Raw genomic sequence first — 123,022 nt, 5'->3', positions numbered from 1 at the left:
CGGACTCCCTGCGGGAAGCCTGCTTCTCCCTCTGCCTATGTCTCTCTCTGCCTCTCTCTCTCTCTCTGTGTGTCTCTCATGAATAAATAAATAAAATCTTAAAAAAAATTAAAATGGGTGAAATACATTCTTAACATGGATTAATTTAAAAAAAGTGTGTAGTGAAAGAAATGACACAAAATAATTTAGCCAAGTCAATTCAACTGATGTGAATTATAAAAACAGGCAAAATTAAATAATGTATGATTAAGGGGTATACATAAAGTGGCAGATTACAAACAATGGTCACAGAATCGCCCTGAAGCTGTAAACATACCCCTTTGCAAGCCCTGTTAGAGTTTGAGGGGCATTTGGACCATGTATATTTTTTTGAGGCTCCTAATATATTAAACAGATGAAAAAAATCCAAAATAGGGTAGCCAAAAACATGGTAATGTTTATTTTTATTTTCTACACATTACCATTTTCAACACAAAAGTATTATGATACTTTACCTTATGTTGGTATCAATATGAGATTTATAAAAAATGCCCACTCTCACTTATTTTAGTGCATTGTAGGCTGTGTGATCCAGTGCTGGGACAGTTTTGACTGGCGAGACGGTCTTCTTTCAATCCTGGAAGTGATCTCTGAAACCAGGCATCACCGTATTTGAATTTAACCTCCAAAGTCTCTGCATGGGAAGCCATAAGCCGAATGGCCCTCTTCCTGCAATTGGCCCCATGTCTGGATTATTTCACCAAAGTTTGATGTTATACCATGATAGCAGATAGGTTCTTATTTTATATTAGCTTCAGTAAGTAAGAGTCAACCAACCAAATTCCTCCCAAAATGGAATAATTTTCCCCTGGCAAATTCCAGTTTCTGTCCTTAGAATCACATTTAAGAACTTACTGACAGGGCAGCCCGGGTGGCTCAGCGGTTTAGTGCCGCCTTCAGCCCAGAGCGTGATCCTGGAGACCCGGGATCGAGTCCCACATCGGGCTCCCTGCATGGAGCCTGCTTCTCCCTCTGCCTGTGTCTCTGCCTGCTTCTCTCTCTCTCTCTCTCTCTCTCTCTCTCTATCTGTGTGTGTGTGTCTCTCATGAATAAATAAATAAAATCTTTAAAAAAAAAGAACTTACTGACAATTTAAAAATAACATCTCAGCTCCTGCTTCTAGCCGTCAGTGGTTCATAAGTGTAGAGGCCCATCTCAAAATACCTACCTACAAATGCAAACCTGATTGTTTCGCTTCTCTGAAAAATTCTTGGCACTTAGTTTGGTCAAGTCCAATACATAGCTCTCTAAGATCTAAACCCTTCCTACCTTTGCAGAGTCCCCTTCCCACCCACCCTGTGCCTCCAATTCTACTTCAGTAACACAAGCCATTGATACTCCTCCACTCTGTTCCTCTGCATGGGTATCATTCCTTCCAGGAAGACATCTCTGTATTCCCAAACTTTCCAAGTGCCCAGCTCTCTTGGTTTGCCTGAGATTGAGAAGTTTTCTGGGATGTGAGACTTTGAATGTTCAAATCAGGACAGTTGCAGGCAAACCAGGACCGTTGGTCACACTGTTCATCTCCCTTGTGCATGTCCCTCTGTGGTATACATACATACCTCTGGGCCTGAGTCCTTTGTTGAGTGAATGAGTGTGGATGTGTGGAGTAGGAGATAAGAAGACTCTCAGGGTTCTGACTTGGGTGACTGGGCCATGATAGTGCCCTTTGCAGAGGGGGCCACTGGGACAGAGCGGAGAGGGTTTGGGGAGGGGTTGTTGCAAAGGAATGCATGACATGTTCATTTGTAGACATGCCAAGTCTGTGGTGTCTGCACTATCAGATGTACATGGAGAAGACCTCTATGAAGAGGATTGTTGAATGCTCTAATCTGGAAAGAATTAGATTGGCGGTGAATAATGAACTCATAGGAAAGGTGTCCTCCACCTTGTTGGTTCTCACATTATCCCTATATATAAATTGTATGTATAATATAAATTGTATGTATAAATTATATAAAAATTACCAGCATAACTCTAGTTCACTTGGTCTTTTTGAAACTCTAGTCAAGCCTCTGTACAAATAGACCCCAGGTGACAGGGAGGAGCCCCACCTTGCATGGACCTCATTTCTGCCCTAAGGTTTTTCCTTTCTATTCTCTGAACTACTCTACTGCATTACCATACAACTGGACATTTCATTTGTTGCCATAAATTAAAAATGTAATCATTATTGTGCTTAAGTGCAGTTTGTGAATGATCCAAAGTCTGGCCTAGACTTACCAACTAAATGGCAATAACCAATTAGCACTGAACCTTTTGAACTTTATTTTAAGGGAAGAAGTGATTAGTGGTTCAGTTTTATAATGTCCTTTCATTTGAACAGCCCAAACTTAGTATTTTTGAAAATGAATAAGCAAGTGGCAATTACACACTGTGTGTGTTGTTTTTCATGGTGCTTATTTATTTATTTCACTTAAGTATTTATTTATTTATTTATTTATTTATTTATTTATTTATTTCAAATAAGTATTTATTTCATGGTGCTTATTTTTAAAAACAAAGAACTGTAGGCTCTCATGTCTGGAAGAAACTTTGAAAATTATGTAGGTCATGTTTCTCATTTTACAAACAAAAAGGCTGTGGGGGTGTTCAGAGATTATTTGTTGGGGCATCTGTTGCCTATAGCAACAATGCAAATATAGGAAGTTGTTCAACTTAATCAACATAATGTTTGCTCTCTATATTGATTTTCAGTAAATTTGCCTGACCCAGGAAAGCTGATTGCAAACAGTACCCTGATAAGTAAATAGAACTCTCACTAGTAGAATTACTGCTTAAAAGGCCAACAATATAAATTATATGCCCTATATGTTTCAGTTTCCACCCTGGGGCTAAAGACCTGCTCTTTTAATATCTTCCTTCATTTGTTCCTATTAGCACAAAGTAGAAGTAGATGCTCTATGATGTGGCAATGATCACTGGCACCAGAATATCACTCAAACAAGGCACAGTGTACATGGATGGATACATCAGACCAGATGAAGAGATGTATTATTAATTAGTATTTTGGAACACAAACAGCATATGTGTTCACATTTCAGCTTGGTGGGGTATGTCATCACTTTTTAATGTGCACACATTTAAGTTTTAAAAACTATAGAAAGCAGATTATTGATTAAAAGAGAAGCTCTAGACGCTTATATTGAAAATTTGTTGTGGGGAATAGGATAGAGCTGGAAATGAGGGAGAGAGAAAGAAATAAAAAGAGAGGTAAAGAAAGAGAACAAGAAAGGAAGATTGAAAGAGAATAAGCTTTTTCAACATCTAATTTTGAAAGGAGGAGTTGTAAACAGGTTTTAGGAAAATGTCTATAAAGATCAACATTTTGTGAACTAGGCAATTGGTAAAGCATGAAGACTGGCTTTTAAAAATAGAAAAATAAATTGGGGTGCCTGGGTGGCTCAGTAGGTTAAGCGTCTGTCCAGGGTCCTGGGATCCAGCTCCACGTCTGGCTCCCTGCTCACTGGGGAGTCTGCTTATCTCTCTGCCTCTCCTTCTGCTTGTGCTCCCTCTTTGTCTTTCTCACATGCTCTTTCTCTCTCAAATAAAATCTTTCTTAAAAAATAGAAAAATAAATCAATCAAATAATTTATTCATTGTTGAATAAATGAATGGTATATTCAGTCTCTGGTTATGTTTATTGAATATAATAAATATGATATTTGGCTAGAGGTCAGGTTTTTAATCTCTAATTCAGATCCTTTCTGCCCACCTCATCCCCACTGGACCACACAGACATAGGGTCTTAGCATTGTCAAAATGGAAGTATCACACAGCAAAATTGGCCCTAGAAACAATGATCAGTTAGTCAGACACTGCTCTCAAAGAATGCCTCTAGCAGAGGAAATACTGACATGGATTTTAATTTTAACTTTAAATTTTTAAAGATATATTTATTAATTTTTAGAAAGAGAGGGGTGAGGAGGGGCAGAGAGAGAGGGAGAGAGAATCCTCAAGCAGACTCCCCACTGAGCATGGAGTCAAGATGCAGGGTTCAATCCCAGGACCCTGAGATCATGACCTGAGTGGAAATCCAGAGTCGGAGCCACCAAGGTACTCCTTAATTTTAATTTTACTGTGGGTGGATAATAAAGATGAACTGGTGTGGGATGTGAAAGTAGAACCCTGAGACCCAAGGGGCCCTGAAGATAAATGAGTTAAGTCAGCCTTCAGGCTCTGGGGTCCAGGTTATGTGTAATTATCGAGTTGGTGTGATATGCTATATGCTAAGATAATAAACTCTTAGCTAATCTTGCTTGGGTGTCAGAGGGTCAAGAGGAAACAACACCATTGTGAGGAGCCCCATTTAACCTGATTTAGACAAGTGAAGGGAGAGAACCACCATCGTTGCAACAAGAGTCACTAGCGACAGTAACTAGTGCACATAGTTAAAGGTTTTTTACAGTTTTGCGTTTTGTTCCTGTGTTGTGTTCCTAGCTTTGTAATCAGGGGGTTTATACCTTTCTGGGGACTTACTAAGTGTCAGTGCAGACCTGGTTTATTCATATTTTTTTCAAGAGCAAGTTGCTATTATTCAGCTCTCACACGCTGCTAATATTTTTAATGCCTCGTGTTCCACAAAGGCCTCCTTGTTTGGTGTTTTCTACTTTTTAAGCAACTAAAAGCCAGGAAAAGCTTGGAGCAATCTCTTATGTGTTTGACACATATGTTGAGGGATACTTAATAATTGCCGCCCAGAGCAAAATATAACAGGATTTTATGGCCAAGTCTTATGTTGATAGAGTGGACAGGCTGGTAGCTACACACACTTTTTCAAAATAAATGCATCTCTGTGAAATGAGCTGTCAGGAGGACTACAGGTTTTGGAAGCCTGGAGTAATTAAGGAGCAATATATTGGTTCTGAGAAACTGACATTAATGTTGACACATGAGGTTTCTGGACAATTTGATCTGTAGCAATAATTCATTGTGTTCTCTACTGCAGGACTCATTTTGTTCCTAAGTCATTTGAGGCTTTATTAAAGATTTACCTGGTGGCTTTTTAAAAGCACGGTATTCACTGTGGTGAGTGTTCAGTCACTAGCTATGTTTATTGAACATAATAAGTATGACATTCAGCCAGAGGTCAGGTTTTAATCTCTAATTCATCCTCTGCCCTAGCATCTCAGATTCACACCAATGTAGGGCCTTAGCATTGTCAAAATGGAAATACCCAGACGGCAAAATTGGCCCTGGAAGCAGTGATCAATTAGTCATAGATTAAAATGGGAACCAATTATTCTGGCCTGCCATGCTCTCATGATAGAGCCACTATCCTTAATCTGCTTTGTCACAATAATTACAGTCATTTTGCCTTCATCGTTTTGCAATTTTAGTATTGCAGAAATTTTATCCCACATTCTTTTTTTTTTTTAATTTTTATTTTTTATTTATGATAGTCACACACACAGAGAGAGAGAGAGAGAGGCAGAGACACAGGCAGAGGGAGAAGCAGGCTCCATGCGCCAGGAGCCCGACGTGGGACTTGATCCCGGGTCTCCAGGATCACGCCCTGGGCCAAAGGCAGGCGCCAAACCGCTGCGCCACCCAGGGATCCCTTATCCCACATTCTTAACGTGGATACTTGGATGAAATCTTTTGGTAGAACTATAAGAAATCTTTAGGGACTTTGTCCTTTCTACAGTTCTGTCAAAATAGATTCAGCAGGTAGTTTGCATATTATTTCATAGCTTTGGAATTTTAAAATTGTACTAAGAGGGGGGCCTGGCTGGCTCAGTTGGTTAAGCGCCCATCTCTTGGTTTCAGTTCAGGTCATGATCTCAGGCTCATGAGACTGACCTCTGTGTCAGGCTCCACGCTCACCCTGGAGTCTGCTTGAGACTCTTTCTTCCTTTTCTTTTCCCTCCGCATGTGCTCTCTCTATCTCCCTCAGATAAATAAATAAATAAATCGTTAAAATTATACTAAGGTATTTATATACACAGGCAATAATCCCCAAGGTAAAATTATCATCATAAAATCTGCTTTTTGGGGTGAGCTAGCTCTTTTGATGAAGAAAGAATAAAGTCATTTAAAAAAATGACTGCAAATCTGAAACTGACTAAAAAATTTTAAATCTTTTTTTCAAAGATCATCCCAGAACTTATGCCTTCATCATATAACAATTAATTGTAACTGATTGAGTTATTATTGCATTTTTTCCTTATAAGCCTACTTTCTCAATGTTGCTCTTCTATACCCCATATTAAAACTTGGAATACAGCATATATGTACACACACATATCGTACACAATTCATAAATGTGTATACACATGTGCTCACAACGTTCTGCGCTAAAGGAGATGTCAGATTTACATATTCCCTGATTTGGGGGAATAAAAGGCTGATGCCAACTTTCTATTTTCTTATTTATTGAGAAACATATACATTTTAAAAAAAAGACTCAGTAAAAGAATTAAAGAATATCTTTGTGGGGGATCCCTGGGTGGTGCAGCGGTTTGGCGCCTGCCTTTGGCCCAGGGCGCGATCCTGGAGACCCGGGATCGAATCCCACGTCGGGCTCCCGGTGCATGGAGCCTGCTTCTCCCTCTGCCTATGTCTCTGCCTCTCTCTCTCTCTCTCTGTGACTATCATAAATAAATTAAAAAAAAAAAAAAAGAATATCTTTGTCTTGGTGTAGATATTGAAAAGCACTATTCAAAACCATCCAACATCACTTTTGCCTTTTTAATACTTTCTGATCCAGAACCTGCTACTAGTATTAATAGATAAGAAGGGTTGGAAGCACAAGACTTTGGGGCTCTGTATTTGAATCCTCTCTGCCATTTATTTGCTGTGTGAATATGGCTAAGGTTCTTAACATCTCTGAGCCTCACTTTCCTCTTATGTAAAGTGGAGAATGGTTAATGATGCCTAGCATGGCATTACTATGAAGCTTGAATGAAGTGATGTATTTGAAATGCTTAGCACAATACCTGATGTGTAGCAAGCACTCAGTGAGTTTTAGCTACTAGTAGAGGTGCAATAATTGTGAACTTGGTATTAGAGACAAGGAAAGGGCCAGTAACATTTACTATTCAGTGTGCACTAGGCTAGTAGCGTTGTGTCATTGATACTGACTGAGCCCTTGTGGCTAGTACTAGGTAAACTGAAGGACAACCTTCTGGATGAAAATGTAATTGAGAAAGCATGTGAAAACTTTGAAATATGCACAGTGACTCAGAACTATTATAAGTAGAAGGAGCTGTGAATGATTTATGTAGAATATCAACACATCAGATATTCTTGTGGTGAGCACTGAGGATAAAAAGATGCAAAAGACAAGGTCCTGTCTTCAAGTCTGCTCCACTCTGGTGTGTGTGTGTGTGTGTGTGTGTGTGTGTGTGCATGTGTTGGGTGGAGGGAACCAGAGAAGCAAACTTAGTGTGATGAAAAGTTGGGGAATAAACTCAGCTATCAGGTTGTTCCCTCCTTGGATGATGTCCAGGGCAATCCCCACCCCAGGGAATTTATAATCAAATGGAGAGGATGGATAAGGGAAGCTCTGGTGGTGCTCCTAGAACAGTGCTGTTCAACAGCAATGACATATCCCAGTTAAAATTTTCTAGAGCCACATTTAAAAAGGTAAAAATAAAGGTGATATTAATTTTAATAATGTATTTTGTTTAAGCCAATATACCCAAAACATATAATCTATAAAATTGTTATTGAGATACTTCACTTTTTTTGTACTTTTTAAAAAAATATTTTGTTTATTTGAGAGACAGCACAAGCAGGAGGGGAGGGGCAGAGGGAGAGGGAGAAGCAGACTCCTTGCTGAGTGGGGAACCTGATGTGGGGCTTGATCCCAGGATCCAGGGATCATGACCGGAGCCAAAGGCAGATGCAAATCAACTGAGCCACTCAGGCACCCCCTTTTTGAACTGTCTTTGAGATGTAGCATCCACTTAAACTCATAGCACATCTCCATTTGCACAAGCCCTCAGTAGGCTGCCTTACAGTAAAGATGTCCCCTGGGTTCTAAACTTATATCCTGAATCAGAATCTACATGTTAAGAGCCTTGGTGAGTCACTGATGCTTGAGATGTGCTGCCTCATAACTTGAAAAGCTGATTACTTGAGATCACCCACACCCATGCTCTAATCATATTCCTGCTGTACATTTTCCTTATCATGGATTAGGTAAGCCATCTTATCATGACCAGACCAAAGGTAGGGTTCATTTTAGCCCTTGTTGGAATCAGTGGCATCTCATTAGGTTTTATAAATCAGAAGATTGAGATATTTTAGTGAAAAATGATGGGTAGGGCCAAAGATGTGATGGGGCCAATGTTTTTTTTTTAATTTAATAAAGTTTACTTTTTTTTTTCCCCTGAGGATACTTCTTTTTTTAAAATGTAAGTTCAATTAGCCAACATAAAGTGCATACTTAGTTTCAGATGTGGTGTCCAATGATTTATCAGTTTCATAAAACACTCAGTGCTCATTATATCAAGTGCCCTTCTTAATGCCCATCACCCAAAACCTAATCCCCCCACCTCCCTTCCTTCAACACTCAGCTTGTTTCCTAGAGTTAAGAGTGTCTCATGGTTTTTCTCCCTCCCTGATTTCTTCCTATTCAGTTTTCCCTCTCTTCCCCCATTATCCTCTACACTATTTATTATATCCCACATGAGTGAAACCATATGATAATTGTCTTTCTCTGATTGACTTATTTCACTCAGCATAATACCCTCCAGTTCCATCCACAGCGATGTAAATGGTAAGTATTCATCCTTTCTAATGGCTGTGTAATATTCCATTGTACATTTATATCACATTTTCTTTATCCATTTATCTGTCAATGGACATCTGGTCTCTTTCTATAGTTTGGCTATTGTGGACATTGCTACTATGAACATTGGGGTACAGGGGCCCCTTCAGATCACTACATTTGTATCTTTGGGGTAAATAACTCGTAGTGCAATTGCTGGGTCATAGGGTAGCTCTATTTTTAACTTCTTGAGGAACCTCCATACTGTTTTCTGGAGTGACTGCACCAGCTTGTGTTCTCACCAACAGTGTACAAGGGTTCCTTTTCTCTGCATCTTCACCAACATTTATTGTTTTCTGAGTTGTTAATATTAGCCATTCTGACCGATGTGAGGCAGTATCTCATTGTGGTTTTAATTTGTATTTCCCTGATGCTAAGTGATTTGGAACATTTTTTTCATTTGTCTGTTGGCCATTTGTATGTCTTTTTTGGAGAAATGTCTTTTCATCTCATCTGCCCATTTCTTGACTGTCTTGTTTTTTTGAGTGTTGAGTTTGATAAGCTCTTTATAGATTTTGGATACCAGCTCTTTATCTGATATGTCATTTGCAAATATCTTTTTCCATTCTGTAGGTTGCCTTTTAGTGTTGTTGACTGTTTCCTCCACTATGCAGAAGCTTTTAATCTTGATAAGTCCCAATAGTTCACTTTTTGCTTTTGTTTCCCTGGCCTTTGAAGATCTGTCTAGTAAGAGTTGCTGTGGCTGAGGTCAAACAGGTTGCTGCCTGTTTTCTCCTCTAGGATTTTGTTTTTGTTTTTTTTTTTTAATTTTTTATTTATTTATGATAGGCACACAGTGAGAGAGAGAGAGAGGCAGAGACACAGGCAGAGGGAGAAGCAGGCTCCATGCACCAGGAGTCCGACGTGGGATTCGATCCCAGGTCTCCAGGATCGCGCCCTGGGCCAAAGGCAGGCACTAAACCGCTGCGCCACCCAGGGATCCCTCCTCTAGGATTTTGATACATTCCTATCTCGTGTTTAGATCTTTCATTCATTTTGAGTTTATTTTTGTGTATGGTGTAAGAAAATGGTCCAGTTTCATTCTTCTGCATGTGGGTGTCCAATTTTCCTAGCACCATTTATTGAAGAGACTGTCTTTTTTTTTCCATGGGATAGTCTTTCCTGCTTTGTCAAAAGTGAGTTGACCATAGAGTTGAGGATCCATTTATGGGTTTTCTATTCTGTTTCATTGATCTGTGTGTCCCATTACAGCTTTGTAATATAGCTTGAAATCTGGCATTGTGATGCTCCCAGATTTGGTTTTCTTTTTCAATATTCCTCTGGCTATTCAGGGTCTTCTCTGGTTCTATACAAATTTTAGGATTGATTGTTCCAGCGTTCTGAAAAATGTTGATGGTATTTTGATAGGGATTGCATCAAATGTGTATATTGCTTTGGGTAGCATAGACATTTGAACAATATTTGTTCTTCCAATCCATGAGCATGGAATGTTTTTCCATTTCTTGTGTCTTTTTCAATTTATTTCATAAGTGTTCTAAAGTTTTCAGAGTACAGACCCTTTACCTCTTTGGTTAGGTTTATTCATAGGTATCTTATGTTTTTTTGTACAATTGTAAATGGGATTAATTCCTTAATTTCTTTTTCTTCTGCTTCATTGTCAGTGTATAGAAATGCAACTGATTTCTGGGCATTGATTTTATATCCTGTGACATTGCTGAATTGCTGTGTCAGTCCTAGCAATTTTTTGGTGGAGTCTTTGGGTTTTCCACATAAAGTATCATGCCATCTGCCAAGAGTGGAAGTTTGACTTCTTCTTTGTCAAATTGAGCCTTTTATTTATTTTTGTTGTCTGATTGCTGAGTCTAGAACTTCTAATACTATACTGGACAACAGTGGTGAGAGTGGACATCCCTGTCCTGTTCCTGACCCTAGGGAAAAGGCTTTCAGTTCTTCCCAGTTGAGGATAATATTCGCTGTGGGTCTTTCATATCCAGCTCCCAGGTGAGTCCAATGTTGCAGATCCATGGACCAAACTCTGAGTTTAAGGCATTACAAATTGTACCAAGTAGATTAGTATTAAAAACTGAATGACTTTCTTAGGTCTCAAAACTTTGAGTTGGCTCAAAGCATTTGATTTTGGGCCTGAGTACTAAAACTACCAATGTACTTTTACATTTTATTTATTATTATACTTTATTACTAAAATTCTGACAAAATAGAAGTAAGTCAACATTTTAACTTTCACCCATATACAACTTTCAACACAGATGGACCCAGCTGACTCACCAGCATCACCCAGATGGGCCTGAGCACTGTTCAAACAGTGAGGATGAATAATAGTAAACTTGGTGGAGATGGTTGGGAGGGTAGGGCTATTTATACATGTTGATTTAGGAACTTGCTCTTTGTCCCATGGTGAATGGTATTTTGTTACATAGTCACAGCATTTAGCCTTCATTGACATCTAGTTTTAAAACACCATCATGTCATGCATTATTGATCCCAGTTCCCCTCAAGGCCTGGGTTATCTCTTTTTTTTATTTCTTGGGCTATAAAGAGATTGTGGTGATGGGGAAGTGAAAGAGAGCATCAGCTCCTCCCAAACCCTATTAGAGAGCTGTGTTACTCTCTAACAGCTGCAGCTGTTCTTATGTCCCCTAAGAACATACTTAGGGGAGCACAGAACAAGGTACATAATTTATATGGCCCAGTGTAAAATGAAAATTCGGGACCTTTTTTTCAAAATTATTAAGAATTTCCACACTGCAACAGCAAAGCATTAAAACAAGAGCCAGAGAGGAGCACCTGGGTGGGTCTGTCAGTTAAGCATCTGCTTTCAGCTCAGGTCATGATCTCAGGGTCCTGGGATGGAGCTCCACTTCAGCCTCCATGCTCAGCAGGGAATCTGATTCTTCCTCTTCCACTGATCATCCCCACCCTGCCATCATGTGCACTCTTGTGTGTGCGCTCTCTCTCTGTTTAAATTAAATTAAATTATTAAATTAAAAAGTTTAAAAAGTGCCAGATCCTTCTAAGGTCATATGCTCATGAAGCCAACTCTGTGCAGAAAGACTCTGACATAATTAAAAACCCATGAATTAGGATACTAACCAGACCCTCTCACTCCCTTTCCTCCTCTTTCCCCCTCTCAAAACATATGTCCAAAAAGAATAGCTATGATGACAATGGTAGTGTCATCATTGATAAAAATGTGACCCTGTCTTGGGAAAAACTGAGAGCGCTTCCCCTAAGGTCAGGAACAAGACAGGGGTGCCTACTCTCACTACTATTGTCCAGCATAGTACTAGAAGTCCTAGCTTTAGCTATCAGAAAACAAAAAGAAATAACAGGGATCCAAATTGGCATGTAACAGTCAAACTTTCACTCTTCATGGACAAAATGATACTCCCAACCGTTTCCACCAAGTTTACTATTATTCATCCTCACTGTTTGATCAGTGCTCAGGTCCATCTGGGCGATCTGGCTCTTAAATCCTTCAGGTGATTCTGATGCCTGGCAAAGTTTGAGAACCACTGCTAGAAAGTAATGGTAGTAGTGATGTAGGAAGACCTTTCAAATGGTTGGACATCTTAGTTTTGAATGCTTTGTTTTGTCAAGGACATCCCAATGTTAAATCAGATGTTTCATAAGGCAACACAACAGTTCTAACTTTGAAAGAAACCTTGATACTCTGAGACTTATTTAACTGTTAGTTGAAATTTGTTTTTATTTTTGAGGGAGATTTGAACAAGGAAATTGGATAGAAAGAAATGAAATGATCGAAAACATAAAGTGAATGAAATGTTCTGGAGTTAATGAACCCAGAGGAGTGAGGAGTGGAAGGAAAAGCATTTGATTTCCACTTTATTTCTATAAATAGCTAGACAGCCTTGTCTTTCAGGCTCACCTAGGACAGGAAAGATTTCTTTCACTCTTGCCCCAAAGTCATAAGCAGGGCCATTTGTTCTTCATTCAGAACTTCTTGAGAATCTATTACGATAGGTCTGGTATTGTGACAGACAGTGGGGTCTGGAGATGACCAAGGACCTCCATGATGCCAAAGAAGCTGCAGCCTTGTTGGAGAAAGTGATTAATACATCAGCAATTATAAATCACTTTAAGTGTTAATGAAGACTGTGGGGATGCTAAGTAGGGATTCCCAAATGAAACTGGATCGAAGCTTACCTGGAGGTGATCACTTGCCAGTGCAGCCTTCAACCAACCATACAACCAGGAGAAGGGATGTGGGGGATGGCCAGTGCATTCTGAAAATGTAATAATGAATGACTTGCGGATAAGTCACATATAAATCTGAGCATTCTACATTCTACGTACATTCTACGTGTACATCTTCAGTGCCTACTATGTGCAACATTGCTCTAGGCCTCAGGGATACTTCAGTAAGCAAAACACACAAAAATTTCTATTATGGAGCTTTATACTAGGTAGAATTGTATCTGAATAGATTGTATTACATCAATCAATTGTATTGATACATTCAATTGTATCTTGTATGTAGAGGAATACAGACAAAGACAATATAAGTTAATGTGATTTATTAGAAAGGTGGATAAATGGGAACTTGGGGTGTGGGCTGGTATAAGAATCCTGTATTGTCATTTTCCACAACAGGAATCTAGATTTTTAATGTCTTAAATTCAATTGTTAAGAAATAGCAGCATAGGGACGCTTGAGTGGTTCAGTTGATTAAGCGGCTGCCTTGGGCTCAGGTCATGATCTCAGGGTCTTGGGATGGAGCCCTGCGTCGCATTGGGCTCCCTGCTCAGAAGGAAGTCTGCTTCTCCCTCTCCTTCTGCTCTCCCCCCTGCTCATGCTCACTCCATCTCTCTCTCTAATAAATAAAATCATAAAAAATAGCAGTATAAATATGTTCTTTAGAAATATACAGGTTAATACCAAAAGAGATAGTTAAAAGATTTTGAAAAGGAAGATTCAGGAGTGAGGAAGACAGAGACTGCTATTGTTTAGTATAGGCCTTGTAGAAATTTAATGTTTCATTCATTCATTCATTCATTCACAAATACTTACAAAAACATTATAAGTGTGTGCCATCCCCTGTTGTGAGCATTTTGTGGTATTTAGAATCAGAGGCAGGGACCAGAAGGAAGAGAACCTGTCAGAGGATGACTGGTGCTATGGGTTCAAATGTAGGGGCCTGGGGTTGTTCTGGAGAGAGTGTGCTTGTGTATGGAGTAATTAAGACTGGCCTCACTGTGAATGACATTTGAATGAAAATGAGAAGTTTGGTGAGAGGGAAGAACTGTGTAGAAATCTGGAGCAGGGAACTTCCAGTGTGGGTAGAACAGTGGCCCCTCACAACCCAAGCTGATGCTAAGAGGTGGAAAGGTCGAGACCAATGGGAACAGAGACCAGAGGTTAATGTCTATGGTGTGCAAGGAAGGCATTGTCCTTCAAGGACTCTGGCTTTTATTCTGTGTAATACAGGCAGCCAGTGAACTTTGCCTGTGGAGTAATACCCTATTGTCTTTAAAAAGAGACTTATAGACCTCACTCTATAAATATTGATTTTAAATGAACAGAATTGACCATATGCCACTTTTTCTTTACAATCATTTGAGAGGGGAAAGTATTATCAGTGGTAACACACACACACAGATTTGAATGCAAAGAAATGAAAATAAAGCTACAGAACAAACTAGTGATGATTCAGAGCAAGACCCCTAATACCTCCCAAATGGGGCCAGAATCTTAGCATTCTGATAACACAGGCAGAGTCTGAGTAACTGGAGTTGCCTTTCATTCATGCACCCACCCCATCCATCCATCCTTTCTTCCATCCATCTGATCATTAGGAATTCTGAGAGCCTCGTGTCATCCAGGCACAAATGTGAGTAAGCATGTTCTCGCCTAGCTTAGGGCTTGCAGGTGGATGCATATGGAAGCACCTGGAGAAAGTGGCACATAGACGGTATCTGGCCCAGACAGTGGAATATTGTGCAGCAGGCACCATCGGGCAGAGATGGTATTTTCATCACAACAGATTGTTATGTGGTACTGAAGCAGCAGCTTTCACATTGCTTCGAAATATGCCTTCCAAGCCTATTCACAGCCTTTGCCTTTATTCCATGATCACCAAGCAATTTTCTGATATCTAATTTCGTTTGCAGGCACATTGATCATGAGACAAGGTGCACAGGATAGTGGTAAAACATCAACAGCACTCTCATTGTAAATGAACAGAGCTTCTCCTGTTAATGGAGTTTATGTGATTCCATTCCCTGAGCTCCTTATCAACCTTGAATGGACTGATAAAATTTCTGAACCTTGAAGTTTGAGGAATGGATCTTTGCCAACAAACGTGCTTTGAATGGCTAAGTGTCTAAAGTGCAGGGGCTCTGGAATGCTCCTCCAGAAATATCCCGTCTGTCTTCCCCACTGTGAGTACAAATGTACAAGTGGATACCTGCAGCTGCAAATGTGATGCTGACAGTCACATAAGGACACAGCACAATAATAACCAGTGCTATATCCCACAAAATGGCCTATCTGAAGAAAAGGCTAAAATATCCCAAACTTCAACATAGAGCTATGCAGAGATCATAGGTGAGGTCTAGATGCAATCTCTAATAGTATGTACATAGCTGATAGTCAATAAATGAATGAATGAATTAGTATAAGGGGTCCAATTTATCTGTTTTAAAGAGGAAGACAATTCTTTATATTTTTCTTTAAGAACCTTTCCTATTTTTATGGTGTCCACCACCAATTAACATGCATTTTACTATGTTCCTTATTCAACGAAGGAATTTTAATTGCATGTTTCTGTAGGTAAGTGAACATAAAACAATCAATCATTATGTTAGCTTTGTTGTGAGAAAGAACGCAGGACCTGGAGTCAAGAGACAGGATTTTACTCTGTGTTGCTGTGACCACGTTTCTTTACTTTTCAGGAAATAGTATTACTGAGGATAATATGAATAATTTGGGCTCCAAAGTCTTAAATTCCAAGTTGCAACTTTTTTCCCCCTCAAATATTGATATATTTGTTTGAGAGAGAGAGAGAGAGAGAGCAAGCGAGCATGCATGAGTGGTGAGGGAGGCGGTGAGGGTGGGGGAGGGCAGGGAGAGAAGCAGACTCCTTGATGAGCCGCGAGCCCCCACATAGGCTCACTCTCAACACTTTGAGATCAGGACCGGAACAAAAATCCAGAGCCAGTTGCTTAACCAACTGAACCACCCAGGGGGCCCTCCTCCTTGCAACTTTAAAAGAAGTATTTATTTACCTCTTGCTCCCTCTGCTGGATGATTTGCTTTGTGCTTTGCTCTTATAATGAGTATATTGTGTAGCTGAGATTTTTTTTCTTTTATTTAAAAAAACAGTACAGACTACAAAATAGGAGAATTAAAACTGGGTGATGGGCACTGAGGTGGGCACTTGACGGGATGAGCACTGGGTGTTATTCTATATGTTGGCATATTGAACACCAATAAAAAATAAATTTATAAAAAAAATAAAGGGGAAAGGAGAAAAAAATGAGTGGGAAATATCAGAAAGGGAGACAGAGCATGAAAGACTCCTAACTCTGGGAGACGAACTAAGGGTGGTGGAAGGGGAGGTGGGCAGGGGGTGGGGGTGACTGGGTGACAGGCACTGAGGTGGGCACTTGACGAGATGAGCACTGGGTGTTATTCTATATGTTGGCAAATTGAACACCAATAAAAAATAAATTTATAAAAAAATAAAAAATAAAAATTCCCAAGCTTATATTGAACTATACTTAGACCTTAGAAATCCTTTAACTCGGTGGTTCCTGTCATTAAGCTGCACACTGGCATCTCCACAGAGCTTGACGTCATAGGCTAAGGATATAATTCAGGATTTTACTGTGTTCAGTGTTTTTGTTTTGTTTTGTTTTGTTTTGTCCTGGAGGCTGGCATTTAACTACAGTGTTTTCAAATTTGAGAAACCAGAAGCTATGATTCTAGGGACCATTGCCTTAAATCATCAGGGACATTTTAAGGAATGTATGAAAATATTGAACTAGCTAGCTCAGGGTATGGGTTTCATATTTCTCCTGACTTGATCCTTTGAATAAGTCTATTAGGAAGTTGCCTTCAAGATCCTACCAAGTTCTTTAAAGATTATTGTGTGACTGAGTTGCTGTGCTACCCATCTCCTTTCACTGTTATTTTACTTCAGATAACTCAGATTGCTTCTTATAACTCTTATGGTTTTTGTAGGTAACAGAGCCCTGAAAAATGGGCCCACAGGCATGATTGCCTAGGCTGTGGTTAAGAAATCCAGATCCACATTGATTCTGTTGTGAAACTCAGATATATTGAGTCCATGTTCTAATTTGCTTAATATTCAGACCTTTTATTTTATTTACTTTTATTTTTAATATATTTTTTAAAGATTTTATTTATTTATTCATGATAGACATAGAGAGAGAGGCAGAGACACAGGCAGAGGGAGAAGCAGGCTCCATGCAGTGATTCCGATGTGGGACTCGATCCTGGGACTGCAGGATCGCACCCTGGGCCAAAGGCAGGCGCCAAACCGCTGAGCCACCCAGGGATCCCCTATTCAGACCTTTTAAATGTTGCTTCCCAGATTCTCTTTTTTTCCCAAATCAGAGGTCCCTGCCCTATTCACAGTTGGTCTTTGGCACTGTCTGCATCTGTCCTGGCCCAAGTCCTCATCTGCTCTGGGTCTGCCTGGCACAGTCTCCACTGCAGTCCCACGGTCATGGCCAGGGAGGTTTTTTTTACCTACTGGCCAACGTTCCTGTTCTTGTAGAGCCTCAGAGAGTGAGGCAATGCTGAGATCAGGATTTTTTTTTTTTAAATATCTTTTACAGATTTTGTTTATTTATTTATTTGACAGAGAACACACAAGAAGGGGGAACAGCAAAATGAGAGGCAGAGGGAGAAGCAGGTTCCCCGCTGAGTAGGGAGCCCTACGTGGAGCTGGATCCCAGGACTCTGCTGTGTGAATATTGATCCTTGTCCAACCTGAGAGCCCTGCTCAGAAAAAAGAATATGTTCAGGCCTACGTTGCCTCTATGGTCAGCAGGGGGCGCACTTGCACTGCTCTGAAAAAGGCTACCGCACCCTTTCCGAGGCTCCTGGGGGGAAGGGCGGGAGAACCCAAGCTTGTGAGTCACCATTCTCACCCTTCCCACTCTGTGCAAATTGGCATTTTGCAAAGAACAGCATTGTTCATTGGTGAGCAACAGTTGACCAGTCAACCTGAAAAACATTTGGGAAACTACAACTTTAAAAGTAAAAAACGAAAGACTTCTTTGATATTATTTTTGCCGCAAGCGTGAATTACCTGGGGGAAAGAGCAGATGCTTTTCAGTCTCTTAAGTTATTACACCAGCCCTAAATTATTCAGGTATTCTTTAAGTTAGTCGTGTTCAGGTTTAGGAGTGTGCAAAGGGTCAGAAGCGATCTCAACTGTCAGGAAGGTTGCCTCCTTTTCCTGGCAGACATATGTTGTTAGAGTTGGGCCTGTTTCTGCTGTAATTTCAACTCATTTTCTCCTGGCCTAATGTCTACAGATGAGGCTGGCAGATTTTCTTCTGTAAAGGCCAGATGGTAAATATTTTAAGCTTCGTGGGCCAGAGAAAAACTCAGTTGTAACCACTCAGCTCTGCTGCTGTCCCCCAAAGCAGCCTTATACAATATGTAAACAAGTGGGTGTGGCTGTGTACTAATGAGACTTTATTTATAACTTGGCCAACCTATAGGCATCTATAGATACTTTAAAACGAGTTCATATCTTTCATATATCTGTTATTTTACATTCTTCTAAGTGCAAACTCTTCTAATGAACAAGAGAATAATTAGGATTTTTTTTAAAAAAACGTTTTATTTAAATTCCAGTTCATTAACATACACTGTAATATCAGTTTCAGGAACAAGAGAATAATCAAATCCGAATGCCTGCTGTCTGGTTCTACTCCTGTTTAGAATTGATGCCTGGTCCCCCTTACAACATTCGTGAACAGTGTTCATTGCCCTCTACTTGGAAAGCTTAGATTTGTTTTTCCTGTAAGCAAGGCAGTGCCCCAAAGAGCAGAGAAGGTGATAAAAGTCCACAGAATTTTGTAAGAAGATAATACAATAATTTAGAAACCAGCAATGCTGGATTCATGAACTCTTAATCTTTTCATCTGTCACACCATTTAATCCATATTTTAAAAAGAAAGATGCCACAGTATAAAATAACAGGAACCAACTGGCCTGAAAGATCCCAGGAAAATCTGGTTTAAGGTTTTTCTAGGAGTTGAGCCAAGAACATTTTTCTTTCTGCCTTTTGATCCGTTGAAAGATACACAAGCTACTGGGATGCTTTGAGGACACCGATGCCAATATGGAAATAAACTCTGACAAGTTGTTTTGCGGAGGGAGCCAGCACTCAGAGAAGGGATCATTGTAAGGTTAGGAACTGGAGCTTTTGGGTCTACTGCCTTATCTCAAACCCATCCTTGTACTCTTTCTGTGAATGGATTCTGTCTCTCTCGAGTTTGAGGTAGAGAGGTAACAGGATTGCTGCCTGGGATCTCAGTCCTCTTCACCTCTGCTTAAGCTCCCCCTGCCCCTCCTGGCTTCAGATAGTGGAGGCTACCTACCTGTCTCCCTCCCTGTAAAGAAACCTTCATCAGGAGCCACTACAGAGGGGAAGCTGGAGGGCATGAAGAGCTGAGAAGCTTTTATATCAAGATGACTTTATGTAAATACATAAATGTCAGAGGTTACTTCAAGGCACTGACACAAAGCTGGAGGCAGGAAATGAGTATCTGAGAAGCCTCCAAGCTTCCCCCTCTCGTGGGATCCACACCAGCACAGGAGCACTTTCTAGGTATCTTTTGGATCCTTTAAGTGGTAGAGCCACTTAGAAAGTTTTATTTCTAGAGGATTATGGGAATGGGCTCTGAATTCCCCCCCTTACATGCTTCTGGTGGGTGAGGTGGGGGAGGGCCCAATTCCAAACACTACCAGGGAGAAACTGGCACAGCATATTTGTGTATCAAAGGCTTGAACTGGGATCCCTGGGTGGCGCAGCGGTTTGGCGCCTGCCTTTGGCCCAGGGCGCGATCCTGGAGACCCGGGATCGAATCCCACATCGGGCTCCCTGCATGGGGCCTGCTTCTCCCTCTGCCTGTGTCTCTGCCTCTCTGTCTCTCTCTCTCTGTGTGACTATCATGAATAAATAAATAAAATCTTTAAAAAAAAAAAAACAAAGGCTTGAACTCAGCTCCTGACCCTACCCTCCATCATTCCCCCACTTCAGGTCTTCTGTGGGTTCCTCCCAACCCACCTGCCCATTGTCTGGGCCCCATATGGGTGTCTGACATGCCCAGAGGTGCAGGCTCCCAGTTTCCTTCTGCCAGTTGCTGGAAGACATTGCAGGCACCTTTCTGGAGGCTGTGGTTTTAACCCTTTGTGGGCTGTAAAAATAGTTAGCAGGCCTGTGGTTGTCCCTGGAGGACTTATTTCTGCTTCCTATGTTGGAGGAGAGAACAGACTCTGGACATCTACTATTTGAAGACAGCCTCAGTATGGTCTGAACAGAATCTAGTCCCAGTCACTCTGAGCTCTGGCTGGCCCAGGAACAGTGTGGCTGGGGTGGAAGAGGGAAGACTTGAGTGCTGTCATCTCTCCCTTGCCTATTGGCCCTAGGTGCATTCATACTAGAGGTGGGGGCAAAGGAGGAAGACAGATGATGATGCCTTGTCTCCTGTGCAGAGGCTTCTTCCAGAATTTCTAACCACCTAACATTGTAGAGGGAAGAAGAGAGTGGCAGAGTGTGAAATGGAATTACCCATGTCTACATACCATGGCTCAGCGCCTTGTCCATGCAGTAATGATTAAAAGTGCTACCTCCTCCCCCAGAGCTGCCAGCCCATAGGTATGTAACCCCTCCCAACTCAGCATTGTAGCAAGTGTAGTTTGTAAACTTTTAGGTGATCATTATCCTTGTGTGTATGCTAGCCTATTCTTTGAATAACTGAAAGAGAAATACATTTAGATTTTCCATGGCTTCCCCAAACAGTTGAATTAATGAGTTTTCTTGGAATGCCCTTTTTTGGTCTGCCAGCTGATTATTATTTTCAGAGGACACTAATGACAACCCAGGCGTGATGTCTACAAAGCCCTACATTAAGGCAGCTTGCATTGCAAACCTGCCATTCAGGTAATGACTGCTGCCCTCTGGAAAAACAAGCTGGGCCTCATGAAGGAAGGCCATGTGGATACTTGAGAAGGGTGTGAGGCCCAGTCATAGGTGTTGACTTGTTGGAAATGGGCAGAAGGGTCATGGATGATTTTAAGAAGTTTTTGTTGAGTGCGGAAGAAAATTTCAAGAGGACAGAAAGAGCTTTACTGGAGAGACATTCTTTCTTTTTGTTTCTCAACTCAATTTCCTTATCATAACAGCAGCAAACGTGTAATTATTATGACTACTTACTATGATTATGGGTGACAGGAATTACAGTTGGGCAAAGGGACGGTTTTGTATATTTTAATTTCCTTCTCAGAAGTTCTGACTTCATGAACTTCCTTATTTTGTCTTCCTAATAGTGCCTGGTTTCATAGTAGACATATGTTAGAAGCTTAATAAATACTTCCTGACTGGTTCTTAGTTCCAGCTCATACATGAATTTCTTGAAAACAAAGAATGATAAAAATTTTTATTTTTTTAATAATAAATTTATTTTTTATTGGTGTTCAATTTGCCAACATACAGAATAACACCGAGTGCTCATCCTGTCAAGTGCCCCCCTCATTGCCCGTCACCCATTCACCCCCACCCCCGCACTCTCCTCCCCTTCCACCACCCCTAGTTCGTTTCCCAGAGTTAGGAGTCTTTATGTTCTGTCTCCCTTTCTGATATTTCCTACCCATTTCTTCTCTCTTCCCTTCTATTCCCTTTCACTATTATTTATATTCCCCAAATGAATGAGAACATATAATGTTTGTCCTTCTCCGATTTGGCTCATTTCACTCAGCATAATACCCTCCAGTTCCATCCATGTTGAAGCAAATGGTGGGTATTTGTTATTTCTAATGGCTGAGTAATATTCCACTGTATACATAAACCACATCTTCTTTATCCAAAGAATGATAAAATTAATAACAATAATGAAAGCATCCAGTTCAAACTGGTTTAGGCTTTTTTAAAAAAGATTTTATTTATTTATTCATGAGAGACACAGAGAGAGAGGCACAGATACAGACAGAGGGAGAAACAGCCTCCCTGAAGAGAGCCTGATGTGGGTCTAAATCCCAGGACCCCGGGATCACGACCTGAGCTGAAGGCAGATGCTCAACTGCTGAGCCACCCAGGCATCCCAGAATCTGCAATTTTAATTATATATATATATATATATATATATATATATATATATATAAGCATATTAAAATTTCAGAAGCACTGATATACATATAAGACTTGGGATTAGATGTTGACCCCAAATAACTGCTTCCCAGAATGTTGGAAATGATAAATAGAAAATTTCACAATATGCTTTTGTGATGACACTCTAGATAAAATATTTCCAATTAATGACTCTCGAACATATTTTGTGTAACTATGGCTCATCCATCATTACCATCTTCTCTTAGTCCTTTTTCTTGCTTAGTCTCTGACTGTATGGGAGAGATAACTTTAGGTAGAAGTGAGTGTAAGATCTAACTGGACAGACTAAGAGGTGGGGTCCTCTAAGTTTTGGAACTTGATAAGCCCTTTCTTGGTATTGACCTCTATGTACAGAGGATTGAATGCTTTGATGTTTGGGTAATGGGAGAGTAGCTTTTAGTCATAAAAGTCTATCCCTCTCTAGTGTGTATTTCTGACTCTTTTGTATTCTAGTATAATGTACATTCAGATTTCATGGTACATTCTGGACTCTTACCTTATATAAAAAACATCAGTGGGGATCTCTGGGTGGCCCAGCAGTTTGGCACCTGCCTTAAGCCCAGGGCATGATCTTGGAGACCTGGGATCAAGTCCCACATCGGGCTTTCTGCATGGAGCCTGCTTCTCCCTCTGCCTGTGTCTCTGCCTCTCTCTCTCTGTCCAAGTAAAATCTTAAAAAAAAAAAAAATCTGCAAGAGTTCATCAAAACATGTTGCCTGCATTAAAGTTTTATATAACTCTTTAGCAACCATTTTTTGACTTTGCGTGATACAATAAAAAGATCAAGTACACTGGGTACAAATTCTGGTTCTACCATTTTTAGCTATATGACCATTAGTTCATTTAGCCCCAATTTCCTCAGCCTAGAATGAGGCTAATACTACCTTGCTGGGTTGTGACAAGTGTTAAATGAAATTGTGAATGCAAAGGTCACAATTTTTATTATTGTTAAAATAAGAATAGTTGTTAAAATTTCTTCTAATACATGTGTGTACATATGTCACACTCATGAGTTTACATTGTGTATGCATACCTAAAAATTAGTATAAATTGACATATAGTCTTTATTCAATGACTCATAATTTTATTAGATGGTTTCTAATTTAAATTTTAAATAGAAGTTTTGGTGCATAGGACAGTCCATGTACCAGTATAACAAACACATACACAAACACATATACTCAGAGTTCTTCAGTAAAACTCCTAAGTCTGTTTATATTAGATCATGAAGTATGTCAGAAGCACTGTCATCTTTTCCTTTTTGCATGATCTCACTGCAAATATATTTTAGAAATTCTAATCCTCTTCAGAAGGAAGGTGACATATAGATGTTGTGATAGAATAAATGAGATGGGGATGAGTCACCCACATGGGAATGATCTCAGTCATGTAGTAAGGCAGAGAAACCGATGTTGTTATGGTACACAAATAACCAACAGAACACTTCAGAGGGTATATATAAACACCCAAAATCCTGAAAGTATTTATTGATATGAGAGTATAGCATAGTAAAGCATATCTAGAACAAATGGACAATATATAAGGGTCTTAATGACTTAAAAACTTAAACATTATAACTAAGAGCTACCTGATAATTATGATCATTTTAACCCATAAAAGGCCTTATAGTTTCTAGGTGAAGGAGAACTTCACTTACCTATATTGAAAACAGATCAGCAGTGAAGTTTTTTATCTGTGTGATACTGTTAGCATATTTATAGAGAAGCTGTTAATGTCCCTGGAATCAGGAACTTAAAGACAAAAGGAACCAAAAGTCAAAAGGAATCAAAACTCAATGAGAAGAAGAAGGAGAATTTACCTGGGCATCCCAGCATGCTCGAGTGAAGAGCAGGGGATGTTTCTCCATTCTGGGTTGGAGTTATAGTGCTTGGTCCTCATTTGTGAAGAGGCAGGGAGGAGAGCTCTAAACAAACATACATGGCTTTACTCCCTGCTGTCTCTGAAGAGTGAGGATCTTGACTTTTCTCTTGGATACTTTGGTGCTTCATCTATGGTTATTGGACCAGGACTTCCACAGAGATCCATTTCACTGTTAAAATGACTGAAATCCTGGTTGAAAGGTTTGGTGGGAGACTTTTCTTTTTAATAGGCTTAAACCAGCTATTGTCACTGAGCAAATAATAGACTCTTATTTTAAATACTCTATTTTGTTATCCATGGTTATATGAAAAACTATTCCCAAACTTACTAGCTTAAAACAACCACTATTTTATTTGTTCATAGTTTTGTGGATCAGAATTTCAGATTCAGAATGTCGGGGATGGCTTATCTCTGCTCCATGATGCCTGGGGCCTCAGCCTGTTTGGCTTAAATGGCTGGGAACTGGCTGCAATGGCTAGAACAGAGTCATGTGTCTGGAACTTCAGTTATGGCTGTTGGCTGGATTCCTCAGTTTTCCATGTGGCCTCTCTGTTAGGCTAGCTTAGACTTCCTCACAGCAGGGTAGGCTCAGAGTAAATGAACTTCTCATATGGCAGCTGGCTTCCTAGAGGGAACATTCTAAGAAGATATAAGCCCCAGTGTGTAAGCATTTATTAAGCTTCTGCTGGTGTCTTGCTTGCTGATGTTTTGTTGGCAAAATCAAGTCATTTGGTCAAGCTCAGAGTCTATGTGGGAAAGACTACAGAAAGGCTTGAGACCTGGTGGTGTGGGTTCACTGGGGCTACCAGTATCTACTACAGAAAGAAAATTTTGCTATTAATTAGTATCCATTTTCTATTGTGAAAGGATAGATAAGTGTATATTCAACTATGGTACAGAATTGCTTTATGTACATAAAATGTATTTTTAGAGTTACTTTTAATCCCAAAGAAATGATATGTTATATCATTTGACACAATGTAAACTTTAAAAAATCTCTAGTCTGGTAAAAATGAACTCTATTTACAAGCATTAGTTGGAAGCTCTTATTTTTCTATTAGCTGTCATTAATTCTTATGAGAATATTAAACTATTAGTAATATGGAAAATATACAAACAAATACAGAAGTACTTACCGAAGCTCCTGAAGTGGTAGGTTCTCAAATTTGGGTATATGTTGTAATAAGTTGGGGATCTTTCAACATATTGATGCCTGGTCCCAACTTTCAAAAACCACTATTTAATTGACCTATAATGCAGCCTGGCCATTAGAATCTTTAAATCTGCCCTGGAGATCCTGAAATGCAGCCAAGTTTGAGAACATCTGCTCTAAAGAAACTTTCTTGGACCTCTTTCTCTTACCATATTTTCCTATAGTCCTTTATCCCTTCTCAACTTTATAATCTCTGCCCCAACATACAATTGCTATATTCCTCAATAATAAATTTTTATAAGTTTAGTTCCCAATTTTACACATCATTAACAGGGTAGGTGTCAAAAAACATTAATGGAAAAATAAACATTTACTAAAGGCATGCATTTGATTGGATGAACACATATTAAGGGGATCTATCCACTCAACCATGTTATGGTACTATTGGACAATATGTTGCCATAAATATTAAATTCCAAAGTAATATTTTACATTTCTCTGGGTTAGCCAACTATGTGTTTAGTTTGGTCTTAGGTAATGGAATAGGTGCCATTTACTTAGAGTGTTTCTGGAATGAAAACAGTGTAACTCATTACCAAGTCCTTTATGTGGTTTGGGTGTGTATTGGTCAAAACCAAATACAAATGAAAACTTCTGTGGTTAGTAACTCATCTAAACATGCAGGCACTAATCAATTTGTAATGGGTATTTTGAAATATTTTTGGGCTGATTTAGATACAGAGGAGAAGTTATTCTATGTTGCCTAGCACACAATTGTCTTTTTTAAAAAATATTTATTTATTTATTTATTTATTTATTTATTTGAGAGAGAGAGAGAGACAGAGTAGGGGCAGGGGTAGAGGAAGAAGAAAAGGGAGAGAATCTCCAGCAGAGTCCCTGCTGAGTATGGAGCCTGATGCAGGGCTTGATCTCATGATCCTGGGATCATAACCTGTGCTGAAACCAAGAGTTGGACGCTCATCCAGCTGAGCCACCAAGGTGCCCCACAATTGTCTTTTTATTCAGGCAAATGGTTTCATTTTCCTACTTGTCACTACTTGGTGAAATAGAGATGGTATGGCCTAAAAAAATTTATATATTGAAATCCCACCCCCCACAGGTGATGGTTTTAGTAGGTGAGGCATTTGGGAGGTGCTTAGGTCATGAGGGTAGAGCCCTTATGAATGAGTTTTCTTACAAAAGAGACCCCAGGATCTCCCTGACCTCTTCTGCCATTTGAGTGCACAAACTATGAATCAGGACAAGGGCCTTTACCAGAATACCAAGCTGGTGCCTAGATTTTTTTGAAGTTCCCAGCCATCAGAGCTGTGAGAAATAAGTTTCTGTTGCTTATAAGCCACTCAGTGTGTGATATGGATTAAGGTAAGAGCAAATTAATTCTTTATTAATAGAGTGACCAACTACTTCAGTTTGCCTGGGACTGAGGGGTTTCCTGGGCACACTGGGAATTGGTTACCTTAATTGATATGGTGAAAATTAATAAGACTTTAAGGATATTTTAGCCCCTTGAATGAAAAATTATTCATATGTTATGATTTCCTATTACTAAATCATATATAAATTATGATGGTAAGTGAAGACTAGTGATTATTTTCTGGGATTAGTATTATAACTTTCCCTCCAGCTTATCACTTTTTTTTGAATATACTTCAAAAAATTTTCCTAGCCATGCTCAAACTTCACCTTGAGAATATTTAATGCATAATTTCTAGATTTTAAGAAAAAGGTAATGTCTAAAGTTGCAGAATGAATTGGTGCTAAAGTGGAAAAAATTTAATTTTTAAACCTACCTTGAGACTCTAGTACCCTATTAACATAAGGAAGCTCTTGTAGTAAGATGAAATAGAAAAAGAGAGGGGGACGGAGCAAGATGGTGGAGGAGTAGGGTCCCCAAGTCACCTGTCCCCACCAACTTACCCAGTTAACTTTCAAACCATCCTGAAAACCTACAAATTCGACCTGAGATTTAAAGAGAGAACAGCCAGAATGCCACAGAGAGAAGGGTTTTCGCTTCTAACAAGGTAGGAAGGCCGAAAAAAAAAAAAAAAAAAGAATCAAGGGGGGAAGGGGCCTGAGAGGAGCCGGGCTAAGGCCGCCAGCGAAAGCCTCTGGTCCAGGAGAGCCCAGCCCCGAAGAAGCAGGAACTTTAAAAAATCCCCGCCGGATTCTTCCTGGACGGAAAGGTGCTTAGCAGGGAAATTGGGCAGATTTGCCAGAGGGGCAGTGGAGCCTCCAGGTTCCCGGGGTCACTAACAGAGGAAGTGCACCCAGGGGAAGGCGCACCACCCACCGCCGGCTGATCTTGGTAAAGGGCTGGAGCGCGTGCTTGGCGGGGCCTCGGGGAGAAGCTGGTGGGTAGGCGGGGGCTCCTGCGGAGGGTCTGCACCCTGCTGCCTTTGGAAGCCACCCTCTCACCCCTCCCAGAACGCGATTCCAGCAGCACAGGTTCCAGATCCAGATCCCAGGGCGCTTAGCAGACACAGCCCAGAATCCTGTGCTGCCCCTGGGACAGGTGGAGGCGGGGAGGGCACAGGACAGCAAGGACTCTCCTGCTGCCAGGTGCCCCCAAGCTGTGCAGATCAGCACCCCTGCCCCAGAAGCACCTGGGCCAGTGTGGACTGGGAGATGCAGTAGTAACTACGGGAAGCCGACTCCAGGGCTGGAGACCTGGCCGCCGCCAGTGGTGGTGCTCCTCCTTTTGTCACCCTGTGCCTGGGAGGGGTGGGGCCGCCAGGGAACAGGGGCCACATGGCGTCAACAGGGGGCAGGGCAGCACCCTCAGGTGCACACACCTGAGAATCAGCACAGCAGCCCCTGCCCCAGAAGACCAGCTGGAAGGACAGGGGAAGAGCAAGTTCTGGACCAAGCAGCGCTGGAAAGCACCAGGGGAAGTCGAGAGATTTACAGTATATAGAACCAGAGGGTACCCCTCCTATTTATTTTTCTTCCTTTTTCCAGTATAACTCGTTTTTATATCAGACTGTAAATTTCCAATTTTTTTCTCTTTTCCCACCTTAACTACAATATTTTACCACCTCTTCATTTTTAAGATTCTTCCTTTTTGACTTTCGTATTTCTACAATGACAGGTCCTAGATATTTTTTCCACTTCTAGATTCCCTTCGACATGCTCAACTTAATTTTGGGAGATATACAAGATATGTGTGTGTGTGTGTGTGTGTGTTTTGTTTTCTCTGCCTCATTTTGTTCTACAATGGTGGAAGTTAATACCTTCAAAAACATGACCAGTATGCACCCAGAAACAAGTGGTATACCATGCTGGTTCATTCTGTGAGATTCCTCATTCCCATTCTTCCCCCCTCCTTTATCTCATTTATGTTTGGTGGTCAAGATTGGGGCCTTCTACAGTATTTCTAGTTTATATAAATTTGGGACTGAGCATCTTCGAACATACAGAACTTAATATACTCAGAACCAAGAGGATCACCCTCTAGAACCTTCAGGTAGACTACATTCTCCCTCCACTACAACTTCTTCAACACCACCATCTTCCAGCCCTCCCCCTTTTTTCTTCTCCCTTTTTTCTTTTTTCTTTTTTTTTTTTCTCTTCTTCTTTGGGATTCTTGGCCTTTTATTTTTTACTACTTTGTTTTAAAATATGTTTTTCACCTTAGTGGTCCTTTTGTTTTATATTGTTCTGATCTTTGTTTTCAATTTTTGGTCTCTGACCTTGGCAGAATCATCTAGGGTGAAATTTACGTAGGTTGTGGCTGATATTCTTGACTCAGCCTGCTCATACAACCACTCTTCACTGAGCAAAATGACTAGAAAGAGGAACTCACCACAAAAGAAAGAATCAGAAACAGTACTCTTTGCCACAGAGTTACAGAATTTGGATTATAATTTGATGTCAGAAAGCTGATTCAGAAGCACAATTATAAAGCTACTGGTGGCTCTGGAAAAAAAGCATAAAGGAATCAAGAGACTTCATGACTGCAGAATTTAGATCTAATCAGCCCAAAATTAAAAATCAATTAAATGAGATACAATCTAAACTGGGGGAGGAGGGCTAACTACGAGGGTTAATGAGGTAGAATAAAGAGTGAGTAACACAGAAGACAAGTTGATGGCAAGGAAGGAAGCTGAGGAAAAAAAAGAAAAACAATTAAAAGACCATGAGAAAAAGTTAAGGGAAATAAATGATAGCCTCAGAAGGAAAAAAACTACATATAATTGGGGTTCCAGAGAGCACCCAGAGGGCTAGAGTTCCAAAAAGCATATTTAAACAAATAATAGCTGAGAGCTTCTCTAATTTGGGGAGGGAAATAAATGATAGCCTCAGAAGGAAAAAACTACATATAATTGGGGTTCCAGAGAGCACCCAGAGGGCCAGAGGGCCAGAAAGCATATTTAAACAAATCATAGCTGAAAGCCTCTCTAATTTAGGGAGGGAAACAGGCATTCATATTCAGGAGATAGAGAGTCCCCCCCCCCCAAAAATTGATAAAAACCATTCAACACCCTGACATTTAATAGGGAAACTTGCAAATTCCAAAGATAAAGAGAAAATCCTTAAAGCAGCAAGAGACAAGAGATCCCTAACTTATATGGGGAGAAATATTAGATTAACAGCAGACCTCTCCACAGAGACCTGGCAGGCCAGAAAGGGGTGGCAGGATATATTCAGGATCCTAAATGAGAAGAACAGGCAGCCAAGAATACTCTATCCAACAAGGCTCTCATTCAGAATAGAAGGAGAGATAAAGAGCTTCCAAGATAGGCAGAAACTGAAAGAATATGTGACCACCAAACCAGCTCTGCAAGAAATATTAAGAGGGACTCTGTAAAAGAAAGGGGAAGCTCAAAGAAATAATCCACAAAACAGGGACTGAATAGATATTACAATGACACTAAATTCATATCTTTCAGTAGTTACTCTGAATGTGAATGGGCTAAATGATCCCATTGAAAGATGCAGGGTTTCAGACTGGATAAAAAAACAAGACCCATCTATTTGCTGTCTACAAGAGACTCATACTCATTTTAGACCTAAGGACACTGCCAGCCTGAAAATGAAAGGTTGGAGAACCATTTACCATTCAAATGGTCCTCAAAAGAAAGTTGGGGTAGCAATCCTCACTCATATCAGATAAATTAAAGTTTATACCAAAGACTGTAGTAAGAGATGAATAAGGACACTATATCATACGTAAAGGATCTATCTAACAAGAGGACCTAACAGTCATGAATATTTATGCCCCTAATGTGGGAGCTGCCAAGTATATCAATCAATTTCATCATCTGTTCCCTGGGTTTCAATTTCATCATCTGTTAAATAAGGAGTTTGTAGTAGAAACTACTAAAAATCCTAGCTCTAAACTGCTGTGATTTAGCTAGAGGCAGAGAATCCTGTGACATTCCCATCATATTTGAACAGATAATTCTTTTATTTAGAAAGGATTTCCTTAGGACAAAATTATACCTCAATGCAAAGGCATCTTTTAAGGATCCACTCTTTTTTTTAAAAGATTAATCAATTAATAAGCAAAGACATACTTAGATAATAATGTACTAATATTGGGAGACTTCAACATGGCACTTTCTGCCAATGACAGATATTCTAACCACAACATCTCCAAAGAAACAAGAACTTTATTTTTTTTAATAATAAATTTATTTTTTATTGGTGTTCAATTTGCCAACATACAGAATAACACCCAGTGCTCATCCCGTCAAGTGCCCCCATTAGTGCCCGCCAACCAGTCACCCTCACCCCCTGCCCTCCTCCCCTTAAAAAGATTCGACCCATTTTCATTAGTTTCCATGAATCTTTTTAATTTTCTCTAACTTCCTGGTTGACCCTTTCATCTTTTAGCAGGATGCTCTTTAACCTCCACGTGTTTGAGATTCTTCCAAATTTCTTCTTGTGATTGAGTTCTAGTTTCAAAGCATTGTGGTCTGAAAATATGGAGGGGACAATCCCAATCTTTTGGTATGGGTTGAGACCTGATTATGAAGATACAGCCATTCAAAATATTTGGGATACAGCAAAAGCAGTCAGTCCTAAGAGGGAAAAAACGTCACAATACCAGCATCCATCCAACAACTGGAAAGAACTCAAATAAAAAAGCTAACCTTGCACCTAAAGGAGCTGGAGAAAAAACAGCAAATAGATCCTACACCAAGCAGAAGAAGAGAATTAATAAAGATTCAACCAGAACTCAATGAAATAGAGACCAGAAGAACTGTGGAACAGATCAACAAAACCAGGAGCTGGTTCTTTGAAAGAATTAAAAAGATAGATAAACCATTAGCCAGCCATATTAAAAAGAAGAGAGAAAAGACTCAAATTAATAAAATCATGAATGAGAAAGGAGAGGTCACCACCAATACCAAGGAAAATCAATCGATTTTAAAAACTTATTATGAGCAGCTATACACCAATAAATTTGGCAATCTAGAAGAAATGGATGTATTTCTAGAAAACCACAAACTACCAAAACTGGAACAGGAAGAAATAGAAAACCTGAACAGGCCGATAATCAGGGAGGAAATAGAAGCAGTCATCAAAAACCTCCCAAGACACTAAAGTCCAGGGCCAGATGGCTTCCCAGGGGAGTTCTATCAAACGTTTAAAGAAGAAACAATACCTATTCTACTAAAGCTGCTCCAAAAGATAGAAAGGGACAGAATACTTCCAAACTCCTTTTATGATGCCAGCATCATCTTAATTCCAAAATCAAAGACCCCACCAAAAAGGAGAATTATAAACCAATATCCCTGATGAACACAGATGCAAAAATTCTCAAGAAGATACTAGCCAATGGGATCCAACAGTACATTAAGAAGATTATTCACCATCACCAAGTGGGATTTATCCCTGGGATGCAAGGGTGGTTCAACACTCGTACAACAATCAATGTGATAGATGATATCAACAAGAGAAAAAACAAGAACCATACAATCCTCTCAATAAATGCAGAGAAAGCATGTGACAAAATACAGCATCCATTCCTGATCAAAACTCTTCAGAGTGTAGGGATAGAGGGAACATTCCTCAACATCTTAAAAGCCATCTACAATGTGGTTTATGTATACAATAGAATATTACTCAGCTATTAGAAATGACAAATACCCACCATTTGCTTCAACGTGGATGGAACTGGAGGGTATTATGCTGAGTGAAGTAAGTCAATCGGAGAAGGACAAACATTACATGTTCTCATTCATTTGGGGAATATAAATAATAGTGAAAGGGAATATAAGGGAAGGGAGAAGAAATGTGTGGGAAATATCAGAAAGGGAGACAGAACGTAAAGACTGCTAACTCTGGGAAACGAACTAGGGGTGGTAGAAGGGGAGGAGGGCGGGGGGTGGGAGTGAATGGGTGACGGGCACTGGGGGTTATTCTGTATGTTAGTAAATTGAACACCAATAAAAAATAAATTAAAAAAAAAGCCATCTACGAAAAGCCCACAGCAAATCTCATTTTCAATGGGGAAGCACTGGGAGCCTTTCCCCTAAGATCAGGAACAAGACAGGGATGTCCACTCTCACCACTGCTATTCAACATAGTACTAGAAGTCCTAGCCTCAGCAATCAGACAACAAAAAGAAATAAAAGGCATTCAAATTAGCAAAGAAAAATTCAAACTCTCCCTCTTCAGAGATGACATGATACTGTACATAGAAAACCCAAAAGCCTCCACCCCAAGATTGCTAGAACTCATACAGCAATTTGGCAGTACGGTAGGATACAAAATCAATGCACAGAAAGAAATCAGTGGCATTTCTCTACACTAACAATGAAACTGAAGAAAGAGAAATTAAGGAGTCAGTCCCATTTACAATTGCACCCGAAAGTGTAAGATACCTAGGAATAAACCTAACCAAAGAGGTAAAGGATCTATACCCTAAAAACTATAGAACACTTTCTAAAGAAATTGAGGAAGACACAAAGAGATGGGAAAAAATTCCATGCTTATGGATTGGAAGAATTAATATTGTGAAAATGTCAATGTTACCCAGGGCAATTTACACAAATGCAATCCCTATCAAAATACCATGGACTTTCTTTAGAGAGTTGGAACAAATCATCTTAAGATTTGTGTGGGGGTAAGAAAAGACCCCAAATAGCCAGGGGAATATTAAAAAAGAAAACCAGAGCTGGGAGCATCACAATGCCAGATTTCAAGTTGTACTACAATGCTGTGATCATCAAGACAGTGTGGTACTGGCACAAAAACAGACACATAGATCAATGGAACAGAATAGAGAACCCAGAAATGGGCCCTCAACTCTATGGCCAACTAATATTTGACAAAGCAGGAAAGACTATCCGCTGTAAAAAGGACAGTCTCTTCAATAAATGGTTTTGGGAATATTGGACAGCCACATGCAGAAGAAGGAAACTGGACCATTCTCTTACACCATATACAAAGATAAACTCAAAATGGATGAAAGATCTAAATGAGAGACAAGAATCCATCAAAATCCTAGAGGAGATCACAGGCAACACCCTTTTTGAACTTGGCCACACCAACTTCTTGCAAGATACATCTATCATGGCAAGGGAAACAAAAGCAAAAATGAACTATTGGGACTTAATCAGGATAAAAAGCTTCTGCACAGCAAAAGAAATAGTCCACAAAACTAAAAGACAACCTATTAATGGGAAAAGATATTTGCAAATGATATATCAGATAAAGGGCTAGTATCCAAGATCTATAAAGAACTTATTAAACTCAACACCAAAGAAACAAACAATCCAATCATGAAATGGGCAAAAAACATGAACAGAAATTTCACCAAAGAAGACATACACATGGCCAACAAACACATGAGGAAATGCTCCGCATCATTTGCCATCAGGGAAATACAAATCAAAACCACGATGAGATACCACCTCACACCAGTGAGAATAGGGGAAATTAACAAGGCAGGAAACAACAAATGTTGGAGAGGATGTGGAGAAAGGGGAACCCTTTTGCACTGTTGGTGGGAATGTGAACTGGTGCAGCCACTCTGGAAAACTGAGGAACTGAGGTTCCTCAAAGAGTTAAAAATAGAACTGCCCTACCACCCAGCAATTGAACTATTGGGGATTTACCTCAAAGATACAGATGCAGTGAAAGACTGAGACACCTGCACCCCAATGTTTCTAGCAGCAATGTCCACAATAGCCAAACTGTGGAAAGAACCTTGGTGTCCATCAAAAGATGAATGGATAAAGAAGATGTGGTTTATGTATACAATGGAATATTACTCAGCTATTAGAAATGATAAATACCCACCATTTGTTTCGACATGGATAGAACTGGAGGATATTATGCTGAGTGAAGTAAGTCAATCGGAGGACAAACATATGGTCTCATTCATTCGGGGAATATAAAAAATAGTGAAAGGGATTAAAGGGGAAAGGAGAGTAAATGAGTGGGAAATATCAGAGAGGGAGACAGAACTGAGAGATTCTTAACTCTGGGAAACGAACAAGGGGTGGTGGAAAAGGAGGTGGGCGGGAGGTGGGGGTGAATGGGTGACGGGCACTGAGGGGGGCACTTGATGGGATGAGCAGTGGGTGTTATGCTATATGTTGGCAAATTGAGCTCCAATAGAAAAGAAAAAAAAATAGAAAAAAGAAAATCTAATATGGATCCACTCTTGCTCCCCAAAACATCAAAAGTCTCCACAAATACTGCACAAAGAAAATTCACTGAAAGTATTAGTGTAATGGTTATTTTTTGAGGTTATCTTAAATGATAAGTTTGCAAATTTACTCCAGATGATTAGTGTATTTAGTTAAACCAGTAACACATTTTTGAATTGTGTGATAATGACATGATTATCTCGGGTTCCTTTTGCCTAATTTCAGATGTTAGGGGATGGTTTTCCATTCTTTGGGGATGAGGAGTCAGAAACACTATTTAAATTCCTTAAAGGGAAGACCAATTCAGTTTTGACAAATGCCGAGTTCAGAAAATATCAAAAGCTATCCTTTCCAAGAAAGTATTAAAACATAAAACAAAAAAAACATGGGACATTGCAAATGTGTTAGATAATAATGGCACTAACTACATCCTACCACTTGTAGTTTAACAACAGTTAACAGAGTTGAGAGAGCTGGATGTAGCCTAGCAACAATCCAGTGAGTCTTTGATTAAATGCATTTCTTATTCTGGGCATCAGTTTATTTGTCTGTAAAATGGGAGAGTTTGACTAGTCTATGCTTGTGGTCCCTTAAAATTGTGTATATCCTATAATTCCATGTACAGCATTCTGATGATGCCTTACAGATATATGGATTTCCATCTTCCTTTTCTCCAACATTGCTCCTTTGTACCAGTCTTGGAACAGTGGCTTACGCTGCTATAGTTTGAGAGAAAGGCACCTTCTTGAGAGGACAGAGGTGCAAAGTCTCTGTGCTTCAGCCCCTACTCCACCTCCCATAATACTCGGGTCCTAATATTTGTATTTTAGATGTTGGACAAGTCACTTCCTCTTTTAGGGTCTTAGTGTCTGTTTGTAATAAGGGTTTTCTCCCCCTGAATTCCCTTCTCTAATTGTATGTATGTATGTATGTGAGCTAGAATAATTTTTGGTCCTCTCACATTCCCAGTGAGACTTTCTAGGCCTTCCTTCTCTGTTTTTCCCCTTCCTGTTGGCAGAGGTCTGGAAAGCCTCATGAGCCACATCTTGTCACTAGGTTGAATGGCTGCAGTGTAACAATTCTGCCCAGTGTTTGGCTGCCGCAGACATGGTCAAAGTATTAAGGTCCCTTTCTTTCATGGACAGTGCCCTAAGAATCTTTTCTTAGGATGAGACCTTGATATAAAAATGACATGAATATGATGTGGTATAAACAAAGACATGATGCAGCTGGTATAGAGTTTTATTGACTACAAAACAGCATGTAGCAATGGCAATCTAAAGATTGTAGTAGGAAAGTAGAGCTTTAAAAAGCTCATAAACTCATACTTTGATTCAAAAAGTATAGCAATATATTAAGATCATTATGGAATGTCTGGTGAGATTGTCTTACAGAGGAAAAAAATAAGATTCTGAGTTTGATAACTTCAAGGATACCTCTTAGGACTCACCCCTTTGTCTGGGCAAGAATTTCCATTGGGGAAAAGTAGTTCTTATAATAGGCCAAAACTTTTATTGGCCTTATGCATACTTTTCGATCTCATTCACTTGAGAAAGAATTATTCTTCCATTGACGCTCTCCTGTGTGATGGCCTTGATCTTTGTTGCTGAGGGAAAAAAGCAATGAAGAGATGACTGCCATGCTCCTCTTACCATCTGAAAAAGTCATTTGTAGTTCCCTGTTCTCAGTACCTGAAGCTTCCCTGTCCCTTCCAAAATGATCACACAGCAATATGGCAGGTTCTGCTGGGGTTAAAGAGATCTCACCAAAGAAGGTTTTTTCCTCCCACCCTCCAGGAAACAAGAATGTGTGAATAGTGTCATCATCTAGAGGCCAAGACCTGCATCTTAGATTTGTCTGATACAGAATCTAGGCTCTGACTATATGCTCTTTGGGAGGCCTTCTGGCTTCTGCATGCTTTGTTGTACTTGTATCACAGGTTCTATGAGCTAACAGAGCACTAAATACCATTCTGGACACCTCATTTAAAGATCTAGAAAGCATGAAAGATGGCTGAGAAGCCAGAGATGCTTATCATGGTCACTGTTTTCAAAGTTATGATTTACTTGAATATGTGCTTTGTTGACACACCAGGAAACTGATTCTAGACCAAAGGGAAGATCTAACATTAATAGAGATACAGGGAAAACTTTGTTAAATCAACCTCTCCAACAGTAGAGTAGGCCACTCCATCAAGTAATGGGTTCCCTGTTTCTGGACACGTGTAAGTAGGCTAACAGACCATTTGTCAATATCTTGCAGAGAAGTAGCAGTTAGACCAGCTGCCCATGATGGTCCCTGAAACCCTGATTCTCTGAATCTAATGCCTTAGAACACTTTTATCACAAACTAATCAGAAAAGTGCCACTTGTACCAAACTATGGTTTCTTAGAACTTTTCCATGAGATATTAAAGGCAATCTGAGAAAGTAGGGTTCCCAGGTCAAGGATTTTTGGTAACACCAAGTTAAGCAAGTAAAACTTTTGATAGTTCTTTCTCTTTTCTGTTTCTTTTCTCCCTCACAGGAGTGCCTGGTCTATCTTTAACTTACTGAAATGCATGACTGTTCATGAGGAGGATAGTGGTACCTAGCATTTCAACCATTTCTGGTCATGGGACACATTTTTTGTAATACACAATTAAAGTCTCACAGAACACTAATGTTTAACAGAATGTAGTTTGGTAAATTATGTGAAATAATTTTCTTGTAATCTAGCAGTTTATTAAACAGACCCCATAACTTAACAGAGATGTAATAATATGAATGATCATTGCTATCTATTTTATTGCTGGCAGAGGACTTGCATGTGTATTATTGAAGACAATACTGAGAGCTCACTTTTTTCTTTTTTATCTAATTTGAGTTAATTCAAAATTCCTTGCCATCTGGGGTAAAATAAAAATCGAACACAGGATATTTGGGAGTACACTAAGGATTATGAGTACTATAGAATGAATAAACATGTTGATTCATTTTTAAAAAAGTAGATTCAAACAATGAAAGAAAATTTTACCTTTAACACTTGACTTCGATTCCTCCATTGTCCTATAAAAATGATAAGAATTACAGCTCATTCTAGTGTTAGCAACAATCATAAAAATTCCTCAAGGTGAACTAACTTCCTTTGCTTGCTTGTAAATTCATAGCTCTTTAATGAGGATAATTGGCTGAGTTCTGTAGTCTCAAGTTCATGAGTTCATGGGAAAACCTTCCTGGATCCAGAAGGAAGTGAGTACTGCCTCCCACTGACCTTAGGACCAAGGGAAGTCTACCAAACTACCTCCATTCTTTCAGCTGGCTGCAGGCTTTGCCTCCACTGGGATCTTTTTCAGGGTCTGGGTTTGAAGCCTGGAACCCTTGGGCTTTTCAGACTGTTCAAAGTTTGGTCTGATAGTCTTTTATTTATGTATTTTTATTTAATTTTATTTTTTAAGTTTATTTATTTAAGCAATATCTACACCCAATGTGGGGCTCCAAGTCACAACACCACAATCAAGAGCCTCATGTCCTATTAACTAAGCCAGCCAAGTGCCTCTATGTATTTTTTTAAAAAAAATTCTAAAACTTTTTTCTTGGGTCATAGAATGCATGTGTCCTTTTTTCCACCCAGACAACTATTGTCATTTCCCAAGTTGCTCAGAAATGCCACATTGAAGAATCCAGACTTCTCAACCTCTTAGGAATCTTCTTATACTGTCAGACTAAAATATCCTTCCAACCTTCTGGGCTTTTTGTTTTGTTTTGTTTTTGGAGCCAAAATTGTATGCATTCCCAGTGGGAAATACTATAGCCAAGCCTTCCTAGTTGTTTCTTTTTGGAGATTTTAACATATTAATTTTAACAATTGACTTCAAATCTTAGTACCCTGGGAATAGCTGATTAATTCATACTTGCTATTTAATGAGATACAACCTGATTTAAATATCCAGAAGAAATTCAACATAAACTTTTCTTTCTCTGGAGTGATGATTGCTAACAGAACTCTGAGGTATATGAAGGCACACACAAAAACTCAATGTTATTTTGTCCTCCTCCCCTGCCAGCCTTTGCCTTACCCCTCACTCTCTCCCTCCAGAAGCTGCTGGTAGGTGGCGATTTCCTTCTCTAGGTGGGTCTTGATGCCCAGGAGGACCTTGTATTCATTGTGCTGACGCTCCAGGTCATGGCGCAGCTGCCTCAATTCATCCTCATAGTGGGAGATGATCTGTTGCATGTCCTGGAGCTGGCAGGAGTACCGAGACTGGGTCTCTGATAACATGTTCTCTAAAGCAGATTTCTGAAAGAGGATATGATGTTTCTTCCATTAATTGGCTGATAGCTTGGCTGCTTCAATAATGTAGGCTTACTGAGTAGTTGGATTATACTGATCACTCTGGTGGCTTCTGGGATGCAAAAGTGGGCACCTGACAGACTCACAGGTTTGGGGCTTGGGCAGTGAGGAGTGCACGAAAGTCAGAATTTTTGAAGCCCATTTCTTTGTGTTGGGGAGCTCTTGGCAGCTTTGCTATGTTCCTGCAGTGTTTATTGAGTATGCTACTCATTTGGGGTTGGGCATACGCTGCCTTGCTCTGATTTATTCTTTACCTCCTCATGCTTATATTTTATCTGTGGCCATATAGAAAACTCCCGGGAGAAATAGAAACTGGGACAGCTGTCTCTTTGTATCTTCAGAGAAGGGTCTCAAGTAGGGATGCTGGATAAAATAGCACCTAGCTAAATTTGAATTTCAGATGAGCAATGAGTAATTTATTAGTACAAGTATGTCCTAAAAATTGCCTCAATATTGCACGGGACATACTTATACTAAAAACAAAAAAACAAAAAAAACCCCACACCCTTTGCTTTGTATTTGAAATTCAAATTTAACTGGATGGCCTATATTTCAATTTGGTCAATCTAGCATCCATAGTCCCAAGCAATGCTCATTGATTATGACAATGATAATGAATTGTCATTATTGAGGAAATCCTAAAAGCTGCACAATGAAGTTGCCACACTAGGATACGGAGAACTGAGATCAAGACCCTGTTCTGTTTGGATTTCCCACCCACTTTTCTGGAGTGTGTAACTTAAATCTTCAGGAGAAACTCGCAACTATGCTGGATAATCTCATTTGCTTATGGTGTTAACTTTCACAGGGCACTTAATGCTGCCTGGCCTGCACTCATCACTCTCCTGTTCTCCCAGAGGGCTACTGCATTCCTTCTCCTCTGTCCTTAGATCCCCTCCTCCCTCTCCTTTCTTTCAGCCCATGGCCTTGCTTCCTGTCTTGAGGAAATGAAAGCCATCAGGAGAGGATCCCAACAAGTTCCCAACATTACTTCCACTCACACCCATGAGCCTGTGTCCAAGTTCTTGCTCTTCTCCTGTTACAATGCATGAGCTGTCTGTGCTCCAGTCATTTGAGCAATTGCCCACTTTCTTGTATCATTAATATTTTCCTCTCTACCAGATTCTTCCCATTGGCTTTCAAATAGAATAATTTCTCCCACCTTAAAAATTTTCTCTCTTGAATCCATATCTACATTTAGTTGTCATTCAATTTCTCTGCTCTCCTTCACCTATAGCAAAGCTCCTCAAAGTGTACAGCTTCTCTGTATCTGCTGTTCCAAATTCCTTTAGACTTCCCTCCAAGGGACAAGCTACACAGTCTGACCCCACTTTTACCCCAAGGGTCACCCCTTCCCTTTCCTCCTCTTCTCTCCTTTGTTCTTTCCTTTGTTCATTCATTATGGACACATTGGCTTTCCTGCTATTCCTCCAACCCAACTGACATACCTGTGCCTCATGGCTTTTGCATTTGCTGTTCCCTCCACCTGGAACCCTCTCTCCATAGCCATGTAATGCACCTGCTCACCACTTCTAGGTTTTTGTTCACCTTAACAGTAAAACCTTTCCTGGCTACCCTTTTTAAATTGGCGGCTCTATATTTCAGCATGCCTGACCTCCTCACTCCATGCTTCATTTCTTAGTAGCACTTTTCTCCATCTCACATATATATTATGATCGGTCATCCAAACTAGAATGTAAATTCCCTTATTATAGAATCCTTAGTATTTAGAATAGTATCAGATAGTAGAATGCATAAAAATGAATGCAAATGTCTTGCTGACCTCACATGGTTGTTGTGAAATACTGCATGTCCAAATGCTTTGAAAGCCATTAAACACTGTAATTATTTCTGTGCTCATTATTATCACCTTGACAATGTACCTTTTAAATGTCTGTTTACCATCACTTATTCCTAAAACATAACAGTAATTTACCATGTGTATCTCCAATAGAATGAACCAATTATTCTCCTCAAGATCAAGGGCAGAGTAGCACTTGGAAATAATATTGATAAATGATTAGAAGATTCAAATGGGAATCAAATGACAGATTTCATTTAATGATTTTGAGTGCTTGTGACACTCATACAAAGCATTTTACTAAAAACCATGAAAATTATAGAAATGACTTAGAAATAAGAATTTATAGTTTACTGGATGATATATAGAAATGACTTAGAAATAAGAATTTATAGTTTACTGGATGATAAGACATCTATATATATATATATATATATAATGGACAGAGCACTACTTTGGAGTCAGACAGGGCTGGATTTGCCACCAATTCATGTTGACACCAGAATTTCTTTGTATTAGGGCTTCAGGGGGCATCCTGGTTGTAAGTGGGGAGAGTACTGGTGAGATTATGAGGACGTACTAGACCCCCCACACTTCTCCTCAAACACCAGGTGGTTATACCACTGGCCACTTACTATTTGTATGACTTTGGACAATTTATCTGGAGCTTTGGTTTCCTCATCTATAAAATGAGAACACAAAGACCTGCCTGGAAAGGTTAATGTGAGGATTGATGGCAGTTAACATAATGAACTCCCTGGCATACACTGTGGCACAAGGTAGAAACCTTGTGCCACAATAAATGATAGCTCTTATTACCATTATCATTTTGAACAATCTGGATGGAAAGTGGGAAGTAAGAAATGTCCCAAGGGAGTTGGAGAGAGAGGCCCAGGCAAGAAATCAAGAGAGTCAAGAGAAGTCAAGGAGGAGGTGGTACCTGACCCTAGCTCAGACTCACTCTGTTGCGCTGTGCCTGCAGGTCAATCTCCAGGGCCTGGAAAGTGCGCTTCAGTTCATGGATGTCACTTTGGCTACTCTGCACAGTTGCTGGACTGGCCACCTCCTGGGCCATGGCTGCTGCCTATGAGACAAGCAAAGGGCAGAGGCATTGGCATTGGGACCACATGGAAATGGAACCTTTGGGAAGTTTGAGCACCTTTCCTTTACCTGCTCTTTATACCAAGTGTCCAAGTCTTGATGCTTCTTCTTTATTATAAATTCATATTCCTGCCTCATATCCTCCAGGACCTTAATCAGATCTTCTCCTGGAATTGTATTCACCTTCACATTGACCTTGAAGTCATTTGGCATATGATGTTCCTTCATTTCCTGTTTAGTAATAGAGAAAGAAAATGAACTGGCTTTGGTAATCAGAAGACCAGAAGTGTGTTGACTGGCAGCAGTTAACAGGTCTTTTAAAAATTCAGCTCTTGTGGTTTTTTATTCTTTTACTGGTATGGTTTGATTTCTTAGTTATTATCTTATTCATTAATGGCAAAACATCGTATATTTTTCTATTATAACCTTAGAAAATAAAAAATAGCACTAGATTAGATAGGTAATCAAATGGCTTCTGTGATTATTGAATTAATCCCTGTTTGGGGGATCCCTGGGTGGCGCAGCGGTTTAGCGCCTGCCTTTGGCCCAGGGCGCGATCCTGGAGACCCGGGATCGAATCCCACGTCAGGCTCCCGGTGCATGGAGCCTACTTCTCCCTCTGCCTGTGTCTCTGACTCTCTCTCTCTCTCTCTCTGTGTGTGACTATCATAAATAAATAAAAAATAAAATAAAATTTATAATCCCTGTTTGGAAATGTTTCACAAAGAATTATGCTTACATAGCATGTAAAGCACTCTTCATCACATGTTCATGGGTGAAGTGATGGCACAATTCAACAGTTTAACATTTCAGATTATAGGCTAAGGCTTTCAGGAGGCATTCCAGCAACCCAAAGTCAAAAGGTATAAAGCCTTTTAATATCTTGTCAATGCATTATGACTCTGTAGGGCTGGCACCCATAGAATATCACGAAAATCAAGAAACCGTAGGACAGGTTTAATTTACAATCATTGTCTAACCAACTGTTCAGAACTGAGGTTCTTTGATGTTCATTAGCAATTTTGTTTGCCTAAAATGGGGATTGCTTTTCTTATTGCATCAGAGTCTCAGGGACTTCAGATGGATGGTAACTTTTTCAAAGTCATTTAAATGCTTATGGAAATTAAGATTCTTCAGTTTTGCCACTAGTTTTATTTACCTTGGTTAGTGGCAAGTTCTCTTTATTCTACTGTCCTCCAGTTTTTTGCACATTGGGTCAACGAAGGAAGTTCAAGCTCATGCATTTATTCTTACAGTACTATATTAACAAATAAGTCGAGGTAAACATTGTGTATTAGCAAAATTGTTGACTGATTTGTCATTAATTATGATTATATTTTGGCTGTTGGATTTGACACTGAATAGATAAGCCTGAAGCTGGAAAAATTAGATGTTTATATGGTTCCTTATAATTACTTAGGTTGAAGGACACTAGGACCGGCATTCAGATGATGGTTTCTTCTGGGCTTCTGGGCTATTGAATCATCGGAAAGTGCCTGTTAAAAGCTGTGCTAGTTACCAGGAGGTCCTGGGTAGTCCTACCTGCTCATGTCGCTTCTTCATGAGGATAAGCTCTTTCCTCATCCCCTCAACCTCCTGTTCCAAATCTGTTGTGACAATGGTCAGATCATCCAAGGTCTTTCGGAGACCTTCAACTTCAATTTCTAGATCTTTCTTGAAGGAGTGTTCATTTTCATACCTTTGGTTGGAAGGAAGAGAAGAATACACCTATTGTTGGAAGACTATGGCCTTGTAAGGATTCACTTCAGTCTGGAGGTGAATCTCTTAGTTTTTAGGTTTAATAAGAGCAAATGAACATATGCTGCACATCTTTCATATGTCTGTTTCATGCAGGTTTTTCTGTGATGAAGACTTGTTAATAACAATGTTGTTATGTTTTTTTTAAATTAGGATGAAATAATAAACAGTCCTATGCCCATCACTTAGACTCTAACTGTTAACATTTTGCTTCATCTATACTCTATTTTGTATTTTATTTTATTTTTTAAATTTTATTTATTTATTCGAGAGAGAGAAAGAGAGAGAAGCAGGAGCCTGATGCGGGACTCAATCCCAGGACTCCAGGATCATGCCCTGGGCTGAAGGCAGGCAATAAACCACTGAGCCACCCAGAGATCCCCTATTTTGTATTTTAAACTGAATTATAGACATTACAACACTTAACCCCTAAGTACTTAGGAATATATCTTTTAAAAACAAGAATTTTCATTAAGAATGAAGCAAAAGGGGGCACCCAGAGCTCAGTTGGTTAAGTGTCTAACTCTTGGTTTTGGCCTTGGTCATGATATCAGGGTTGTGAGATTGAGCCCTGAGTTGGGGGTCTGTGCTCAGTGCAGAGTCTGCTTGGGATTCTCTCTCTTCCTCTGTACCTCCCTACCACACACTCTCCATTTCTCTCAAATAAATAAATAAATCTTAAAAAAAAAAGAATGAAGCAAATGTTAACAGCTGTTAAATCTAAGTGATGGGCATACTCTTAATTATGGAGAACAAACTGATGGTTACCTGAGGGGCAATGGGTAGGGGAAACAGGTGATGGGAGTTAAGGAGTGCACTTGTGATGATGAGCACTGGGTGATGTATAGAAGTGTTGAATCAGTATATTCTACACCTGAAAGGAATATGACACTGTATGTTAACTATACTAGAATTAAAATAAGAAAAAAACCCCAGTTTTCTAAAAAAAAAAAACAAAACAAAAAAACCCAGTTTTCTAAATAAGCATAATTACATTATCACACCTAAAGAGCTAATAATAACTCTTTAATATCATCTAATTCTTGGTTCATATTCAAACTTTCCCATGCTACAAGGTGTATTTTATATCTAGGTTGTTTAGAGTTCAGTCAAGTATTCATTCCTATTATGCTTTTAATTATATTTTATTAAGATGTTACATGTGGCTAACAGTGAGATAAGCTTTCCTTTAGCAAAACAAAAACAAGAGGAACCCCCCCAAATAAAGCAAAACAAAAACAGCAAATGAAAACTCCCCACAATATGATGAAGAAGGAACTTACTTGAGGCTGAAGTCATCCACTGCCATCCTGGCATTGTCAATGAGAAGAATGATCTGAGCGTTGGTCAGCTTGCCATCCATGATCTGTAAAACACACATCAAGAGTCATTTAAGTCAGACACACTTCCATGGGAGAACTGCATTTCTGCTCTGTACTTTCTGGGTACACACTTGTTAGCATAGATGCTGTTCTTTTCTGGCAGTGGAAAAACAAGTAATGCAATCAACAAATATTGAGCACTTACTAGGTACAAACCATCAGAATGATTTTTAAAGTACGAACATGGTCCGCAGCCACTTCACTGTCTTTTTTTACCCTAAGTTTAACAGACTAGGATTGGTGCATTCTAAGAAGAATGACATTGGAAGGGGGAAAGACATTGTTCAAAGTGCCTTCTGACTCTCCAGTGCTGCGAACATCTTAGTGTTTTGTTTCAGCTCATCCACATCTGACGATGTTAAAAAAGTTTTAAGTTATAATCCTGTTTTTATTGTGACTATAAGTCTGGCTCCCTTAAAGTGCAGTAGTTATTTTAGATGAACGTAATTCTTCTTTGCAGTAGCATTCATGTTGCAGTAGCATTCATGTTTCTGATCAGTGACACTGAGCAAAGTATCAAAATATCACTGATATTAGCTTGTCAAACTGATTTTGAGTGAATTTTATAATAGTCATCACATGCCATAATTATTTTTTGTTCAAAGTGACTATAACCATTCACAAAACTTGTAGATAGGTGTACATGTTCATAAATTATTCCATGATGAGAATGCCCTAATTGTAGCTATTAAAATATTAACTGAAATATTTTTTTGGCAGCTTAATAAACTTTAACTGTGGTAAAGCCTTTGGTTAAGACTTGTACTGGGTGTTTATATACTTTTGGACCTTAAAATGAAAAATACTGTTGAAAGTTTCTACTTGGGTAACTGTGCTTATGTATATGATTTGTAAATTCTTCTAGGCAATTTTAACAAGTAGTGCACATTTGATATATGTCACTCTCTTCAGAAAATTGAGTGGAAGATGTCTGAACATCAAAAGTGTAATACTACTTACTTTTGTACCACATATTGTGCTGAACTAGGAACTGGAGATTTTCTTTTTTACTTGCTTTACTGACCATTAGTGTGAACTTGGGCCAGTCACCCTGTTCCCTGGGTTTCAATTTCATCATCTGTTAAATAAGGAGTTCGTAGTAGAAACTACTAAAAATCTTAGCTCTAAACTTCTGTGATTTAGCTGGAGGCAGAGAATCCTGTGACATTCTCATCATATTTGAAGAGATAATTCTTTTATTTAGAAAGGATTTCTTTTAAGGCTTTATTTATTCATGAGAGAGAGAGAGAGAAGGCACAGACACAGGCAGAGGGAGAAGCAGGCTCCGTGCAGGGATCCGGACGTGGGACTCGATCCCGGGTCTCCAGGATCAGGCCCTGGACCCAAGGCGGAGCTAAACCGCTGAGCCACCCGGGCTACCCAGAAAGGATTTCCTCAGGACAAAGTTATACCTCAATACAAAGGCATCTTTTAAGGATCCACTCTTTTTTTTTTTTTTTAAGATTTTATTTATTTATTCATGAGAGACAGTGAGAGAGAGAGGCAGAGGGAGAAGCGGGCTCCTCGCAGGCACTCGATCCCAGACACGGAGATCACGCCCTGAGCCAAAGGCAGACGCCCAACCACTGAGCCACCCAGGCGTCCCTAAGGATCCACTCTTATTCAAAGCTCCATTGATTACTTGGAATTTGGTATCATGAATGCACAATAGCAGGATTCAGAGGTGATAATAACACTGTGTCTGGAACTCAAAGGGCAGAGATTGGGGTCCTGTTCTCCCACCTACTAGCAGAGTGACCTTACTGAATCTCAGTTTCTTCATCCATAAAATGGCAATAGTGATAATAATAGTAGCCACTTCATCAAAGAGTTCATGAGAGTTAGATTAGAAGAGATTAAATACAATAATGTTGTAACATAGTATAATCTGGGCATACTGTAGACACTGAAGAATTAGTTGAAACTATATATTAATTTAGAAAAATGTAAAATGTTTAATTTTCTTTTATAAAAGAACTTTTGAGAGGACCTACAGATGGCCAAAAGACACACAAAAAGATGCTCAATATCACTCATCATAAGAGAAATGCAAATGAAAACCATAATAAGATTTTGATGGAATCTTGTCTCACATTTAGATCTTTCATCCATTTTGAGTTTATCTTTGTGTATGGTGCAAGAGAGTGGTCTAGTTTCATTCTTCTGCATGTGGATGTCCAATTTTCCTAGCACCATTTATTGAAGAGACTGTCTTTATTCCAGTGGATAGTCTTTCCTCCTTTATCATATATTAGTTGACCATAGAGTTGAGGGTCCACTTCTGGATCCTCTATTCTGTTCCATTGATCTATGTGTCTGTTTTTGTGCCAGTACCACACTGTCTTGATGACCACAGCTTTGTAGTACAGCCTGAAACCTGGCATTGTGATGCCCCCAGCTATAGTTTTCTTTTTTAAAATTCCCCTGGCTATTTGGGGTCTTTTCTGATTCTACACAAATCTTAAAATAATTTGCTCTAACTCTCTGAAGAAAGTCCATGGTATTTTGATAGGGATTGCATTAGAAATGTAAATTGCCCTGGGTAACATTGACATTTTCACAATATTAATTCTGCCAATCCATAAGCATGGTAAGGTAATACCTCACACCAGTCAGAATTGGCTAGTATCAGAAAGACAAGATATAGTAAGTGTTGGAGAGGATGTGGAGAAAAGGGAACCCCTGTGCACCGTTGGTGGGAATGTAAAATGGTGCAGCCACTGTGGAAAACAGTATGGAGGTTCCTTAAAAAATTAGAAATAGAACTGCCATATGATACAGTAATTCCACTTCTGGATATTTACCTGAAGAAAAACTCAACAATTTGAAAAGATGTATGCACCCTTATGTTCATTGCAGCATTATTTGTAGGAGCCAGGATATGGAACCAACTTAAGTGTCCATCGATAGCTGAATGGATACAGAAGATGTGCTATATATATGCAATGGAATACTACTGAGCCATAACAAAAATGAAATCTTACTTTTTGCAACCACATGGATGCACCTAGAGGGTATATGCTAGGTGAAATAAGTTAGACAGTAAAATACTATAGAAATAATAATTAAGTCAGAAAGACAAATACTATATGATTTCACTTGTATGTGGAATCTAAAAAACAAAAGAAATGGACAAATAGAAATAAACTCATAAATGCAGGGAACAAACTGGTGGTTGCCAGAGGAGGTGGAGAGAGGAGTGGGTGAAATAGGTAAATGGGATTAAGAGATGCAAACTTCCAGTTATAACATAAATAAAACATGGGGATGAAAAGTATAGGGAATATAAGAAAAAGGAAAAAGGAAAAAGCTTGCACTTTTTGTAATGAGAGCCAATGCCTGTATAGGATAAAGTCCAGGTTCTGTATATTGAGATGTATCTTCAAACTTCTGCTGTTCATAGTGGAAGATAACCAGGCTGCTGCCCTGCCCAACTTTTTTCTTCTCTTGGTGTATTCCAAATGGTACTATGACTACTTCCTTTGCTCTAAAAAAGGATTCTGTAGATATTTCCTTGTCTCCCTGCTGCAGTGCTGCTTAAGGATTTTCATACCAATGCTTTTCCTTCCAGGCTCTTTATTCTTCCATTGTCTAAACTCATAGGATATGTAGCTCCATTTAGGAAAGCCCAGGGGCCCTGTGCACTTAGGTGTTGATTGACATCCAGGGAAACCAAACAGTATTCCCAACATGGGATCAGAAAATAAAAAATACAATCTGTGGGCTTATTTGGCTTTTTTGAGTTAAACTGATAATTTATCTGTTGTAAAACCCACCAAGAATCTGACTCCCCCCAGTCAGCATTCTTCTCAGTGTACGTGAATAGTGAGTTCTGAAATGTACTCTATAGAGAACACATTTATTTATTTAAAAATATTGTATTTATTTGAGAGAGAAAGCACGAATGGGGGGAGAAGGAGAAGCAGGCTCCCCACCAAGAAGGGAGCCCAATGTGGGGCTCGATCGCTGGACCCTGGGATCATGACCTTAGCCAAAGGCAGATGCTTAATTGACTGAGCCACCCAGGCACCCTAGAACACGTTTAAAAAACCAAAATTATTTCCTCTGTTCAGGCTTACTTGGTATAATATTATGATATAGTCACTTTTTCTGGGACATCCTTCACAGTAATGAATGTATTATGAGGATGGATTGAGACATAATTTGTGAAGCATAGGTTTTGCATTGTGTGTTGTCATTAATCACGAGGATTCTCCCCTAAGGCTCTGAGTTCATTCTTTTAAAAAAAATGGAGTTGGTGTATTAGTATAGCATTGTTGCTCCAGGGTGTATAATCTTGTTCCAAGAAAAAGAAAATAGGATTTTTTAAATAATGAACCACAGTGCCAAATATAGTACTATTGAGAGCATTCTAAAATACATGTATCCTTATGACCATGTCTAATTCGATATTTCAAAAGGATTGGATTAATTTTTGAACTAATTTTCTTATAGATCTTTTGAGTAATATTTAGGATTCCTATGGTGGGACAAAAGGATACTATATCTGCAGATAGCATTTCATCAGGCCTGGGAAGGGGTTGACCCCTATATTGTAGTGGGTTATCATATTCTTTGGGCCTCTGTTTTCTTGCCTGTGAGTCAAGGAGGTCACAGATAGAATAACCTCAACTTCAAAGAATTGTTTTCTTCAAACATGAAAAAATGCAATTAAAATAAATCTAGAAAAGAGTGGAATTCAAACCTGAATTTAATTGATAACCCAGAATTTAAAGTCAGAACCCAGAATCCTGGGGCAAGCCCCCACTCACTTTTCTCAATTCTGTTTCAAAGAATTTAGGCCACCAATCAGTCTCAGTCTCCTCATCTATAAATTGGGGGTAAGAAATGAGATAATGTGTATGAAATGTATGTCATAGGATTAGCAGTGCATTATTTCTACTAACAAGCAGCACTGTTTTTGTAGAAGATAGGCTAGTGAGCACCATGCAGTGTGGAAACTGTGAGACCATTAGAAGCAGATCTGAGTTAGTGGGTGACGGGCATTGAGGTGGGCACTTGATGGGATGAGCACTGGGTGTTATTCTATATGTTGGCAAATTGAACACCAATAAAAAAATAAATTTATAAAAAGAATCTCATGCCTGCCTCTTGCTGGTGGCTTTTGGTGGCAACGTCACACCTCTGAACTCCAGGGTGTTTACAGGGTCATTGTAAGAATTGAATAAGGTAACATCGAATGTTTCCATCAGTGCAAAAAGCTCTTGGATGGTGTCAATATGTGCATTAAAACATCCAACATCAAGGATGGTATACAGGAAGAGCCCAATTAATACTTTCCTCCCTCTTCCCTGTTCCCTCCTCTCTCCTGTCAGTTAGTGAATTATTTGACTAGGTTTGACCTCATGTTTATTCTGGAAGTTAGGTTCTCAGCTGTCCATTTGCAAAAAAACTTCTGTTCTCTCCATTCTAAAACAAAAGTAACTTTATTTATGAAAAAAAAATTATGATGAGGTTTGTTGAGTCACCTTGTTTTTTCCATAAAGACAACCATGTACTATATAGTTAGGGTAATTACACAGTCAGTTATTAGGTTGATTATTCAATAATTAGGGTTCATTATGAGGACAGATTTATGTTATCTTGATTGGTCTTTTCTACATTCAAGCAAGGACAACTGAGGGTTGAGAAATAATACTGTATAAATATTGGAAACCCTTTCTAGGATGGGTAAAATCATGATCTTATGGGGAATTTTCTGGGACCACTTTACATAAGAGGAAAGTTACATAGCTTTAAAAAATAACTTGTGAGCTAACTGGATTCCCTCCACTTCCAGTATTGTTAGATGTCTCGGAAGATAGGAGCTCAGCTTTTTTTTTTTTTTTTTTTTTTTTAACGTTTGGGTGAAAATTTTTTTTTTTTTTTATGTTTTAAAGAAGTCTCCATAACCCATCCTAACTATAAGATTCCAAAAATTATGCTCATTTTATTATTTTTTTCTAGCAATATGCCCTTTCAGAACTTGGTGCAGGAGGAACTCAGAGCTTCTAGTAGCCCTCAAAAGGAAATATCCGGGGATGTCAGAATGATGTATCTGCCAAAGCTAGAGTGACAGCTTTTAGGTACGATCTCCGAGAGTTAACTCAGCCTTTCTTTCTGTGGGTAATCATGCTGTCGCCAGGACTTTTGAGGTGGAGCAGAACTGATGTAATGAGAAAGTAAATGCCCTCTTGTGTCTTGTGCACTGAGCATGAGGAATGAATACCATGATACCGGCCCTTATCATTACTATGACATTACTGGGTCATAACTGATACTGGACAGCAGCAGGTTGCCCTACATTTTTTGGATTCTCTGTATAATTTATGTATAGAAGATGAAATACACAAACCAGGCTTTCCCGAGTCCAAAAGGTATAACAGGAAAATATCCTCAAATACCTTTGTTCACAATTACTTTCAGCTCTTTTGACATTTTCCTGGAAATTGTCTTTTGTACTGATTTCTCCTCCCATGGCTCTCTGGAAATGCAGCCCCCTCTTGAGTTCCAGGGGCACCCACAATCTTACCTGCTCTTGCAGGTGGCTGATGTTTTCCTCATACTGGGAGTAATTTTGCTTACTGCCAGGATCTCTCTGCTCGTGCCACTTCAAGATGCGACTTTCGAGCTTCTCGTTGGCCTCCTCCAGGGCACGTACCTTGTCCAGGTAGGAAGCCAGGCGGTCATTGAGGTTCTGCATCACTTCCTTCCCACTTGCACCCGGGAGGGAATTGCCTTTTCTAGATCCCCAAGGCCCTCCAGGAGGCAGACACCTTGGTGAGCTGAAGGAAAGGGAGATGCGGACACCCCCAGCCCCCCCATGGACACTGGGAGCCCGAGGGAAGCTCCCCAGCTGGCCCCAGCTGCCTCCTGTGCCACGGAGGGAGCCTGAGGGGGTCTGGCTAAATTTATGGCTGGAGTTCATGGTCCCATCTGTGTTTGGTGCAGGGCTGGGCTCTGCTCTGCTCCCTGGCACTGCACAACTGAGCCGCCTCAGACTGCCCTGGATGGTTTTATGCCCTTTGCTGTGGGAGTTTCCTTCTCTGACAACTGTACCAACAAGATCGTATCATTGTGCAACAGGTGTTTCCTCTTGGCCAATCTTGAAGTGCCCCTGGGCCTTCACACACATTGTTGTTGTTTAGAACCACATCAATATACCAGTTTGCTGCTCCCTTCTAGTTGTAACCGGGAGGTGTGGCCCACAACATGAGGTAGGTATTAGTCTCAGGTGCCTTTCTAATCTTTCTGTGGAAATTTTCCTTTGACTATTTATTTGAAAAGGATCAGACTGAAGTTTACAAAAAGGCTATTTGGTGTAGTATAGATTTGCTTTGAAAAAGTAGACGTTAACAACACAGACACACACACCCTCCCCTGCCCGAAATAAACAAACCCTAGCTCTAAAGCTAGGGTGGGAGAGACTCCCAAGGGAAGAACCAGATCAGAATCTCAGGTCCTAGAATAAAAATACTCATGCTGAGGAAATGGAAAATGTTCTGAGTATCTGATGCCTTTGTGGCAGTTACTGTTTGATGGAAAGTAATTTCAAAGGATCATTCTTAAGAACAAACCCTCAATTATAATTAATTAATGAATGACCGAGCCTTCCACTTCCAGGGTGCCTTTCATCCCCAGCACACCTCAAAACCAAACAACCCGCCTGCACCAGGACTTCCTTGGCCCCTGGGAGGAATGCAGCCTTTGGTAACTGGCCAGCAGCCCTGTCCTGGCTGAGCCCTGAAAAGGCTGGCTTCTGTGTGTCTGTGACCTGTAAGGCGATGGAGAAAAACAGGAAGTGTGCTATGGGTTGTCGAATGTGCTTGATGAATCTTACTCTTCGTCTGCCAAGGTAAAGGTTAGAAATGAATAAAGAAATAGTCTGGGGGTGGGGAGCCACGTGCTGGTTATAGCAATTAGATTTAAAGGGGACTTTGAAATAAAGTGGCAACATTGGAAGGGACTTTAGTGTACCTCCATCCAAATCAATTATTTTACAGATGTGGAAAACTGACCTGTGCGGAGGGGTGGCGAGGTGTGGCAGAGGACAGATTGTGAGCTAGAGGCAAAGCCACGGTGGGATTCTTGCCACCACACAGCACTGTCACTGAATCTTGACAGAGTCCTGTAAAGATTCTCTTCCTCATGGGATAATGGGACCTCCCAGTTTACACAGCCCTTTGATTGTCTTTATTAAATGTGCATGGCCACTCTTGATGTATTCATGCAAGGGTTATTGTCCCCATTTTACAGATAAAGAATCAAGGGCTCATGGAGGTGACTGACTTAAAGCTGATTTGCATGTGCAATGTAATTCAGCACATGAATTTGTAGGTGTCACTGCCTTGGTCTGCTGTTTCCACTGCTTGGATTCTCACTGCCTGACTGCCCACACCTGCTCCCTTGGCTTCCAGACATAGTTTAAGGGCTATCTCTTTCCACGATCATTTGCTGAATTTTTCTGTACAAGCCGGGTGCCCTTTCTATGAAGAAACCACCTGTTCTGGATCCTTGGACCCTCTGGAGGGGCAGAGAGTCCTCACCCCACTGTGGAAGCTGGGAGGCCCCAACTGAGCCCAGCTACCTTCTGTTCTTGACTCCACCCCCATTCTTTCACTCATCAAGTAACTCATAATTCTGTATCTGTCACACTTCTCTGGGACTGCAGGCATCTTGAAAACCAGGATTATGTCTTCCATCTATCAAGTGCCAGAGTCTGGCTTCTAATAGGCATTTCGTAAATGTGTGTTAACTCAGTAATGAACTTTCTAGAATTAGGATTTTAACTCTGGTCCTCTGATAGCATCACCTCCTGCCCCTTTTGGGATTGTGAGTTGTAAAACCAGGTAGTAGGAAAAAGCCTCTTCCAGGTGCAAACTAGCCAGCCATAAAGGCAACCTCATTCCTAATTACAAATAAAATTACCAAAAGCACATCAGCTCTGCTTGTCCACCCTGGCATCAAAACCATGCAAAAGTCCTCTGGAATTTCTTCATCTCACTGTGGGCAGGATGGAATGATTTAGTCAAGACTAAAGGAAACTTTGGGGGTGCTTAGAGGGAGTGTTTAAAGTGTTCTATGGTCACTTACACCTTTGAACATGAGAAAGAGACAAAAGGGAGACAAGATAAAAAGAGGGCAAATGAGCGAAGCATAGAGACTTGTTTGAATGTGTGGTGGCAAGCAGTGCTCTGCTAGACATCGATGGTGTCTGATCATTTGTTTTGACTCAAGGTTAGGGTCAGCTCTGTGTTCACATGGACTCAGACTCACAAATGACAACATCCATCCATAGGTTGTGCAAGGGCCAGTCTGTGCCCTGTCTCCTGAAACACCCTCTCAATGACTGGCGATGGGAATGATCATTTCCCTGTGCTTTGCAGGCATGTCTGAAGTGGCAGTGACCTATTAGCCCTGTGAATTTGGCCCATGCGTCATTTTATATCAGTGTGTGGGAGTTTGGATTTATAGGAGTTAACCTCGAGCAAAATACTTCTTGTATTATAGCAGCACCAGGGCAGGGAAAAATTGGTGGTGCCATCTGAGAAGACTGAAGAGAAGTCACTTCTTCTAGAACTATTATGCAAAGATTTTCCTCGTAGCTCCCAATCTGTAGAGCTCCATTGGATTATAAAAGGAATGGTGGATTTTTGTTTCTTTTTGTTGGTTGGTTGGTAAAATTATCCATGCTTATTATAAAAAAATACTCAAATAATATATGAAAGTATAAGAAAAAAGATTCTATCACACAGACAGCCATTGGTAAATCGGTGAACATTGTTTCAGACACTCTCTACCTGTATATATTGGTAGGCATATGGATGACTAGAATAGTTTTAGAAAAATGAGCTTATACAGTTTATTCTAGTTTAGAAGAATTGATTTTTAAAAATTTGGTTGATAAATAAGAAGCTGAAATGACTTCACTTTAGTTACATGTTTTGTATAGGACTTTTCAACTTTAATCACATTCTTTTAATTTTATACTTTTTAAGGAGAAAAAACATGACCTGTACATTTGTGGAATCACAGAGCTGGAAAGAAGGGCAAGAACAGGTCATTTGTTGCAGCTTTCTGCTTCTAGGTAGGTCAACTACAAATTGTTGAGCTTATTTTTAAGCTTTTTTTTTTTTTTTTTTTTTTTTTTTTTTAAGAACTCAAGGGATAAAGGCTCAATTGCCTTCTTAATAGATGCCCAACATTTACTCATCTTTTTGGTCAATGAGCATTTCACCTATGATCTGATTTCATGAATTTTTTTGTATCTTTATGGAGTTCAAATTGTTTCTAAATTATTCTTCTTTGCATAACTTTACAGCTAGAAGTTTCATAATTTTCACATTTGGTTCATCTTTCTGATAAATTGAGATGTAGTCGCTAAAGGGGATGAGTATTTTGCAGGAGACCTTGCACAATGAGTGAATAAAGGGGTTTGCATGTGGGTGTATCAGGGATCAGAAGAGAGCCCTGGTGGCCATTGACTGTCATTTACTGGGAGTACAGTGTTGTATGCCTTTTAAAGACAATCATTCCATCACTGAGACATTCCCTAGGCACCCTTTTCTTTAGAGTGAGAAAAGAACGGCTAGAGCAATCCCCAAATAGATTTTTACTCTGCATGATATTTCAGAACAGATGAGTAATAGATCTTCAGGCAAAATTACTATGATTTGGATTCGGGGAGCTACATAAAAAGATTAGACATTTATAGAAGTAAAACACAGCACCTGCCATGCAGCCAGGTCAGACATTCTATAGATAACTAAGTTTATCAAACTGTGGCCAAATAAAAACATTTTTTCATATTTTGATTTTTCCGGGAAAAGGGGGCCTACAGATAGAAGATTTAAATGAAATATTCAATATAGTATTCTAGACTAGAAGGGGAAGGCAAGTCAACCTAAAGTTGCTTCCAAAGAATATGTATATATATTGAATGACATACAAGGAAAAATAATGAAAACATGCACAGACAAAAGGAATTGCAAGATCATAGAAGGAAATTTTCTCAAATGGTAGGTGATGAGACAATTGTGTTGGAAATTCTTCTTTATCTGATTTTGAAAAACAAGAAAGAATTAGATGAGGATGCAGATGTAGACAGAGCCTTGTAAGTGAACTCAAACAAAGAGCATTTGGGGCCTTATGGGCAAGCAGAGTTAGGAAATTTAAAGAGAAGATAGCAGAATAAAGAAAGAGAAAGCAGATTTCAATTCAATAAAATCTGGCCATAAGTATTTATTAGGGTCTCATTCCATATTAACATATTTCTGAGGAATTTGGAACATATAAGAAGCAAAAGACATGTTTGCTGAATTTACTGTAAGTCAAGCAACTGCCTGGTTATCCCAGCACTTAATAGTAAGGAAGCTGAAAGGCCAGGCTCTGGCCTGCTCACCTTTAAGTGTTCAATACTATTTTCACTTTATAGAGGGCTGTGGTGGGCCCTCCATATATAGTTTGTTAACCTTGGTTTGGGAAGTTCCACTATTGCTCTATAGATTGCATGGAATAGATTACACGAGATACAAATGAGAAGAAAAAGGAAGATGATGGTGGCTGAGTGTAGTTAAAAAAAACTCTCCAGTGGAGTGGATACTTGAGGGACTCTCATGGTTGAGAGGGAGCAAGAGGTCCCAGGTAATGGAATCAGAAAGAATGGGTGGAGGGGCATCTGGGTGGCTCAGTGGTTGAGCATCTGCCTTTGGCTCAGGTCATGATCCCAGGGTACTAGGATCGAGTTCCATATCGGGCTCCCTACAGGGAGCCTGCTTCTTCCTCTGCCTATGTCTCTGCCTCTCTCTTTGTGTCTCTCACGAATAAATAAATAAAATCTCAAAAAAAGATTGGCTGGAAAGGAAAGACAAATTCCCTAGAAGTTCCCAAATTCTAGATTTTGCTGATCACATCCCCACGGTGCTTTTTTTTTTTTTTTTTTTTAACACATTCCCCTGACTCCTGTGTTTCTTGTAAGGTAGTAGTTTGATCTGTAGGCTTTATTAGATTCATGTGCGACATTTTTGGCAAGAATGCTTTCTGGGGAGTGTTGTGTTTTTCTTATTCATGCTATAACAAAATGCCTTATGTTTGCCTTGCTTGACCATCAGTGCTTAGACTCTTGTAGCTTCTGTATCCCAGAGGAACATTTCCCAGGTGAAAAAACAAGACAGTGCCTTGTTCTAAACTGAGCTTTTTTTTCTTGGAATTCAATAGATAGACTTAGGAAGGTAATAACATCTCTGAAAGTGTGTGCAAGTTTGTCGCTGTATATTCATATGTTCACTCTTCTGAGAGGAAGCCACACTTTTGTCAGCTTGTTGAAGGAGCATATAAATTGAAAAAAATTACAATCCAAAGATGTAAAACTTTTAAAGGTGGCCTTTCTCTCATTGGCCTTTAGTTAGCAGTAAGAGGTGTAAGATTTTCATGTTCTGTAGGAATGCAACACTGGACTTCAAAATGAACCATGTTTGTCACCTGTCTCATACCCATCACTTTATAGATAGGAAAATAAAGAAGGGAAGTACTTTGATCAAGGGCCCTTGGACAGTTAATAGCAGAGCTAGGACTAACAGAAGGATTCCATGACATTGTTGTACACCTCCTTATCCTCTCTATTTTATTACTATTTTTTAAAACCATAAAGCTGATGTTTCAGATTCACCAAAATTTTTGTACTTGCAGGATGTCAATTCGTGCATTTGTTCATTTACAAATAGCCACCTGTGTTTAAAATGTTTCTATTCCTTTTTTTCTCCCACCCTTAAACTATGCATTTTGTCTCTGATTCCATTGCTACTTAAACTCCATAATCACACATAATTAGGGTTAAAATCATCTAATTTAAATAACTTCATTATTTATTTATTGAGAGTTTCCTTTAGAGGTGCTTGGGACTAGACTGATAAGGCACAGTTCCTGCCTTCAAGCAGCCTTCAGTCTATGGTTTCATTTTGTTTTGTGTTTTGTAGTCACTACTTTGCAAGTGATCCAACCTATTATGTGAGGGTCTGTGCTGGGGGTGCTTAGGAGCAGTTACTGATCTTATCCATTTGTACCTTGAGTTCAGAGTTGCCAGATCTCAGGGAGACATGACAGTTTAGCATTTTCACCAACAGAAAAGTCACATTTTCCTGGTTGTTGGGATCTTTTCACTTGGTAGCAATGAAGTCATCCTCATTTGAGTGACACATTTGTCATTCACTCTGTCATTGTGGAGCTTGAGGAGAATGGATTGGCCTATCCCATGATACTGGGAATTTAGTCTTATTCATTACTATCACTTTCAAAAAAGGAGGCTCATCCCCTCCCTTTTCCTAGTTTCCTTATCCACTTGCCACCGAACCTTTCTGAGAAGGTAAGAGATATTCTAGCCAGATAGCTTCTTTGAAAGGAGTGCCAGGACAATCTGGGTTAAGCCTGGCTTTAGAAAGATCCCTGTGTCCTTTTGCACTACCTTTGGCATGCCACCAGGTCTGTGGAGGTGATTTTGTTCATTTGATGCTGCAGAAGACAAACAGATGGTGGGTGGGGAGTGCTAGCGCAAGACTGAAATGATTTCATTTTTTCTTCCTTTTTATCGTCTTAATCTGATGAACATGATAGGTAATCAAATAAATCCCTTATACAAAGGTTGTTGTCATTGATAATCCTTGAATTAACCTGCACATTAGCTTCAGTGCTCGTAGGGCGTTACTTTCTTGTGCCATTTAAGGAGACATTTGAAGTATCTGTGGTGTTGGTTTGCTGAGACATCCTGTCATGCAGTTTGCTGAAGTCTGTCCTGGTAGCTTTTACCTCTAGTCCAGTGTGGTTCATGTTGTGGCAGGGTCAGTGTATGGAGGACTGTGGTAAGGCCTTTGCACTGCAGGATTCTTTCCCACTTGACAGTTGTTGGTGCCTGAAATCCAACCATTTATTTGTTTGGTTCACCAAAATAATGCTTCCTATTAAAAAAAAAAACTTAATGTATTGTTCTCCTTTTTATTCATTCATCCATTCCTTCAACAAATATTTATTGAATACTTACTCTAAGTGATTGGAGCGGAGACAGCAAGGAGGGAGAAGCTGGATGCACACAAGTGCTGGGATATTCCATGCTTTCCTAACTCTGAGTATTTTGATCTTAAACATAAGAGTTTTCTACGGAAAGGTTTTAAGTGGGAGAGTGCCATGCCATGACCACATTTGTGTTCTGAAAAGGTAACCCTGGCTGTCTTGTGGAAAATGCATGAGAGCAAGTGTAAATGTGTGTGGGTCAGCTGGGAGGCTACTGCACCTACTCAGAAGAGAGATGATGGTGGTTTACTCATTATTTTTTTGTAGGAGAATAATTTGGTGAAATATACAAGGATATTTGAGGAGTAGCACAATGTTAGTTTTCTACCATGAAAAAGAAGATGTCATAAAATTCGACTTATTACTGACTCTTATGGTATCCACAGTATGTAGCTGTGTTGACCTTTTCTACAGACTTATATCGTAAGCACAGTGTTGAGTATGCTATTTTAGACTATACATGTTTGATACATGTCCTAATCAGTCTGCTTTTAGGCAGGAAGTAGGCTAATCAGATAGTTGGCTAAAGTATTCTTTTGTTCAAGGCTCTTAACCTGTTTTATGAATAATTAACTACTATGATGGACTCTCTGTTACAGATAAAAGAATTTACATAGTAAAAAGATTTTAGATTTGCCTGAAGTTGTCCAGTGTCAATGGCACAGGAGCCTTGGAGCCCATCCCTTACTTGACCACTGGCTTCAAATTTCATCCATGTATTTACCATGACTTCATATATGTTTACAGTATCTTTGCAGATTTATTTCTTGGTTGCTCCTTTTAATATTTGTGAGTGATATTCTCCTTACCTATTTCCTTATTACTATTCATGGCTTGGCTTTTGGTTTGGGAAAACTGGATTTATTCTTTCTCCATTCTCTCCTTTCTTTTGGTTAGGAATTATTGCTTTTTCTACCCTTTTAGCTTCAAAGAATTTCCTGCCCCTTTAAAAAATCACCCTGATGCTGCTGTACTTTTTCCATATCTTTGTTACAGTGTGGATTAGCGGAAGGGACTTTGGCCTGGGGGTTAAAGACCCTGCTCTTCTATTAACACACTGGGCAATCTTAACCTCTTGGTCTCAATTTTCTTATCATTGAAATGAGACTAACAGTCTTCCCTGTAATTAATAGGGCTGTTGTTGGGAGTGAATGAGTTAACGTACATATGTGAGCTCTATAATCTGTATGTAGTGTATATACATGAACTATGTAATCTGCATGCTATGTGTATAGACAAATTATGTAGTCTGTACAGTGTACACACATGAGCTGTATAATTGGCATATAATGTATTCATATGAGCTTTGTAATTCGTAAGTTTCAGTGCACAGTTGAGAGAGGAGGATAGTGATGATTGTTATACACTCCTTGTCTGCCCTGTAGCCACGATCCCACAGGTCTTGAGAAAGAGGAGACCGATGAAGTAGTCAGGAGATCACAAGGGCTTGATAAAAAAGCCTCGCCTTACAAGCATACTTCTGTCCCCAAATGAACCCAGAAATAAACATTAATTGCAAGAGTTTACATTTTATAGATGCAGTCCATGTGAAGGTTAGTGTACATTTATGCTGATGAATGTTCTAGTGACCAGCCTCAAGTTCAGATTTTTGACCCTGCCATCTGCTGCCCAACTCTACAGGTTTCAATTTCCACAAATGTGAACTGAGCTTAATACTCACTTTGATGGATAGGGGTTATTGTAGGAATTAAATTAGATAATTGATGCACTGCACATAAAAGTGCTCAGTGATGCTTATTAAAACACATGTGTGCGTTTCTGTGTTAGAATGGTTGTCTATTCTGGTCAGACAAAATAAGCCCACATCACTCTGTTTTCTGGCTTCAGATACAGTATGCTGGGAAATTATATATTTTTTAAAGAATGCTCTAAACTTATACATTATTTCAGTATCCTTGGTATCTTTTAAATTCTCACTTTTCAATTAATTATATCTCAATTTCTTTGGTATATTTCATTCTTACTCCTACTATATTGTCTGTTTAAAATTATTTATACTTTAGGATGGACACTTTATATTTTCCACTCTGACAAAATTACCAGAGAATTCTGTATGTTATGTTGTGTTATAATAACTGGGGTTTAAGGTAGCATGAAGCACAGTGAACCAGTCTTACTGTTCCTCCCTAGGATGGCTTGAATGCATCCTGTTTCCTTTGAGCAAGTGAAAGCCATTCCCAGACACCTTTTATTAGATCTTACTCCCATTCTTTCTTTCCATCTCTGTCTCCCTCATTTCTCCCATGGACCATGACTCTTTTCTCTCTCCTTTGTTCTCTCCACTCTCTCCCAGAGTGAGAGGAGAGGTCAGGGGAGAGTGGCCAGATTGGCTGGAGGGGCAGGAACATTCCAGCTAGTTGTCCTTTTTCCTTAATACTGAAACCATAAAAGTCAATTAGTGAATAAATAATTGAAAAATGTATGTTGATTAAAAAAAAGAAGAGGCAGTTTTGCATGATGGTTAAAAGTGCAGGATCTGAAGTCACACAGTCCTGGGTTTGAATACTGGCTCTGACACTAACTCTCCATGAAACTCTGGTAAGTTATAAATGTCTCTTGCCTGAGGCTCCTCAGAGATGAGTGGGTGCGTAGGAAATGCACATCAGAACACTGAACACTTTGTTTGGTACATTGGAAATGCTCAGTAAGTGTTAATTGCTGTTATTGTTGCTATAAAAAGGTGACCCCCAGAAGGTTATGGAGTGTGTTTACATCTTCAAACTATTAGTTAAGGTATAAGCCTAAGTATATACTATCTTTACATCACCTGTGTTCCCTGAGGCTTGCAGTACAATATGAAAACGTGATTGGTTGGTAGATTTAAACACACATGACTTTGTCACTGTATGCATCAAGCTCCAGTTTGGGTCTTGGTGTTTTATGGAGATAATACATGAAATCTCTCTCTCTCTCTCTCTCTCTCTCTCTCTCTTATTTTTCTTTTGGTTTAGTTGTAGGAGAGTGTAACAGGCAGAATCACACCCTCCCCTCACCATGTCTGTCCCCTAATATCTGGAACCCTGTGAATATGTTGTGGCACATGGCAATGGGGGAGTTAATGGTGCAGACAGAGTTAAGGTTGCTAATAAGCTGGCCTTAAATTGGGGAGATTATCTTGAATGATTCAGGTGGGGCTGTGTCTTTAGAAGTGGAAGAGGGAGGGGACACCTGGGCAGCACAGTGGTTGAGCGTCTGCCTTCGGCTAACATGATCCTGGGGTCCTGGAATCAAGTCCTACACTGGGCTCCACACAGGGAGTCTGCTTCTCCCTCTGCCTATGTCTCTGCCTCTCTCTCTGTGTCTCTCATGAGTAAATAAATAAAATCTGGAAAAAAAAAGAAGTGGAAGAGAGAGGTAGAAGAGAGTCCCCATCAGGGAAGGAATGTGGTAAAGGCAGATTTGTAGTGATGAGGTTGCTGGCTTCAAAGGTAGAAGGGGAACCTAAGCCAAAGAATGTGGGAGGCTGGAATGGGCAAGGAAACAGGTTCTCCTCTGGGACCTCCAGGAAGGAACATAGGTCAGCCAATACCTTGTTTTAGCTCAGTGGGACCTTTGCCAGACTTCTGAAATAAGATAATAAATTTGTGTTGTTCTGAGCCACTCTGTGCTATTTGTTACAGTGGCAATGGCAGATTAATATAGTACACGTGTGTGTGTGTGTGTGAGAGAGAGAGAGAGAGAGAGAGATACAAATAGGAACTCTAGTGATGGATTTTTGCTAAAGATAAAATTAAGGTGAATAGAATATTTTCAATGTCATTTATAAAACATGTATTTTCACATATATCATGGATTTTTAGTTGTTAGCATAATAGCAAAGATGATTGTAGTAACTATTTCATAAACTCTACACTATCCAAATTACAGGCAGATTTTTAAATTTGCAATTTAGAATATATTATATATCTTACAAAATTAAAGAGTTTAAACTATATTTACTTAAACAGCTCATAAATGATTTTTATTGAAAGGTATAAAATTACAAAAAAACAGGGCTTTTCTTGAAGATCCAGGGCATATGTGGGTACCATCATTAGGGTGGATGTGAATATTTGTTTTTCAATTATAACCCAAGGGTATCTCCCCTGTCATCTCATCTCCTACCTCTGGCCACAGCTCCTGAACACCTCTGTGGACCTTCCTTTCAGAGCTACCTGAACCACAGGTTTGTTTATCACTAATTGCTGTTTACTGCATAGGCTTCATATCATTAATATGAAGAGGTGGTGCTATAACTGGGGTGCTGAACATGATTCCTGCAGTCCACTGCCCCCAAACATTCTGTTCTGTTTGGGTGAGTTGTAAATGACCTTGTCTTATCTCCCTCTGTGGCCATAAGAGAATATCTGTTTTCACCCTTCTTCTGTCATATTTTGTCTGCATCTCCCAGTATCTCCCCTGAATTTGCCAAACATAATACCTTCCACTTTTATCATCTAAACCTAGTACATTTCATTCCACTTCTGATTGCTGCCCTCCAATAATTTGTAGCCTATAGTAAAAGGGATTCTGGTGTGTGTGTGTGTGGGATGATAGTGGGCATTTGACTTCCTATCCTATCACCCTCTTCCTATATCCTGTTAATCTTAAGGTCACAACCAGAAAGTCCCCTGCAGCTTCAGCAGCCCATGATATTTATTTATTTATTTAAGTTCAATTTGGCAACATATAGCATAACACCCAGTGCTCATCCCACAAGTGCCCCCCTCAGTGCCCGTCACCCAGTCACCCCCACCCCCCACCCACCTCCCCTTCCACCACCCCTTGTTCGTTTCCCAGAGTTAGGAGTCTCTCATGTTCTGTCTCCCTTTCTGATATTTCCCACTCATTTTTTTCTCCTTTCCCCTTTATTCCCTTTCACTACTTTTTATATTCCCCAAATGAATGAGACCATATAATGTTTGTCCTTCTCCGACTGACTTATTTCACTCAGCATAATACCCTCCAGTTTCACCCATGTCGAAGCAAATGGTGGGTATTTGTCGTTTCTAATGGCTGAGTAATATTCCATTGTATACATAGATCACATCTTCTTTATCCATTCATCTTTCGATGGACACCGAGGCTCCTTCCACAGTTTGGCTATTGTGGACATTGCTGCTATAAACATCCGGGTGCAGGTGTCCCGACGTTTCACTGCACCTGTATCTTTGAGGTAAATCCCCAGCAGTGCAATTGCTGGGTCATAGGGCAGATCTATTTTTAACTCTTTGAGGAACCTCCACACATTTTTCCAGAGTAGCAGCCCATGACTGATATTGAAGCTACAGATTATCTGTTGGAAACATGGATGATTGGCAGCCATTGTTTTGACCTTGTGCTCATTATGACTATGAACAGGGTTAAAATGAGATCTATGCTTTCCTAATGCGTCTCCAAATAAGGCCTCTTGGTCTAGTATAGAACTGTGCCATTCCATGCCAGCCCTGAAATAGTAAACTTCACATGAACTGAACCACCTAACTCCTGTATTTAGAATGAAATGAGATGGAGGTGCTATCTAGTTGGACTGTCTGATCTCTGAGAAAGAGCTTCACATGGTGACACTCCCTTATGCAGTCACTGTGGTCTGAGTGTCTTCTTAGGCTGGTGAGTTCAAAGGTACCATTTTATTAGTGCACCAGAAACAAAGGGATTCTCAGAAGCCGACTCACAGTAACCTAATTCTTAGGTGCCGGATGAACTAGCCAGAATGCAAACTTATTAATTTAACATAGAGAGATGATCCATTCTGCAACCACAATATTCCCACCTGTGTTGTGTCTGAGTATCAGGGAAACCAGACTGTGATATGGAAGTTGGTTGGTAAAAAATGGAACCAGAAGAGAGATGTGGGGTCTTAAGGAGTGTGGCAGGAGGAACTGCCCTGACTCCATGTGCTAATGTGTTTGGATACAATGTCCCATCTTTCCAGATTGGGCTGGATATAAACACTGTTGAGTTGCTTTTAGAGCTCACCTTCTTCAGAACTCCATGACAAACACATTTCTTTAACTATTTGTGCCTTTGATTGGGCTACAAATATATAATACTGCCAAATTTGAGTGATTAGAACCAGGGCATTTGGAAAATGGAAGACACGAATTTGTTCAAATTTTTACTTGACTGTTTACTGTGTGATGCTGAGCAAGGTAGTTAACTTCTGTAAGCCTTAGTTCACTTATTGGTGAAGTGGGGATAATAATATCATTGTAAGGTTGTTGTGATGATTGAGCAAGCTAACTCAGGTACAGCACTGAGCACAGTGTCTGAGGCATAATAGTCAACTGATTTTCAGTTGGCTAGAAGAAGCATTACTCTTTCTACTTGTTGACCATAGGAGGATCTGTGGCTTCTGTCTCATGGCTTTGATTATGTGTTGATTGTTCTGTGTTAATTGGGACAGGTTTTTTTTTGAGACTTCCTCCTACTACTGCTACTTTCCTGCTACTTTCTCTGTTGAGCCCATAACCTGACTCCAGGGAACATTGGGGCTGGGAGAGATAAGGGCAGCAGAATCTGTTCTTGGAGAAGGGCCCCCAGTCCTATCTGGGCTGCTCTGTCATGTTCAATCTCCACAAAAGTGATCCTGTTCATAGGGCTGACTTCACACTGTTTTCCCTCCTCTTCCTGGGCCGTCTTCTTACTATTGGCTGACAAAGAGTATGAGGTTGATATATTATGGGGAGGTCCTTTTCAACTGAGTTCCATCACATTCCAGAAAATAGAAAAGTTGGGCCTACATGTGATAATCTTTTCCCTATGCGCATACACACACACACACACACACACACACACACACACACGTCAAAACATCTTAAATAGATACAATTTTTCCTTAAAAAATAAATAGTAAAATAAAAAAAGAAAGGTCCCATCCTTAATCTGGTGCTTTTATTAAATTATTGGGATGGCTTTTGCTTGACAATGTCATTATCAGTTCCAATGAAGTACTTCACTAGCTTGAGTGTGACTGTTTGGAGGTAAGTGTTTTAGAGCAGCACAATGAAATCATACTCACAATGTTACTAGGTGCCAGGCATGCCTAAGAGCTCTGCATACATTCATTAATGTAATCATGCCAACCCTATGAAGTAGATATTATCAATAGCCTCATTCTAAAGATGAGGAAGTGGAGATACAGAGGTTTAGTAACTTTCCCAAGATCTCACAGTAGGTGGCAGGGCTGAGAATCAGACCCAGCTGGTCTGGCTTCATGAATCTGTTCCAAATCAGCATGTGGTTGTACTTCTTGACCCCAAGTGGCCAGTGTTCTCTTGTGGCTTTTTCTAATGCCTTAGTAGGCACCACTTGTCTTGAATTTTCACGCTAGTCTCCTTTTCTCCCTCAAGTTACAGAGTTCTCTTAAATGGGCTATGATTTTTATTTGCCTTTCCTTGTGAGACTTCTCTCTGCACCCACAAAAGCTATACTGAGTGTTGGGGAAGGTGGTCTCTCAGAGAGTGGCAGTGATGGAGGAGGGCACACTTATGTTTTTTTTTTTTTTTTCTGATGGGTCAGTGGCAAATGAGCTGAAAAACATTTATGGGGCAAAGAGAAGACCTTTCTATCCTGACAAACAAGTTGGGGATAGGCAGTTCTCTATAATCAACTATATGGATTTGGAGAAATTCAGTCCCAAATGTGGTCTCCCTAGCTCTTCTGGTTTAGTAGAGTTGGTATTAAGTAGGTAAGTACTGTCCTCTGCAGGGTAACTCTCAAGCACTTGCTGGGCCCAATGGGCTACCACAATGAGCTATAAAGCAGAGGGTTCACCCCTGGCTTAGAAGAAGGATTTTTGATTTTTTTCTTTATAGAAAGACACAAAGAAGAGAGCCACAAACCTGCTTTATTTCTAGGAAATAGTAAGATAAACTTTAATCTCAGATATTTACTTCAGGTACCACCAATATGTTCACCTTGATATCCACCACTTATGTTGTCCCAGACAGAGAGGAAGGAGAGAAGAAGGGAGAGGAGAGGGGAGGGAGGTGGTGGGAACAGCAAGAAAGTGTGCTTAGAAACTTTGCTACTGGTGACACCTGAACTGGAATATTTAGAAACATTGGCATATTATATATTTTCTTATGTTCATATAAGTGGTGGCCTGTGGCTTAAAAGCATCATATAAGAAAACCCTCCAAATATAATGCTCAACCTGAAATGATCATTTGACTACATAAACCTTTCCAATGTTGCCAAATAGGATTGGTTGTTCGCATTTGAACTAGGTGCGTGGGTTGTTCCCATGAAGCTTGTGAATCATTCAGAAACACGCCAGATATTTCCAGCTAGCCAACCAGCCAAAAGATTCATTTTCTATAAAGACATTTGATTACAGTGTTGAAACAGTGCATTCCAGGCTTGCTTGCACTGATACTAGGCATGGCGTTGTGTCATGGACGCTGGTTGCCTCAGCCTACAAATTCTTTCTAACATGGATGGTGCTCTTTCTTTCTCATCTGGGACACTTTCTGTTTCTCTTGAATTTTAATCTCTTTCTCCTTCTTTCTCATTGGGAGAGGAAATTTGCTTTTAAAATGCTCTTTATCCAATTTACACGTTTAATGCAATCCCTATCAAAATACCATGGACTTTCTTCAGAGAGTTAGAACAAATTATTTCAAGATTTGTGTGGAATCAGAAAAGACCCTGAATAGCCAGGGGAATTTTAAAAAAGAAAACCATAGCTGGGGGCATCACAATGCCAGATTTCAGGTTGTACTACAAAGCTGTGGTCATCAAGACAGTGTGGTACTGGCACAAAAACAGACACATAGATCAATGGAACAGAATAGAGGATCCAGAAGTGGATCCTCAACTCTATGGTCAACTAATATATGATAAAGGAGGAAAGACTATCCACTGGAAGAAAGACAGTCTCTTCAACAAATGGTGCTGGGAAAATTGGACATCCACATGCAGAAGAATGAAACTAGGCCACTCTCTTGCACTATACACAAAGATAAACTCAAAATGGATGAAAGATCTAAATGTTGGACAAGATTCCATCAAAATCCTAGAGGAGAACACAGGCAACACCCTTTTTGAACTCGGCCACAGTAACTTCTTGCAAGATACATCCAGGAAGGCAAAAGAAACAAAAGCAAAAATGAACTATTGGGACTTCATCAAGATAAGAAGCTTTTGCACAGATACCGTCAACAAAACTAAAAGACAACTTACAGAATGGGAGAAGATATTTTCAAATGACGTATCAGATAAAGGGCTAGTTTACAAGATCTATAAAGAACTTATTAAACTCAACACCAAAGAAACAAACAATCCAATCATGAAATGGGCAAAAGACATGAACAGAAATCTCACAGAGGAAGACATAGACATGGCCAACAAGCACATGAGAAAATGCTCTGCATCACTTGCCATCAGGGAAATACAAATCAAAACCACCTCACACCAGTGAAAATGGGGAAAATTAACAAGGCAGGAAACCACAAATGTTGGAGAGGATGTGGAGAAAGAGGAACCCTCTTGCACTGTTGGTGGGAATGTGAACTGGTGCAGCCACTCTGGAAAACTGTGTGGAGGTTCCTCAAAGAGTTAAAAATAGATCTTCCCTACGACCCAGCAATTGCACTTCTGGGGATTTACCCCAAAGATACAGATGCAATGCAACGCCGGGACACCTGCACCCCAATATTTCTAGCAGCAATGTCCACAATAGCCAAACTGTGGAAGGAGCCTCAGTGTCCATCGAAAGATGAATGAATAAAGAAGATGTGGTCTATGTATGCAATGGAATATTACTCAGCCATCAGAAACGACAAATACCCACCATTTGCTTCGACGTGGATGGAACTGGAGGGTATTATGCTGAATGAAATAAGTCAATTGGAGAAGGACAAACATTATATGGTCTCATTCATTTGGGGAATATAAAAAATAGTGAAAGAGAATAAAGGGGAAAGGAGAAAAAATAAGTGGGAAATATCAGAAAGGGAGACAGAACATGGAAGACTCCTAACTCTGGGAAACGAACTAGGGGTGGTAGAAGGGGAGGAGGGCGGGGGGTGAGAGTGACTGGGTGGTGGGCACTGAGGTGGGCACTTGATGGAATGAGCACTGGGTATTATTCTGTATGTTGGCAAATTGAGCACCAATAAAAAATAAATTTATTATTAAAAAAGCCTAAAAGGCAAAAATAAATAAATAAATAAATAAAATGCTCTTTATCATCAGAACTTGCATTTTAAATCAAAATGGACAGAATTAGGGTAGACCTACTCATGCAATGAGCAATACACTTTTATCCATTGTTTGATACATGAAAATCAATAAGAAGAACATACAATAATTAGCTTCTAAAAAACTTAAAGATCTTATCAATAGCATCTGATTGCCTTTTTAAAAAAGACTTCAGAGAGAGAAGGAATTGGAGGATGTTATCTTTGATGCTATTTTCTATTTACAGTTGCAGAAGGCAAGACACAATAAGGTGAGGAACATCAGGGATTTAGATAATAGATCAGAAAAATCTCCAGGTCTAAGCGCAGAGAAGTCAATGATGCTTCTAAGAACTAGAATGCTAACTCTGGGAAACGAACTAGGGGTGGTAGAAGGGGAGGAGGGCGGGGTGTGGGAGTGAATGGGTGACGGCACTGGGGGTTATTCTGTATGTTAGTAAATTGAACACCAATAAAAAATAAATTAAAAAAAAATTAAAAAAAAAGAACTAGAATGGAAGGTCACTGCCTGATGGTTCAATTTTGTTTTCCATCAAACCCAGTTCCAGTGCTGTCTACTCCAGATGTGGTGGGGAATGAGAAGTAGAAGAAAGAGCACTGGATTCTCTTACTGACTATGAGTCATGGACCAATCTCCTTTGTCTGTGGACCCCATTTCTTCACCTCTGATACAAAAAAAAGCTATTAGATGTCATCAGAAATCTTTCTAATTTTCAAAGAGATATTAGCATTCCTGTGCTCATCGAGTCATTATTCACAATAGCCAAGAGATAGAAACAATCTAAATGAATTGTTTGATGATGAATGGATAAAAAAGAACGTGAGGTATATACGTATGTATGTTATGCAACACACATACATACAAATGCAATGGAATATTATTCAGCCTTTAAAAATAAGGAAATCTTGCAATATGTGACAACATGAATGAACCTTGAGGACATTACACTAGTGAAATAAGTCAGTCACAGAAAGATAAATAATGCATGATTCCATTTATATGAGATATATGATTCCACTTATATGAGACATGAGATATATCTAAAATAGTCAAACTTATAGAAGCAAAGGATAGAAAGGTGGTTGCCAGGGAAGGGGATTGCCTGGGGAGAAGGGGAAAGGGAGAGTTGCTAATCAAAAGGTATAAAATAAGTTCTAAAGATCTGCTGGACAACATTGTGCCTATAGCTAACAATTCTGTCTTGTTTACTTAAAAATCTGTTAAAAGAGTACATCTCATGTTAAGCATTCTTACCATAATAACATGAAGTTAAATATAAAACTCAGTCTATGAATTTCTGGACAAAAAGAATGACAAAGGCTAATATCATAGATTCCTTGGATGGTCTCTCACTGGAATGAATCATTGACAAGCAGGCTATAGAATAGTTCCTTGAAGAGTTGGAAAAATAATCTGTTGCTACTGTGAATTGCTTCTATTCTTGGAGACTGTGAAATGTATCCCGTGCTATTTTAACTTTCTTAAGGAAATCAGAGTACTTAAAATTCAATCTTATTATTGTGTGACACTGGGGAAAACATTGAATTGCTTTACCCATTAGTTGCTTTATCTGTTAAATGGGAATATTAGTGGTAGCTCTTCCGTGGTAGTAAGGATTAAATGAATTAGTTATTAAATGAGTTACTTCTTAGCTTTTTTATTAATCCTCCTTCATAAACACATGGATAGATATGTAGAGGAGGAATTGTCTGTGAGCGTGGTCATCTATCAAGCTAGTGTCAGAGCTTAAAAGATAATCCCCGAAGGCAGCAAGTCATCCAGATCTTTAAACCAAAAAGCATTTGTCAGTTAGCAAGCAGTGGCTTTTATAATTTGGCGTACATGCTTTGGCTGAAAATTTTGTAAAATTTGGATGCCCAGGTCCCACACCTGGAGATGCTAATGTAGGAGGTCTAGGGTAGGGCCCAAGAATCTGAATTTTATAGGTTCCTCAGGGGACTTGGATAGAAGTGGTTTCTAGGTTAACTAGAGAAATCCTCGTGGCAAGTAATGTAAGGGGTTACCACTAACTGAACTCTTGAGGGAAAATTTTCAGGCCACTTCTTCTAAGCAGAAATTGCTGGAATTGATCCTAGAGGCTGAAGATGGAGAGATTGTGAGTCATGTATAGGGGTTGGGAAGGCAATTAATGATTGAGAGATGAAGGGGAAGAGAGAAGCATTTGGAAGTATTTAAACCAGCTGTCATATTAAGGTGGAGTCAACATGAAAAAAGACGAAATCTAGAGAAAATATATCCCTAAACCTCCTTTGTTTAGAAATAAAATTATGGACCACCAAATGGGTTTTGATATTCTTTCCCTCTCTGAGACAGGCTCTAGCAAACAAAAAGCCATCTTGCTCCATGGAGTCAATCCTTTTTTATGATTCTGTCTTACTGGGACTTTATATAGACTTTCAGAGAAAGGAACCTGGTGTTATAACTGCCCTACAGGACTAGGATCCTGTCTTTTTGGTTTCAAATACCTATAATTTGGCCGAGTGTGGCACATGCCTGGAGTGGGAAGAAGAGATCTTGTTTTGTGGATAAACTGAGAATGCCATAGCAGCCCAAGCTTAGCCTGAGTCCAGAAAGGTTCCTAAACTCTGAATCCTGTTGAAATCAAAACTTAGGGCAGACTGAGAACTCCAGCCTCTCCTTAACTGGTTTTCCAGTTAGTGTTGATAGTACATATGTGATCCACTGGGGACCATCACTTAACCAGACACACAGGAAGAAGTATGTAAGGAAATGACAAATGCCTGGTTTCCAATCAGGGGACAAAACCTCCCTTCTGCCTGGCCTTGTATAACTTAAAGGACCCTTTCACTATTATTATTCCATTTAATCCCTCTAGTGTGTTAGGGCCTACATCTTTATGTCCCTTTTACTCAAGGTCATACACATAGAATGGGGTGAGACTCTCTCCTATGGCTTCTGAGTGCAAGCCCCCTGCTCTTCCCACATTTCTATCATTCAGTCTGAGATGGTATGCAGTGATGTGCTACCAGGGGTAATCTGGGAATTTGGATGGGAAGGAAGTTATTGACAAGAAAGAGATCTCTCTGGGAGTTCTGCATTCCACTCCCTCAGTGCAAGTTGCTACTAGTCTGGAGGAAGTGGCTGCTGAGCATGAGTTAAACGACACTTTTGTCTTTGCTGTGGGCACCAGCCATCAACTGATATCTGATATAGACCCTAACTTCAGAAACACTTTACTGAGTAAAATTGCAGGCTTGATGACAAGAAGATCTTGTTCTGTTCTTTTTTCACCCCTCAAAGCCAAGCACTATTAAAACTCCCCAAATCATGAGTGGATAACTAAATTTATGGGGAAAGAATTTTGACATGAGATAATAACACAGGTCTAGGGCTGTAGTTAAAAGTAAAGCTTATGTAAAAATAACATTTGCACCATGTTCTTCAGTGTACTAAGTAGCATGATATGAACAATTTCATTTGATCTGCACAACAAACCTGTCAAGTAGCCAAGGTTCTCATTTAACAAATAAGGAAATTAAATTTGATGAAGGCTAGATGTTTTGTCTAAGGTCTCAAGAAACTAGTTTAGGACTTCAGGTCTTTGACTCCACATTCTATATTTAATTTGTAATTATTTACTAAAACTTCTGGAAATACTGAATAATTTTTGTAGGGATTGACTGAATCTCTTTGTGACCTTGCTGTGAGAAGCTCTGATGATGGCCAGTACCATGTACATACCATTCTCACTTGGGACTGTCTTGTGCTTGCAAGCAGCAATTACTCAATGATTACTTTTCTGCAAAGTTTGTGATATCAAATCCATTTCTCTCTGATGGATAGATTGAAGGAGGAAGCTAAGCTATGTTTTCATGGTCATCAGTCCCAGGGAGATGGAGGAACAGCGTGTGAGAGTTCCAGCTCCATGTTCTTTGTTAAATAGTCAGAAACAACTCCCATTCCCTAAAGAGTGGAAAGAGAAATAGCAAACATTTAGTGAAAGGATCCATGTTATTCCTTCAAAATGCTCTAGATTCACTCCACAACTCTTCCTGACTCTTGATGATGAAAATATTTGGAGAGCCCAATCATTTCAAAGTTTTGGAGAACACAGACATCTTCAGAAATATCTTGGGGAACATGAAGTATGTCAGTATGGATAACAGACAGCGGAGTTCAACAGGAGACAGACTCATGACTTTTCAAGGAAACTGAACATTAATGATCTTTTCCCCTATTCATGCTATTCGAATAGAGGCTTCTTTCCATGGCCAAGGAAGGATTTTAGAAGGGGGAAGGTTGCAGCTTTTGACATCATGTACCATGGCGAAAAGCAATCCTAGAACTTGTCTGACTGGCTCTAGTGAGGAATATAAGTACACAAGACCTGAGTAAACAAAAGAGAAACCGCATATCACTTGTGAAGTCAAGTAATGTAGGGAACCTTCCTGGGCACCTACAAATCACTGCCTGTCTCTCAGAGAAATGGGTAATGTGCTCCTAGAGAAATTTCATCCATCTTATTATCACGTTGACAGCTGCAACTTAGGGAGGGATCAGAATACAAGGTATTCTGTTTAGCAGGGCACACCCAATGTGGTATAAGAAACTAAGTACCTTAAAGGGGCTGGGGACTTTTAAGCCTTTCTGGTAGGAACAAGTATTGACCTCTCTTTCATGAACGAGGGATATTTTCTTCACCTTGGGATGTCAAACTCTGGCAATTCTGATAAGGAAGCAAGGCTGCACATGCTCATGGGAAGAAATGATTTTGCCATCCTGAATCTCCTGAGTGATGGTGCAGATTTTAACCAGTATTCGGGGAAGGACTCTGTAGGCACAGCAAGGCTCCTGTGTCCTGCGGGAATCTGAGGATGGTGTATTGTAAACCAGAGCTGTGCATTCCATGGCGCTGGCCTTACTTGAAGGCTCACATTTGGTGGCACACGGGTTACAGAGAAGCCTAGAAAAAAACCAGAATTTTACCTGTGACTGAGGGAAGGTAATGTGGTGATAGAAAACAATAGCGGTGGGCAGTTTTTCATGCATCACTTGAAACAAGTACTCCCAAATGCTTATTCATTAATTTTATTCTATCATTAGTGGAAGAAAAAGAATGAGACCAGATCCATGGGAAAGCAGCAAGTTAGGTTTAGAAGCGTTAGGTTATGTAAGCTGCTATTATGGAGAATGCTACCACACACGGTGGAAGGACGTACTGCCAGGAGTTAAAGACCAGGGTGTAGTAGCTTTGTCCTTCACCAGCTGGTGACCTAAGATAAATCAGTGAGTCCTCCTGAGCTTTAGTTCTTCACCTGCACAATAAGTATAGTGAGAACTAAACGTACATGGTCAACAGTGATAAGGGACAAGTTAAGGGGCTTATTATCTGAGGAAAGCAAGTTAATCAGATATTTTTCTTATCAGAGAGCCACAATAGTACTGATGGCTTGAACCTCATCTATGGAAGAGTCCTCGAGGTTTTTTCAGGAAGCTTCAAAGTGCCTTCTGGGCGTATTTAAATGAAACTTTACAGAATTGGAGTTGGAAGCAGTTAACAGAACTCTTTTTAGAAAGCATCATCTTTCTTTGATGATTCAAGCAACTTTGGTATATTGTAGCTCCTCAAAGTGACTAGCAGGGGTGAATCTTGTGCTGGTATAATGTGGCAGTTAAAATGTGCCAGTTAAAAGAATCCTATGAACAGAGTTCACTGCTTATTTTGGAGAAGAAGGTCTCTGTAACAACTGTAACTAAGTCTGCACCTAGGGTGTTAGTTTGGACTGAGTTGCTTTCCTCTAAACAACTTGTGGTCTCTCTAGGTCAGTTCCTTATGATTTGGTTGGCTTCTTATCATTGAAAAAACACTATAATTTCTTTTTCTAAAAAATGGTGTTAAAACACACATATCTACATGCTGCTATTGGCATCAAGAACAAGTGGCTGGATAGGTGTGGGCATTTCAGCCTGAGCAGAATGTTCCTCCAAAGGGAACAGGGTCAGTCTATTGGATCTCATAAAAGTGCATCTCAGTGGGGGAGAATCTATAAGTTGCCAGGAATATTTGAATATTTGGGGAAACCATTTTTCCTCTTCTACTTAAAAAAACTCAACATATAAGGAGTTAGCCTGGTACACTGGCTTTTCAGAATGACTCAGCTAAGACCTCAAATTTGGAGTAGGTTACAACTGATCTCCAAACAGCACAGCTTGAGACTATATATCACAAGTTCCCATCACTGGCAAGAAGAGCAAAGTGCACGCCCCTTGTTGCCAGTGACAGTAGTAATAAATGTATGTGAACATATTTTCTCATAGAAGCTGTTTTTATTTTACTTACTTGACTTCTGAACTCTCCAGAAGGCTGCGGTATATGGCAATCTCACACTCCAGCCGGGACTTGACGTCCAGCAGAATCTCATATTCTTGGTTCTGTCTTTCCAGGGCACACCGTATCTCTGCCAGCTGAGCCTCTATGTTATCGACCAGACACTGGATCTGGGCCAGTAAAGCTGTGTAGCGGGCCTCTGTCTCCACCAAGATGCATTCTTGGGAATCTCTCTACCATGGAGGAGGAAAGTATGACTTACAATGATGACCTCTTGGAGCCTAGGTCATGTGTGAAATGAATCATTTTAAACAATGGTTTCTTTGTGACAGGTACTAATGAGTCTCCAAACCCTCTTATTACTTCCTAACCAAATAAATCCAAAACAAAAATTATCTACTATGCTAAAGCTCACTTCCTTTTATCCTCTTTATTTATTTTTGCCTCCCTTTAAGTATTTACTTCTCTTTATTATTCACTTGATAATATGCTACCACACTTCTATCTGTGAGACAAAAAAATATTCCAACTTATTTCACACCTGGGCTTTAAGAACCTGTTAGTATGGCATCTCATTCTATGAATATTTGTACCTTAGCGAAGAAGTTAGCAGCATTTAGCCATAAAGAATTCTCTTACTCAATCCATTCCTTTATATCTAAGACACAAGGGATCCCTGGGTGGCGCAGCGGTTTGGCGCCTGCCTGCCCAGGGCGCGATCCTGGAGACCCGGGATCGAATCCCACGTCGGGCTCCCGGTGCATGGAGCCTGCTTCTCCCTCTGCCTATGTCTCTGCCTCTCTCTCTCTCTCTCTGTGTGACTATCATAAATAAAGAAAAAAATATTAAAAAAAATAAATAAATAAACTAAGACACAAGTGTTGAAATTTTGATGGTTAGAGTTCTTTCCTGCTCCATCATTCTATAAGCCTAGGGATAATGGAATCTTTGGCTTGAATAATCTATTATTTGCATGGTTTTCCCAACATTTAGAGAGGAGAAAACTGAGGTTCAAGGGGTTAAATGAGTTGCCCATGGTCATATGACTAATTGGTGACAAAGCTAGCTTTGGGGCAGGGTCTTCCAAATACTCTTCATATCAGAGCATTTAAATAATTCCCTACTTTATAGAGACAGTACAATGAAGCAGAAGTGGTTCCAACTTTGGAACCTGAATTCTGGCTCAGATTCATTTCTTTTGTGACTTTTAACAAGTTACTTAATGCCTCAGGACCTCAGTGTCTCCATTGCTATAAAATAGGCAAGATGGAACTCACCTGGGATTTAGTGTGGGAAAATCACATTTGCTCCCTGAGCCTCATCTGTAAAATTTGCTTAATAATTATGCCACCTCCTTTATAAGATTATTTTTATAAATTTGATAGTTTGTAAAACTATTATGCATGTAATAAAAAGCTCTCTTACTGTTTCCCAAAGTGTACTCCATGGATCATTATTGCCATGAGATGCTTTTAAAGGAAGGGATCCACAGTCAAATAAGTTTGGAATGCTGAATACCATATATCTCCTTCTTGGAGATCCATAGTGTATATTAGCTTATTAAAGGCCTATAGGAAGGTACCCCATTTAACCTATGTTTATTCCAGCATTTCCCAGGCTTATTTGACCACGGGCCTTTTTTGGGCATAGACCTTTCAGCAAACAGAGGAACTTCGGAGGCACACAATTTGGGAAACATTGCAACATGCAGTTGTCAAGGGCTATTGCCATCACAGCTGTGTTAGGCATTGCATTCTGGGTACCATTTGGTGCTGGGCCTGCAGTTCAATCTCCAGAGCATTCATGGTACGTCTCAGTTCAGTGATCTCCTTCAGGCAGCACTGCTGCTGTTGAGAGCTGGTCACCACCTGCTGGTTCAGTGCCTCCATCTGAAACATGGTTAAAGACCATGAATATTATGAAAGAAAACATGACTTTGATTAAAGGTCACCTGGAAATGCAATGTCAACTTTTTGTTTTGGCCTTTTTACCCTCCCCACCTGTGTGTTGAACCACTGTTCCACTTCTCTGCGATTTGTCTCCATGATGGACTCATACTGACATCTCATTTCTTGTAGAACCCTGTTTAGGTCAACAGAAGGGGCAGCAGTCACTTCAATGTTGAGTCTGTCCCCAAGCTGGCTCTGTAAGGAGTTGATTTCCTATTGAAAGAAAAAGAATGTGAAGTCACTTATTGGACAGATGACACTCTTGTATTCTTGTTTGTCTAATAGCAATAATTTAGCTTAATCGTATCTGAAATATAGCTCACAATAAAGGAATAGATGATTTATAGGTGCCATTGAGATGCTATAAAATGACTTAAAGCTATTTCAGATATGACTCTATTCAAATACGTGAAACATTAAAAGGAATTAATTAGCAAGATCAGAGTCGTAAGGAATTTAGACCATTTCCAGGAATGGGTAATGGTGAAGCAGCAGAGAGGTGGAATTTATAGTAAGAGACCATAGTCTCTAAGACAAAAATATGGGCTTTTGCCAATATGGACTTCGAACAATAGTGGTAGAAGTCTGTGTAGGGATGCCTACAAAAAGATGGGACATTTGTGAGGACAGGAAAATTGGGTTGTTTCCTTTTGTAAAAGCTGGAGAGGGCAAAGGAGGCTTCAGATATTGTGTTTTGGTGATGGATTTGAAACACATTGAACCAGTGATGGTAGCAGTAGGTATTGTCAGGGCTGAAAAACTTTTTGGAGACACCTTTTGCCAAATTCAGCCCAAAGGAATTGTTGCTATTTTTTAGAGGCTTGTAATGACTCTCTTGGTTCTCTAACCTCTTCATGCTTGTTTTTGAGGAAGAGGAGCTCCTCCCTCAGAGACTGGACTTGTGCCTCCAGGTCAGCCTTGGCCAGGGTCAGTGCATTCAGAATCTGCTGTAGGCCTTTGGCATCAGCCTCCACCAGCTGGCGTACAGACACCTCAGCTTCATACCTTTAAAAATGAGACATAAAAAGAAGGCATTAAAATGTAAATGGTGCACTGGGTGTTATATGCAACTGATGAATTGTTGAACACTCCATCTGAAACTAACGATGTACTATATGTTGGCTAATTGAATTTAAATTAAACAAAACAAAAATATAGATGGTGTAAATCAAGCCAAGCAGAACTCCTTTCCACATTTTCTTTTATTTTCTCATTTATTATATTTCTGTTGTGGGTTTTATTCTCTTTAGATGTGAGATTATTTGATAAAAATAACCACTTAATTTTTATTCCTTAATCAGTTTGCCAGCATGAGGCCACATTGCTGGTCTTTGAGATAAGGGAATTTATGCTCTTTCTCCTGCCCTCAAAAGCAATGCAGTGGAAGTGGAAAGAGCAGTGGATTAGGAGTTAGAAAATTTGCATCCAAGTTTTAGCTGTGTCTTGTCCTAGTTGTATGTCTTCGGATATAGCTGAATCCCATTAAACCAGAGTTTTCTCACCTTAAACAAGGTAACTACAGATTGGCCCTACCTATTTTCCTGAATTACTGTGCAGGTAATCAGATGGGTTCGTATGTTAGAAACTACAAGGATTATTTACATGTGAGTGGTTATAAGCTTTATCATTTATCAAATATGAAAGTTTTTTTCTGGACTAGTGCTAATATGGTATGGAGCAGGAGGTTTAGCAGATTTAGGAATAATCTTCATGGCAGTGTGCAGAGTCAGAGGCAGGGTGAAATCTGTTGTGAATGCCAGTGCTGGGTGGGCTTACTTGGCTCTCAAGTCATCAGCAGCCAGTTTGGTGTTGTCAATTTGTGAGACCAGTCTGGAATTCTCAGCCTTGGTACACAAGATCTAGAATTAAGAAATTGTACACACAAATGAGACAAACACCAGGATATCCTTCTTTAAAAACCAAGGGCTTGTGTGTGTTGCAGTTTACAGGGAAGGGCCAGTTAGGCTTTTCATAGCTATGCTTAGGAAGCTTGGGAAGCTTTGGAAAGTCAGAGTTTTTGTTATTTTCCTAAAAAAATCAGCAAAAGCCACTCCAATAAAAACTTCTGTATGTGTATTACTGTTAAAATATAAAATCTGCATTTGATTTGCATCCTCTGGAATGTAATCGTCATGAGGGCAGGGGCTTTTTAGTTCATTAATATTTTCCCAGAGCCTAGAGTAATGTCTAGTGTGTTGTCGGTGGTGTTCAGTAAATAGTCGTTGAACAAGTAAAATGGGATAAATCTGGCATGTGCAGTAGCAACAGCACATCACTATGATTAGGAAGGAGATAGGCTTGGTGTTGGAAAAAAACCATTGAAACAATTTGGAGATGATGAAATGAGCATAAAAGGGGGAAAGAGTGGTGATGATTGAAAAATGGATAAAACCTAAACTGTTAAGGGACTTATTAGAGCAAAATGCTCTTTCTCAGATCCTTGTTTTCTTATTTTTGTTAAAGAAATGGCAGCAATAGGTGACACATTTTGACACATGTTGACACACTTCTGACATAGCAGAATGTATCCCTGGAAGACAAATAAGTATAAAACTCTGAATATTGCCTCAAGATGATAATTTCATTCAAGATATTTTCTTATTCTACAAAATATCTTTTCCAAAATAAAATGAACTAAGTATATTAAGGCTTAGCAAATGTCTATTGCTTGGAGAATATCATGACACAACCTGATATACACATTCTTAAGAATCTTACCTTCTGCTGGAGCTCCTCAATGGTAGCGTAGTAGGACATGTAGTCAGGACATACAACACAGAATTCTTTGTTACACTCCTCCAGGATTTTGCATTCCAGTTCAGCATTCTCTTTTTCCAAGGTCCGTACCTTCTCCAGGTAGTTAGCAAGGCGCTCATTCAAGATTTGCATGGTCTCTTTCTCATTACTGTTGATGCCTTCACCACACCAGCCGCAGTCATCCAGAGGTAGACAGGCATTGACGTTGTTTATTAAGCAGATGGGTGTGAAATAAAAACAAGGAGTGGGTCTGGCAGCCCACAGAACGTGGCCAGTTGGTTGGCGGCTGTTGGCTTCAAGACCACTGTGTTGGCAGTTAGCGTTAGAAGAAATGGTCTGAAAATTTGTAATCCGAGAGCAGCGTTGCTGTGGCGTTGAACAAGAAATCGTTGTACAGCCTTTAGTATCCATAGTGAGCACCCAGTTTTCGTTTCAGTCTGTGGTCCTGATGGAAAGCTCAAGCAGCTGTGACTGTGTTTGAATTCCAAGCTTCTTGGTTATTTCCTCTTTGAAGTGCTTATATAGCCTTTGCTCTAGGTGGAGTCACAGCTGGCAGGATGTTTTCCTTTCTAATGTTTATATCAAATCCCATAGGAACATCTCATTAGTCTGCTTTTTACTTGCCTGAGAAGAGTTACTTGTCTCATAAAAATGTGCATTTAAACTGTTACTAAGTTATTACCCATCACCACTACTGCTTGTCATTGGACCCAGAGCTTCACATGAAGTCTTCAAAAGGAACTGTCGTCACATTTCTAACAGCATCCATTATTAAGCAGGTGTGAGTATATTAAGTTCATTAAATCCTTGTTGACCTCTCCAACTGGCATTAAGCTTGATCAGGAATGAGTTCATCCTTCTTTTCCTTTCTTCTCTAGAAAAGGGAAACTATTAATATCTAATAATTATTGGTGAACTTAGAAACCAGTGTTTTATTTTGTTCCGCCCAACCGATTTTCCCATTTTCATTGTTCAGACATTGTATGGGTTAAAATGTTAGTTTTAAGTAAGAATCTTTTTAAATATAGTTGCTAGTTTCCTGTTTCAGTTTGCCAGGTAGGGTCTGGTTACTAACACGAAATTTCCTGGGAAAGAGGCTGGTTACCTTTTGGTTTTCTAAAGCCCACATTTTATGACATTTTTAGCACTCAGTGTTTGCTTGTGGAATTACATTAGCTAAAAATGTGTTATGGTGTTGGCTTATATTTATTGTTTAAACATGATCTATTGAAAGGCATGTGTTTACTTTCTCAGGAATACTTTCTCATCATTTTCTTAAGAAAGTTATTTGTTTCTGATCCTTTATGGAGGTTCTAGGAGAGAATAATTTCCTTGCCTTTTGCAGCTTCTAGAGGCTGTTTATGCTACTTAGCCTGTGGCCTCTTCCATCTTCAAAACCAGCAGTGGCAAATCTTTTTCACATGGCATCACTCTGACACTGAGTCTTCTGCTTCCCTTTTCCACACTAAAGGACCTTATGATTATACTGGGTTCACGCATATCATGTAGGATAACCTTCCTATTTTAAGGTTAGCTGATTAGTGTCTTATTTCACCTTTGTCAAGTAGCCTACTGTATTCAAAGGCTGTAGGATTAGGACATGAACATCTTTTGGCCCCATTATTCTGTACATCACATAATATAAGGAAAAACATAATAATTTATAATAGCACCAAAAAACATAAAATACACAGGAATAAATTTAGGAAGGTGGACTACATGAATAAAATATTAAAATACACTGAAGAACAGAAAACTAGGATAAATAGAAAGATATATCATGGTCTTGGGCTGAAATACTGTATTCATCACTATAAAAATATCAATTATCTTGACATTAATTTAACTGAGGTTCCAATAAATTTATTGAGACCCTTCGAAAATGTGATTTTTTTCAACCAGACAAGATAATTCTGAAGTTTTATGAGAAAAAAATAATCAAATTTGAATAGCCAGGAAAATTCTAAAAAATAAAAACCAGAGATATTAGTCCTTCCTACTTTAAAGCCTCAATAATTAAAATACTGTACTATTCATGCCTGAATAACCAGACAGATGAATAGAATAGAATAGAATAGAATAGAATAGAATAGAATAGAATAAGAAGTCTAGGGGTTCCTGGGTGGCTCAGCAGTTGAGCGTCTGCCCTTGGCTTAGGGCATGATTCTGGGATCCTGGGATCGAGTTCTGCATTGGGTTCCCTGCAGGGAGCCTGCTTCTCCCTCTGCCTAAATCTCTGCCTCTCTCTCTCTGTGTCTCTCATGAATAAATAAATAAAATCTTAAAAAAAAGAATAAGAAATCTAAAATAGACCTCCAAACAGATTGGGATTTATTATATGATAAGTGTGACATTTAAAATCAGTGGGGAAAAGATAGGCTATCATATATAATTTGAGGACAATTCTATTTCACTTGAGGTCGAAGGTGGGGCAGGGAATATTGGAATCATACTTCATGCCTTACAGTAGGACAAATTACAAATTGATCAAAGATTCAAATATGAAAAAAGGAAATCATAATTGTACTAATAAATATGAGAGTTCTTTTATAAATTTGAAGTCAGAAAGCCTTTATAAAAAGGACCAAAATAAAGAAACCAAACATTATATGGTCTCATTTATTTGGGGAATATAAAAAATAGTGAAAGGGAACAAAGGGGAAAGGAGAAAAATGAGTGGGAAATATCAGAAAGGGAGAAAGAACATGAGAGACTCCTAACTCTGGGAAACGAACTAGGGGTGGGGGAAGGGGAGGTGGGTGGGGGTGGGGTGACTGGGTGATGGGCACTGAGGGGGGCACTTGATGGGATGAGCACTGGGTGTTATTCTATATGTTGGCAAATTGAACACCAATAAAAAATAAATTTATAAAAAAAATAATGAAGATAGAATGTGAATAAAAAAAGAAGTTAAAAATAGAGCTACTTTATGACCCAGCAATTGCATTACTAAGTATTTACCCTAAAGATAAAGATACAAATGTAGTGATTCGAAGGGGCACCTGTACCCCAATGTTCATAGCAGCAATGACCACAATAGCCAAACTATGGAAAGATCCCAGATGTCTGCTAACACATGAAAGGCTAAAAAAGATATATATATATATATTTATATATAAATAACCAGACACTAGAAAGGATGAATACTTACCATTTACATCAACATGGATGGAACTGGAGGGTATTATGCTAAGCAAAATAAGTCAATCAGAGAGGCAATTATCATATGGTTTCACTCATATCTGGAATATAAGAAACAGCTCAGAGGATCATAGAGGGAGGGAGGGAAAACTGAATGGGGAGTCATCAGAGAGGGAGAAAAACCATGAGACACTCTTAACTATAGGAAACAAACAGGGTTGCTGGAGAGGAGGGGTGGTGGGATGGGGCAATCTGGAGATGGGCATTAAGGAAGCCACATGATGTGATAAGCACTGGGTGTTATATGCAACTGGTGAATTATTGAACACTACATCTAAAACTAATAATGACCTATGCGTTGGCTAATTGAATCTAAATTTTAAAAAATCAACTGACCACATGTACATGAGTCTATTTCTAGAATCCATATTCTTTTTTTCATATTCTTTTTCACTGATCTATTTGCCAACCCTCATGCCAGAGTTAGGAGTCTCTCATGTTCTGTCTCCCTTTCTGATATTTCCCACTCATTTTTTCTCCTTTCCCCTTTATTCCCTTTCACTATTTTTTATATTCTCCAAATGAATGAGACCATATAATGTTTGTCCTTCTCCGATTGACTTATTTCACTCAGCATAATACCCTCCAATTCCACCCATGTCGAAGCAAATGGTGGGTATTTGTCATTTCTAATGGCTGAGTAATATTCCATTGTATACATAAACCACATTTTCTTTATCCATCCATCTTTCAATGGACACCGAGGCTCCTTCCACAGTTTGGCTATTGTGGACATTGCTGCTATAAACATCGGGGTGCAGGTGTTCTGGCGTTTCATTGCATCTGTACCTTTGGGGTAAAAGTCCAGGGCCAGATGGCTTCCCTGGGGAATTCTATCAAATGTTTAAAGAAGAAACCATACCTATTCTACTAAAGCTGTTCCAAAAGATAAAAAGAGATGGAATATTTCCAAACTCATTCTAGGAGGCCAGCATCACCTTAATTCCAAAACCAGACAAAGATCCCACCAAAAAGGAGAATTATAGACCAATATCTCTGATGAACATGGATGCAAAAATTCTCAACAAGATACTAGCCAATAGGATACAACAATACATTAAGAAGATTATTCACCATGACCAAGTAGGATTTATCCCCAGGATGCAAGGCTGGTTCAACACTTGTAAAACAATCAATGTGATTCATCATATCAGCAAGAGAAAAAACAAGAACCATATGATCCTCTCAATAGATGCAGAGAAAGCATTTGACAAAATACAGCATCCATTCCTGATCAAAACTCTTCAGAGTGTAGGGATAGAGGGAACATTCCTCAACATCTTAAAAGCCATCTACAAAAAGCCCACAGCAAATCTCATTCTCAATGGGGAAGCACTGGGAGCCTTTCCCCTAAGATCAGGAACAAGACAGGGATGTCCACTCTCACCACTGCTGTTCAACATAAACTAGAAGTTCTAGCCTCAGCAATCAGAAAACAAAAAGAAATAAAAGGAATTCAAATTGGCAAAGAAGAAGTCAAATTCTCCCTCTTCACTGATGACATGATATTCTATATATTTTTAACTTCTTGAAAAACCTCCCAACTGTTTTCCATAGTGGCTGCACCAGCTTGCATTTCCATCAACAGTGTATGAGGGTTCGCCTTTCTTTGGATCCTCGCCAACATTTATTGTTTCCTGAGTTGTTAATTTTAGCTATTCTGACTGGTGTGAGGTGGTATCTCATTGTGGTTTTGATTTGTATTTCCCTGATGCCAAGTGATGTGAGCATTTTTTTTTGTCTATTGCTCATTTGTATGTCTTCTCTGGAGAAATACCTGCTCATGTCATCTTCCCATTTCTTGACTGGCTTATTTGTTTTATTGGTGTTGAGTTTGATAAGCTCTTTATAGATTTTGGATACTAGCCCTTTATCTGATACTTCATTTGCAAATATCTTCTCCCATTCTGTAGGTTGCCTTTTAGTTTAGTTGACTGTTTCCTCCACTATGCAAAAGCTTTTAATCGTGATAAGTCCCAAGTTCGCTTTTGTTTCCCTGGCTTTTGGAGATCTATCTAGTTGCTGTGGCCAAGGTCAAACAGGTTGCTGCCTGTTTTCTCCTCTAGGATTTTGGTACATTTCTATCTCATGTTTAGGTCTTTCATCCATTTTGAGAATGGTGTAAGAAAGTGGTCCAGTTTCATTCTTCTGCATGTGGCTGTCCAATTTTCTCAGCACCATTTATTGAAGAGACTGTCCTTTTTCCGTTGGATATTCTTCCCTGCTTTGTTGAAGATTAGTTGACCTCAGAGTTGAGGGTCCATTTCTGGGTTCTCTGTTCTGTTCCACTGATCTGTGCGTCTGTTTTTGTGCCAGTACCATACTGCCTTGATGATTACAGCTTTGTAATATAGCTTGAAGTCTGGCATTGTGATGCCCCCAGCTTTGGTTTTCTTTTTCAACATTCCTCTGGCTATTCAGAGTCTTTTGGTTCCACACAAATTTTAGGATTGTTTGTTCCAGCTCTGTGAAAAATGTCAATGGTATTTTGATAGGGATTGAATTGAAAGTGTAGACTGCTCTGGGTAGCATAGTCTCAAATATATAAGCTAACCTTATACCTAAAGGAGCTGGAGAAAGAACAGTGAATAGAGCCTAAAACAAGCAGGAGAAGAGAAATAATAAAGATTAGAGCATAAATCAGTAAAATAGAAACCAAAAGAACAGGAGAACAGGTCAATGATTCTAGAACTGGTTCTTTGAAAGACTTAATAAGATTGATAAACCCCTAGCCAGTCTTATCAAAAAGAAAAGAGAAAGGACAAATTGTTGAGTGCCTGCGTTCGGCTCAGGTCATGATCCCAGGGTCCTGGGATAGAGCCCTGCATCGGGTTCTTTGCTCAGCGGGGACCCTGCTTCTCCCTCTCACTCTGCCTGCAGCTCTGCCTGCTTGTGCTCTCTCTCTCATCAAATAAATAAAATATTTTTTCTTTTTAAAGAGGAACATATTATGAGCAACATTATGCCAACAAATGAGGCAATCTGGAAGAAGTGGTTGCATTCCTGGAAACTTATAAACTACCAAAACTGAAACGGAAAGAAATAGAAAATCTAAACAGACCCATAACCAGCAATGAAATTAAAGCAGTGATCAAAAATTTCCCAACAAACAAGAGTCCAGGGTCAGATGGCTTCCCAAGAGAATTGTACAAAACATTTAAATAAGATCTAATACCTGTTCTTCTGAAGCTCTTTTAAAAAATGAAAAGGGAAAGAAAACTTCCAAACTCATTCTATGAGTTATAGATAAATCAAAGTTTTAAGTGTATTTCTTTGCATAGTTTCTTAAGTATGCTCAAGGTATTACATTATATATATTATATATTACATTATATATATTATATTTTGTATATATACATAAACCTTATCATGCTTATTTGTGTTGACATCTTATCACTGCAGATGAAGTATAGAAACCTTACCTCTCTTCATGTCCCTTGACTCTCCTCTTGGAGATTTTGTTTTTCTGTCTGCCCCTGCTGGTATTTATGGGTTGTTGGTTTCTTCAGCTCCCAACATGGGATATATGAGGCCAAAAGAAAACCCAAGGAACTCACTTGCTTGCTGTTCCTTGAATATGATTCTAGTTGGTTTGGCTTCTTCCACCTTTCAGAATCTGCTTATATTTCTTTTATATGTAATTTCCCTGGTTTTCAGCCAGACTTAGGAAGAGGAATGAGGAAATGTACATCCATTTCATTTTTTTGGAGGTGGAGTTCTCCACTTTGCTTTTTAAATGTGTATGAATAATTATTCTTATACCCCAAATGTCCAATAACAGGCCAATAACCTTATGGTATTTTATGTAGCCACTAAAATAACAGTCACAGGACAATCTTATAGGTTTATTTGGATTGAAAATGCTTACATGACATAGTGAAAAAAGTAGTTTACTCAACTATGTGCATATGTAAATATGATTTCCATTATGTGGAAAAACCTATTATATGAAAGAAAGCTGGAAGCTCCCAAAATACTGATAACGGGTGTTTGGGGGTGGAATTGTAACTAATTTTTTCCCCTTTCATGTGCCAAATTGAGAAAAAAATGGAATCCTGTACTTTTATAATTACAAATAAGACATTTATTCTTAAATTTCCTCTTAGAAAGATACATACAACTGTCTTCCAAGATGTATGACATTTTGCATGGATTAGTTAAACTTTTGTATTTGAGGAGTTAAAAACTATTTTCAGCCTCGGTTTGTGCAAAATCAAACTATCGACATGGGTTTAGGCATCACATGGTTCTTATATCCACAGTTATAAGCCACAAAGCTATATTTACCATGCTAAAGGAATGAAACATATTTTATTTGGAGATTAGCAAGAAAGCTTTATAGACTCCTAGAATATCACTAATAAGCAGGCAGGAGAGGAAATGACAAAGCAGAAATATAATGGGGATGTTTAGAGGACAAATTTAGGGTAGAAACCCCTTCTTGACTTTTAGATTTGGATGCATCTGATTGAAGTCCCATCTCCTTTCCAGGACACTGCTGGCTTTGACTCCTCTATCCACTGCGCCGAGGGTTGAACATTCATGCACAGTAGTTTTCGACCGTGCAAATCAGATACGCTGAGCATGCCTCACAAGTGTTGCTTGATGTGCTTATTGTAGAACACGGGTTACAAGGAAGCCTGTGGAAATTTTGAAGTAAGCTTAACAAGGGAAATCCAGGTAAAATTTCAACTCAGAAAAGATCGTGCCAAAATTTGCCCTGCAAATGATGTTCTGAACACTCTTTGCAGAGTAGCATTTGACCTAAGCCTATTTCAGGCCTAGATTCAGCATTGCCACTAGGAATGCTCACTGCCCCTGTGCCAGTTGAATACACAGTTTTGTGTATTTATTTCACTTTGCAAATGTTATCTTATGCATGTTCCTGATTTCTCTTTGGTGGAAGTCAGGAACAAAGGGGGACGCCCAGCATGAAATTTTGTATGTGATACTTATTCTGCTTTAGAACTTTGGAATACTTTTGAATACTTCTACTGTCATGTGATTAGCCTCAGCTGTTTTTTTTGTTGTTGTTGTTTTGTTTTGTTTGTCTTTTTACTCTTGTAAGGAGATCATTTAACACATGAGGGAGGTTTCACCTTGGGCAGACCTTGAGGAGGCAAGATTCTCTTGCATGAGCTTCTTTGTGACTTGGGGGATTTTGAGAATAATCGTGTGGAACTTGCCTGCTGTCTTCACTCTCAAGGAGACCTCGGTATGTGTTGATCTCACCCTCCAGCAGAGCCTTTGTGTCCAGCAGCACCTCATACTCCTGGTTCTGCCGCTCCAGGTCACAGCGGATCTCAGCCAGCTGGTTCTCCACGTTATCAATCAGGCACTGCATCTGGGCCAGCTGGGTGCTATACTGGGCCTCCGTCTCTGCCACAGTGCATTCCAGAGACTCTGTCTGCAGAAGAAAAAGAGTATATTCAGAAGGGCTGTGTAGCATAGTCCTTGGGGCCAGAGTGCTGGTTTTCAAATCCTTGATCTACCCTAGTGCATCTATGTGACTTTGGGAAAATTACTTAGCTTCTCTGAGGCTGTTTTATTTTATAAAAAATGACCAATGCAAAGTACTTATTTCATAGGATGGTTGTGCGGATTGAATGAATTAATATGTGTAAAACACTGTGAACAGTGCCTGGAAAAAATTTCAAAACTGTGCAAGGGTTAGTTATTACTATCACCACTTGCCCATCACAACCTGTAATATATATTAAGGAAGATCAACAGCATTTGAGGGGAGAAGTTGAGTATGGACTTGGGGCAGGAAAGAGCCATATAGAATGGTTCAGAGAAGAGGCTCTGGGATTGAACCAGCTGGATCCAGCTTCCACTTTTGCCTCTTAACAACTGCATGAAAAAAAAAAAAAAAAAAAAAAAAACAACTGCATGACCCCTGCTACTTAATCTGAGTCTCAGTCTTCCTCATCTGATAATGGGTTTAGTAAAAGGATTTATCCCATCAAGTTATTATGAGGCGTTTAAGCCTCTCACAAGATAAATATGTAGCTATTATTCACCCAGATAGTCTCTATAGGCCCCAATGTGGCACAGACAGTGGTGTCTGACTGGAACTGGCTAATGTGATCTTCAATGCATGGTATCCTTTTTAAAAAAATTTTTTTTTAAAATAACCTCTATGCCCAGCATGGGGCTTGAACTCATGATCCTGAGATCAAGAGTCACATGCTCCTCTGACTGAGCCAGCCAGGCTCCCCAGTGCATAGTATTTTCATTGCTGGGTGAAATGGGGTGGAGTGAAGGGTCCAGTTGAGGTGTGGATCCTGGAAAAGCTTAGGGTAGTGGAAGAATGCAAAGTTTGAATATTATTCTTTTATATGATGCTGAGTTTGAGAAGTTGGCCCAAATCAAAGCACAATTAAAACCCACTGGAATGCTTCAGTGCCTTCAGCTCAGAGGTTCCACTCTCATTCTGCTCCTGCCCTCCTGTTCTTTTTCTGTCTCTGGAAGGTGCTGCAGGATCATGCTCAAGCCCAGGAGGGAAGGTCAGGGAATCCTGTTGGGACAGTACAGACTGTTGACCTATCACTTCTGCTTCTAGCTCAGTAAACAGCAGTATTTGGGTAAGTCAAAGAATACAATCCTTGCATATTGGAAATTCAGACTTTCTGCCACATGAACTGTGGATCTCTCCTTGGGTTCATGGAAGAGGGACTAGCATCTCAGGGCTTAATTCTTCAGTGACAAAAACAGAGCTGTCTTTCCCTTACATACCAGGCTTTGCTGTGCTTGGAGCTCAATTTCCAGAGCATTGGCTGTGCGTTTCAGTTCCAGGATCTCTGTCTGGCAGTCTTGCAGCTGCTCTGCGCTGCACAGCTGCTGCTGATTCAGCTCCTCTGTCTGTAAACCAGGTATGATTAGAGGATGCAAATAAGGCAGAAGTCTGGAAGCTTGTCATTTTCTTGCTCTGGGTACTGACCTGAACAGCAAACCATTCTTCCACGTCTCTACGGTTGTTGGCCAGCACGGTTTCATACTGACAACGCATCTCTTCCAGGACCCTGTTGAGGTCGATGGTGGGGGCAGTGTCCAGCTCTACACTGAGTCGGTCACCCAACTGTCCACGAAGCAAGTCAACCTCCTGAAAGAGGAAATGGAGTAAAGAAAGTCACAGAGTGGTGGGGAAGAAGAATTCACCTTGACATCCCAAGAGCATCCAATTTCTGGAGAAGTGAGTAAAAGTGTGGGATTTAGATTCAGATTGCTTAGGTTGACTCTCTTTTCATCATTCAGTCTCTGCATCCACAAAAGGTGTATAATAATTTTACCTTTCCTAGAGAGTTATTGTGAGAGATATGAGTTGATGTTCATATAAAGCACTTATGAAAGTCCTTGGCACATAGGAAGGTCTCAATAAATGCTATTATCATCAACACATGCTCAAAGGGAAAATATACCATTTTACATCATTAAGTTTTTCACTTTTTAGCTTTATCAACATGAGATAGTCATATACTTCGTATTTTATGATTTAGAAAGTTTATAGATGTAGAATATTTTAAAATATTGGTCCAAATATTGCATAAGATGTTATCCCCTTTCTGAAATGGCCTTCATGCCCTGTGTTTATCAGCCTGATTTTTGTAGCTTATGGATTAGAGTTATGTGGCATAAAGCCTCCAAGGAAAGCCATTTGTAAAGTTACCTCCTTCACGAAAGCAATAGCAGGTGAACAATTTGGTCTTTCAAGTGGTACTAGCCAGGGCCCATTTCACATATACACCCAGAGATATGCCAGAGTCATCAGGCTGGACATTAGTGCCTCGAGTAATTTTGTTCCAGCTTTAGCAATATCTGCCCGAGTTTGATTTATATACACAAAACGAAATCTATCAGTTTGACTTTGTCACCTCCACATTCATTCAGCAATTTTACACTTTCCTTACCTCTTTGTGGTTTTTCTTAAGGCAAAGGAGATCTTCCTTCAGAGACTCCACATGGGCCTCCAGATCAGCTTTGCACAGAGTCAGCTCATCCAGGATCCCACGCAGGCCACCAATGTCCGTCTCTATCAGCTGGCGAAGAGACAGTTCAGACTCATACCTTTCACAGCAAAAGAGATACAGATGGTGCTTATTTTGCTAGACACTGTGCAAGATGCTGGGCATGCTGATGAATGACACAACGACTCAAGGAAGCTATATCCCAATTAATGTGAGCTTTGTGAGCATTCTTAGCTTAAAAAAAGCTTATGTAGAGAATATTTGTAGTGTGCACGTGTGTGTGTGTGTGTGTGTGTGTGTGTGAGAGAGAGAGAGAGAGAGACAGCCATGAATTATTTTCAAATTCAAATTTAACTTACTTTGACCTAAAGTCATCAGCAGCCAGTTTGCAGTTGTCAAGTTGCACAGCAAGTCTGGAATTTTCTGCCTTCGTGCATAAGATCTGGTAAGTAAGTTAGTTATATATACTAGAGGGCTCTTTGAAAGAAACTTAAATATTTATTCATTTAACAACTATACCATTATTTATCTTTTAAAAGTCTTTATAAGACAGTATAAAATAGCTTGAAGCCTATTTTTCTTATTAAGCATGTCACTTCAATGAAGAAAAAAGCAGGACCATTCATAAAATAAATATAGAAATAAAAAGGGTCCGTTTTTCAGTGGCCTAAAACATTTTGCAATATTCCTTGGCAGTTGAACTTGGATTTTTCTCCATAGGTAGTTGTGAGTGAGTTTATTTTGGCCATTCAATGATTACTGGCAGCCCCACGGCTCATGCTAATTTTTGCTGAATTTCAGCCCACCACCTTTTCCTCCTGGAGAACCCCTTTCCCTGGGGATGGGGGGAACTTCCATAGAACAGCCTTTTTTTTAGTATAAAGATAAAGCAAATCACAGATTGGGAGGGTGAAGCATTAGGGCAATGAAACACCAGACCTTTTGCTGAAGCTCTTCAATAGTGTCAAAGTAACACTGATAATCAGGGCACACCAGTGGGATATCCTCTTCACATTGTTCTCGAATCCTGCATTCGAGCTCTGCGTTCATCTCTTCCAGGCCACGGACCTTCTCTAGATAGTTGGCAAGTCTGTCATTCAGGAACTGCATCGTCTCCTTCTCATTGCTGTTGAACACCCCATCCTCACACCAAGCACAGTTCCCCACCAAGCAAGGAATATTATAATTCCCAGCAAAGTAGCATGGTGTGAGGCAACTAGTTGGCAAGCGAGACCTGGATAGGAAGCTAGGGGTCTGGCATCTGGATGTAGCAGGGGCACTGGGGAGGCAGGTGGCCTCCATGGAACAGGTTGAAGCAAGTGCACAGTCGGAAGCCTGGGCACAGGATTCAGAAGAGCAGCACGTGGGGAAACAGTCAGAAGTCATCCTATTAGAAGTGAAGAACAAGACTAGTTGCAAAACTCCAATTGACTGGTTCCCAGAGTCTCCATCCCTCCTGAGACTTTTATACAGCCTGCAAATGGGTATTTACAGAACATACCGGATGTTCTGTTTATCACTGTTGGTGCCAGTTTTCATATGAACATTCATTAGTGTTGTTTGTTTTCTGAGGAAGTTTTATGCCTCATAAAAGAGGCATAGCTTCAGGTTACTAAGTAAGGGCAATATTTCCATCTGCCAGTAGGATAAGACGCTTGGTTCAGAGAATCTTCATGAGATGCATTATCTTTTTGGTAGAATACAGAAAGGCAGAGGACATTTGGCACTCAGTAATTGCAGATACAACTGATTACAAATAACAAAAATGATATTATCACAGATTTTGCTCCTGTATTGTAAATTGTTTATCTATCCTTTTAAAATTCATATTACATCTCATTAAATGCCATTTATTTGTTTGTGTACCATCATAAAATGTTCCATGTAGTTAACCATCTTTGCAATGCTTTTTATGGTCTTGTTGTGCTCACATGGTAGAGGAGTGAGGTGTGTACTGGGTTTAAAGTGTGTGTGCACATGCATATGTGTGTGTGTGTGTGTGTGTGTATGAACTACATCTACCTGTGTGCAAATTGAAAAGTCACTTTATAAATAACTGATGGGCATAATCTGTGGCCTGCAGGCCAAAATACAAACTGGTTATCAAGATCTGGAGTTGTGATCTTTGATTTCCTGAAACTTGCTTTCTCTATGTTACCTATGCCTCATTTTTAGATTATGTATACTATTTTCACCTGTATTAATAATAAGAGTGAAATACAATTTCTAAGTTACAATCTTTTAGTTTCTTGGGAAACTAAACCCTCATTGGATACAGTTCAGAATAGGGGCAAGGAAGCTATAAAAGACTTTTCTTCTGAGATAGAATCTGTTTTCTCTTATTTACTTATTTTTTTAAGGTCACAATTTCATAAAAATGTGAAATACTGGCGTTGGGGAATAAAATTTTATAATTTGAGTTCCAGACCAGGAGTTCCATTGGATGAAATCCCTGGTGCAGTACCAAATGGATAGCGATTTGAGACATAACTTTTTTGGATTTTGTTTTGAATTTCATCTCTATTATGTATGTAGCATAATCTCTTTCACTTTCCTTGGCATAATTGTGGTATGTATTTCATTTTCAAAGGTGGGCAGAACAGATTGCCTCTAGAATCTTTAAGATTTTTACTGGAAAAGGCCCACTATTCTGACAAAGTTAAAATTTTCATGATCCAGAAAAAACTAAAAATTTTTTTCTAACTCTGAACACTACTTCCTAGGTAGCTGATGATGGAAAAACCAAAACCAAAAACAAACCAAGAGGTCTTAAATAGATGGACTTAAATAGTCCCTTAGTATGTATTACTCTCCCATCTAAATACTAACCGGGCCTGACCCTGCTTAGCTTCCAAGATCAGATAGGATTGGAACACTTTCAGGGTGGTATGGTTGTAGACTCTTGGGTTTGATTTTAGTGATTCTCTTCACATTTCAACACTTAATGCTAAATGTTCTTTTTTTATCTTTCAAGATTTTATTTAAATTCAAGTTAGTTTACATATAGTGTAGTATTAGTTTCAGGGGTAGAATTTAGAATTTAGTGATTCATCAGTTGCATACAACAACCAGTGCTCATACCATCACTTGCCCTCCTTAATACCCATCACCCAGTTACCTCATCCCCCCACCCACTTCCCCTCCAGCAACCCCCAGTTTGTTACCTATGTTTAAGAGTCTCTTATGGTTTGCCTCCCTCTCTGTCTTTGTCTTATTTTATTTTCCCTCTCCCTTCCCCATGTTCATCTGTTTTGTCTCTTAAATTCCATATGAGTGAAATCATATGGTATTTGTCTTTCTCTGACTGACTTATTTTGCTTAGCATAACACCACCCATGCCATTGTTGCAAATGGCAAGATTTCATTCTTTCTGATGGCTGATTAATATTTCATTATATGTAATGGAATATTATATATATATATATATATATATATATCACATCTTTATCCATTCATCAGTTGTTGGACATTGGGGCTCTTTCTATGTTTTAGCTATTGTGGATTGTGCTGCTATAAACATTGGGGTGCATGTGCCCCTTCGAATCACTATTTTTGTATCCTCTGGGTAAATATCTAGTAATGCAACTGTTGGGTGGTAAGGCAGTTCTATTTTTAACTTTTTGAGGAACTTCTATACTGTTTCCCAGAGTGGCTGCACCAGCTTGCATATCCACCAACAGTGTGTGAGGGTTTCCCTTTCTCTGCATCCTCACCAACATCTGTTGTTTCCAAGTTGTTAATTTTAGCCATTCTGACCAGTGTGAGTTGGTATGTCATTGTGTTTTTTTTTTATAAATTTATTTTCTCATTGTGGTTTTGATTTGTAGTTCCCTGATGATGCATGATGTTGAAGATTTTTTTAAAGATTTTATTTATTTATTCATGAGACACACACACACACACAGAGGAGAGAGAGAGAGAGAGAGAGAGTCAGAGACACAGGCAGAGGGAGAAGCAGGCTCCATGCAGGGAGCCCAACGTGGGACTCGATCCCAGGTCTCCAGGATCATGCCCTGGGCTGAAGGTGGCGCTAAACCGCTGAGCCATCCGGCTGCCGGATGTTGAAGATTTTTTAATGTGTCTGTTAGCCATTTGTATGTCTTCTTTAGAGAAATGCCTGTTCATGTCTTCTGCCCATTTCACATTCTTGGAGTACTGATGGTATATTAATGCTGTTCTGCAATAGATGGGAGTTCAAGGAATCAAAAACATATTTGAAAATTGAAAGTTACAAATCTCTGAAAAAAAAAATCTAATTTCCACAGTAACTGAATGAGAATCCGTGTCTTGGTTGTCTGTCATAGGTTTCAGCTAATTAAAATGCAGCATTGTGTCATTATTTTAAAGTAACTGCAGGTAAAAATAAGAAATATTTTCTTTTATCTTGAGCTAATTTCTATTTGTAAAATGTTGACATATGGAGAGAGAGAGAGAAAGAGAGAGAAAAGTAGTGAGAGAACAAACACACAGGACTATTTATTTTGGGCTTGATTAATTAGATAGTATTGTATGACGATCTATAGCTTTAGTTCTCATCTTAGAATATTGAAATTACTGGGGCACCTGAGTAGCTCAACTGGTTAAGTGTTCTGACTCTTAATCTCAACTCAGGTCTTGATCTCAGGGTTGTGAGTTCAGGTCCATGTTGGGCTCCATGCTGGGTGTGGAGCCTACTTTACAAAAACAACAAAGAAAAGAATATTGAAATTGTCCAGATTCCTTTTTATCGCATATTATCCTCAAAAGGAGGGAACACTGGGAATAAAGAAAATGAATAGATGCCATTAAAGGTCATGAGAAGATGCCATTATTGTTTCTTCTTGTAATATGCCCTTACCTCAGAAAATCCACTTACCGCTGCTAGACTCACTTTAGCAAAATACAAATCTATTTTTTGGTCACTTTCCACCTATGAAATCCAGACTTTCTGGCTTGACAAAAACAACCTTTTCCAATCTGGTGCCAGTTTACTTTTCTAGGCTAATTTCCTGATACTTTGTCTCACAAACCCTGTAGTCATCTTTGACTGTACAGCCTTGACTGTAGTCATCCTTCAAGCTTTGTAGATGGCGTTGCCTTGATTCATTGCTCTTCTGCCACCCGGCATGATCCTACTTGTTAAGACAGCTAGAATGGCATTCAGCAACCTCATGCTGAGATGGAGGCTTTTCCTCTTGCACTCTGCATACACCTCCACTACAGTGGTTGTCACAGCTCTTTAAACTTTTAGTATTTTTATCTTTATTGGTCTTTTTCTTGTTTGGAAAATGTCTCTTTTAAGATGGACATATTTTTCTTATCCTTAGCACTTGGGACATAGGCCCTTAATAAATGCTTGCTAAAAATATAACTGCTTGGCTTAGTCGACATATGACATATAATTGCCAATGAAAGAAATTGAACATTGCCGGGACAAGGAAGATTGGCAGAGGACAAAGAGCAATGTCCTCATGGTCATAATGTTTACGTTTTCATTCCAGTGCTGTTACTAACTCGCTAGCTATATTGTCTTCATCTAGTCATGCAACTCCTTTGGAACTTAAATAGTCCTTGCTGTAAGGAAAAATAATAACCTGTCACTTCTACATCAAGTTGTCAAGGCATAAACCATATGGATAGCTCTCATCTTGCTTCCCAATAACTCCCTTATTGCCAGGTACATATTCTTTTTTTTCTTCCAAACTTAAAAAGGGAAGTTTTGAAATGCAGTTTTGACTGCATTACCTATGTAACCCTTATATATTGAAATGCAGTTTTGACTGCATTACCTATGTAACCCTTACCCCAGTCAAGATATCTAACATTTCCACGATACTAGAATGTTCCTGTGTACCCTTTTTCACTCAGCCCCCACCTCCCAAAGGTAAGCACTACTCTGATTCTGGTTACCAGAGATTGATATTCCCTATCTGTGAGTATCATAAGTAAAATCACACAGTATACATACTTTTGTATCTGATTTGGCTCAACATCATAGTTTTTATTTCATCCATGTTGTCAATTGTACCAGTAGCATTTCTCTGTCCTCCTTTTCTTGTTATTCCGGATCGAAAGAAAGAGAGGGAAGGACGGAAAAAGAAGGGAGGAGGAGACAGGAAGAAAGAGAGGGGGGAAAGACAGGAAGGGGAGGAGGGAGGGAGGTAGGGCTGGAGGGCGTTCTTTCGTGTGTGAGGGAGGGAGTAGTTAGGGCGGAGGCGTCTTGGGAGGGAGTGATAGGGAGGGAGTTGGGAGGAGGCGGCTTCTTTTTAGTGTGCGGGGGGTGGGGGGGAGTGACTTCTCCTTCGGGCTTCTCTCATCCACTCTTCTTCCTCCTTCCCTCCCTTCTCCCTTCCTTTTTTCCTTTCATCCCTCTTTTTCTTTCCTCCCTCTCTTTCTTTCCTCCCTCTCTTTTTTCTTTCTTTCTTTCTTTCTTTCTTTCTTTCTTTCTTTCTTTCTTTCTTTCTTTCTGTTGCTGAGGAGTATTTCATTGTATGAATATACTACAATGTGTCCATTCTCCTTTGAATGAACATTTGGAGTATTTCTTATTTGAGGCTGTTATGAATAAAATTCCCATAGATATTCTTGTACAAATATATTTGTGGATATGTATTTGATTTCTTTTAGGTATATATTTAGGAGTAGAATGGTTGTGTCATAGAGTAGGTATATGTTTCCTTTTATAAGAAATCACCAGACCTTTTCCTGAAGTGATTATACCTTATATCTTACCAATAATGTAGGAGAGATTTAACTCCTACATTTGAGATTTAACTCACCAACATTTGGTGTTGTCAGATATTTTAATATAAACAGTTTAGTCAGTGTAAAGTGTTCTCTCATAGTTTTTTACATCTCTCTGGTGACTGATGTTGAGCAACTTTTCATGCATTTATTGGCCATTTCAATATCTTCTTTTGTGAAGCAACTATTCAAGTCTTTTGCCTATTTTTCTTGGTCTTTTTATCCAAGAGAAAGTATATGCCCCTTGGCAACACATTCTCTACTGTCCCTATAAATTTACCATTTCTAATGTTCTTTCATGCTTCTTGTGGTCTGAGATTCCATCTGGTAAAATTGCTGTTTTAAGCCAAAAGGACTTCCTTTAGTGTTTCCCACATCATAGGGATAACATTTTGTAATCCGAGCCAATCTATTTCAGTGGATAAAAGTACCATTAGGGTAAATGCACAGGAGCTACAAAATAAAGTGGTGATAAAAATCATTGTTTTGCTTAAGATTATCAAAAAGTAAAATTAAAAGAAAACTTTCTAAAGTGGTTATTACATGCTATTGCATAAATGAAAGGTTTTTATTTTTTTGGAAATACTTTGTTTTTCTTCAATTTCTCTCTCTTTATAAAATAATATTATTCTTCTGAATTAAAATGAAATTTAAAGTATTTAAGAATTACTATAGAAAACATTTAACAGGGCAGCCTGGGTGGCTCAGCGGTTTAGTGCCAACTTCGGCCCGGGGCGTGATCCTGGAGACCTGGGATCGAGTCCCACATTGAGCTCCCTGCATGGAGCCTGCTTCTGCCTATGTCTCTGCCTCTCTCTCTGTCTCTCTCTCTGTCTCTCATGAATAAATAAATAAATAATCTTTAAAAGAAAACATTTAACAGTGTTAGCATCATGCTAATTATAGGCTAAGATAGTTGAAAAAATGGTATTGGTAAAATTTATTGATAGTTTTTTTTTTTATTGATAGTTTTTCTAATGACAGATCATGACAAAAATATGTGCTTTTTTATTGTCTTTGTTGAATATAATTTTTGCTCTGGATTATAAGCTTCAAAATGTATTCACATAGTTATTTTTGTTTATATTATAAAGTGATTTATTTATTATTGAAATTCAATTTACTTAAAGTAAAGAAACAAAACAGTCTGCTCATTTCTCCTACTCCCTACTTCCCTGCCTCTGATAACCAATCTTTTCTCCACAACCATCAACTTGGTTTCATTTATTTGTTTGTTTTTGATTCCACATATGAGAGATCATATGGTATTTATCTTTCTCTGTCTGACTTATTTTACTTAGCATAATGCCCTCAAGGTCCTTCCATGTTATTGCAATGGGAAGATTTCATTCTTTTTTATGGCTGAATAATATTCTGTACATGTATATAGGTTGTTTCTTTATCTTGGCTATTGTAAATAATGCTGCAATTAACATAGGAATAGGAGTGCATATATCTTTTTTAAAAAAAGATTTTAATTTAAGAGAGAGAGTAAGAGCATGAGTGGGAGGGGAAGGGGTGGAGGGAATGGGACAAGCAGACTCCCCACTGAGCAGAAAGCCCCACCTGAGGCTTGATCCCAGGACCCTGAGATCATGACCTGAGCAGCAAGCAGACGCTTAACTGACTGAGCCACACAGGCACCCCTGGGAATGTATATATGTTTTTGGATTAGTGTCTTCATTTTCTTCAAATACATAGAAGAAGAATTTCTAGATCATGTCATAATTCTATTTTTAATTTTTTGAGGAACCTCCATACTGTTTTCCATGGTGTCTGCACCAATTTACATTCCCACCAGCAGTCCACAAGTGTTCGCTCCTCTTCACATCTTGCCACCACTTGTTATTTATTATCTTTTTGATACTAGCCATTCTGACTAATGTGAGAAGGTATCTCATTGTGGTATTTATTTGCATTTCCCTGATGATTAATGATGTAACATTTTCATGTACCTGTTGGCCATTTGTATGACTTCTTTGGAAAAATGTCTATCCAGAACTTCTCTCATTTTTAAATTGGATAATGTTTTTGCTGTGGAGCTGTAAGTGTTCTTTATATATTTTGGACATTTGGCCCTAATCAGATACATAATTTGTAAATATTTTCTTCCATTCAGTAGATTGCCTTTTCATTTTGTTGATGATTTTCCTTGCAGTCCAGAAGCTTTTTAGTTTGATATAGTACCCCTTGTTTGCTTTTGTTGCTTCTGCTTTGGGGATCAAATTTAAAAAACCATAGCTAAGATCTATATCCAGGAGCTTACTGCCTATGTTTTCTTCTAGGAGTTCTATTGTTTCAGGTCTTACATTCCAGTCTTTAATCCATTTTGTTATATCTTATTTCATTTGGAAGATATTCCTCTTTTTCTTCATCTTGCTTGACTCTCTATGTTGATTTCTGTATAGTAGATGAAAGAACCACCTCTCCCTGTCTTGAAGAAATGGCCTTATGTAGGAGATGAGCCTTGTTTTTCAGCCCTGCCCTGGCTCTTGATCACGTCTCAAACCTCTGTGCTTGTCCAAGGACCCTATTATATTTTTAATAGCTATCAGCATCCCAGTTGAGGATGTGCCAAGACTTGTCAATGCCCCAAAGGGGAAGATCTTAGCCAGCATCTAGATTTATTCTGACTGGGAGCCAGACCCTTAGGCATTAGCTTTTTAAAGTATGCAAACTATATAGTCCTATGGGACCATAAGAATAAGCTGCACTGGCCAGCAAAGCCAGGTGATCTGGGGGGGAGGGGTACCCTCTGATCAGCAGTCACAAAAATAGGGGCTCCAGATGAGTTTATAAACCCTTTCTGGGTCATACCACTAAGCTGGAGCAAAGGTAGAAGGAAAGCACCAAGATGGTATCTATTGTCTATGTTCCTTGAGAGTAGATCAACACTAAATGTGTGCCCAATCTGGAGCCCTCCTCTCCAGCTGAAGCTCCAGGACAAGCAAGAGGCCTCTTCTTCACAGAAAGGCTGGGGGGTATACATTGTCTATTTAGTTTTCTTGGGGTGGCAGCCTGCCAAGAACTGTCTCCCCAGTTGCCGTTGTTTTGTGGAACCCAACAGTTCAGTCTCTCCCCAATAGCCTTGCAATCAAGGGGTGTTCCTTGGGCAGCAGCTGCAAATTCAGACACACCAAACAAAAACCAGGGCATTAAACGTGTGTAAAGTTCCCTTTCAGGAGACACTAATGCTCTGAAGTGCTGCAGAGGGTGAGGGTGAAAAATAGAACCCACCCTCTGAGGTCTCTGTGTTTGTTTAATTAGAAGCTTGCCTCTCAGGCACAATCATGATGATTAGCTATAGGCCTCTTGGAAAGACCAAGCTCCTGAGTAAGAATTCTTTTTCCTTTTGTTACAGTCCTGTGGGACACATGAGTATAAGCTCCACTGTCCACAACAGGTGTCTCTTGGTAGCAGTTCCAAAAATTGGGGTGCCAGACAGGGGTCTGAGCTCCTTCCTGGGTGACACAGATTATTACAGTCCCACGGGACCAGGGACCAGGAACCAGAACCAGGCGAACAAGATGCAACCGAGAGACAGCAGTGGCTGCAAAAACCCGGGCACCAGCTAAGTCTAATAAACGCTCCCTCCTGAGAGATACTCCAGCTGTGGAGCATGCGCAGGAGAACACCAAGATGGTGCTCACCAGTCTCAGGCCAGTGCTGTCCCTGCAGGCTCCTAGGTGTGTGTGAAGTAGTGCTTGCCCCTCAGCCACCCACGCTTTAGTATGAGCAGGTGCACCTCCTTCACTTGAAGTCTGGGCACAATCGGACGCCTCTAGCTGGTCCTTGCACTGGTGAGTCCAAGCCCAAGCCCCTTAAGAGCCATTTCTCAGATTGCTCTCATGTCGGGCTTGGGATGCAAGCCCTTCCATTGGTTTTCGTGATTGGATGTTTTGGGGGCTTGTCTTTCAAGTGGGTGTCTGAAAATTGGGATCCCTGAGGTGGAATTTGAATGCTTAACTACTCAGAGAGAGGCTCTGGATTTTTTGTTCCTTCCTGGTTGTGGATCACACCCACCCCCAGGCTGTGGGCAGGCGGGGGTGGAGGGGTGAGGGTGGGGGTGGGTGGCGATGCTATGCCCCAGCCTCTCCTGCCTGCTTCCGTGGCCTGGTGTGTCACTCAGCCAGCCATTAAGTTTTTGTAAGAGGAAGTTGCTGCCTAGGTAGCTGTAGACCAGTGTATCTGTGGGAGGAAAGGCATTCAGGAGCTTCTCAGTCTTCATCTTGAACAAGAACTCAAAAGTGATCTTTCATCTAAATGTGAGACAAGAATCCATCAAAATCCTAGAGGAGAACACAGGCAACACCCTTTTTGAACTTGGCCACACCAACTTCTTGCAAGATACATCTATCAAGGCAAGGGAAACAAAAGCAAAAATGAACTATTGGGACTTAATCAGGATAAAAAGCTTCTGCACAGCTAAAGAAACAGTCAACAAAACTAAAAGACAACTTACAGAATAGGAGAAGGTATTTACAAATGACTTATCAGATAAAGGGCTAGTATCCAAAATCTATAAAGAACTTATTAAATTCAACAGCAAAGAAACAATCCAATCATGAAATGGGCAAAAGACATGAACAGAAATTTCATCAAAGAAGACATACATGTGGCCAACAAGCACATGAGAAAATGCTCCGCATCACTTGCCATCAGGGAGATATAAATCAAAACTACAATGAGATACCACCTCACACCAGTGAGAATGGTGAAAATTAACAAGACAGGAAACAACAAATGTTGGAGAGGATGTGGAGAAAGGGGAACCCTCTTGCACTGTTTGGTGGGAATGTGAACTGGTGCAGCCACTCTGGAAAACTGTGGAGGTTCCTCAAAGAGTTAAAAATATCGGGGTGCAGGTGTCCCGGCGTTTCATTGCATTTGTTGTAAATCCCCAACAGTGCAATTGCTGGGTCGTAGGGCAGGTCTATTTTTAACTGTTTGAGGAACCTCCACACAGTTTTCCAGAGTGGCTGCACCAGTTCACATTCCCACCAACAGTGTATGAGGGTTCCCATTTCTCCGCATCCTCTCCAACATTTGTTGTTTCCTGCCTTGTTAATTTTTCTCATTCTTACTGGTGTGAGGTGGTATCTCATTGTGGTTATGTTCTCATTCATTTGGGGAATATAAATAATAGTGAAAGGGAATATAAGGGAAGGGAGAAGAAATGTGTGGGAAATATCAGAAAGGGAGACAGAACGTAAAGACTGCTAACTCTGGGAAACGAACTAGGGGTGGTAGAAGGGGAGGAGGGCGGGGGATGGGAGTGAATGGGTGACGGGCACTGGGGGTTATTCTGTATGTTAGTAAATTGAACACCAATAAAAAATAAATAAAAAAAAAAGAGTTAAAAATAGAGCTACCCTACGACCCAGCAATTGCACTGCTGGGGATCTACCTCAAAGATACAGATGCAGTGAAAAGCTGAGACCCCTACACTCCAATGTTTATAGCAGCAATGTCCATAATAGCCAAACTGTGGAAGGAGCCTCGGTGTCCATCGAAAGATGAATGGATAAAGAAGATGTGGTCTATGTATACAATGGAATATTACTCAGCCATTAGAAATGACAAATACCCACCATTTGCTTCTACGTGGATAGAATTGGAGGGTATTATGTTGAATGAAGTAAGTCAGTCGGAGAAGGACAAACATTATATGGTTTCACTCATACAAGGAATATAAAAAATAGTGAAAGGGATTAAAGGGGAAAGGAGAGAAAATGAGTGAGAAATATCAGAGAGGGTGACAGAACATGGGGTAGTGGAAGGGGAGGTGGATGGGGGGACGGGGTGACTGGGTAACAGGCACTGAAGGGGGCACTTGACGGGATCAACACTGGGTGTTATATATGTTGGCAAATCGAACTCCAATAAAAATATACAAAAAAAGTGATCTTTCAGATGACACTTTTTTAAAATCAGCTTTATCTAAAAGTATTTTCATTTTCCTTTCATTTTGTTTTTTGTTTTTGTTTTTTAATTCTATTTGTTTATTCATGAGAGACAGAGACAGAGAGAGAGAGAGAGAGAGAGGCAGAGACACAGGCAGAGGAAGAATCAGGTTCCATGCAGGGAGCCTGATGTGGGACTTGATCCCAGGTCTCCAGGATCATGTCCTGGGCCGAAGGCAGGTGCTAAACTGCTGAGCCATCCAGGGATCCCCCTTCTTCCATTGAAAGTGGTTTTTACAACTATAAAACTCTGGGTTAATACTTTTTAAAAAAGTTTCCAGGACTTTCTTTCTTTCTTTTCTTTCTTTCTTTTCTTTCTTTCTTTCTTTCTTTCTTTCTTTCTTTCTTTCTTTCTTTCTTTCTTTCTTTCTTTCTTTCTTTCTTCTTTCTTTCTTTCTTTCTTTTCTTCTTTCTTCTTTCGATTTTATTTATTTATTCATGAGAGACACACAGAGAGAGGTAGACACAGGGGCAGAGGGAGAAGCAGGCTCCTCACTGGGAGTGGGATATGGGACTCCATCCCCAGACCAGGATCACACCCTGAGTCGAAAGCAGACTGAACCGCTGAACCACCCAGGCTTCCACCCCACCCTCGCCTTTTTTTTTTTTTTTTTTCCTCCAGGACCTTTAAAATGAGATTTGATTGTCCTCTGACCTCCATTTTTTCTGACTAGAAGTCTGGTGTTCTTTTCTCTTTGCTGCCCTCTATTTAATGTGTATTTACTCCTTTAATTTTTTTAAAAGTGTGCTTAATTGGTTTTAGCCAGTAATTGCTGGGTCACTTGGTCCTGTTCCACAGGAGGCTGCTCAGGTTCTGTTCTTTCTTTTTTTGTTGTTTTTTGTTTTTTGTTTTGTTTTGTTTTGTTTTGTATGATAGTCACACACACACAGAGAGAGAGGCAGAGACACAGGCAGAGGGAGAAGCAGGCTCCATGCACCGGGAGCCCGACGTGGGACTCCAACCCGGGTCTCCATGATCGCGCCCTGGGCCAAAGGCAGGCGCCAAACCGCTGCGCCACCCAGGGATCCCTGTTCAGTTTTTTTCAATTCCATTTTTCTTTCTTTTAGTATTTATAATTTTGATCTGTCTTACGATTACTTTGAGTTAGCTTAATTCACCGACCTCACTCCAATTCGGCAATTTACAATCTGCTATTAAGGCCATCTGTTGAATTCTTTATTTCAGATTGCACTCTTTAGTTTCCAAAACCAAAACTAGTTTTTATTTGCTTCTCTCTTATTTAATTCAAATAATTCAAATTTAATTTTGTTATTAATTTATTAAATAAAAATCTAAAATTTCACTTTTCTGGTGAGTTTCTTCATCTCGTACTCTCTTTTCCTTTCACATTATATTCATCTTTCCCTATTCTCATGAAAATACTTACAATAAATTTTATAATAATAACTATTATAAAATTCTTGTCTATTAATTCTGACATCTATGTATCTATGGACCTGTTTTTATTGGCTGATTTTTCTATTTATTATGGATGACATTTTCCTGCTTCTTCATATGTCTGGCAAATTTTGTTTTGTTTTGTTTTAGAGTTAGTTATTTATTAGAGAGAGAACATGTGTATGGGAGGAGGGGCATAAGGAGAGGAAGCTGACTCTCCACTAAGTGCAGAGCCGCAAAAATGGGGCTCCAAGCAGGGCTCCACATGGGACTCAATTCTACAACCCAACATCATGACCCATGCCAAAACCAAGAGTCAGTTGCTTAACTGACTCTTAACCATTCAGGCACACCCTATCTGGCAGTTTTAAATTATATATTGTTCATTCTGGATGATATATTTTATCATATATATTTTAGGAAGTCTTGATATGTTGTAGATAGAGTGCTGAGTGTTGAGTTTTGTTCTCACAAGAAGTTAAATCATTGGAAGATTCTCTTGATCCTCACAGGCCTGTCGTTAGACTTTTCTAGAGTAAGTATAATTTGTTGTGTTCTTTACTCTAGGTTGTGATTTTTATTATTTTGGTGTTTCCTTCTGGAACATCAGTTGAATGCCAGAGGTACTGAGAGCTTTGTCATCTCTGAATGTGCTGGGAACTTCAGTATCTGTTCATATTGGTTGACTTCTGGTATCTCCATTCAGCTCTTTATCCCCCAGCAGCCAGTCTGTTAGCCTCATGGAATTTTATCCTGCATACAACCCAGCCCTTTGCAAGTATTTGATAGAACTTTTACACAGACTTGCACACCTTCCTTCATACGTCTTCTTCCTCTCTAGAACACTTGTGCAAATTCCAGCTCTCTAAATTCCCATTTAGATACGGAGTTGTGCCTCCATATTCAGAGCAGAATACATTATGTCTTTTTAAAATTCTCTCTTCCTTCTCTGCTCCTATGCTTACTTAGTGACATAACCCCACTGTCTAATCTCTCTTTGACACCTTCTTCTCTTTTAAATCTTTTTGGCCACCAGCTCTAGTGGTCTTTGACTCTCTTTTTTGCTCTTTCTCCTGCTTATCACCATGGCAACAATCTTAATTGTTCTCAATTTTATGGTATCACAGCACTTTACTAATACTACTAGTAGAACATTTATATTTTTTGTTATAATACAGTACTCAGCATTCAAAAATAATTGTTAATTGTACATAGGAATGAATGAGTATTATGTTTCTATCTACGTGACCTGCTAGACAGTCTGCTCATTTTGAGCAGTGATAATAAAATATAGGGCACATAATTAGATATTTAATAAAAGTTTACTGAATGAATTATAACATTATGAAGTTACTATTTTTTTTTTTACATAAACAACACATCAGGTCACTGGAAGTTGATATGTTATATCTTCATATCATGTTCAGTGCTTCCCAATTTACCTTAAACCACTTTTTGGTAGGACAAGTTAGGGAAAGTATACTTGTGACCGTGCTGATATAATGGACCATCTGATATGCAAGGCCATTTAGTTTTCTTAAAACAATAAGAACAATAAAAGCAAGAAATATTTGCCTGTACAGTCTTTTTTTTTTTTTTTTTGGTTTTGCAGATACTCTGTTTTTCTTAAAATGTTGACTTTTAGAGTTCAGAAGTACATTTGATGAATACATTTAATGAATTAATAGGAATAAACAAAAATAATTATAGACATTTGTGCTATGCCAGAGATGGAAAATTTATTAGTATGATCATGAAAAAGATCTTTAGTTCCCAGAAAGATACCACCCAACACTGGAAACAATCCCCAAAGCACCAAAGAAAGATAAACTTTAATACGAAGGAAATGAAAAACTTTGGGAAGCCAATAGCATCCACATATTCAAATTGCCTTTGGTCACTAATATCTACCACGTGGCCACTGAAAGTCTCTTGGTTTCTTTTTGAGTGAGGGTTTTCAGGGATAATGTCATCCTTGTTCCAACTTGGAAAGCAGAGTCAATTAGTTGTAGGTACTGAGACAGGTGGACACTAAAGCTTCTGAGTTCTTCATTGTCAGGCATGGAACAAAACAGCCCATCATTCAGCAGCAGCTTGAGATGCAGGGCTCACAGGAGGGCTGAGTGTAGGTTGTGAGGTTGAGGGTCTCCAGGCCTGGGGTAGGGTGGCTGGAGTTGAGCAGGAAGCAGGTGGGCACACAGGGCTGAGGAATATGGCAGGGTGGGGGGCAGTTGTCACAGCAGGTTGGTTCCAGTAACCAAGTCGTGTGTGGGCAGGTGCTAGGCAGGCAGACTCCACACCGGCAGCATTTGTCAGAGGAGCAGATGGTGGTGGCGGGGCCAGTGGGTACGCTGCAGCAGCAGGGAACGCAGCAAGCCATGGCGTGGGAATCTGTGTTTTAAATTGATTTGGTTGTAACGATAGATGAGGCTTCTAAGATGTGCATGTTTCCTCTTGCTTTGAGGCTCTTATATACCCTCCCCAGTGGGTGTTGGTCCAACCAGAAGGCTTCTTTCCTGGTTCTTGTTTATATTAGTGTACCCATTATCCTTTGATTGGTTTGACATTTAGATGCTTGTAAAGAGTCTCTATTCTCCTAATTAACATTTATTTGAGTTCCTTGCTAAATCTGAACTGATTACTCTTGTTGTTTGTGACTGGAACACAAGTTTTATGACATATCACCAAAAGCTTCTGCTATTATAATTCCAACACCAGACTTTCTGGGGAATATTGCACAATAGTATACCTGCACTATGTAAGCCTTATCTCTAGTGCAGGTCTAATGTTTATTCTCTTTGCCTTTATCTGTATCAGTGGGCCTGATGATGTATTCTTGTTTGAAAAAGTTGAACTTAAGTTTAGTAACTTTCTTTTAGCTTTGGGACTTTAAAATATTACTTAATTTTTTGTTAAGCTATAATCAACGTGTAACGTATTAAGTGTTGGGACTTTTGAAGATCATATCTTAACATGCTTTTGAGAAACATGTGCAGACTTGTAAAAGACAGCTATTTTTCCATTTTTGACCATACATATTATGTATTTATTTAAAAATTTGAATAAAATAGAAGAGTATAAAGAAAACTCATAATCTTATCATCAAGAGAAATTCTCTATGAATATTTGCATGTATTCTTCTAGTCATTTTTCTTTCTTTTTTTTATAAATTTATTTTTTATTGGTGTTCAATTTGCCAACATATAGAATAACACCCAGTGCTCATCCTGTCAAGTGCCCCCCTCAGTGTCCGTCACCCAGTCACCCCCATCCCCCGCCCACCTCCCCTTCCACCACCCCTAGTTCATTTCCCAGAGTTAGGAGTCTTTCATGTTCTGTCTCCCTTTCTGATATTTCTAGTATTTTTTTCTATACATTTTTTTATTATTTTTTTATGTTGCTGGAATCATTATACCTACTATTCTGTATCTTGCCTTTTTGCTTAAACATAATATATTTTCATTATCTTGAATTCTTAAGTATATTTGATAATGTTATTTTTAATGTCTCCTAGCATTCATCATATAGTTATACTTCTAAGTTACTTAAGAATTTTATATGATTAATTATTTAGGTTATTTGCAAGGTGGTAATTGTGGCAGTAGTAACAACTATGGATAGAAATCTTTATGCACATTTCTGATCATCTTAGGAACAGAAATAATTATTGGATAGAATTATTGGAGCAAATGCTAGTTAACAATATTTTAAGACCTTTGATATTCATTGTCATACTGCCCTCCAGAATGGTTCTCTTTGCCTCTTTCTATTTATGTATCCCCACAAGCTATATTTGAGAATTACCATTTCCCTGTACTTTTGATGGATATTTTATTTGCCAATTTGTTGGGTGAAAAATGAAATTTTGTTATTGTTGTATTTGTATTTCTTTTTATAATGAGTTAGGTTGAGACATTATTTCATATGTGCATTAGCCATTTATTTCTCTATTGAGAACTGGCTTGCTTTGTTTCCTTCTCTTACTGCTAAGTGTGGGAAAGTCGAATTTGTAGCTTATATCTGCATCCTAAGTAAAAGAAAAATTCAAAACCATGCTACTAGTATTCACATGAAATTACTACCAATAGAAATCGAAGTTAAGGGCCTAAGTTAATCTGTCTACATTTGATTTTATTCAGTTTTTTTTCAAGTAGTGCATTTTCTCCCTAAATCAAATGTATCTGTGGTAGGAAACACCTGGACTCTTTCATTCCAATACATCATTTAGGCTTCAGGCATGGTTCAATATTTAAGAGGGAACATGGAGTGGGCTTCTGTGCAGGATCATCCTGACCCTCACATTATTTACACTTAACATTGATTCACTCATTCTTCAAGTCATGATTCTTCTCACTTGCTTCCCACTTCCTACTTTAAGTATACCTGTGTCTCTGTGCATGATGGAGGAGCATGTCTGTGTGTTTTTCTGGAAGGGGTATAGATTCATTATGATCATATTAGGCCTCAGAAGAGCTCTTTACTGGTCCCTGTCCAGCTGATAGCCTTTCTTGTTATGGCAAGTCATTCACATTTTAGATTTTCATCTTTCGCCTCTGCAAAATAAGGATCATAATATCTACATTCTTCTACTCAGGAGATTGTTGTCCATAGACAACCATAAAGTGTTACACAAAGATAATCATTATCCAAGTAAGTTGCAGATCAAATTCAAAGTGAGAGAAAGGAGAAAGAAATAGTTTAAAGAAGAAAAAATATATCTGTAGATAGTAAAATAGCAACCTTATAGAAAATAGGAAACATTTATCTGAAGGTTCATACCCACAATTAAATAAAATAGTGGCACAGAAATTAATAAACTTCAAATTTTAAAAAAGTTCTCTATGACTCTGCTTGGAAGAAAGGATTTGTAATCTCTGCTTGATTTCAACCAGATTTATCTTTGAGTGAATACCTGCCAAATTGCTCACTCTTTTGCTTAGGACTGATTAACATTTTCAGTATTTTAAAAATAATTTAATGGACGTTTATTGGGCAGTTCCCACGTGCCAAGCACTGTGATAAATGTTGGATACACAGCAGTGAACAAAATAGACATCATTCTTGCTGTCATGGAACTTGGAGTCTGATGGAAGGTTTATTATGCACATATTATTATAAGTTACTGTTGTTATACATTATGGTAGAAGAGTTTCAAGAGTATAAAAATTATAAGCAGAAGGAAATTATTTTGACATTTTAAGAAAAACATTACAGAGGAGTTTGCAGATTCTCACATAATTCCATGGCAGAAAGAAATCGCTCTCTTATTTAGAATGCAGTGTTACTTTGAGTCAGGCTTATAAGGCTAGAGAAATTGTTACTGTTCTGTGTAGAATGTTATGTTTCCATAATTACAAATAATATGTAAAGTTATAGATTAGAAACAGTTGTAAAATAATAAGCTTATGATAATAAACATCTCTCTTATTGAAAAGATTTGCAACACTTTATTAAAATTTCTTCTCTTTGCCATGGTCTAAGAGACCTGGGAATAACTCTCCTTTGTTTGTAAATTAAGACAGTGAATCCTAGAGAGGTGAGCTAATTTGCCTTAGATGGCCTGGTGACTAACTTGTTATATAATAAATATAGAACCTATTGAAATTGAGCTACCCTTTTTTTGTGGTTTAACATGTAAGTTTAAAGTATGTGTCAGAGATACTAAACATTTTATTTTTAGAAACAAAGAGCCCCTTTTTCCTTTAAGTGAATGCAGGAAAAGCATGGTGATTCTTGATTAGATGGTAGATTTTCAAGTTGCTGAAAATCTACATACACATACACACACAAGAACTTGCCCAGTTTTAATTATACTGTCTATAGTCAATGGGAGTGTGGGGAAGGAGAAATTCTTCCTCTACCATTAAAGGTTTTCCAGCTGGCCCAAGAATTAAATTTACATGAGACAGATTAGGAGGAGAAAACACCAAAGTTTTATTGTGTGCATATGGAAGGCAAATAATGAAATTGAGACCTAAAAGAATTACCAAAGCAGGCAATTTTTTTTAATTTTTTTTTAAATTTACTTATGATAGTCACACACACAGAGAGAGAGAGGCAGAGACACAGGCAGAGGGAGAAGCAGGCTCCATGCACCGGGAGCCCGACGTGGGATTCGATCCCGGGTCTCCAGGATCGCGCCCTGGGCCAAAGGCAGGCGCCAAACCGCTGCACCACCCAGGGATCCCCCCAAAGCAGGCAATTTTTATACTTTGAGAGCAAAGAGACAAGATGTGAGAAATTGACAGGTCAAAGAAAACTTAACTTTGGGAGCTTCAAATAGTAAGGAATGGTAAACAGAAACTGGGCTATGGCAGTAAATTAGTAAAAGGTAGCAAGGTTTGTTTATACATCCTTCTCAGCTCTACATTGCCTAACTGGTGATAATGAAGATTGTCTTTACCTCCTCGTACAGGGAGGGTACCTTTCACATGGGGAGATTTATTTCCTGCTTTCACTGAGACAGAAGAGGGGTTGGATGTCCTTGCATAGGCCGTCTCTTAAGTAATTTTTATTTAAAATAATCAGTATAAAAAATCAGTATGCCAATGTGACACATTTCGGGGTGGCTTGCCCTTAGCCCTACAGGGGTATCGGTGATAGTGAAGACATAAATTGAAAGTTGATAATAAGAAGAAACAAAATATGATTGTTAGTTTCTTGCTTCAAATCTCTCTTTGCTTATAGGTTTTAGTCTTAAAGCCCTTGGCTTAGGGAGCCCCAACCTTAGGGTCTCTGCATTTCTTCTTTCCTCCTCCCCTTACCCTCTTCTCTCCATTTTCAGTGCGCTCAATCCATGAGTTAGTAAGCTGCTGTTGTGTCTGGAACAGCACCCTCCCACACACACACACCACCTCTCCTGCCTTGTCATCTTTCAATGCTTAGCCTGGAGAGCTCAGAGGCTTTCCATAACTCTCCCTCCCCCTGACACTGAATCACCAAATCTGGGATTAGTTCCTCTGTGTGCTTGCATGCCTTGCTGCTCACACCTTGTCACGGCAGGAACCACATGGCATTATAAATATATTCATACACTGTATGTAGAACACATGTGTTGTGATTATAACAACTTATCTGTTTTGGGGCTCCTGGTTGGGTCAGTCAGTTAAGCCTCTTGGTTTTGGCTCAAGCCATGATCTCATGGGTCATGAAATTGAGCTCCATTTTGGGCTCTGTGCTCAGCAGGGAGTGTGCTTGAAGGTTCTTTCCCTCTGCCCCCCACCCAAATAAATATATAAATCTTAAAAAAAATAACTTACTTGTCTCTCACCAGATATGAAAGAAACTTGAGAGCACTCTAGGTAATAACATTTCTTTTATCTTTATACTTCTAGCACAGATATGGTGCCTGGCATAGGGGAAGCACTCGTGAAATATTGGCCAAACAAATGAGTGGATATACTAAATCCCTTATTGGCAGTATTGTAGGTTGTGTTCCATGTGCCCTGTGGCTGCTAAGTTCTCTTCATTCAGACCACTAACAAGCCTGTGAGATCCTCTGAGAAATCCCTCTCTGGAGAGACTGGCAGGCACACTAAGGGCATTTAGAAACATGTTTATTGAAAGGCATTTACTTCGTCCCTTCCTTGCTTCCTTGCCCTGACTTTTTTTTTTTTTTGCATATATTCTTTCAGTTTTAGCTCAATGTTTTTCAGATTTTGACTTGTGCTTTTGTATATGAATGACACATATATACATTATACATGTATTATACATGTATACATCATGATATGTGTTAAATATATATTATATAGGTATTCTCTAAGTAAGGTTGGAAAAAGGATAATTTGCTCAAGATAAAATTAAGTAGGTTGGTAAAAATAAGTAAAATTAAGGCATAGATTAAATCATGTTTAATCAAGACTCTAGCTCTACTTCTTAGCTCATGACCTGAAGAGTTTTGGCATTTTGTTGATCACTGAGGTTGAACTTCTGTGCAGAGGATGGTGGCAAGTAGAGATATATTCCTAGTGCCCTGATTCTAGAGTTTCCACTTAAATTCTCCTTAAGGGAAAGTGAAGTCAAAAAGTGAAGTCAAAATTGGTAGGCCCACTAAATGACCCAGATCTTAGAACTGAATATCTGCTACTTTTTTTTTTAAGATTTTATTTGTTTATTCATGAGACACACACACACAGAGAGAGAGAGAGAGAGAGGCACAGGCACAGGCAGAGGGAGAAGCAGGCTCCATGCCAGGAGCCTGATGCGGGACTTGATCCTGGGTCTCCAGGGTCATGCCCTGGACTGAAGGTGGCGGTAAACCACTGAGCCACCTGGGCTGCCCAATATCTGCTACTTTTAATCTGTGAGCCAATAGATCCTTTTTTTATTACAATCAGATATGATGATTTTGCTAAAGATTCTTACATTTAAAATTTTTTCTTGCATGTCTTAAGTTGATGTCCTACCTGTTCACTCAACTTCTGGCTCTTAGTATTGGAGGCTCTGTCATTTGGTAGAAAGAATTGGGCTTTAAAGTCAAACATATGAAGACCTGAATTCTGGATTTCTTACTAAGTAACTTTGAGAATGTTGAGCAATTCTTACAGCTTCATTTTTCTCATCTATGAGTGATGTTTTAAGGATTATGTGAATTAATAATGTGATTTACGCAGCAAAATATAGGTAAATAAATACTGTCTCACCTCCAAATTGTATTTGGGTGAGGAAAAGGGGAGAACATAAAAGATAACCAATTTGAAGTTAGGAAGCCTAGGAAGCTAGCTAGTTCCAATCATTCTTCTAATCAGTTAAAAAAAATAAAATAATCATCTTATCTTTACCTTTTTTTTAAATTAAAGAAATATACCAAAAAATGAATGTACACAAACAACATATCTTGCCAGAGAAATAGTTTATTGGAAAACCCATCAAGAATTTTTTTCTCTATGAAAATATCCAGTATAAGAAATAGGATCCAAGAAGCAACATGACCAAGAAAATATAGTCAGAGCTCTGACAGATTTTAGTAGTATTTTGATAATAGATGATGTTCACCTGCCCAAATGATCCAAATGATTATTCAGCCGAATAACCATAAAAAATGTCTCAATTTTTTTCCCATTAAAATGAAAGGTAGGCTTTCCATATCTGGGCCATCTGGTCTACCTCAACAAATGATAAACTGCCCAGGCAAGTGAATACTGAATAGACAGCTTCTGGGTTCTTCATTGTCAGCCATGGAGCAAAGCAATCATCATTCAGCAGCAGCTTGAGATGCAGGGCTCACAGGAGGGCTGAGTGTAGGTTGTGAGGTTGAGGGTCTCCAGGCCTGGGGTAGGGTGGCTGGAGTTGAGCAGGAAGCAGGTGGGCACACAGGGCTGAGGAATATGGCAGGGTGGGGGGCAGTTGTCACAGCAGGTTGGTTCCAGTAACCAAGTCGTGTGTGGGCAGGTGCTAGGCAGGCAGACTCCACACCGGCAGCATTTGTCAGAGGAGCAGATGGTGGTGGCGGGGCCAGTGGGTACGCTGCAGCAGCAGGGAACACAGCAAGCCATGGTGTTGAGAATCTGGTTTGCTTCTGGTTTCTTGCAAAGATGAGGTTTCTGGGATACAAATGTCTCCTCTTGCTTTGAGGCTCTTATATATGCTCCCTGGTGGGTGTTGGTCCAACCAGAAAGCTTCCTCCCATTTTTGTTTATCCCACCTGTCTTCACTAAGATTCTCTAATCAGTTTGGTATTTACTTGTCCATTGAGAGTCCTGCCCTTATTAAGGTAAATCATGTTTTTGACTCATTGACTTGTCATTTTTGTCATAAGATGGTTGCATTTTATCTTCACAGGGTCTGGAATGCCAAACTTGATTATGGATAATCAGTCTGAGAGAAAATTTAGCTATAGTTTCAGAGGCTATATTCTTCTCCCTGTTTTCCTCCCCCTTAATTTAAAATAGTATGCATAACATGATATCATCTTTAATTACTAATTTTGGTACATGTAACTCAAGCGGTTAAATGGACCATTCTCTAAATAAAGTCAGTAAGGACATGGCTACTTACAGATGAATGTTACATATGGCTATATGCACCTCAGACATATTTACCTTATTTATTGAGGATATAATTCAGGTTCTATTGAGCAAGTGGGGTGATAACCAGAATGGAATAAGATGAAACCCCTTTCATTATTTTTAATCTATTGCAAGTTTCCAAAGGTTGTATTACCCTTATACTTTTTTTTAAGAATTTTATTCTCAAAGTTATGCCAATCTCATAGTGAGTCAAAATGTAAATTCTTTGGGAAGAAAGATGCACCCGGTTGCTGACCTTTGTTAAATGTACCAGTAAAAGAAAATCACTTCATCTTTATTCATTTTCAAATGAATGCTATACTTAATTTAAAATAAATTGAAACAAGAACTAAAAAGAGAAGTCATAGGTTCATAAAACAACAGTGGCTTCTGGAAGGGGATCCAATCCAATGTGATTTAGAGCTATAGAAATCCTTTTTTTCACTGACTTCCTACTGTGAATGTTTTCACACCTTGGATCTTCAATTGGGTTGTAAATTCTTTTGAGGAATGCCTTATACAACATTCTTCACCTTAGTTGGCCTTGATTTGCCATTCTGTAGGTTGACAGATGAGGAACTTGGACTGAATAATCTCTAATATGTAACATCCAGATTCCAGCATTTTCACATACTTCCTCTTGATCAGCACAAAACTATTCAGTTAGTAGAATTTAAATTACATAATTTGTTGGATAGCAAGTTGCTGTTGAGTAAACATGAAGTACAGATTCTTTGGATGGGTGTTTCTGAGGAGACATTACTGAAAACCAACTTGGCCTGATTAAAAGGGAAGAAGCCCAGCTGGAACAAATCAGTGGAAAATATTAAATGTCCTTGGTAAATAAACCTCATGCATTTTACGAGAGGAAGAACTCGTTAATGAAGTTGGCTTGATTTTTGCTTAAATATTGATACGTATCACAAAGCATATCAAATAAAAGTGGTTAAAGCCTTCTAGGTACTTAACATCTCTGTGACTGTGATCATACTGTTTCTTTTTTTTTGAATTTTATTTATTTATTCATGAGAGATACAGAGAGAGACAGAAAAGCAGAGACACAGGCAGAGGCAGAAGCAGGCTCCATGCAGGGAGCATGATGTGGGACTCAGTCCTGAGACTCCAGGATCACGCCCTGGGCCAAAGGCAGGCGCTAAACCGCTGAGCCACCCAGGGATCCCAAGATCATACTGTTTCTTGCAGTCCTTCCCTGATTCTCTACTTTTCAAATGCTACTCATTACTCAAGCATCAATTCAAATATCTCCTTCACGGTAGCTTTTAGGTGGTTCTTCTAGATTCTTTGCTTTCACAAAGTGTGCTGCCTGTCTTTATATTTAGACCTTGTGTTAGTCTGTTATATATTATGGTTCATCATTTATATCTGTCTTCCTCACTCCAGTGCAAACTCTCTGAAAATGGGAATTATGTCTTCATCTTCTTTGTCTCTATTCAAGTACTTCATTCAGTGCCTGGAACATAGTAGGCATTTGATAAATGTATATTGAATTGGATCAAATTACAGATTAGAATGAAAAAAGGTATGTATTTATTTTTAGAATATACCCTTATAATAATAATAATAATAATAATTTACATAAGCAGAACAATTCAGTTGTGAAGTGCTTTACACTTGTCAAAACAGTTTTACATTCAAAGCTTCACCTAAACGAGTCAATGAAAAAATATGGGTCAGCTCAGTCTTCGGGGTCTCTTCTGTATGTTGATATTTGATTGTCAGTTTCTCAGAATCTTTAAACAGACATATGTGAGTTATTTACTTAGAGAGACAGGAAAACATTAAAATTAAAAGCAGGGGCTGACCTTGGAATTTAAAATGATTTTAAGCTTACATCTTAATATATCTGACCATTCAGGCAATTTTCTTCAAGTATTTACATAACCTTGTGAGGCCTCTTTTTGCTTATGTGGTTTATGTTGATGTCATCAGTTAATGTCATTCTGCTGGACGTATTTATAGGTTTATGATGTGCACATGCGTTAAGAGTTGTGCAGTAATTATAGCATTAAACACGAGACAGTACATGGTTTGGGGCACAGTGGTGCTTATTTAGTTTTAAGGTGAGGAGGCTCATGACAGTGTTTATTCGACTTCTCACTGTAAGTCATCATTCAAAACACAGAAAGAACAGTTCTGCAAAACTGAAAGCACAGTGTCAGAACGTTTTCTTCCAGAGCTTTTAATTAAAAACCATTTGCTGAGCAGCCCTTAATGACTATTGTTGTCTCTTGGGGCAATGTGGGCAAGCTCCCATAGCCATATCTTTGGCTAGCACCTGGTGCTTCACATGCACAGGGTTGGACACAGGTGGTGATAGAGATCCCACTCAGGTTTGGAATAGGGTGGCAGCTGTTGAGAAGCCAACATGATGGCACATAGGAGTCAGGCACACAGCAGGGTGGGGGGCAGGGGTCGCAGCAGGTGGGCTGAAGGAGGCTGAGCTGGTGTGGGCAGGTGCTGGGCAGGCCAATTCCACATTGACAGCACAGGTCAGAGGAGCAGATGGTGGTGGTGGGGCCGGTGGTGGGGATCCTGCAGCAGCCTTGGAGACAAGACTCACAGTAAGACATTTTGTTGCTGTCTACAAAGTTGTTCTCTGTGAGTCTTTTATATCCAGCTGTCTCAGGGACCATGGCTTCTGCCCATCAGAATGTTTCCCTGTTGTTGTTTGTATAATCCCATACAAATAACTCACTAACTTCTTATTTATCAGCAATAAGCTCTCCTTCAGTTTTATTTGGTTGTGTTGCTACATTCAAACGTGCTTCCTGCTGCCATTTCAAAATGGTATCAGTGTAGTTCTTCACTTACTCAATCACAGGTAAATACTTCACTGTCTTTTCTGGCTTCCCTCTTTTTTACCAACCAGAATTTGTTCTTACAAGTGATCACTACTAAGTGTAAAGAATCAAAAGTGATTTCCCTGAGAAGTAAGAAATAGTCCTTCTCAAAATGTGTGCTCTGGATATATTTGGGAAGTCAAAACCTCTGGGACTTTTTCCTACCAGATTTACCTTGCTACCTTTTTATGGATTTGAGGGAATAAATGAATATCAGAAATCAATACCATGATCTTTATTGGGAAGCTCAGAACATGTTAGATGATTTTCTGTCCCAATCCACTACATTATATATGTATGCAATTATGTATAAATATTTAAATAATCTCTCAAAGGATATTGGTTTTTTAACCAGAAGCCTGAACATATTAAAACATAGATTCATAAGACTGTCTATGGTCTGAAAAATGGGCTTGCATCTCCTTGCAAAACAACATGAAAAGTTCTTTCTTTTCAGAATAACCAAATTGCTGACTGCCAAAGCTGGTAGTCACTTCCTATCAAACATCTAAAAAATTCCTTCCACTTTAATTCAGTGATAGTGTTAATATGTCATGGTCAAAGCTCATACATAAATACAGTAAAGGATACTGGTCAGCAAATCCATTAATTTTAAGTCAAATATTTATTCAGTCTCGCATATATTCTGAAAAGTATGGGAGAGATAGAAAAATAGAAGGCATGGTGCCTATCCTTCAAGGGTACAAGGTCTAATGGAAAAGGCTAGGAATCCCTTTGCATATGATCCAAACAATGTATAATTAAGTACAAGACAAGGTAATAAGGAGGAGTTCTGGAACTAAGTTTGAATCCAGATTATAAATTACGTGTTGTGAGACCTAGATCGAGTTATTTAGGCTTCTACAAATTTGGGAAAAATAATAACCACTAACCGTAGTCTTATTGCAAGAGTTAAATAAGATTAAATGAGGATTGCTTATACAAATCCTTTGGTCTTGGGGCACCTGGGTGGCCCAGTGGTTAAATGTCTGCCTTTGGCTCAGGGCATGATCCCAGGGTCCCTGGGTGGAGTCCCACATCAGGCTCCCTACAGGGAGCCTGCTTCTCCCTCTGCTTATGTCTCTGCCTCTCTCTTTGTGTCTCTCATGAATAAATAAATAAAATCTTTAAAACAAAACAAACAAAAAACCCCAAATCTATCAGCCTTGTGTGTGGCACAGTCCGGTTTCTCCCATGGACACTGTGAGAATATCTACAAGAGGAAATATGATGGAAAGTCTCTGTCATCAGAGACACCTGCAGGGTTTTGATCAGCCAATGTTTAGAAAAGAGGTAAGTGCCTTTGGGTCAAGAAAACAATGACTTTTTCTACATTCCGCTCTTATGCTCTGCCCCTGCCCCTGATAGAGTTGGCCACACCCTCTTTTGCCTTGATTGTACTCCTTATCTACCCATAAATAATGGCTGCAGTTCTGGTACACTTGTTGGTTCTCAACTAGAATGTAATCTCCTTCTAAGCAGAGACCATGTCTTATTTTTCTTGGTTTCTGCAGTACCTAGCCATAGGGCCTGGATCATGGGGTGGAGTCTCAGGGCTGGAACACATGGAATGAATGGTTGAGGGAAGAAGGTTGGAAAATAATGACAACTAGCATTTGCAGATGCTTCTGCACCAAGTTTAGTCAGGAAAACAAGCAAAGAAGAAAACCCTCACAAAAAGTATTTCAACAGAGAATTTTAAGATCAAGTATTGGCTAAATAGGCTCAGGGGACTGAAAAAGCCAAAAAGAAAACTGAGGTAACAAACACAAAAAGCTGGTTACCAGCTTTAGGATGGGGATGAGAGAGTAAAGTTTGGGGGTAACTGAACCCAGATGCTGGGAAGAGGGGCCCTACTGAGCTGCGTACAGACCCCAGGGGCTGCCCAGCTGGTGCTCTGGCCTCAAAAGCTCAGGGGAGAGGGCCCGTGGGGCCAGGTGTGTCCTTCTTGGGGGGAGGGGTTCACCACCTTGCTGGTGCAGGTGTTTCTAAGGAGGTGCAGTGATGCTGTTTTTGGAGTGTGGAAGGAAGCTGGAGACTAGAATCTACTGTGGCTATGGGATAAAGGACTGTCGCTGGGGCAACAAGACCTTCTCTTCCTCAGGCCTTGCAGGCTCCTTCTAGCGCCCTCTATTGATGGAATCTACTAGAAACTCACCCCAGCATCACAATATTAAAAGGTGGACCTAGATGTTGACAGCCAGTACACAGTGTTTGAAGGGCTGTGCGTGTTTTAATTAATTTAATCTTCACTACAGTTTTAGGGGGTATATACTTTTTTTTAATTGAAATGTAGCTGGCACAATGTTACAGTAGTTTCAGATGTACAGCATAGGGATTAGACAAATCTGTCCATTAAGCTGTGCTCACCACAGTATAGCTACAGTCTGTCACCATACAGCACTGTTACAATACCACTGACTGTATTCCCTTTGCTGTACCTTTCATCCCCATAATTTGTTCATTCCAAAACTATAAGCCTTTACGTTGCCCTCTCCTTCACCCCTTTTTCCCATCCCCCTACTCCCTCCACTCTGTAAACCACCAGTTCTCTGTATTTATACATACTTTTCAAAAATTCGCTTTTTGTTTTTGAATAGATTTAGATTTACAGAAAGCTTGCAAAGATAGTACAGCATTCCTATCTATCCCTCACTTGATTTCTCTTAATGATAATATCTTACAACACCATTGCACATCTATCAAAACTAAGAAACCAACATTGGTACATCGCTGTTAATTAAATTTCAGGGGTTATCCAGATATTACTAGTTTTTCCACTACTGTCCTCTTTCTGTTCCAGGATCCAGTCTGAGATCCCACATTACATTTAGTCATAGCAATGCCTTAGTCTCCTCTGGTCAGTGACAATTTTTTTCTTAGGCTTTCCTAGTTTTTCATGACCTAACAGTCCTGTGGTGCACTGGTTGGGTAGGGTACAAACTGTTTTTAATCTTATTTGACAGTTGAGGAACCTGAGGCCAGGAGAAGTTAACGACATGACCAAGGACACATAGCTAATATGTGCCAGAGATATGATTTAAAACAAGATACTTCTCTCTTGCCTGTCAAATAGGGGGCATTGCTCTGACAAGAGTGTAGGCTATACATTGCCCCAAGGTTAGTAGTAGATAAGATTTGGTAGAAATGACTATACCAGGTTATTCAGTAAACAAAACAAAACAAAACAAAAAAGCACAAAACTTAAGTTATCCTAGAGTTTTGAGCAATTCAATTTAACCAATGCTTATAGAAGGATAAAAGCTTGGCCTGACAGAGGTATAGTTTGGATGAAGGGAGAGGCATGGGATCATTGAACCAAGGTTACCTAGGAGGCTGTGATCAGTGGCTAAATTAGGCTAGAGTTAGTGAAGATGGAAATAAAGGCCTGGAGGCCAGGATATATTTGAAAGAAAAATGAAAACAATTATTAACTTTACAGGTAGCTTGTTTTCACTTTGAACTGGGTTATTGAAACTCCTCAGAAAATTAAAAAATGTGTTTGAGTTGCCAAACATTTTGTATTTCAGCGCAAGGTTAATGACCCATTAACCTGTGTGAAGGTTGCTAATCAGTATTTTAAAGTCTGGCTGAAAAAAAAAAGATGATTTGTTTTCACCTTAGAAACACAAAGAGCTTTTCCTAGACTCTTTGTATGTACTCATTTTGCCTTAGACTGTAATCACCCCAGAGAAAGTGAGTTACTATATACAACCAAATATACAATTTAGGGGGCCAGAAGAAAATGTACTGTTAAGTGGCATATACTTTTCTCCTGGATAAAGAGAGCCACATGTAATCCATTTATCTCGGGCATATTGCTGTCTGCAAAGGAAGTGTGTGCTTTGGTGTAGAGGAAAGAGAAGCAGCTTTTGGATTCAGGCAGTTTTAGGTTTAATCCCCACTCAATCACTTACTATTTGTGTAACTTTTTCAAGTCTCAGTTTTCTCTCTTGTAAGGTGGAGAGATTGATGGTAGCTATCTGTCCGTGGTTTTTTTTTTTTTAGAAATAAATGAAATAATGCCCATGAAACACATATTAGAATACCCAATAGATATTCACCAAATGTTAGCTATTATGAATGAAAGTAGCACTAAAAGTGATCAGGTGGGATGCAGTTGGTTAGTGGCATGGAGTATACTTGTTACTTAAAATGCTTCTGGATAACCTAGGACCGTAGAATGTTAAAGCTGAAAGTCTCTCTAGAGAAATTCTGGTCAACAAGCCTGTTTGACTGATTTAAGACCTGAGACCCACAGAACTCAAGTGACTGGCTCAGGGCCACAAGGCAGCTTAGGAGCAGAGCCACACATCTGTGTTCCATCTGGGTCATTTAAATTAGTGCCAAGGGTCTTTGAGTGCCTAAAGGTCCACAGTGGTATTTCTAGGACAC

The 123,022-nt window shown here is 39.4% G+C and overlaps 4 protein-coding genes and 1 long non-coding RNA gene across 6 annotated transcripts; 1 reads left to right on the top strand and 4 right to left on the bottom strand.

Moving 5' to 3' along the window:
• Positions 1–13,120: 13,120 nt before the first annotated feature.
• On the top strand, positions 13,121–93,829 carry LOC119876644. Of its 2 annotated transcripts, XR_005364384.1 has the most exons (11): positions 13,121–13,176; positions 55,219–55,307; positions 75,914–76,129; positions 88,196–88,384; positions 88,773–88,919; positions 90,179–90,291; positions 90,446–90,579; positions 90,726–90,899; positions 91,636–91,882; positions 92,043–92,116; positions 92,731–93,829. It is a non-coding gene; the product is annotated as an uncharacterized LOC119876644 (long non-coding RNA). The 2 variants fall into 2 exon arrangements; XR_005364385.1 differs by having other exon boundaries at positions 88,196–88,360; positions 91,636–92,116.
• On the bottom strand, positions 36,072–52,211 carry KRT23 (keratin 23). Its single transcript, NM_001346058.1, has 8 exons — positions 51,753–52,211; positions 45,122–45,204; positions 43,623–43,779; positions 42,150–42,311; positions 41,941–42,063; positions 38,904–39,124; positions 37,862–37,893; positions 36,072–36,453 (listed from the first exon to the last, which is right to left on the bottom strand). The coding sequence occupies exons 1-8, from the start codon at positions 52,146–52,148 to the stop codon at positions 36,368–36,370; spliced, it is 1,260 nt and encodes a 419-aa protein (NP_001332987.1). The 5' UTR covers positions 52,149–52,211; the 3' UTR covers positions 36,072–36,367.
• KRT39 (keratin 39) lies at positions 69,443–80,979 on the bottom strand. The gene is made up of 8 exons (XM_038547371.1): positions 80,465–80,979; positions 79,523–79,605; positions 78,595–78,751; positions 77,798–77,959; positions 77,561–77,686; positions 75,810–76,030; positions 74,171–74,432; positions 69,443–73,432 (listed from the first exon to the last, which is right to left on the bottom strand). The coding sequence occupies exons 1-7, from the start codon at positions 80,912–80,914 to the stop codon at positions 74,180–74,182; spliced, it is 1,452 nt and encodes a 483-aa protein (XP_038403299.1). The 5' UTR covers positions 80,915–80,979; the 3' UTR covers positions 69,443–73,432; positions 74,171–74,179.
• On the bottom strand, positions 87,766–93,848 carry KRT40 (keratin 40). The gene is given in 7 exon segments (NM_001346099.1): positions 87,766–88,344; positions 88,891–89,111; positions 90,443–90,568; positions 90,648–90,809; positions 91,615–91,771; positions 92,031–92,113; positions 92,611–93,848. Coding segments are annotated over 7 exon segments (1,296 nt in total). The 5' UTR covers positions 93,058–93,848; the 3' UTR covers positions 87,766–88,244.
• Positions 93,849–114,593: 20,745 nt separating this feature from the next.
• On the bottom strand, positions 114,594–115,298 carry LOC102151831 (keratin-associated protein 3-3). Its single transcript, XM_038546134.1, has one exon. It carries the CDS (start codon positions 115,251–115,253, stop codon positions 114,957–114,959), a length of 297 nt encoding a protein of 98 aa, XP_038402062.1. The 5' UTR covers positions 115,254–115,298; the 3' UTR covers positions 114,594–114,956.
• Positions 115,299–123,022: the final 7,724 nt, after the last annotated feature.

The sequence above is a fragment of the Canis lupus genome, chromosome 9 (assembly GCF_011100685.1).
Source record: "Canis lupus familiaris isolate Mischka breed German Shepherd chromosome 9, alternate assembly UU_Cfam_GSD_1.0, whole genome shotgun sequence".
NCBI lineage: Eukaryota > Metazoa > Chordata > Mammalia > Carnivora > Canidae > Canis > Canis lupus.
The sequence above is the reverse complement of the archived record's forward strand: the minus strand, read 5'-3'. Positions and strand labels throughout refer to the sequence as shown.

What these genes read in the sequence shown, in the direction of transcription:
- KRT23 (NM_001346058.1), bottom strand. Translation starts at nt 52,148, where the DNA reads ATGAACTCCAGCCATAAATTTAGCCAGACCCCCTCAGGCTCCCTCCGT. An exon ending in TGCAGGCACAGCGCAACAGA is followed by an intron (nt 39,125 to 41,940) that starts GTGAGTCTGAGC and finishes ATCCTCTTTCAG; the next exon opens with AAATCTGCTTTAGAGAACAT. An exon ending in ATCGAAGTCAAGTGTTAAAG is followed by an intron (nt 36,454 to 37,861) that starts GTAAAATTTTCT and finishes TTTTTCCCTCAG; the next exon opens with CAACAAAGATCAAGGCCATC.
- KRT39 (XM_038547371.1), bottom strand. Translation starts at nt 80,914, where the DNA reads ATGGATACTAAAGGCTGTACAACGATTTCTTGTTCAACGCCACAGCAA. An exon ending in GCTGATGACTTGAGAGCCAA is followed by an intron (nt 78,752 to 79,522) that starts GTAAGCCCACCC and finishes TCATTTTTAAAG; the next exon opens with GTATGAAGCTGAGGTGTCTG. An exon ending in TGCAGGCCCAGCACCAAATG is followed by an intron (nt 76,031 to 77,560) that starts GTACCCAGAATG and finishes CCTCCATGGTAG; the next exon opens with AGAGATTCCCAAGAATGCAT.
- LOC102151831 (XM_038546134.1), bottom strand. Translation starts at nt 115,253, where the DNA reads ATGGCTTGCTGTGTTCCCTGCTGCTGCAGCGTACCCACTGGCCCCGCC.